Source organism: Carettochelys insculpta, chromosome 1, assembly GCF_033958435.1.
Source record: "Carettochelys insculpta isolate YL-2023 chromosome 1, ASM3395843v1, whole genome shotgun sequence".
Classification (NCBI taxonomy): domain Eukaryota; kingdom Metazoa; phylum Chordata; order Testudines; family Carettochelyidae; genus Carettochelys; species Carettochelys insculpta.
In genome coordinates this window covers 75,215,468-75,359,646 of record NC_134137.1, presented here as the reverse complement: position 1 = coordinate 75,359,646, position 144,179 = coordinate 75,215,468, and the positions used below count along the sequence as shown (strand labels likewise).

General features: G+C 45.5%; 1 protein-coding gene across 1 annotated transcript; it reads left to right on the top strand.

Moving 5' to 3' along the window:
- Window positions 1-85,003: 85,003 nt before the first annotated feature.
- On the top strand, window positions 85,004-87,780 carry PCDH20 (protocadherin 20). Its single transcript, XM_074984849.1, has one exon. It carries the CDS (start codon window positions 85,004-85,006, stop codon window positions 87,734-87,736), a length of 2,733 nt encoding a protein of 910 aa, XP_074840950.1. The 3' UTR covers window positions 87,737-87,780.
- Window positions 87,781-144,179: the final 56,399 nt, after the last annotated feature.

Genomic DNA, 144,179 nt, shown 5'->3' with positions numbered 1-144,179 from the left:
ATAATTATCTCAGATAAGGCACTTAACGTCCTGCACCCCTCACTGAGCTGCTCGTGAATCACAGAAAGACACCAGCGTATCTTCCAAGTCTCCTAGCCTCATACCACTGGAATATACCATCTTGCTGTGTTAGAAGCCCAACTAGTAGAAGTTTATTACCCAGTCTGCTCCTCCCTCAGTTTGAAGAGGACACACACTAGCCTTTGTAAAATGAGATGAGATTTCCAAAGCACTTCATCCAAAACAGAGTGTTAAGTAAAATATAAAACAGATTTATAAACTAGAGAAAGATAGATTTTAAGTGATTATAGCCGTGTCTACACGTGCACGCTACTTTGAAGTAGCAGCACTAACTTCAAAATAGCGCCCGTCACGGCTACACGTGTTGGGCGCTATTTCGATGTTAACATCGACGTTAGGTGGCGAGACGTCAAAGCCGCTAACCCCATGAGGGGATGGGAATAGCACCCTACTTCGAAGTTGGGCACGTGTAGACGATCTGCGTCCCGCAACATCGAAATAGCGGGGTCCACCATGGTGGCCATCAGCTGAGGGGTTGAGAGACACTCCAGTTGTTGGCTCTGTGGATCTTGTGCTGTTTAGTGCAAGTGTGTCTGGGAGGGGCCCTTTAAGGAAGCGGCTTGCTGTTGAGTCTGCCCTGTGACCCTGTCTGCAGCTGTGCCTGGCACCCTTATTTCAATGTGTGCTACTTTGGCGTGTAGACGTTCCCTCGCAGCGCCTATTTCGATGTGGTGCTGCGCAACGTCGATGTTGAACATCAACGTTGCCAGCCCTGAAGGACGTGTATACGTTATTCATCGAAATAGCCTATTTCGATGTCACGACATCGAAATAAGCTACTTCGATGTAGGCTTCACATGTAGATGTAGCTTATATGTAGTAGACACATATGGTCCGAGACAGTTACCAAACAAAATTAAAAGTAATCACACCATTTCAATATTAAACTTTAGTAGACTAGCCTATGTTTGGACCAAGCAGTATTTCCAATCCCATTGGATGTTGCAGGTAGGTTACAGTTCTCAGTACACAGAAGCCTGGGCTCACTCTTCTCAGTTCAAGTCTTTGTCTTCCTGGCATTCTTATTGCTACCAGCATAGGTGAAAAAGGAGAAAGTCTTAGGATGTAAAATAGGGGAAAAAGGCATCAAGGTTCTGCCTATGTGCCTGCAAAACTCTAGCCCAGGCATGACCTGGTGGGCTTTGCTAAGTCATAGTTGAACAATCTCTCATTGTAAATCACTTTCCATTCCTTTGCTGATTAATGGGTTTTTATACTGTCCTGGGGGAAAAAGTCTCAGAGGGGTAGCCATGTTAGTCTGTAACTTCAGAAACAACAAGCCCTCTTGTGGCACCTTAGAGACTAACTAATATATTAGACAGTTCTTCGTTGGGCCGGTACTTGATGGTTCTGAGTACCAACACCTTGGCATCCTCAGCCACAGGACTGGCTGGGTAAAGGGACCTGAGAGCCGGCTGAGTACCGGCTCCTCATTTTTTCCCAAGAGGCACTGATATTAGGTCGTGAGCTTTCACGGTCTGATTAAGTGGTTTTTACTCACAAAAGCTCATGACCCTCCTGGGAGTGCATCACCTTCTTTGCTGTCACTAGAGAATTAGCAGTAGCCTACTCTCAAAACAACAAAATGTCAGTAAACAGCAAAAATCACATACGTATTTTGACAGAACTTGCCTGCCATCACTTTTGTCACTCTGCCTCTGTGCTGCATGTATTCACACGTGCACACGCGTGCACACACACACACACAACACCATCCCTCATGTATTTATTTTGCCTCTCCTGACTGTACTTTGGTGAGTGACTATCATTTCCTTTGCATTTGTAACACATCCAGTGCTCTTCTTCTTTTCTTTTCCTCTCCTCCTACAAGTAATTCTTTGTTCTTTTGCTCTTCCCCCCCTTCTCCCCCTACTAAAAGTGAATAAAATAGAAATGAAAAATATATTTTTCTTTAAAATGACACTTTGTGTCAACACTGGAAAAATATTGTTATTTTCTTATTTGTTGAGAATCATTCAAACTTATCGAACAAAATATAATTCCCATTTTTATGTTTCCTTGTTTTATGGATGATTATGAAAATCACATTCCCTTGAACACAGGCTTGGAGGGAAAACTATCAAGAAAACTATCCCTTCCACATTGCTCTCCAGTATTTTCTTGATCCCCTGGTAATGACCCAATATGTGTGTACAATCAAGCTGGTGTCCTTTCCTGAGATACATAGGCTAATATGAAAAACAATCCTAGTTCATATAGTTATTGTTTGATTATTCATTTCTGTAGAGAATGTTTCCATTTATCTACACTGCAAGCAAGAATTCGTAGAATCATAGAATTCTAGAGCTAGAAAGCCCCTCAGGAGGTCATGTAGTCTAGCCGTGTGCTTAAAGCAGGATCAACCACAATTAATCATCCCAGACAGGACCATGTCAAGCTGGGACTTAAAAACGTCAGGGATGGAGATTCTACCACCTATCTAGGTAAAATATTTCAGTGCTTCACCGCCCTCCTGGTGAAATAGCTTTTCCTAACATCCAACCTACACATCTCTCTCTGTAACTTCAGACTAGTGCTCCTTGTTCTGCCATGTGTCACCACTGAGAACAGTCTCCATCCTCTTTGGAGTCCCGCTTCAGAAGATGAAGGCTGCTATGCCCCTCAATCTTCTTTTCTGAAAAGTAAATAAGCCCAAATCTCTCAGTCTCTCCTCATAGGTCTTGTGCTCGAGCCCCTCAATCATTTTCATTGCCCTCCGCTGAATGCACTCCAGTGAGTCCACATCCTTCGTATACCGGGGGACCCAGAACTGTATTCAATACTCCAGATGTGGCCTCACCAGTTTTGAATAGAGGGGAATAATAACTTCTCTAGATCTCCTGGAAATGCCTCTCCTAATGCACACCAATATGCTGTTAGCCTTCTTGGCTACAAGGGCACAGTGTTGACTCATATCCAGCCTCTCATCCACTATAATCCCCAGGTCCTTTTCTGCTGCACTGCTACTTATGTGACAGTGCTTGGGATTCTTCCGTCCCAAGTGCAGTACTCTGCACTTCTCCTTATTGAATTTCATTGAATTTCTTTTAGCCCAATATTCCAATTTGTCTAGGTCACTCTGCACCCCATCCCTACCCTCCAATGTATCTAACTGACATGCTATCTCACTGTTATCTGCAAATTTGCTGAGGGTTCAATCCATCCCCTCATCCAGGTCATTAATAACGATGTTGAACAGTACTGGCCCTAGAACTGATCCTTGGAGCACTCCACTTGAAACTGACTGCCAACAAGACATTGAGCCATTGACCACTGCCCATTGGCCCCATCAATCAAGCCAGCTTTCTATCCATCTTATATTCCATGTATCCAGTCCACACTTCTTTAACGTAAGGGCAAGAATGTTATGGGAGACTCTACCAAAAGCTTTGCTAAAGTCAAGGTGTATAACATCGATTGACTTGCTCATGTCCACAGAGCCAATTACCTCATTATAGAAGCTAATCGGTTTGGTCAGGCATGACTTCCCCTTGGTGAATCCATGTTGAGTATTCTTAATCACTTTCCCCTCTTCCAAGTGCTCCATGAGTTTTCCAGGGCCTGAGGTAAGGCTGATTAGTCTATAGTTCCCTGGATTGTCCTTCTTTCCTTTTTTACAGATGGGCACTACATTTGCCTTTTTCCAGTCATCCAGGATCAATCCTGATCTCCACGAGTTGTCAAAATTAATGGCCAAGGACTCTCCAATGATATCTGCTAATTCCCTCAGTACTCTTAGATGCATTAAATCCTGACCCATGGGTTTGTGTATCACTAACTTTTCTAAGTAGCTCTTAACCTGTTCTTTCCTCACCAAGGGCCACCCTCCTTCCAATACTACATTGCCTAGATTGGAAACTGATCTTGTCTGTGAAGACTGAGGCAAAAAAAGCATTGAGTACTTTAGCTTTTCCTGAATCATCTGTCACTAGGTTTTCTCCCTCATCCGGTAATGGCCCCACTCCCTCTCTGATCACCCTCCTATTATTAACATACCTGTAGAAACCCTTCTTGTTACCCTTCACAGTCCTTGTTAGCTGCAGTTCCAACCATGCTTTCACTTTCCTGATTACTCCCAATTAAGCGGTAAATGCTAATGATTCAAAAAGATCTTAATGCAAGAGTAACAGAGTAACAAAACAAAAAAGACCCCAACTCAAACCACTGCAACAAATTATTAAAGACCTACAACCTACCCTTAATCAGGATGCCACACTCCAGAAGGCCCTGGGTGACCTGCTTGTTCTCTCCTACAGACAACCTCGCAACCTTATGAGGGTCCTCACAAACAGCCACAATCTATACCCCAGGAATACCAGTCCTGGAACCTTTCCTTGCAACAAAGCCCACTGCCAGCTTTGTCCACATATCTTCTCTGGAAATACCATCACTGGACCTAACCAGGTTACTCACAGAATCACGGGCACTTTCTCATGCTCCTCTACTAACATCATATATGCCATCATGTGCCAACAATGCCCAGATGCTTTGTATATTGAACAGACTTCTAACTCCCTTAGACAAAGGGTTAATGGGCACAAAACAGACATCAAAACACCCCAGGTCCACAAACCAGTTAGTCAACATTTTAATGGAATGGGGCATTCCATTAATAACCCAAAAGTATGTGCGTTACTGAAAAAAAAAACTTTCACACCATTCTTCAAAGAGAAACAGCTGAGCTGGCTTTTATATTCAAATTTGGCACATTAACACATGGTTTAAACTGGGACGGGAGTTTTCTGAGTCACTATAGGGGGCTCATCTGCATACTTGGCTTAATCTAATTCTTGACCTTCTTCCCACACCCTTCCACTCTCTCATGTGCTCACCTTGATCATCTTTTTCTGATTTGTCCTCCTTGCTTACTGTTTTTGGTTCTCTGTGCCTTAAATATTGAGTCTGGTCTGGTCTGGCTATGGTCTGAAGAAGTGGGTCTTCCCATGAAAGCTCAGCTAATAAACTATTTTGCTAGTCTTTAAAGTGCTACGTGACTGCTTTTTTCTCTTAATGTAAGTGTAACCCACATACCTACTGATTGTGGTTAACTGTCCCATGTAGTGCCACCAAGACCACTTACCTAGAGAAAGAATAGTTTCCTCCACAGATTTAGCTGAGAAACAGCTGGCTTTTAGCTTAAACTGTAGAAGCTCATGCACTGAGCTCCACGGGTCAGAGGATTGTGTCTGCCTGTTGGCAGTTACACAAGTATTCTTATTTTCAGCTGAAATAAAAATGACCTTCTAAGCAGTGCATGCGCAGTCACTGTTTCTTATATATGTTATAAATGGCAATAATGTTTTAACATTTAAGTTTCATGCTTTTTTTTCCCAACTTAGAGCAGGTATTTTGTAAAATGAATAAAACATAGTCACAAACAGCTAGCTGTGCTTCCCTTGAGAGAGATTCCCCTCCCCCCAACCATTTGCATGGTAATAAAAGGTGTGGTAACACTTTTCGTGAATGTGTGATTGTTTTTCCTTGCCTTTTTTGTTTTGTAGTTGCATTTTGTATGTGTCATTTACACTAGAGGGCCAGTTGCAGCTCTGCATGCAAGCGGAAGTTGGGCTGGAAGAAAGTTTTAGACAGAAACTTATTGTAATACACATCCAAGTGTATGGCCATGCCCCACGCAGACTTGGAGAGGGGCTCTGTTGGGGGTTGGACTGGGCGGGACTGGGCCCTGCACTGTCTGGGGAAGGAACTGGGGTTGGCCCAGCATGGGAGGGCCTCCACTGGGAGAGGTTGGGCCAGGCTCCATGCTGGGCACGGGAGGAGTGCTGTTGGAGGCTGGGCTAGGAGCAGCACCTGTGGCTCGTCGAGGCCTAGATGGGGTGGCGGAGGACGGCCTGGGAAAGGCTGTTGCACACCTTTGAGTGCATTGGCCAGACCCTCTGGGACCATGTGGCCAATGTTGTCTGCCTTCTGTCCTCCCCAGCAGATCCCCCCAATGAGTCTGCCCCCTCCACCCCCACTGAGCTTGTTCCCACTGGGCTCACTCCCTGGCCTTTCCTGCTGGTGCTCCCCACATCCTCTCCTTCCCTCTGGGGACCCCACACCCGGGAAGGCAGGGGCTCCAGGGGCCAATGGGCTCATGGCCCACCACCCCTGCCCCAGAATGAGCTCTGCCCACTTCCAAGTTACGTTCCCTCATCCCCTACAGGTTAGGTTCCCCCCCACCTGTACATAGTTCACAATGCATGGTCTTGATAAATGTTTATGTACTGTTTGCTACTCCATGCTGTGCTCCTTGGCGGGGTGGGGGTGGATATGTGGGTGCGCTGCTGGTGGTTGTGGGGATGGTGGGGACAGTGGGTGGCGGATGTGTGTGGGATGTGGGTGTGCTTGAGGGTCAGAGGTAGTCATCGGCAAAGGCCTGCCTGAGGACCTCCCTGATGTGGTGGGCATCCCAGTCAGCCTGGAGGATGGGGATGGTGCCCGGATGCTCGTAGCCGGAGGCAGCTGGAGGGTCGCCCCCCGTTGACATAGGTATCCCCCTTTCCCTCCACAAGTTTGTGAAGGATGCAACAGGTGCCCGCCACCTGGGGCACGTTGAGGACCCCGACCTCCAGCCACGTGTGGAGGCACCTCCACCTCCCCTTTAGGCTCCTGAAGGCCCACTCCACAACGTTGCAGGCGTGGTTGAGGTGCTGATTGAATGCCTCCTGGGTGGGGTCAAGGTGTCCCCTGTATGGCCTCATAAGCCACAGCTGCAGGGGGTACGCTGCATCTGCCACCATGAGGAGTGGCATGGTGACGTCCTCCGCCACTGTGATCTCCCACTGGGGGACAAACATGCTGGCCCCAAGCGCCAGCAGCGCCTGCAGTTCCAGAAGACCCGGGCATTGTGGGTGCGGCCATTCCAGCCCTCGTAGATGTTGGTGAACTGTCCCCTCATGTCCACCAGGACCTGGAGCACCACTGAATGGTAGCCCTTCCTGTTGATGTGCTGGCCGGCACTGAGTGGTGGGGCATAGATGAGGGTGTGTGTGCCATCCAAAGCACAGATGCAGTTTGGAAAGCCCAGGTCCTGGAAGCTGGTGACAGTGTTGCCCAGATCCCCCAGGCAGACAGCCCTATGGAGCAGCATTGTGTTGATGGCTCTGATGATCTGTATGCGGGGGAGGGGGACATGTGCTCTAGTGCAGGTGTGAGGAGCCATCTCTCCCCTGCCTCAGGCCCATTCTGTCCCCTTTCATCCAGCCCCAGCCCCATCCAGCCCCCTGCCCCCTCCCATCCAGCCCCTTGCAGCAGTGGGTTCCCCATGCCCCAGCCCCCACCCCCCACCCATGGGGGTCGCGTGACCCAGCCCTACCTTACCTCCATAAGTGCGTCCCCAGTGATAGCCTTGCCCACCCTGAACTGTTGTCCCACAGAGTGGTAGGAGTCCAGGGTGGCCAGTTTTCAGATGGTGATCACGATCCATTTCTCCAGGGTGACAGCTGGCCACATGCAGGTGTCCTGGTGCTGGAGTGTGGGGTGTGAGCAAGTGGCAGATCTCCTCGAAGGTCTGCCTTGACATATGGAAGTTCTGCAGCCACCTTTCCTGGCCCCACTCCTCCAGCACCTGTCACTCCCACCAGTCGGTGCTGCTGGGTGAGTCCAGAGGCATCAAGGCACCCAGGGGTGTGCCTGGCAGTGCCCTGGGTGGGGTAGCCCCACAGCCCCAGGGGGACCGCCCAGCCACCCAATGATATTGGGTGCAGCTGTGGCAATGGTGCACAGCACTGCCAGCAGGGTGTCCATGATGAAGGTGTCCTCCTGCAGGAGCTGTCGCTGTGCCTCCATCTTGAGCACGAGTGGGCTCTGCTAGGCTGGGAATGGCTGGGAAGCGCTCGGCTTGTGTGGGGTGGAGGGTGGAGTGGGGAGCCCTTTAAAGCAAGCTGCTGGCTGTGGCCCAAGAAGGGCTTGTCAGCCATTCAATCCCATCTGCGGAGTTTCCTGCTTCCCTTCTTTAGAAAGAGGGCTTGGAGCCGTGTGGATGCTCTCTTTTGAAAGACCGTGGCGGCACTTCAAAAGAGCAGATCAAAATATCGATCTGCTAATGGAGTTGGGTGGTCCCTTTCAACGGACGCTATTTCAACCACTGAAGGTTGATTTTCGCCTTTTCGAAAGGGTGCTCATGTATAGACTAGACCCAGCTTATAGGTATGGTCTGGAAGTCAAGGGGGGGAAGGTGAGAACACTGTATTGAGGAGCAGTAGCAGACAAAAGGAAATATTAACACATTCTATGATCCACCCTGGGAAAAAGGAAAATGGACACGAGCGTTACTTTAACTTCTATCTAATGTACAAGCTAGTACGTTTCCAGTCATGGTGCCTTCCCTCCAGATTATGCCAGTGAATTCAGCCATGGTTTTATGCTCTGGACAGTGACTAGAATCAGAACTTCTAAAGTTATAGCGCAGAAAACCTTTTGAAACTATCATCAGAACATTAATGAATCATTGTACTGCACCAGGGAGTCCCAAGGTACAGCTACACTAAAATAGTATGTATTAGCTCTGGGACAAGTGGATATTGTCATGATGTCTGATCTGAATTACAACTGAGAATGCCTATCTCAGAGTAAACTGTCGGAAAACAGGGCACACGTTGTGAACTGGTGGTGTAGTCTATATGTAGGTTTCATCAAATGAGTAACAACTTTGCACTTCTTGCTTAATATATTTGTCTTTCCATGAAGCTACAATCAGTCCCCTCCATTCCCTGGCACCTCTTCACCATCCAGACAAACTGGACTTTTTGATTACCTCAAACTAGGTTACTCCCAAACTCAAAGGGTCAGTCACTCTAGCCCAGGTCAAGAGATACTCTGGATCTTACACCAAAGACAATGTTGGTAATTTCCCTAGTAAACTATTCAAAGATAAGAACTGAAAAACATAAGAACAGCTATACTGGGTCAGACCAAAGGTCCATCTAACCCAGAATCCTGACTTCTGACAGTGGCCAATGCCAGATGCTCCGGAGGAAGTGAACAGAACAGGAAATCATCAAGTGATCCCTCTCCTGTTATCCTTTCTCAGCCTCTGACAAACAGAGACTAGGAACACTTTTGCTACCCATCCTAACAAATAGGCATTAGCTAACTGATTTATTAGCTAAGAAAAAGCAATGAGAGTTACTGAGCGGTTAAAACAGGTAAATACATTAACAAGTGAATCAAAGTTTGTAAGTCCAACATCGTAGCAGAGATGAAATGAGCTGCTTCTTTTCCATAAGTCTCTCAGGACTGCTGAAAATAACTTTGGGAATCTCTGTTCAATCACTCAGTATTTCACCCTGTCAGACTCCATCAGTCCAGATACACTGGATTTCCTCTAGAGTCCTTTCTTATACCTGTCTTCCCGAGAAAGCAGGCCAGAGCCTGTTCCCATCACAGTATGTGGCTGTAGATTTCCCATTGTTGAGCAAAACAACATTTTGAAGTCAGCATCCTTCTTATTTACAGTTCTAAAGCCTCAGCACAGTTGTGGGTAGTTTAAATATAGAGACATATATATTGCATTTAGTTACAGCCATCCATCCCATCTTTCATTAGTTTTAATGAACAAAATGATAGTCACAAGCAACCGCTCATTAGTTTTCGTACACTTTTCCTCATTAAGTAAATACTCATCTAAACGCTAATACATCCTCTTATCTAGGATTAATTAAGTACAAGGTTACATACATAATCTAAATATATATAATCTAAATTGCTATGTAGTAACATTCAATAGATTACAGAAAAATGAAAACTATACTTTGAATTATGCTAATACACGAGTGAAGTGGCATGATCATGTTACAATGCCTTTTGACCCTTCATTGATTTCTATTAGTATGCCTACTGCCTTGGTTTGAGGGGCCATCTGCCAGAAAGCACCCAAACCACAAGAAAACATTTTACCTTTTTTTTTTAAATGAAGGTTCTTTGGCTCTATTAAACATATTTTTGATTTTATTTTCCACTAATATTCATGCAAATGAATTTATTTAGAAGAATATTTTGCAATACAACCCATTCTAAGTGAATTCTGCACTGAAAGTTCACAGAAGGTGAACTTCAGAATCCATAATTCTTACTAGAAACTTCACTTTATAATTTATGTCAATCCAACCAGGCAACAGCTAACTGCTCATAACTTCTATAGAGAGACAAGACTGGTGAGGTAATATTATTTTATTAGACCCACTTGTGTTCACGATTCATGAGACGGACAAGCTTTAGAACCACACAGAGTTTTTTTTTTTCCCCCTCAAGGTGGGATAATATCACAGCTGAATGAGTGATGGCAGAACACATTGTTTAGCATTCGTAGTCAGAACACATTCTTAGGGACCATTCAAGATGGTGTGCCCCATTAATGCTTCTAGAGCCATAGGACAAAAAATGGGGTTTGTGGGTCACAAATTGTTGCAATAAGCTATAAATTCGATGTCTCTGTTCAGCCAATTAATTTTAGCATACAACAGACTTATGAATTTACTCTCCGAGGGTCATCTGGAGGTATTATGCGGTTTTCAGTTGTGATAGTGAGAGTACTTTTCACAGACTTAACCTCTAATATTCTGAGAACAATGTAACTACAACTACTACAGTGCAGAACTCCTCTATGAATATCAAGAAGTTAATTAGTGCTAACAGGCACTAAGAGACTAATTGAAAAGTCATTAGCAGGTGTTTAACAAACATGAGGTTACATGTGGAGGAGGGGAGATAGATACTATGAATTTGAATAACTAGGATTTTTGGATAAAAGGAATTCAGATGACTTGAATTATACTGATCTTGTAGCAAACTGTGAACACAGAGAGCAAGAGCTATTTATATAAATTGGTGAATAATTTTGAGCAAAAATATATTTGAGAATATCATGATTTGTTTGTGAAGAACTCATAAACAGAAAAGCACATCAAATGTAGTTAATAAATTATCCTTCATGAACATTTTGCCTAGCTCCACTTGAGGCACCTGTAATAAATCATCAATGTTGCCATTATTAAGCTAAGTAACAGGCTTCCCCTCACATTAATGTAGGACTTGTTATAAGGAAAGAAAATGTCAAGGTGGGTGAGGTAATATCTTTTATTAGCCCAACTTCTGTTGGAAAGAGACACAAGCTTTTGAGCATACATAGAGATCTTCTGCAGACATGGCCCCAAAATAGCTACCATAACAATGCTGGAGTACCGTATCAGTTTTGTGCATGAGTTATTTACTTTCTTCTGTAAATGTAAAGAAATGTATGTAGGGGGTAAATACTTTATCCATGAATCTGTGTCCATTTTGCCATCCACATGGAAGAGAAATACAATATATTCCACTTGATTAAAATATGCTTAATCAGAACATTTCCCTCTGTACCAGTGATCTATTGTTGCTAGATTTCAGGTGATTTATTTAGACATTTTAAAAGGTGGTGTTTTTCTTTCAGTCTCATGCTGCTTATAGTGTGGCTTTTCTAATCACTGTTTCAGTCTCACCACAGCAGTGACACATACAGAGAGTGTATTAAATGTTTCATTGCTGTCTGTTTCTGACTGTTGATTTGCTCTTTCCATGCAAACTAAGGCTACATCTACACTACCAGATAAATTGGATTTTATTAAATTCAATTTTATACCACTGGGTTTTATAAATTTGATTTTGAGTATCCTCACTTCCCCACAAAGTCGAGTTAGTGCTGCCACTCAGAATGGCCAAACATTGACTGTTGCAGCAGTGCATTGTGGGAGCCTATCCCACAGTTCCTTCAGCCCCACATTCTGTACCCTCTCCCTGGGCCCTGCTTCAGCCCTGCTGCAGGCAGCGCTCACTCTGCTACCTGGTTCCCAGGTCCTCACAGCTTGGAGGAGCTGGCAAACTGACCAGCGCTGCTGTGCCTGGTTCACTGGAACCAGGGGCTAGGCACAGCAGGGAGCCAGGTTCCAGAGTGCCAGTCAGTTTCCTGGCTCCCCACCACTCATGGGAGCTGGGAGCTAGGTGCAGCAGCACCAGTCAGTTTCCCTACTCCCTGCCACTCACAGGAGACAGGTGCAGCAGCACCAGTCAGCCTCTGGAGGCCAATGAATTAGATTTAAAAACATGGATCTTCCACACCAGCCTTCTTTTGAGCATTGAAATTCAAACCTGATGCTACACCTAGACAGTTTCAATGATGTTATGATATCAATATTAACATTCCCTAAATTGAGCTAATAGTATTTACAGTGAAGACAGTAACTTGGTACAATTGAGCTAACTGCCTTACATTCAAATTTATCTAGTAGTGTAGACGTAGCCTAAGCAATCTGGGCTGTTATTCCAGGCCTCCCACAATTGGCTCTAGTCAAGAATCAGGCATAGTCCTTATCCCTGTGCAGAGAAAGCCTATAAGAAGTCCAAGGATCAATCCAGTATCATAATGGGACTTTGCAGTTTTTTAGATAGCAACAATACAGAATCACAGAAATGTAGGACTATAAGAGACCTCCATAGGTCATTTAGTTCAGCCCCTGCACTGAGGCCAGACTATGCATTATCTGTACTAATAACAAGCAGTCATGTAGCAACTTAGGGACTAATAAATGTATTTGGTCATCAGCTTTCATGAGTGAGACCTGCTTCTTAAAGAACTGGGCTCTTGAAGAAGTGGCTCTTAGCCATGAAAGCTCATGAACTAATACATTTGTTAGTCTCTAAGGTGCAACAGGACTCCTTGTTATTTGTGATGCTGCAGACTAACACTGCTACCCCTCTGAAACTGTATATTATCTAAACCTTCCATGACAGGGCTTGTCTGACACATCCTTAAAAACCTCCAGTGACACAGATTCCACCACAACACCCCAAAGTATTTTTTTCCAGTTCTTAAATACGCTGACTGTTATAAAGTGTTTCCTAATATCTATCCTAAATCTCCTTTGCTGCAACTTAAGTCCATTAAGCTGGCCTGTCCTCAGTTTATCACCTTCCTCTCTATAGCAACCCTTTATATGAAGACTGTTATTACGTCCCTTCTCAATTTTTTCTACTCTAAACAAACCTTTTTTTTAAACCTTCCTCATGGGTCATGTTTTCTAGAGCTTTAATCATTTTTGTTGTGCTCCTCTTGATCATCTCCAATTTTGTCATATCTTTCCCAAAGTGTGGTGCCCAGAACTGGATACAGTACTCCTGCTGAGGCCTTATCAATGTTGGGTGGAGAAGACACAACTACTTCTTGTGTCTTTCTTACTACACTCCTGCTAATACATCCTAGAATATTTGCTCTTCTTGGCAAAAGGATTAAGTTTATTGACTCATTTTTAGTTTGTGATCCACTATAACCACAAATCCTTTACTGCAGTAGTCCTTCCTAGGCAATCATTTGACATTTTTGTATTTAATCAATTGACCATTCCTTCCTTCATGCAGTACTTTGTATTTTTCCTGATTGAATTTCATCCTGCTAATTTCAGACCATTTCTCCAATTTATCATAATCATTTTGAGTTCTAATCCTGTCCTCTAAAGTGCTTGCAACCCTAACCAGCTCAATATCATATGCACACTTTATAAATTTATTATTTATTCTATTCTCCAAATAATGTCTAAATATTGAATAGAATCAGACCCTCTGGGACCCCACTCAATAGCTACATCTACAAGTGAACGCTACATCGAAGTAGCTTATTTCGATGTAGAGACATCGAAATAGGCTATTTTGATGAATAATGTCTACACGTCCTCCAGGGCTGACAACGTCGACGTTCAACATCAACGTTGCACAGCACCACATCAAAATAGGCGCTGCGAGGGAACGTCTACACGCCAAAGTAGCACACATTGAAATAAGGGTGCCAGGAACACCTGCAGACAGGGTCACAGGGCAGACTAGCGCTTCCGGGGCAACAGCTAGCCGCTCCCTTAAAGGGCCCCTCCCAGACACACTCAACCTGCACAGCACGCGGTCTGCAGAGCCATAGGCACGCACGCCTCGAGCGACGCAGTCATGGACCCCCAGCAGCAGCAGCAGCAGCAGCAGCCGCCAGAGGTCCACCCAGCCGCCCCTGTAGGAGCAGTGCTCGCCCTGCTCCATGCCATGCAGGAGGCAGCTGAGCACCTCCTTGTCACAGAGGAGGAGCTGCCCGCAGGGGAGGAGGACGCAACCCCCAACCCTGCAGCACCCCGCCCACCCCCCGCCACACATGCCGCCGGCTCTGGAGCAACCCCACGAGCACCGACTGGTGACAGCGGCTGGTGCTAGGAGAGTGGGACGACGACCGCTGGCTCCAGAACTTTCGCATGAGCCGGCAGACATTTCTGGAGCTAAGCCAGTGGCTCACCCCTGCACTCAGGCACCAGGACATCGCCATGCGGCATGCCCTAAGCATGGAGAAACGGGTCGACATTGTTGTCTGGAAGCTGGCCACCCCAGACAGCTACCGATCTGTGGGCCAGCAGTTTGGCATCGGCAAGGCCACCGTCGGGGCTGTCCTCATGGAGGTAAGAGGACCCACGGGGGCTGGGGGGAGGCAGCCCTGGCAGGGGAGGGGAGGGGAGGGGAGGGCCACACACACCCTGCACATCCCTCATTGGTGCTCTCCCATGTGCTTCCCCTGCAGGTCATCCACGCCATCAACACCCTGCTCCTCCACAGGCTCGTGAGGCTGGGGGACCCGGATGCCGCCATCGCGGGCTTTGCCACCCTGGGCTTCCACAGTTGCTTCGGGGCTCTGGATGGGACCTACATCCCCATCTGCGCCCCGGAACACAGTGGAGGACGCTACATAAACAGGAAGGGCTACCACTCAGTGGTCCTCCAGGCCTTGGTGGACAGCCGGGGCCATTTCCTGGACATTTATGTGGGCTGGCCTGGCAGCACCCACGACGCCCAGGTATTCCGGAACTCGGGCTTGTGCCGCCGGCTGGAGGTGGGGACCTACATCCCCCAACGGGAGATCCCTGTGGGGGACACAACCATGCCCCTCTGCATCATCGCAGATGTGGCATACACCTCTGGCCCTGGCTCATGCACCCGTACACGGGCCATCTGTCAGCCAGCCAGGAGAGCTTCAACCAGCACCTGAACCACGCACGCCAGGTGGTGGAGCGCACATTTGGCCACCTCAAAGGGCGCTGGAGGTGTCTCCTCACCCACCTTGATGTGGGCCCCACCAACATCCCCCAGATTGTGGGTGCATGCAGCGCCCTACACAATATGGTGGAGGGCAAGGGGGAGGCCTTCTTTCACGGCTGCGCTGTGGAGGCTGGCAGGGCCGATGTGCAGCCACCCACTGTCCCCAGTCGCCAGGTGGACCCCGAAGGGACCTGGGTCCGGGAGGCCCTGCGGGCCCAGTTCAATGAGGCCACGGGGTGAACGCTGGCAGGCCCCCCACTGCATCCCCCCATCCTCCACAACACTCCCTGCCACTATGCCCACACCACAGAGCACCCAAGAGCACCCCCCCCAACTTTTCTTGTAAAAATGAAAGCAGACAGTTGTTTATCAACTCAAACATTTTCTTTCCTACAACTCTTATATTATTATTATTATTATTATTATAAATATTCTGAACCAGACAAACTATGTACAGGGGAAATCAAACTGATAAATATATATACATTATAAAAATTGGGATAACATGAAAGGGGAAGACAAGGAAGGGGAGAACTATTTACATGGGGGGGTAAGGATCAGCAACGTAATGGGTAACAAATACAAACTATTTACAAGAAAAGAACAATAAACTGGGGGGAATATATACAAAGGGGGAGGGGGGGCACATCCTGGGCCCCACGCCCCTATAGTCCAGTGCTTGGGGTGGGCAGCTGGGATCCCCGCCTCGGCCGCAGCCCTGGCCGGGACTGGCTGGGGGCCTGGCGGACCGGGAGATACGGCCGGCGAGTGTCAGCTGGCCCCAGGTCCCCCTCGGTGGAATGGCCGTCAGTGGCGGGTGGCAGTGCAACGGCGGATGGCGCAGCAGGTGGAGCAGCGGGTGGAGCAGCGGGTAGAGCAGGCAGGGTGGGCGCTGTGGTGGCCGGCGCGGCCTGGGGGGCCAGGGAGTCCGCGATGCGGTTGAGGGTCCGCATGTAGGCCCCCCATGCCTCCTGGCGCCAGGCCAGCGCCCGCTCCTGGGGGTGGAGGCGGCGTTCCTCCACCCACAGCTGCTGCTCGGTGACCTCCAGCTGCCGACGGTGCAGTGCCAGCAGCTGGGGGTCCGTCGCCGGCGGGTGGTGGTGCTGCATCCACCATCTTCCCCACTGTGGGGCCGGTTGTTGCTCCGCTGAGGGGCTGGCCTGGAGTGATGGCCCCGGAGGGCTTTCTGGGACCACTGACACCTTGCCAGTGGTCTCCGGTCCTTCCGATGGTGCAGCTGCAGGAGATAGGAGGGGGGGAAGAAGAGTGGAGACAGCTGTTAGTGTAGGCCCCGAGCCGTGGCCCTTGTCCCCCCACCCCTCTGCTGCAGGTTCCCCATCCCCGTCCCCGGGAGATGCTGCTGTGATGGGGTTCAGGGGTCCCCCTGCACTGCACCCTGTCCACTGGCAGGAGTGACTCTCACTCACTCAGCAGGTACGACAGGAGGTTTGTTAGGCAACAGATGCCCAGTTTCTCCCAGAAGCTACAGTACAGCAGTCAGAGACAGTCCTTCCAACCCATCCTGGGGAGAAGACCCCGAGGGGTGCCCCTCTGGGGTGTAGCTTTCCCCCTCCTCAGGCTGGCTGCCTTCCAGCTCTCCCTTCCCCTAGCCTCTAACTGCCGCCCCCGATTCAAACCCAGCTCGGCTCCTCCCTCCTCTTTGTTCAGGGCAGAGGTGTAACCTGCCAGTTGTAGCCCCAGGATCATCCTTAGCCACTGGGAGCTATTCAGCTTGGTTCTCATATGTAGCCTGAGTCTCGCATTTGCACTCCCCTCACTCCATCACATGCTGCTGCTGCTGCTGCTGCTGCTGCTGCTGCTGCTGGGTGTCCCACCCCCTCCCCCCGGGGGACCCTAGAGGTTCTGCTCCCCACAGCCCCGGAGATGGGGCATGGCACTGTCGTGCTGAGGGGGTGGGGCAGGGGCTGATGCACTCCTGTGAGGGACATGCCACTGCTGTCCCTGGGGCCATGGTCATCTGGGCATGTGGAGGGCCCTGGCCATATCTATTACTCCCGCCCCTCAACCCCGGGGGTGTGCACCGGGGCGGTACATAGCTGATGGTCCACTCCCACGGTTGGGGGACACCCGGAGGGCGGACGCCCGGCTGGAGCTCCTGGATGGGAGGATGATGTGCAGGCCGGCGTCACTGGATGAGGAGTCCCTCTCATCCTCCTCCTCCTCCTACTCCTGCTCCAGTGCCCCGGGGGTGGGCTCCAGGGGGGGCCCCCAGGGTGCGGGGCTTGCCTCCGGGGCTGACTCCACCTCCAGGACCTGCTGGGGCTCCTCAGCCGAGGTATCAAGAGTGGCCGGAGGGGAGGAGGTGTGTCAGGGTCCAGGATGTCCCTGAGCTCCCTGTAAAAGGGGCAAGTGACGGGGGGCGGCCCCAGACCGGCCGGCTGCATCCCGGGTCCAGGCATAACCCTGCCGCAGCTCCTTCACTTTACTGCATACATGATCCGGAGTGCGGGCAGGGTGACCCCGGGCGGCCAGGCCCTCGGCCACCTGAGCGAATGCATTCGCATTCCGCCTCTTGCTCCCCATTACCTGGAGCACCTCCTCCTTACTCCAGAGCCCCAGCAGGTCCCGAAGCTCGGCCTCCATCCAGAAGGGGCCCAGCTGCCGCTTCCCCACCTGGCTGCTGGGCTGTGATCCCTGGCTCCCCTTGGGGGGGGTCCCCTGGGGGCACTGGGGGGGCTGCCGGTGGCCATCGCATTGGGTCGGGGTGTGGGTGGCTGCGGAGGAGCATGCAGGCTAGCCGCGTGTTACTGCTGCTGCCTGCACGCTCTCTCAGCTTCCTGCACAGGAAGGGAGGGGGCGGGGACCTTTAAGGGGCCGCTCCACATGGCCACCATCGAGCTCAGGGGCTGGAGAGAGCGTCTCTCAACCCCTCAGCTGATGGCCGCCATGGAGGACCCCGCAATTTCGATGTTGCAGGACGCGCAATGACTACACGTTCCCTACTTTGATGTTGAATGTCGAAGTAGGGCGCTATTCCCATCCCCTCATGGGGTTAGCGGCTTCGACGTCTCACCGCCTAATGTCGATGTTAACTTCGAAATAGCGCCCAACACGTGTAGCCGTGATGGGCGCTATTTCGAAGTTGGTGCTGCTACTTCGAAGTAGCGTGCACATATAGACACAGCTAATATGTCCATCCAGCTTGACTGTGAACCACTATCTCCTTTCTGAGTACAGTTTTCCAGTTCACTGTGCACCATCTTGTCATAGTTTTGTCTAGGCTATATTACCCTAGGTTTTTTTTTTTTTTTTTACTGAGGCAGTCATATGAAACAATATCAAGACACTTACTAAAGTCCACATATATCACATCTATTGCATCCGCCTTAACCACAAAGCTTGTTAGTCTGTCAAAGAAGGATATTGGATTGGTTTGACATGATTTATTCTTGACAGATTCATGCTGAGTATTACTTAACACTTTATTATTTTCTAGGTGCTTACTAATTAATCAATTGATTGCTCTTTATCTTTCCAGGTACTAAAGCTTATTGATCTATAATTTCCTGGATTGTCCTTATTCTCCTTTTTACAGATAGAGATTATATTTCTCTTTTCCAGTCTTCTGGGATCTCTCCCATCTTTTGTGAATTCTCAAAGACAATTTCTAATGTTTCAGAGATCCTTTCAGACAGGTTTTTGAGTATTATTGGACTTATTTTATCAAGTCCTGCTGACTTGAAGTCATCTAATTTACCTCGGTAATTCTTCACTGATTCGTTCCCTATTTTAACCTCAGATCCTACCCTAATTACATTAATGTTCAGCTATGATAGATATACACCTCTCTTTCTATTCCTTTTCATTCTCACTTGTTGAGCATCCTTCTCAACACATAAACTCAAAACTCTTCAGGGCAGGGATCATTGTCATTTTATGTTTGCATGGAAAACCTAGTATAATGCAAGAGTGCAAAGTGGGCCCTTTAGGAGCTACTGTAATATGAAAATATGAATAACAAAAATTTGGCAAAACAACTCTCTTTGGTCATGAAAGTTAGCTACACAGATATCCTATCCATGTATAACAGACTAAGATGCCCATACTTTTGAGAATAGTGACAATGGAAAAGACACATTTATTCTCATTTGGTTTGGTTCATCTCCTTAGCAGGGAAAGTCTCATGACTAACATCTGGAGCAGATACTAAATAAAGTGTGATAGTTTTGCCATCTCCCTTTCATAGCAAGCGATCCATTTGTGTTTGTTACATTTGGTTCACCAGCTAATTTATTTTAGGAAAATCTAAATATAAGTGTCTAATTTATGAAAGGGGCTTTGTAAATTCTTTGATAACCAAATGTGGTAGACAGAATAACATTAAATATTATAATTACAATGTTCTACTGTGCCTTTTTATAGCAAAAAATGTATGGCTATTAAATATTCACACTGCAAAGTAATTTTGAAAAATTGCTCATGATGAATTGGTTCCCCTTGAAGTTTCCATTTTCTAATATTCAGACACATAATCTTGGCAACATTTGGGTTGGATTTTTTCTTTGTCACTTTAATGACAGTTATATAAGAAAACCGTTGCAAATGAAAAACATCTCGGAAATAATCAAGTTTGTTCTTCAGTCTTGCTGCAGGATGACTACTATGTTTTGGGGGTGATGATCTCACCAGGATTATTCAATCAGTCTGTGATGGTTCACAGTGAAGCTTTTTTCTCTATGCTAATCACTGTCTTTTACTTGCAATTAAAAGCATGAGCTTCTATCATTTCAAAAATATTTGATTGTGATGGTCATTTCAGAGCCAGCTTTGTCTTCAGTTTCTTAGTAGAAATGTAAACCAACAGATTTACAGTTGTAGTCATCATGACACAAAATTACTATTAAAGATACTGATTATTAATGAGAGTTATATCATTGAAACCATGAATAAACTATTGATAGGGTGTTATATGAGCTATAAATTTCAAGGTATTTTGAAATGCAGAATGATTATAAAGATATTTTTGTTAATGTGTAATTCCTAATATCTTCTAGATAAAGACTTTCCCTGGAAAGTAATGTTAGGCTAAAAACTGTACTGTTTTTAAAACAAATAACATTTTGGATCACTCAAATAGAAATACATGTTAAATCTAGCTGTTTTTGCACTATTTATTTGATTTCTTTTTAAAACTTATCTCAGGTTGGATTATAAGAACAGAAAAATGAGATTTATTTATTGCCATTTATTCAGAACTTTTATTATTTATTATACTGCAATTTTGAGCAGAAAAAGTCACTTTCTGGTGATTCCACTTTCAGATTTCTCTAATCTTCTTCTCTGTCCCTTGCTAGAAAGGACTTAAGTCTGTTACAACTTTTTCTTCCACATATATGAAAAAATCTAAGTGGTGCAAGATGTTAGTTTTAGCTTAAAAGGCTTATACGACTTCATTTTAGCTACATCCAAAACCACCCATCTCCAGATGTACCCTCCCAGGTGAAGCTGGAAGTATCATTCCTGCTGCAAGATGCCAGAAACATTTTCACTAAGCTGTAAAAAATCCTCCCCTGTACTTCGTTTTCTGAATGTATAGGTGTTGCTGAGCACTGTTTTGCCTTGTTACCTATACTTCACATGTCCTACTCTAAAATACTGAAAAGGTCTCTGCTGTGATTCTATACTTTTTCCCTCTCTAGACTCCACAGCTGTTGACTGGTTTGGTGGTTATTGTCCATTAAAGTCCATGTATTACCTCTCTTGGTTTTGTCACTAGTAACTGAATTTTTTCTGTCACCCCAGCATATATATTATGTGGTGTGTGAATAACTCTTGCGTATCCTTTGTCCTGCCAACGTACATATCTGTTTTCAGGTCCCACAATTTCAACCACATACAGTGATACACACAGTCACACCCTAGAGCTAGAAAGGACCTCAGGAGGTCCTCTGGTCCAGTCACCTTCCCTCTTGGCAGGACCAAGCACCATTCCTGACTTCTATTTGCCCAATCCCTAAATGGCCTCCGCAAGGATTGAGCTCACAATCCTGGGTTGAACAGGCTGGTACTCAAACCACTGAGCTATCCCTCCCTATACTCCTGCACATTCTTCACTGAGTGCCACATCTCTCAGTAATGCCTATCTATGCATCTTTCTACAGCCAGTCTTAGGCATCATCTATATTTGTGGCAGTTGGCCTGGAAGATGTATGCAGCTGCACACGGCAACAAAAGCAAAGCTGTATCCAAGCTGGGCTGTATAGCTGTATGTGACATTGAAAGGCACTGATGGGGAGGGAGGTGAAGCAGGAAAACACTCTGATAGCAGGGAGGCAGTGGGGCTCTACGCTGATAAAAACTGCAATGTGGACTGGGATGCCCAGTAGGGACATGTAGAAGGATGTGTAGAGTAGGTAGCCCAAGATTCTGGCTCCTCTGTACTCTACTTACCATAAGAAGAGCCTCGCCATCTACACTGCTATTTATATCTAAGTTAGCTGTGCAGTATCTATATGCTGCTAGCTTCTGTAAGCGAATATGCACCTTCATGTAGGCAGCATAGAACTATGTTGCCACTTGCTAAGCCTGGGCTTGCTCAACGTAGGCATAAAAATACATAGTTTAGCCAAGTCTTTGTTCACTGAAGAGTGGAATATTTTTCATTATTAATGTTAGTCTTCTCTTTTCTACTTCACAGCGTTTTCCACAAATGATATTATTCATTTCAGCTGAACTTATGAAGTGATTGATGCACCATCCATACCAACACCATCTAAGTCTTTCTACACCAATAAGCAGTACCCCAAATAATTTGGGCTTGTCTATACTACCACCTTCCTTTGAAGGAAGGATGGTAATTAGGGTGTTGGGAGTTTACTAATGGAGTGCTGTGGTGCATACGCAGCACTTCATTAAGCAAATTCCCACCCCACAGCAACTTCAAAGTTTTAAACTTTGAAGTACTGGCATGCATCTAGCCGCGACTCACCCGCCAGTACTTCTGAGTGCTGGGGCAACTTTGAAGTCCCCCTACTCCTCAAGATTTATTCTTCCTTTTACTTCCTGTCATAGGGACTCTGCTTCTCAGTGGGGCCTCATAACCTTCCTTTGTAAGCAATTGAATACTATATTTAATTAGAGGAAATACAGTACACAAAAGTATCTGCTAAAGAGTGTTCTTAAAATAAAGGAATATGAAAATGTAGTTTGCTATAGAAAAAGAAGTATGTAGAGAAAGGATCAGGTGACTTCACAAAGCAAATTATTTCTCTGAGTACCTCCAAACAGGAAATTAGGTCAAATTTGTTAAGGATGATTTTTAGCACCCACTTTTGTAAAGTCAAAGGTGAATCTCCATTAGGGTAGGCAGCTTTGACTTTCTCAGTGGTATATTCTGTGTACCTATCCCATAGTTTCTGCAACCCCCTTGCATTGTGGGTTAAGTTCCCCACGTCTGACAAGAAAAGCACCATAAATGTGGACATGCCAGAAGTGATACTGGGAGATCCAACTTATCCCTAGCTTCCTTGGCTCATGACCTGCACCTCAGTAAAAAGCAGTTCAACTACAAATTGCATAAGGACAGAATGTCAGTAAAACGTATCTTTAGCCATTTAACTGCCAGGTTGAAGAGCCTCCTGACTTGGACAGATCTCAGAGAAAGTAACATTCCCCTCATTATGGCAGGCTGCTGTGTGCTCCATAACTTATTTGAGAGTAAGGGGTAAAATTTAATGCCAGGCTGGAGGGCTGAGTCAGATCACCTGGCTATTAATTATGAGCAGCCAGACACCTCTGCAAAAAGACCACAGCAAGGGGCACTGCTAATCAGGGATGCTTCGAAAAACAGCTTTATGAATGACCAAACAGCCACATGAAAATCATGTCTGTTGCTCTTAAGTAGGTGTCCCATGTATGATATTTACTGGTCTGTAAATTCTGTAAGACCCTACCCTTCATGAAAAATGAGCATCTGATCATCCCTTCTTTCCTCCAGTGTGGTTCTCCACCATGCATTTAACTGTGCCCTGTCCATGTGGGCAGCTTGCACATGCTCCAGGGACACATCTTCCCATGGTCATTTTCTCCTTTGGATTTGTACCGGTCTAATATGTGGGACAGTGAAAGATTCCCTTCTCCCAAGAGTCTGGGGAGTGGGGAGGTAGCCCCAGGGGGACGGACATGGCAATTCAGCTTGTGCTATCAGAGCCGTGTGGCTCTCACAATTGTTGCTTGCTCCCCTACTCCTTGGCTGGGACATTGAAAATTTCCCTTTCCCCAGCAGCCCAGGGAGGTGATGGGTGAAGGCGAGGGAACAGGGGACAGTATGGCTTGTGCTGTCCTCCTTGTGGGTGTGTGTGTACGTCTCATGGCCACTGTGTGCTCCCCTCACACCTTGACTGTGACATTGGAAGCTTTTCTTCCCCCAGGAGCCCAGAGATAGGGCAAGGCATGGCAGTGCAACTTGTGCTATCATAGCTGTGTGGGTCTTAAAGTCTCTGTGGTCTGTCCTCCTACCCCTGTTGGCTGGGATAGTGAAAGTTTCCCTTTCCCCGGGACAGGAGGAGAGTGGTCTAGGCATGACAGAGCATCTTGTGCTACCATAATATGCTCCTTCCTCGACTTCCTTCAGTCGTTAGAAAATATATTAACCTCCTTAAAAAAAAGTTGATAACTGACTGAACTTGGCCAGAAGTCTGGTCAATATGCTGCACTTCCCTGATGCCTAATTACTTCCTGGTGCCATGGCATGGAAAGGAGATTTATCATGGAAGTTGGAATAAGCCAGCCCCCCCCGCAAAAAAAAAATGTGAGAAGAATTAGAGTGTTCCTGTCCAAGAGCTATATGAAGATCTGAAGTGGGTATTGGCACGCCATCCCCAGACATGTTAACAAGATGTTCCAGGGGCCCCAGGCTGCATAGTTATAGCACATTACTTCGAAGTCCTCTTATTCCTATCTTCTCATAGGAATAAGGGGATTTCGAAGTTGCCAGGGTCCTTTCGAAAAGGAGCCCCATTTGGACGAGCCGTGCAGCTGTGAGCCGCGTCAATTTCGAAGTGCCGCAGCCGCCCACATTCTAATGAGGCGCTGACAATGTATTTCAGTGCTTCATTACTAAACTTCAAAATGGCCATTTGCATGGCCATTTCAAAGTTTTGGCATAGTGTAGACATAGCCAGTAAGTTCCTGGATCTTCTGCCTGCCCCATGCTGGAGCTCGTGTGTGAGTCCGGGGATTCATGGCCAGATGCGCTGCCTGCTCCACTCACCACACTGGCCAAAAAGGACATGAAATGCAAACTTTCCCCAGCCATTTCCTGCACACCTGAAGAGCAGAACAGCTGAAAGTGGTGGCCACAATTGTCACATCAGAGTATTGAGAGACATCTTCAGGAGGCCAATAACATAACATTTCAGAATACTCCATCTGCACTACCCTGAAGTCGACCATGAATGGTTGATTATGGTGTTACTCCCGTGAAAAGTAGGAGTACAAATGCTGAATTTAGGCACCCTTAAAGTTGGTGGAATGGACTCTGCAGTGTCAACTGATTACTTAGAAAATAAACATAAGTCAGCTAAATTCAACCTAATCTCCTACCATATTCCAGGACTCATAGTTGGGTGTGTCATCTGATTTTTCATTTATATAGTGTAAGGTGTCTGAAATGGTTAACATTTTTTAATTTACAACTGATTGTGATTTCACAAATACAGGAGCAAGATAACAGAGATGGCCTCAGTCCAGAAGAAGAAGTTGATTATAGGGGAGAAAGCTGCTGTTTGTACACCTGTTTATAATTATCAGTACTTTAAGAGGAAATGCATAAGGCACATGTGACTGCTTAATGAGCTTTTCATAGTTTTATATTTTTAAAAGTTCACAAAGTCATGTGGAAAGCAATCTATTGTAAACTATCGCAAGCTGTTAAAATGAATATTTGATTGCCACCAAAATCTCAGTATCCTAATAATAATGTCCTGCTGTGGTACCAACTGTAAACACATTCTGCCTGTAAGATATCTAGAATCTTATTCATTCCCATAGTATATTCATTTGATGAGCTCTCATATTATTTTTTATAAGTTAAAATATATAAAGGCTTCGGCTAAGACTATCTATTTGCAAAACACCCATGTGGTTTGAGGAGTACATAATCATTTACACATGGATCTTTGCAGAAATTCAGCCAATATTTAATAGTGAGTGGCAGCTGGTAATTACTAACTTTCATCCATCCAACTGTTCTCTTGATGTATGTATTAAATATTATCAGCAATTCTTACATCTCAGTGTAGTCTTAGATGAACTGAAGAGCTCTGTGGTAATTCCTGCCTCCAACAAAGTATCTTCTGATCTGGTTTCTCCTATAAAGCAAGACCTTGTTTTCAATATATCATTCTTGCCAAAAGTGGTCAAGCAGCTAGTCATTTTTTAGTGATGCACATAAAACTTCTCCTCCTAATAATATTTATATATTGCTGTACACATTCTAAGCACCATAGAAGCATTACATAATAAATCTCTGTGAACCATTTCACTTAGGAAGGTGCAAATAACAGGAAAAAAGAATGAAAGAAGAGGAAAAGGAAGACGGGAGAAAGGAAATTGGAGACAAGTGAACTACTAGTAATATTGGGCCCAATTGTGGTTGCCCTGGAGAGGGTATCAGAGAGGAAATATTGAGAAAATCACTATCTCTAACTGGATGAAATTATTTACTCCTTTCTACTGATTACCTAGGGGATTTACTATCAAAAATGTGTCTACTAAGCAGGGCGTTCTCAGAGTCATCAAATTTGTTTGTAACCTTCTAAAATGTTTCAACTGCTGTGAGATCCTGAAATAGAGCAAAACACATTCTTCCACTGTGTCTGGCTGGATGATTGCATACCTTTCCTTCAGTTTCTGACTCATGCTTTAATGACCTCCAGGATGGATCATTGTCACTCCTTGTAGAAGAGTACCAGCTCTAGTAAAGTTAACTTTGTGAAGATCACTCTGTTGAAAGGATAATTCTTCTGAGTGCCCTAAAATCTGTAGTTTGCTAAAATCTGTAAGTTTGCTAAGATTGCATTGAAATATGGTATGCCACATAAAAGTATGGGGTGGATTTACTGATCCAAACTTGGAATCATTTCAACCTTGGTTTCCCAAGTTACAGACTTCCCCAGAAATACCTGCTTTATCTTAGCTTGAACGATGCTTACTTTTGTAAGGCATGCCAATGGTCATACCTGTGGTTCTGTTCATGTTCATATTGATCCGATTTGCTCAGTATTTACCTCAGCTAATGAATGACAGCCACTGCCCTTTAAGAGAAGCAATATTGAAATAATTATTCAAAAAGGAGTTAATGTCTCCAAATAGTTGTGTGAGCCTCACTTTGGCAGGTCTTACGGATTATACTGCATATGTACCGAAACCCCTACACAAGAAAATTTATACTAGTCACAAAAATTCATGGGAGCAGGCAGTGGCTGTTAGGACCTGAGTGACATCAGGGTGCAGTAAAGTCTTTGATCTGAAGCAGAAATGATGACATGTTGCTCCCTTTGTCAAAGTGTGTTTGCTGCTGAGTGATTCTCTCACTCACTGGCCAGTGAAAATTCTAAAGGCACTGAAACTTTAGTCAGACAGCAAATAACTTGCCCATGTGACTATGGCAGAGAAAGGAAGGGGCAAGAGGTGGCAGAGGCATGGAAAAAGATGAGAGGAGAGGAGTTAGGGGCTCCAGAACTGGTTGGCGGACTATGAGGTGGAGCGGGTACCTCAGGTAGATGGGATAGGGAGTGGGAGAAAAGGATGGAACACTGGGGCTGGGTCTAAACTTGCTCCCAACTTCGAAGGGGGCATGTTAATCAGGGCAATGGGAGATTAACTTCATTAGGCTAATTCTCTCCCCTGGCAACTCTGAAGCCTCAAACTTGGAAGTGCCAGCATGCATGTAACCATGGGCACTTCAAAGTGCCTGTGCTACTTCAAAGCGCCTTTACTTCTCAAAATTTTGCCTTTGCTCCTCTTGCCCCTTCCTCTCCCTGTCATAGTTATATGTGCAACTTATTTGCTTTCTGAATAGAGTTGGACTGCCTTTTGAATTTTCACTGGCCAGTGAGTGAGAGAATCACTCAATAGCAAACCTACTTTGAGAAAGGCAGCAACATGCCATCATTTCTGGTTCAGATAAAAGAATTTACTGCACCCAGACGTTGCTTAGGTCCTAACAGCCACTGCCTGGCCCCACAAATTTTTGAGGAGTAAAGGCACTTCGAAGAAGCGCAGGTGGCTACTCGCATGCCAGCACTTCGAAGTTTGATGCTTCAAAGTTGCCGCAGGGGAGAATTAGCATAATGAAGTGCTGCATATGCACCAGAGCACTTCATTAGTAATCCACCATCACCCTGATTACTATGCCCCCTTCAAAGTTGGGGGCAAGTTCAGACAAGCCCTGGGGTTGCAGCTACAGTACAAAATAACTTCAAAGTTAACTTTGAAGTGAGGGGCTACTTCAAAGTAGCCTGCAGAGCATCTACACACACTTTTCCTTACTTCAAAGTTACTTTTGAAGTAAGGGAGGCTAACTTCAAAATCATTTCTCCATTCCCAGGAATGGAGTAGTGCCCTACTTTGAAGCTGAACTTCAAAGTAGGATGTGTGTAGGTGGTCTGCACTCACTACTTTGAAGTAAAGAGTCTGCCGTGGTGGCAGCTCCCCCGGAGCAGGGAGACAGTCTGGCCAGCCCAGACAGGGCTCTACGGTCCCTGCCAACTGCCTGGCAAGAACCAGATCCCCAGAAACCCCAGGCAGGAAGATGAGAATGTGCCACAAGCAGGGGCAGCACAAGCTTCCAGTTGGATCGCCCCTCCTCAAGGCTTCAGCCAGCTCCTGCATTGTCTGGCCACCATGGCAGCCCAGCAGGATCCCCCTGCCCAGCCGGAGGCCCCATATGACAAGCCTGAGAGCTTGTAGTGCCCAGGCAAGGAGCGTTCCATGAGATGACCCTCCTGGACTGAGGGGGAGCTGAACGACCCCCTCTCTCTGTGTGAGGAGAAGGAGGTCCTTCACCAAACAGGCTCCCGGCAGCAAAATACCAAGGCTATGTCTACACTATCCAAAAACTTCGAAATGGCCTCACCACCAGAGGCAACCCCACCCGCACCGAAAGCAGCATCCACATCAAAGTCAAAGAGCTGAGGCAAGCTTACTGTAAAGACTGTGATGCTGCCAGTGAGTCAGGAGCACAGCCTGCACACTGCCACAACTACAGGGAGCTGCACGGGCTTCTGGGACCGAGGGAGGCAGCCTCTCTAGAGCACCTTATGGACACTGTCAGCCTCCCCCCGCAGACACCAATTAGGAGGTGGGCCCCTCCAGCACCACCAGCCCCCCATGCAGGGACCAGCCCACCAAGACCAAGGGCAATGATGAGGCATCCAGCAATGGGACCCTTCTGATCATGCTCACCTCTGGGACACCCAGCTGCTCCTCATCCATCCAAGCTCAAATCCTGGGTGGTCACATAGGGTAGGTATGGGGCAACCGAGATGTCACAAAGCCTGGAGACAGGGACTCCCTGGAACAACCCCACAGCCCATCCACCTGGGAAAGGAGGGAGGGCACTGAATATGGCCCAACCCATGCCAGGTGGGAACCCATAGGCACGAGGGATCCCACGGGGCCCACAGGCCATCAGACAGCAGAGGAGTGGGTTGGGGGCCAGTGGAGGGGGGTCTGCGGCACCCCAGGTTTGAGACCCACCACTCACAGGCCATTCCACTGTCCCCTCCTGTCTCCACAGGTCCATCGTCAGGCAGCCACCAGAGCGAATCTGAGCAGGCCGCAGCCACAGGGGGCTGTGAGGCCACCCCATCACCCCAACCCACTTCCTGACACAGCTGTGTCTGGGCCCCATGAAAACAGCACTGGAGGGACAAGGAGGCGGCCGCCCACCAAGCAGTCATGTGGGAGATGACTGGCATGCTCTGTGCTTAGTTGGCAATGGAGTGGGTGGTAAGGGTACGGCTGGCCAGAAGCCTGGACACCTTGGCTCAGGCCTTGCTGCCTGCCCCACCCAACCTCCCACCCCTCACCAGCCCAGCCCACAGCCACCCTCCCTTGCAGTCACCCTTCCATTGGCTGCCCCACGCACAGCTTCCCCCCAAAGGCACCCACTGCATGGTGGACCTGTCCCCAGCTGTCCTCATCGAGCTGGCTCAGTGGCTTCTGGCTGGGGCTGGGACACTTGGCCCAACCCCAGTGGCCACCCCCCACACCCATGGAGGCCAAATCTACGTCTCACCCAACTCACCCCTACCTCCCCATGGTCCCAGCCCCATCATAGCCCCACAGGGGACCCTGGACCTGGAGTGGTAGAGGCATCCATGGCTGCCACAGCTCTCAGCCCTCCATGCCACTGGGCAACTGAGCTGTCTCCCATTCCAGCCCCCCCTCCAGGTTCAGTCTACCAACCCAGCCCCCTTCCAAGTTTGGTATGCCCACTGAGTCACCACTCCAAGTTCAGTCTCCCCATCCAGCCCCCGCACGTCCCCCACCTCCATGGATTGTACCCCCATGCACTGAATATAGTTTGGCATTTTCTGTTTTGTTGTGTCAAATACATTTATTCCCCAACAGTTATGTGTAATATTCCCACCCTAACCCCAGGTCCCTGGTGTGTGGTGGGAGAACGGTGAGGAGGGGAGTAAGAGGGGGTGTGTTTGGTGGGGGAGCATGAAAGATGGGGGAGTGGGGGGCCTGCGGTGAGGACTGTGGCTGCAAGGGTCGAGGATGCCCTGGGCAAAGGCCTGGCATCAAAGTTTCCCAGACCCTGACCCCATCCTTTTGGGCCTGGTGGCATGAGACAGCAGGTAGCTGTTCATACCTGGCCCCCAGGTCCATGGCCCTCCCTGCCAGGCCCCGCTTCCCCTTGTCTCCTCCTTATTGGGGCCCTCTTCCCCTTGCCTAGTAGTCTCTTCCCCAGGGTGGGTCTGTGGTGGGGGTCAGCATTACCTCTATCAGCACCATTTTGATGGTGGCCTTGCCAATTCCATATTGGTGGCCAACAGACTGGTAGCTGTTGGGGATGGCCAGCCTCCACAGTGTAATGGCCACCCTCTTCTGCACTGGGAGTGCTGGCCACATCTGGGTGTCCCAATGCTGGAGAACTGGGGCAAGCCAGTGGCAGAGGTCCTCAAATGTCTGCTGGGTCATGTGAAAGTTCCTCAGCCACTGCTCATCATCCCAGTCCCCCAGCACCAGCTGGTCCCACCACTCGGTGGTGGTGATGAAGGCCATCAGTGCCAGAGCACGGGGTCTGGGGGAGGTGCAGCAGGGTCCTGGCCAGGGCCTGGAGGATGGGGCCTGTTCAGGCAACCTGGCTGCGCTGCTGGAATTTATTCTGTAGTGTAGACATAGCCTGGGAGAAATGACATGAAGGTAGGTGATAAGGTGAGTGGGGTGTAGATTGGGGCAAAGAACACCTATCAGCCCCCACATTCTTCCTTCTCCTGTGTGTGATGGGACCTGGGGGTTCCTGTTCCTTCAGGAAGGTCTGAACTCCTCTCCCTACCCTTTTCCAATGTGAAGACCAAGAGCTAGGGTATTACGCCACTCCCTGGCTCATGGGCTGGAATTGGGGAAGTTCTGTCCCCTGGGGGTTTCTGAGCCCCTTTCCCTGAAGCCTCATGGCTGAGGAAGGAACTCCTGTCTCTTGGTGAAAGGGTCAGAGACCCTCTCCAACATCCTCTGCATGTGAACTTGGAGACTTGCCATTTTCAGATGGTCCGCTGCCCCCTATTCATTTGCCATGATCTGCAGACTTCTGAGGGTGGGGTCAGCCCCTCTTCTTAATCACTCGTGTGAGTTGGGATCTGGAGACTTGTCATTCAGGGTGGAGAGCTGAGGACAGGCCCGTGAGGAGCATGCTCCAAGAACACTCTGTTGAGTCCCTGCTCTGCATCAGACAGAGTGGGGATGTGAACCCAGGATCTCACACATCTCAGGTGAATGTTCTATGGGGAATAAGGGCGCCACTGCTTTGTTTGTTTTCATGAGAAATGCTAAATTGACTTAAGTGCCAAGACAGGGTTTGATGTGAATCCCTCATAGAGGAAGCCTCTGATCCCTTTGGAGGGGTTATGCTTACGTCACATCCCTCTCCTTGGCTGTGCTTTTTGGATAGTGTAGGCAGCTCTCAATTCACCTTGCTTACTTATGTGAATCACATTGTTAGGCTTCCCTCAACCATGCATCATATAGGGAGCCTGGCTACCTAACTTGGGGCTGTGCATTCCATCGGGAGGTGACAAGTATCAGACGGGCAGCCGTGTTAGTCTGTATCCACAAAGACAACAAAAAGTCCTGTAGCACCGTATAGATTAGCAGATTTTTTTGGAGCAAAAGCTTTCATGGCCACAGACCCACTCTGTCAGACGCATGTGGAAATTCTCATTGGGAGGAGGGGTATGCAAAATGTAAGTTTTGGGATCTAGCTCAACAAACAGTTATTTCACAAGTTTTCCATGCATTCTCAATCTTTGGCCATACCCTAATTCCTAAATCATTTTTTTCTCCTTCCCTGTGCTCCACAGAATGCTGGTGAAGATAATGAAGGACAGATCAGGGGTCTACTCAATTTTGCATTTTTTCTTGGCTATACTTTAGTATGACGACACAAATGCCAGGTTAACAGAGGGCCAATACTGCAGTGAAATACTCTTAGATGATCATGTTCTTTCTGGAGAGATCACTGTACAAAAGAGGCTGCTCAGACCAAGCTACTATATTTCTTCTCTCAGTTTGCAAAAGTTGCAACTAATACATTCTCATCATGCTTAAGGGGACACAGTTTTAATGTGAAATCAAATCCAGAAGTACAAGATGCCCTGTCAACAGTTAAACATCCAAGCCTTTACTACTGGATCAGTTAGAAGTGATCAGTACATTTACTGCAACTACTTAAAATTATGCCTATACCACTAGTTTCTATTTTCCCGGGGGTACTCAAAATCAAAGTTTGGCAAGCTAGTCAAGGTTGTCTTTTTAATCCAATCTGTGAATCCAAAGCAATCTTGTTTTTGTATTAAAACAAAAAAAGCAGTCAAGTAACACTTTAAAGACTAACAAAATAATTTATTAGGTGATTAGTCTTTAAAGTGCTATTTGACTGCTTTTTTGTTTTGATAGAATACAGACTAACACAGCTCCCTCTCCGTCACTATTCAACATGCATGGCACTTATTTGCATAAATATTGTTAAGTTATTAAGCTTTATTTAACTATCCATTGTCTTCTATCAGGAACTTAGTTGCTATGTTGGCTTGCCTTTTACCTCACTTTTACCTAACAGGGTGTCAGAACCAGATTTTTTGATTAACTAGATCTATAATTAATGCTCAATGGAGAAGAAATCAGTAGCAGAACTGAAAGTCTGGAAGAACTCAATCTCACTGACTTTACAAAGACCTCCTGCACCACACCAACCCCAATCCCTCCCCCAAACATCATGGGGACCAGACCAGCCCTCAGAAGTGGGTCTGTCCCACGAAAGCTCACCTAATAACTATTTTGCTAGTCTTTAAAGTGCTACTTGACTGCTTTTTGTTTTGATCCTCCATGGAGTGTGTCCCTCCCACCCCGGTCAGTCCCAGCCCCTCCTGTAGCTAGCGTAGGGCCTAGCCCAGCTCCCAACTGAGCTCCTCCCCTGGCCAGTGTGGAACCTGGCACATGAACTCTGGATGAGTAGTAGTAGTAGTAGGCATCCTTCAGTCTACATAGACTATGGATCGTGCCCTTCGTAGTTCCATTTGGGATCATCATTTGCAGCATTGACTGTGACTGTGAAGGCCCACACGAGAGTGACAGTCCTTGCTGCATCTGTTGCATGTGTAATGGGTGTCTGGCAGGTCCTTACTCTGCTTTCTGTGGGCTCGCTTCTCCTCTGCTAGCTGTCTAATCCTCATCTCACCCTTCTGAAGGCCCTTGTGTAGTTCCTGCCTCCATCAGCTGTGATTGTCTGCCAGCTCCTCCCAGCTGTCCAGCTCGATGTCTACCTCCCTGAGGTCCCTCTTGCAAACATCTTTGTAGCTCAACTAGGGGCATCCGGGAGGTCTTTTGCCAGAGGCTAGCTCGCCATACATGATGTTTTTTGGGATCCTTCCATCATTCATCCTGTGGATGTGGCCGAGCCAGCGGAGCCGCCGTTGCCTGAGGAGGGTGTGCATGGTTGGGATTCCAGCTTGCTCAAGGACAGCGGTGTTGGACACTGTGTCCTTCCACAATATTCCAAGGATGTGCCTGAGGCAGCGCAAGTGGAAGACATTCAGCCTCTTTTCCTGGCGGGCGTACAGGGTCCAAGACTCGCTGCCATAAAGGAGAGTGCTGAGAACACAGGCTCTGTAGACTGCCATTTTGGTGTGGGTGTACAACTTGATGTTATTCCACACTCTCTCGCTGGACAGAGTTGGACAGAGTTGTGGCTGCTTTTCCGATCCTCCTATTTAGCTCAGTGTCCAACGACAGGATGTCAGTGATGGTGGACCCGAGGTAAACGAACTCATGGACGACCTCTAACATATAGTTGTCAGTGCTGATTGATGGAGGTTCAGCAATGTCCTGACCAAGTACGTTTGTCTTCTTTAGGCTGATGGAAAGCCCGAAGTCCTTGCATGCTTTGAAGAACTGATCCAGCAGTTTCTGAAGCTGGTCTTCTGTAGCTGTGTCTACACGTGCACGCTACTTCGAAGTAGCGGCACCAACTTCGAAATAGCGCCTGTCGCGGCTACACACGTCGGGCGCTATTTCGAAGTTAACTTCGATGTTAGGCGGCGAGACGTCAAAGTCGCTAACCTCATGAGGGGATCGGAATAGCGCCCTACTTCAACGTTCAACGTCGAAGTAGGGACCGTGTAGACGATCCACGTCCCGCAACGTCGAAATTGCTGGGTCCTCCATGGCGGCCATCAGCTGGGGGGTTGAGAGATGCTCTCTCTCCAGCCCCTGCGGGGCTCTATGGTCACCGTGGGCAGCAGCCCTTAGCCCAGGGCTTCTGGCTGCTTCTGCGGCAGCTGGGGATCCATGCTGCAGGCACAGGGTCTGCAACCAGTTGTCAGCTCTGTGGATCTTGTGTTGTTTAGTGCAACTGTGTCTGGGAGGGGCCCTTTAAGGGAGCGGCTTGCTGTTGAGTCCGCCCTGTGACCCTGTCTGCAGCTGTGTCTGGCACCCTTATTTCGATGTGTGCTACTTTGGCGTGTAGACGTTCCCTCGCAGCGCCTATTTCGATGTGGTGCCGCGCAATGTCGAAGTTGAACATCGACGTTGCCAGCCCTGGAGGAAGTGTATACGTTATTCATTGAAATAGCCTATTTCGATGTTGCTACATCGAAATAAGCTATTTCTATGTTGGCTTCACGTGTAGACGTAGCCTGTGTGTGACACTACAGCATCATCATCTGAGAACAGCATATCTCTGATGAGGGCTTCCCACACATTAGATTTAGCTTTCAGCCTTGCAAGATTAAACAGTTTCCCATCAGATCTCGTGTGCAAAAAAGATGTCCTCTGTTGAAGATCCAAAGGCGTGCTTCAGGAAGAGTGTGAAGAAGATCCCGAACAATGTCAGAGCAAGGACACATCCTTGTTTGACGCCGCTCCTGATGCTGAAAACATCCGATAATGTGCCGTCATATTGGATGGCTCCTCTCATGTCTTCGTGGAAAGACCGTATCATCTTGAGTAACCGTGGTGGACAGCCTATCTTGTGGAGCAGTTTGAACAGTCCATCTCTGCTGACCAAGTCGAAGGCCTTGGTCAGGTCAAAGAAGGCAATATAGATTGGCTTCCTCTGCTCCCTGCATTTCTCCTGCAGCTGCCTCAGAGAGATGACCATGTCAATGGTAGATCTCTCTGCGCGGAATCCGCACTGTGATTCAGTATACACCCTTTCAGCAATCTTCTGGAGTCTGCCGAGGATGACGTGAGCAAACAGTTTACCAGCGATGCTTAGGAGGGAGATTCCACGGTAATTGTTGCAGTTGCTTCTCTCTCCTTTGTTCTTATACAAGGTTACAATGTTAGTGTCATGCATATCCTGTGGAACCTCTCCCTCTCTCCGGCACAGGCACAGTAGCTCATGTAGGGGTTCCAGGAGGGTGTCTGTGGCACACTTGATTACCTCTGGTGGCATACCATCCTGACCAGGGGCCTTTCCTACTGCAATGCTGTCGATGACTTTCTTCAGTTCATCCTCAGTTGGTTCCTGATCCAGTTCTTCCATTACTGGTAGGAGCTTGACGGCATCGAGGGCTGTATCAACCACAATGTTCTCGCGTGAGTACAGCTCAGAGAAGCGCTCGACCCAGCATTCCATCTGTTTGGCTTTGTCAGTGATGACTTCACCAGATTTGGATTTCAGAGGTGCCGTCTTGTTCTGGGTGGGTCCTAATGCCTTCCTGATGCCCTCGTACAATTCCCCTGAGATTATCAGAGTCAGTACTGGTCTGGATGCTGCTGCATAGCTCAAGCCAGTAGTTGTCGGCACAGAGCCTGGCTGTCTGCCATACTGTTTTTCTGGCTGCTGTGAGTGCTTGCAGGGTACTCTGGCTCGATGAGCATTTGTACTCCAGGAGTGCAGCGCGCTTCTTTTCGATGGGTGGAATCATCTAATCAGAGCTCTCTTCGAACCAGTCATTTGTGTTTCTAGCCCTTCTTCCAAACACCGTGCTCTTTTTCTGGATGAGTATTACAACAAGTTTCTGTCTGGAAGATTCTTCCGGACCACCTTCTGCTTGCAAGCAGAGCTGCAACCAGGCTTCTAGTTAATTTCAATATTTTCGACTCAGTATTATTAATTAGAAACATTGGTGAACACAGGGCTCAGGAATTTATATTCACTGTGCCCATGCTTACGTCTTGAGTAACCATCCTGCAGCTACACCAATGCTGAAAAACGAGGGCTTTCTTTCCTACAGAAGACAAGGCCACATAAGAGCTGAACCTGTTCTATTGATTTGGCTATGGTATGTGTCTCTTCTGTACTTTATCAATAATCACGGAGTAGGTATTACAAATAATTGTGCCTGTGTGCAGACAATATATTTGCTTTCACCTATTGCTATTACATTTTCACATAAAGCTACTTAAAATAAACAGAAACAGCTTGCTTATTTAGAAATAATTTTTCTTCCTTTAAGGTGGTTCATAAAACAATAACGTTGGATGTCATGCAGAATTATCCATCTTGTCTAAATAATTTGCAGGACAAATTCCATAAGCTGCCTACTTTGTTTCATTGGCATGCTTTCCTTTTGCAAATATCATTGAAATTGTGTTAGGATTCAATTGCTTTAAAACTTTGAAACCAGCATAAAATATGTCTAGCTTCTTGTTTCTCAAATAACACTTAAAGTTGTGTCATGAAAGCTCACAAAAGAAGAGACGTTCCTACCAACCGATTCACAAGAAGCCTCAACGTTTTCTTGAAAAACAGATGGCTCTCATTAGCTGCTTGCATATGCTGCATATGGTGAGAAATGTAAATATTTTTGCCCCAGACTGTTTCTAAATAGAAATGTATAATATGGTTTTATAATATGGTTTTATGCATATTTATAATACAGTGTTCAGAATGTGGTTTTAATAATATGCCTTTAGGTGCTTTTAGAAATAAACAGTGATAATGTGGACTCCCCCAATCCCTTTGTTTGCATAAAAATCACCTGGTGATATATTATGATACACACTAATCTCCCATGCTAGGCAGCAATAAATGATTGAATCCCTTGGATTCTTACACAGGATATCTAGACCTTGGGCTCAATCATGCAGGCGTGAACAAGCCCTTTAAACCTGCTTCATCTTTATCTCTTGTGTATATAGGCCCCAGATAAACTATTCAAGAAGTACCTCAGGAGCAGATTTTTAAAGGGAATTAGGCATTTAAGAAAGAGACACATACCTAAGTCCACCATATATGCACTATTGACGTTTTCAAAGACTCTATTAGATCTCTAGCTGCCTGTGCACCCTCGGCACGTTAAGTTTCCGCCAGTCAGGATTTTCAAAGCAGCCTAACAGCAGCTGACATCACACAGCTAATGAGCAGCTTGGAGCCCTAGTTCAGGAAGCCCCAAAGTAGGATTCTCAAGCTAGGTAGGGGAACCATTGCCCCACTGCAGGGTCTCATCCTTTCGGCATGCCTAAGACTGCATACCTGTCAGACCCTGCAGCAGGTGAGCTGGATGTACATGTCTGACTGCAGGGAAGACAGTTTAAAGGGAGGACACAGGGAACCGTAATGTGAGTGTGATAGAGGTACTGAGTGTCAGCAGGAAACAGAGACACAGAAAAGAGAGAAAGATGATTGACTTCTGGAGCACAGGCTCCATAACTAGTTGCCATAGTTTAGGTGCCTAACTCCACAACAGGATCCACAGAAGAGGATGCTGAGAGGAGGGATTTTCCTGTCACTGGCCCATCAGCCTGGTGCACCATGTCAACCAGTAAGGTGCCTAAGCTCTTCTCCTCACCAGCGTCCTCTCCCCAACCTTCTCCTTGGCATGTCACTTCTGACTAACTTAAGCACCTTGTTGTTCAACCAGCTGGCTTGTAAAACTCCTTTTCTTTGGCCCTTAACTTATCAGAAGCACTCCAAAAGGGGCACACACAGCCTAGGCTCATCTTCCTGGGGGTTGAAAATCCTACTAGGTGGGCTACCTAGGGATTGGGCTTTGCTCCACTCAGCCAAGAAATGCCCAAGTTGTTCTAAATATCTAGAGTTACATGATTTAATATATATCTACATAACAAGCTGGATCCTGTGGCAGCAAATCTCAGAGCCTACAAATACAGACTTGGGCTCATAGAACTCATGCTGCAGTGCTGAAAACAGCTGTGTTGACTTTGCAGCTGGGACTGGAGCTGAGGCTCTGAAGATCATACCCCAGCCACAACATCTGCACAGCAGTTTTTTTCAGTGCTGTTGACCCACCCTGAGTCTGTACACCTGGGCTTGAAAAATATCAACAATGCTGCCTCAGGAGAATCCTAAATATCTCTTGGGAGGATAAGCGCATGAACACTAGCATCCTGAAAGAGTCAACCATGACCAGCGTTGAAGCCATTATCATTCATCAACAACTTCGTGGGACTGGTCATGCAGTTTGGATGTCTGATCAGTGCCGCCCAAAACAGAGTCTGTTTTGCGTTTTGAAGGAAGGATGGAGGAGCATTGGGGGCCAGAGGAAGTGATATGAGGACATGCTGAAGGCATGCATGAAAAAGTGCAGCATTTGTGTTGACACATGAGAGAACCTTGTCCAGGACCATCCACAGTGTAGTGGTAATCCATGACATGTTGGCACAATTTGAGAGGTCCCGCTGCAATGCACACAAGGACAGGTGGTGAAGAAGAAAAGAGTGGCAAAAACTGCCCCATGCCCCTCCAACAATTGCCAACACCTGATCCTTCTGTGATAAGAAATGCAGCTCCACAATCAGGCTGATCAGCCTTCAACGGACTCACAAATAGGAGGGTGACATGAAGATGTCCTACTCGTTATCGAGTGTCCACTGAGAGAATATCTGGCCCCTGAGACTCACTGCCACAGGATCCTACTTGCTATGTAGAATACCCTTAGGGGCAAAAGTCTCTTTTTCAAGTGACTTAGTCAATGAAGAATCCATGTTTAATTAGCATTTAATGAGACCTAGGCTTCCAAGGGTTAGATTTTCAAAGGCATTTTGGCCTCGTGAAGGATTTTTAAAGGCTCCTAATAAGGTTAGGTACCACATTTCCATGAAATCATTTGGAATTGGACACCTAATAGCAATAAATATTTCAGAATATCCCATCCAGCACCAAACTACTTTGAACATCTGACCCTCACGTTTGAAAATGGAGTTATACCCCCAAATCAGGTAAGTACATTGGAAACCTAACCATCAATCTATCCCTAAATTGCCTTGTCGGATAAAAAAAGGTACAGAAACAGCCTTTAAAATAATAATTATAAAATCTTTCTCTCTATGAATTCCTTTTGTGGTACCAGAAATGTTATAAAATGCCAATGGTGACAATTAAAAGCTTCTAGGGAAATTTGTATTTAAATATTATGGGTTTAGCAATCCTCACCCTGCCTTCCAGGGGGTTTTGAGGTTTAATTAACTGATGTTTGTAAATTTGTTTGATATCCTCAGATAAAAGAACCTACAGAAGTGCAAATTATTATTATAATTGGTCCGAGAAGATGTTTGTTTTCCTTATAAACTCTACTGCTTTCTAGAAATGCTATTGTATTAGTGGAATTTTGGGAAAGAAGATGGATGTGGCACTGTGCTCCAAATGTCAGAAGTAAGTGCCTCAGGCATTCCAACTTGCCTTACATATTAAGGTATCTGTATTTCCCAGTGAGCTCATAACAAAAACTGGATGTAAGTTCTCTTTATATTGTTGAACTTCAGAGATTAGGTTACATTAACTGATATTTTTGGTACCAATGCATGTTATGTAGTTTACAAAGCACTGTCAATCTATTAAACCCTTTTGTGAGGGTTTCCAACCCATGCACCATGAAATTTAGCTTATGAATATAAATATGCATATACTGGAGATACTTTGGACAAAGTACCTTATGTAATCTATCAATTTTAATGTGATTATCTGCTGGATCTGTATAGTCTCTTTTGGGGCATGTATCATTTTTCTATATGAAGTTGGAAATATGACATGTAGGTCTGTTTATGATTTTAACCATGCTGGTAAGAGCTATTACTCATGCCCCTCCCCCCCATGTTAATGACTGGGTAATCAGCTTAATGACTTGTAAACAGCCTTGTTTGTCCTATAAGTCCCAAAGGTGGTTGTTGCTAGAAAGACATGTGACCACACCACCTGCTACTGGATTTAATTTTGATTCAGTGTTTTCTCCATGGGAAGGCGGGATGCCAAGGAAAGGTTTTCTGCCTAGAGAAGGTGGGAAATCTCTTTGTTTGTTGTCTTCAGCCTACCTTGGCAACTGTCTGACACACCCTAAGAAGAGACAAAGATCTATGAAAGGCTGTTGGCCCAAATCAGAGTAAAAGAACAGCTCTGGTTTGAAGATTTTACTTGATATCAGAACAGCTATTTAGGGTAAGAATCTATATGTGATAAGTTTCTTAGGAAAGTTAGAACTAACTGTGCATTTTCTTTTCATTTTAATTTAGCAACTCATTTTGATCTATCTGTTTTTACTTATAACTATTGAAGCCCTGTCTTTTATGCTTAATAAAAACTGTTGTTCTGATCAAGCCCAGAGTAAATAATTGTTATCAGGGAAGCAGCATTTTCCATATTTCCCTTTCATTGATAGAAGTGGATTTTCTGATGAAATTTCTCTTACACAAAGACAGGTTTATTTGAGGTTTTGATCCCTTTTGGGGGTTGGTTTACTGCATGCTGTGCCCTAGAAATGTGTCCTCCTAGAGCCAAAATGGGTCACTGTCTGCATTACTCTGCAGTGGGACCATAGCCCTGATCTGTGCCTTGTCTTTTGGAGACCAGAGGATCTGGCTGAGCAGGATAGGGTGATGGTGAGCCCCAGAGGGCAAGAAGGTGAGTGCCAGTGGCATGAGCAGCACACCAGAAAATAATTCCAAATGGTCTTCTGTAACCACACCCCATCACACTCATAGAAAACTGAATCACTGAACATATATTATTCATAAATAATGAGAATTAAAGTGTGTCTGGGATACACTGCATGGGTATATGGGAAGGTAGATAGTACAGCTAGACTCTTTGCTGCACCTTGGTCACCTGTACACTACAGTAAACTTTCAAAAGATGATCTTCTGGAAGACATTCTTCTGAAAGAGCAAAATAGTGGATCAAAAGAGCAAACTGCTCTTTCAAAAGAGAGTATCCACATAATCCTCACTCTTTTGAAAGAGCGAGCCATGGATTGAAAAATCTGGCAATGTGAGGACAGCTTTTTCAAACAAAGAGCCCCCAGAACATCTATACACACTTTTCTCAAAAAGAATCTTTTGGGAAAAGGCACTCTTCCTCATTTGGGAGAGTAAAAGGGCCTCTGGAAGAAGCGCTGCGTTCTTTTGAAAGGAATTCAAAAGAGCAGGTTTTGTGTGTAGATGGTCTGCCTGTTTTTCAGAAAAGGGAATGGTTTTCTGAAAGGACTTGATAGTGTACACATGGCTCTTGAGCGAAGACTTCTTCGAGCCTGCTGGATAACTTAGCATACGTCAACCAAGTCAAGACAGGGGGAGAAGATAGCTGTGTTATGATTAATATAACAGCAGCACCTAGAGGCCTCAGCTGAAATTGGAAACCCAAGTGTGCAGAGCATTAAATAAATGTTCAGGAAGGCTATGTCTACATAGAAGCATATTTTGAGATAATACATTCCAGAATAGCTCGTCTGAAATACCTTATTTCAAAATAACACAGCTACACACAGGAATTCATTTCAAAACAGCACCCAGCTATTTCAAAACAGCATGTCCAGACACACAGGCTTCTTCTACACGTGCACAATTTTCCAGAAGAGTATCCTCCAGAAGACAACTTCCGGAGGATCATCTTCCAGAAGATCACGTCTATTTGTAAAATGTGATCCAAAAGATCTGCCCCTTCTTCCAGAAGATCATATCTACACATGAACAGATGTTATTCCAGAAGAACAGGGCTGGAAATGCCACTGACGGGGTCAAATGGCCAGAGAGCCGTTCCGGGGCTGCCAGCCACGTGGCCCTTTAAAGGGCCCCACCCAAAAAGCCCCTCCCTGCACAAGCTGCCAAGGTCTGCTGTGCTACATGCAGCAAAGCTGAGCCAGGTCCCGGTCCTGACTGCCTCAACCAGCAGGCATGGACCCCCAGCAGCCTCAGACCAGCAGGGTTGCCCTGACCCACATGCTGACTGTCCTCCTGGCCACCCTCCTCATCTTCCTATGGAGACAGAGACCCAGGCCTGTGAGGTCCAACACCACAATGTCCCGGCCAGCTCCCACCCCAGGCTGTCATACACATCTGGACCCACGCCAGCAGCACTGACTGGTGGGACAGGGTTGTCATGGGGGAGTGGAACAACGAGCACTGGCTACAGAATCTCTGCACAAAGGAGACTTTCCTGGAGATCTGCAGCTGCCTCAACCCCCATGCTTCAATGGCAGGACACCTGGATGTGGCCAGCCCTCTCCATGGAGAAGTGCATGGCCATCGCTATATGGAAGCTGTCCACTCTGGACAGTTACCAGTCCATCGGGCAGCAGTTAAGGGTGGGTATGTCCACCATTGAAGTCTTCATACTAGAGGTAAGCCCTGCCCTGGGCCCCGCCCCTGCTGGGGGGAATTGAGAGGGATGGAGGACACAAGGGACCCTCAGGGAGTAGGGGGCAAGGACCCAGACCGGGGGGGTGGGTAGGCCTAGACCAGGAGGACCAACACTTGACTACTGCCAGCAGGGTGCCCCAGTGGGGGGAGGGCCCTGTAGGGACAGAGGGGAGTGCCAGGGAAGGAGACATGGACACCCCATGCACACCCATGAGTGTGCTCACTCGTGGTCCCCTGCAGGCTGTGGGAGCTATCAACGATGTGCTGGTGCAGCAGTTGGTGCGCATGGGGGACCTCGACACAGTCAGCAAGGGCTTCGCCAAGCTCGGGTTCTCCTAGTTTATCGGGGCAATTGATGGGATGCATATCAGGGCCCTAGACCACAGCAGAGGCCACTACGTGAAACACAAGGGGTACCACTCCATCGTGCTCTAGGCAGTGGTAGACTTGCAGGAAAGGTTCACAGACATATGTGGGCTGGTCTGGAAGGGCACATGACACACTCATCCTCCAGAACTCTGCGATCTTCCACTGGATGGAGGCTGGAACATATGTCCCTCGGTGGGAACGTGCCTTTAGGGATGTCACCATGCCCCTCTGCCCATGGGCAACCCAGTCTACCCTCTGCAGCCCTGGTAGATGGGCCCGTACTTGGGCCACCTCACCCCTGTCCCTGGAGATGTTCTATGCCCAGCTCACTTGGGCCCAGTGTCCAGTCGAGTGCGCCTTCGGCTGCCTGAAGATGAGGTTCAGATGCTTTCTCATGTGCCTTGATGTGGGAATGGAGAATGTCCTGCAGTTTGTGGCCCCCCTGCTGTACCCTTCACAACCTCATCAAGATGTGTGAGGGGACCCTTCCCCAGTGCCGGGTGGCAGAACTGGCCCCCAGATACCAACAGCCCACTGTAGCCCCTGACAGGCAGCTCAAGTGAAATGGGGTCTGCATCTGGGAGGTGCTCTGGGAGGCAGTCGCCCAAGGGGAATTCTAACCCTTTCCCCCTCCCCCTCAGATCCTCCCATCCTCCCGCTCAGGTCTCCCCAAACCCCTATCAGCCCCCCACAATAATTAGGGACAAGGGGGATGTGTAAAATGTAAAAGTGTTTATGAACCAAAACATAGAAAACTAGCCAAACGTTATACATAATATTAGGTAGCAAACAGTGAACAAACATATGTATAAACCATAGCCTGATTAACTATTTATGGGGTGGGGGTGGAAAGGGGGCATGGCAATTTGGATGGGGGCTGGAACAGGGATGGTAGGGGCCCAACTCAAGGTTCGCAGTCCTCCTTGGGGCACTGCTTGGGCTGGGAGCATTGCGAGATATGGGCGGTCAGCTGCAGGGCCAGCCTCAGCAGGGAGGGTGAGGGGAATGGTTTGCAAAGAAGGGGACCCTCCATGAGGCTGCCGTGGCCATGAGCCAGGCCCCGAGGCTCTGGAGGGCAGCTGCGGACAGGTCCAGGGGAAGTAGTGTGGCTAGAGCCTCAGGGGCATCAGCTGAGGGGACAGAGGTAATGGGGGGTGGGAGCATCTGGGGAGGGTGGGAGCAGCAGGGGATGGGAGCAGTAGGGGGGAAGGGGTCACTGGGGGAGTGGCTGGGAGGGCAGAGAAGCTGGAGGCTGGTTGCCAGGGCCCCACACATTGTGCAGAGCGTCCCCACCACCTCCCCCATGTGTCCCACCAGCTGTTCAATTTGGCCACATCCAGGGCCAGCTGTCTCTCTGTCAGTGAGTTCTGGTGATGGAGGTCAGATGTATAGGCTATGGCCTTACATTCACAGCCCTGGTGTCAGGCCCTCCAGACCCATAGTCACCATGCCATGGGAGCTGGAGCTGGTCTGGGCCCGGCTGCTGGGATGCTGGGCCCTCCAGCCTGGACAGGGCTGATGGGCCCTGGGCTCCTTCTCTGGCTCTCCCACCCCTCAGATGGAGCTACTGTAAGACAGGGAGTAGTGGGGACAGAAGGGGTTCAAAACCACTTGGGGACCCTGGGTGCCATGCTGCCAGCCCCACTTGGATGGCTACACCCACCTCAGACCCACAGGACAGGCATGGACTGCAGAAGGCCCCCAGGTGGTCTCCTGCATCTCTGTCATGCCGGCCCATGAGGCACAATAGAATGGTGGTGGCTTTGTCCATGGCTCCCCCGTCCTCAGGAACTGGCTGGCAAGCCATGCGGGGGGTTCAGACATGGGGGGAGGGTCCTTGCCTGGGGACCAGATGGCTTGGGTGCAGCCGTGCCATCCAAAGGTCCCCCAGCATGCTCATGGAGTTCTCCACTAGGCAGGGTGACAGATGTCATCTGCAGCCATAGCCCGGGTCCTGGGCCACATTCTGTTACGGGCCATCTGGGGTCAGGGAGTTGTATTGGAGCCTGGGTGTGCCCTTCCAGGAGTGTGCTGTGGTGTGCGCTTAACTGAGGTGGACTTGAACAGATTGGGGGATGCCTAGCTGGAGGTGGCCTGGCTGCAGGTGGTAGAGGACAGCTCGATGACCAGGGAGCCAACAGACAACTCCCCACTGGACAGGACGTCCATGTCCTGGCTGCTGGGTGCTGAGGCAGGACCTGCCTCCTTCTCCAGCATGGCAGGAGGCTCCGGTGCTGCCATCTCAATGGCAATGCAGGGTGGAGAGGTATTGTCCCCCACCAGGAGGTCCTGCAGCTCCCCAAAGAAAGGACAGCTGGCTGGGACCCAGTCAGACCTGAGAACAATGTCCCACGTCCTCATGTGCCCCTGACACAGCTCCTTCACCTTACACTGGACCTGCTCAGGGTTCCAGGAAGGGTGACCTTGGGCAGCCAGGCCCTGGGTGAGGCAAGTAAAGGTGGGGGCATTCTTCCAGTACCCCATCATGTCCTGCAGCACCTCCTCATCATGCCAGAGACCCAGGAGGTCCTGGAGCTCTAGCTCTATTCAGGAGGGATCCTTCCATTTGGGACCCTGGTTGGGTCCTCACTGCCCTTGGCTGGCTCCCTGGGTGTGCCCTGGAGCATGTGGGGTGCTGGGCTGCTGGACATCTGGACAGCTTGGGGCTCAGCTTGTGAGACATGGATTCAGGGGAGTGTGGCTGCACATGCTGCCTGCTTCCATACTCTCCACTTACTACCTTGGGGTCTCTAGGTCCTTGCAGCTTTAAAAGCAGCAGGACACAGAGACAATAGAGCCCTGCTGGGGATGCCTGGAGCATCTCCGCTCTCCAGCTGGCCACCACCATGGCAGACTGCTTCTTCCGAAAGCAGCGGTCAACAAGCATCTACACGTGTTTTCTTCTGGAAGAACCTGTTGGAAGAAAGCACTCTTCCTAATTTGTGAGAGGAGTAGGGACTCTGGCAAATGTGGTGTCTTCTTCTGGATTTCTTCTTGAAGAGCGCCTTGCATGTGTAGACACTCCACTGTCCTTCCGGAGGAAGCCACTGCTCTTCCGGAAGACTGTGCATGTATAGAAGCAGTCACAGTGCCTATTTTGAAATAATGCCATTGGATACCTGTTGAAGCACAAGACTTCTCTGTGTTTAGGTGGCTAACATTCAGCTTTATTGAATTCAGTAAGGCAACAGATGAGCCAAACTGGACGTTACTAAAACCAGATCCAGCAAGGCTGCTTGATGCAGCTAATTCTAGTATTTTATACCCCTACACAAACAAAGCCCAGTGTCAGAGGCAATTAGTTAGAGAATCGTAAATCACTTCTCAAAGAGAAACCGTTATCAGCAAAGAGAAACAGGTACCAGGGAGCTGGAGCCTTAACTCCAAACAGTCCATTAACGCATTCCATAGAGCTCATCCTGCCTGCCATTCCCAAACTGATCAAGGAAAGTACAGGCTATTGTGTGCATGCAGAGAAGTAAGGGATGCGAAATGGCTTCTTATACAAAATGGTTTCCACAATACCCTTATGGCTCATTTCAAAATAGAGCTGTTTGATGTTTTAACAGTGCCTATTTCAAAATAGCTATTTAGAAATAGGCATTATTCCTCCTGAAATGAGAGCTGTGAAATTCAAAATAATGTGCCTGCTATTTTGAATTTATTTCTAAATAGAGTGTGCGTAGTGTAGATGCTTGCAAAGTTATCTCAGAATAATGGATAGTATTTCAAAATAACTTTGTTGTGTAGATGTAGGCTAAGAGACAGTACCTGGCAGTTTACAGGTTAAATAAACAAGACAAACAAAGGAGAGGACAAGATCAAAGAGGTGAAGTAACTTATATAAGGCTATGCAGCTGGTGAGTGGCAGTGCTAGGAAAAAAATGGAAGTCTCCTGACTCCCGTTCTAGTGCCTAACCCATAATACCATGTTGAATGTCAGATATGGGCATGGGGCATTTCATAGTTCACCTTTCCTGAAGTACCAGAGCCATTATTCTGTTTGCCACCCCAGAACCTTTGAGATTTGTTCCTAACTGTGTCCTTTGCGATCAAAATACTGAAGACCTCCAACTCCATTCATGTGCTATAGATCCACATCATCTGCCTAGTATGCTTCAAGGTACAAGGTTCAGAGACTGCTCCTAGATGAGTGTTTATCTTGAAATTCAGAGAACTGGAAAGAAGATATTCTAGGGAGAAAGAGAGGAAAGACTTATGTGGGGAGAAAGATGAAAGGAGAAAGCAAAGGCTTCTGTGGCATGGAAGTGCCTCTCTGGGAGTGGGCTGAAAAGGAGTTAAATTTTGGCTTAAAAAAAGGAAGAGGCTGGTTTGGGCTCCTCTCCAACAAGAGATATTTCCATTTTTTGTCAAATAAATGCTAATATAGGCATCTGTTCATAGCCCACTAAAGTCAATAGAACCACTTTGGATCTGGGACATAAACACTAGTTTAACCAATTCTATTTGTTGTTAAGGCTATGTTTGACCCTGCCATATGAATTACTTTTGCCTTTACAGTAGTCTCTGAAAACAATGACTAAGATATATGTACATGGGAAAATTATAACCCACCACTATTCGATTTTGCCTACATGATATCTTGCCCTCATTTTTCATGCTGCTAGTTATACATGCTGGCTTGAGGCCTCAGATGATTTTTTAATTAGCTTCTAGTTTTTTAAGCTAACAAAACTAAGAAACCTCCTGCCTCAGAAAGCTATAGAGGTTGAACCTTTCTCACGTGGCAACGTTGGGACCTGGCTGGTTCTGGAGGAGAGAATTTGCCGATTGATGGGAGGTTAATATTTTCGAGCACATTACCAACACTTCCACTGCATACTGGGCTCTTAGAAGACACTTAGGGATAAATTACAACTAAATAGCAGCACAGACCCTGAGAGCCAGGATTGGTGGCTGTAAACAAACTTTATGGAACCAAGAGAAACTTGGCCACTCCCGTGATAAGCCGTCATCTGCCTAACTAAAATCATGCTGGTATCATGGAGTTTGCCAGATGAGAGAGTTCTAGATGAGAGAGGTTCAACCTGTAAAAGAAGGTTTCATGATCCCAAACGTAGGAGAACTCTATACTTCATCACCCGTGAGAGACGAGGGATGAGGAGATGGCTAAAAACAGCAGCAAGAAGTTTCTGATAAAGAAATCAGAGGAGGTCAGCAGGTTACCCTTTTGCATCAGGCCACATTGGAAAAGCAGATACTAGACTATAGGAATTAATAGAAGCTGAAGTCCACTTAATTGGGATGCAAAACCACTCTGATGACTAAGTTCAGCATATGAATGATGTTGAATACCCCAGCACGCAAGGGAATAATCCCAAAGGGTCTTCTGTGTCAGTATCCTGTCACTCCCACATATAACTGAATCATTAAACACATATTAATTTATAAATAAACAGAACTAGACACAGATACGCTACACGGGTACGTGTGAAGGTAGAGGGTATGGTAAGACTCATTGCTGCACCTGTGCAAAATCAGCTTGAGTGCAGACTTCTTTGAACATGCTGGCTAACTTGGCTTATTTAACAACAAAAAGTCTTGTGGCACCTTATAGACTGACTATGGTGTTCTCTTGTTTTCCTTGCGAGTCCTGTCTTGTAGCAAGGGGCTTCTGGGTACCCATCTCCAGCTTCCATCCAGGGCATACTACACGATCCATTGTTTACAGCCAGGCACTAAGGTACAACCATATTTGTTCTGATACATGAGACAGAGACAAACATCTACAAGACCTTTACCAAGCTGTCCTCAGACTACAGTACCCACCTGAGGAAGTGAGTAAACAGATGGACAGAGCCAGATGGGTACCCAGAAGCCACCTGCTACAAGACAGGCCTCACAAGGAAAACAAGAGAACACCACTGACCATCACATACAGCCCCCACCTAAGGCCTCTCCAATGCAACATCAGCGATCTGCAACCCATCCTGAGCAATGATCTTTCACTCTCACACACCTTGGGAGGCAGGCCAGTCCTGGCCTACAGACAGCCTGCCAACCTTAAACAAATCCTCACCAGCCACTACAAATCACAAACCAATGACTCTAGACCTGGAACCAGCCCCTGCCACAGTCCTTGCTGCCAAGTCTGCTCACATATCTACACCAGTGACATCGTCACAGGACCTAACATCAACCATACCATCAGGGGCTCCTTTGCCTGCACATTTACTAATATAATATACTCCATCATGTGCCAGCAATGCCCCACTGCAATTTACTTTGGCCAAACTGGACATGCGTAAAAGAATAAATGGACATAAATCAGACATCAGGAATGGTAATGTACAGAAGCCTGTGGGAAAACACTACAATATCCCTGGACACTCAGTGGCAGATTTAAGGGTTGCAGTCCTGAATCAAAGCAATTTCAAAAATCAAACGGAGAGAGAAATCTCTGAGCTGCCATTTATTTGCAAATTTGACTCCATTAACCAAGGATTAAACAGAGATTGGGAGTGGCTCGCAGCTTACAAATGCAGCTTCTCTGCCCTGGGTGTTAAGATCTCCCCATTAGACTCCGACAATGGCTCATATCCCCCTGTCTGATCTGACTTGTTTTTTAACTCTTTTGATACCTACTGTTGATAATGGGCCATTTCCACCTTACTGAATAGACCTTGTCAGCTCTGGCCCTCCCTTTTTCTGGGACTCCATTCTTTAAATACCCTCTGAAACCCCCCACTCCACTCATGCATCTGATGAAGCGGGTGTTTGCCCATGAAGCTCATGCTCCAAAATATGTTACCCTATAAATTGCCACAAGACTTCTTGTTGTTCTCAAAGCTACAGACTAACACCGCTACCTCTCTGATACCCGGCTTATTTACTCTACAGAAGAGAAGGCTGAGGCGGGATATGACAGCAAACTTCAACTGCCTGAAGTGGGAGTTCCAAAGAGGATGGAGAGAGGCTGTTCTCCACTGTGACAGATGACAGAACAAGAAGCAGTGGGTCTCACGTTGCAGTGGGGGAAGTCTAGGTTAGTTTTTAAGAAACACGATTTAACTAGAAAGTGGTGAAGCACTGGAATGGTTACCTAGGGAACTAGTAGAATCTCCTTCCCTAGAGGTCTATATATCCTAATTTGACAAAATCCCGTCTGGGATGATTTAATTGGGATTGGTCCTGCATGTGGCAGGGGGATGGACTCAATGATCTCCTAAGGTGCCTTCCAAACCTATGTTTCAATAAAAGCCTTTTATGCATTGTGAGACCATAAACGCAGAACGTTATGCTGCATCACACCCCAGTCTTCTCTGCTAACTGTGGAGGATCAGGAATTTTATAACCACACCATATTTCTGTCTGCAAATCATAGCTATACCTAGAAATAAAAGACTTGCCTGTGTTGTAGACATATGTAACTCAGGCATCAAAAAAGATTCTATATTCTTAAACACAGAAATGGAAAAGGGCTGCAATGGGGCATTCATTTCACAGTTGCCCTGGAAGCATTAATATAAACAAAAGAGGCCAATTAGCTGCACCTGGAGCAGAGCTAGGACATAATGAGCTTGTCTACATTACCTCCCTACTTTGAAGGAAGGATGGTAAGCAGGGTGTTGGGAGATTATTAATGAAGTGCCATGGTGCATACGCAGCACTTCATTAAGCAAATCCCCCCACCCCCACCCCAGCAACTCTGAAGTGTTAAACTAACTGCCAGCTTGTGTGTAGCCGTGGCTAACTCACTGGTACTTTGAAGAGCCCACAGAACTTCAAAGACCCTTTACTCCTCAAAATTTAGAGAAGTCAAGGGACTTTGAAGCTGCCCAGGCACTTCGAAATACCAGCGGGTGAGCCGTGGCTAGACACAAGCCGGCACTTCAAAGTTTAACACTTTGGAGTTGCCGTGTGGTGGGGGTGGGAATTTGCTTAATGAAATGCTGCATATGCACCACAGCACTTCATTAATAAACTCCCAACACCCTACTTACCACCCCCGCTTCAAAGTAGGGAGGTAGTGTAGACACAGCCAATGACACTTAAATGAAGATGATGCTTGTCTGGGTAGAAACAGACATTGCTCGTGTACATCCTGGAAGCTGGCAAAAGAAATTTAGGGTTGGGTTGTACTGTAGGAGCACCCATGCCCTCAGGTACCAGATGTGGGAGAATAGGACTATGTCAATTTTCAGGAGGAAGAGAGTCAAAAGGTGGTGTCCTCCAAAGATCCATACTGGGACTTGAGCTGTTCAGAGTATTCATAAATGAGCTAGAAAAAGAGGTGTTAAAATTTGAAGACAATACAAAATTACTTAAGGTAGTTAAATTCAAAGTAGAATGCAAACAGTTTTCACAAACTGGGTGACTGGCAATAAAATAACCAATGTAACTCAGTATTGCTCAGTGCAAAACAATTCACATTGGAAAACATAATTCAGGCTATACTTACAAAATTAGGAGGTCCAACAGAGCTTTTACCACTCTAGAAAGAGCCCTTGGAGTTATTGTGGATAGGTGTCTGAAAGCGTCCACTCAGTGTGAGGTCACAGCGTTTAACACACTGTTTGGAATCATCTGGCAAGGGCTAAATAATAAAGCAACAAATACTATAATAACATTATATGAATTCCTGATGTGCCCATGCCTTGAATACTGTATGAGTAATTCTGTTCACCTCATTGAAAAAACAAGTATATTAGAAATTTTAAAAAAACACTGAGAAGGGCAACAAAAATTAAGAGGGGCAAGCAACATAAGAGGAAAGATTAAAAGGGATGAGACAGTTCAGCTGCAGAAAAAGATATGATAAAAACATATGATAGAGATCTATAAGATCATAAATGGTATGAAGAAAGTGAATAAGGATGTGTTATTTACCCCTTTGAATAACAGAAGAACCAAGGGTCGCTAAAAGACCTTCAAAGCCAGATATTTTAAAGGAAACATGCGGAAGTATTTGTTCACACCATGCACCTGTAGAACTTGTTGCCAAAGGATGTTATGAAAGCCAAAAGAATAGCTGGATTCAAAAAAGAATTAGGTCATCTCATGGGGGTTGGTCCTCCAATGGCTATTGGCCAAGGAGATCAGGAATGTAATTTCATACTCTGGGATAACCCAAGCATCTAACAGCCAGAAGCTAGGAGTGGACTACAGGAAATAGATTATTTGGTATGGATTATCCAATTGTAAGAAGCAGGTGCCGTGGAAAACAACATTATTAGGATTCCTATATGCTGACTTCTCCACACTGGTGCCCTGAGCCCACAAACACAGAGAATTAAAAAGGTTAATTTAAATAATGGATCAACGTATGACGAATCTTAAAATAGTTTTGTAAAACCCAGGTCCAGCTGTGTTCTACTAAACCACTCATCCACCCTTGCAATGCAACCAAGTCTGTCCTGAAACACTGTAACTCTTTGGCATCTAAATTTACTGAATATAACCTAGAAAAGACAAAGACTTAAGGGGAAATACATTCAGAGTACAAAAACAGCAATACCTTCCAGGCATTAATATATCTGAAGACAAGCAATTATTCACAAGTTCAGAAGATGGCAGAACTAGAAGCAAGGACCTGGAGCTAAGAAAGACAAAGTGTAGAACAGATATTGTGGAAAAAAGTTCATAACATCATGAGCCATTGGACAATGGAATAAACTCCCGAGGGAAGTGGTTGAGACCACCATCCCTACAAATATTCAGTAACACCGTAGGTAAGACATCAAAGTAAATGTTTTGAACCCCAGACCCATATGTGAATAACTTTACATGTATAATTATGCTCAGATTTTTGTGTTGCATTAATGGTGTGCATAAAGCTTGCAGGACCAAATATGTCGTGTTCAGTCTTGGAAAAAAAGGATCAGTTTGAATTACTCACATGATCTGTTCTTGAGCTGTGGCTACACCCTTGAACCTATTTCTGCACAAATGTCCACTCATCTATCCCTATTGAAGGCACTGATTTTGAATAGATTATTATCAGTGCTTTGATAATGTTGGCAACAGCATATGTCTCATAATGGGACACCATGTCAGAGTATGGCACTAATACTTGACTGCTAAGAGACTATCACTGTGTTAAACATCAATGCAGAAAGAGCAAGTTGCCTTCACCTCTCTGGGAACTGAGTTCTGCAATTCTCCTGCTCCTACACCTGAACCAGGTTATAGTACCCTGCCTATCTGCCATTCTAACCCAGTTCCACTGATTTTGGACACCTATGGTTCTTTCCCTTGGGAGTCTGTGGCCATTGGTGCACTTTGATTAGACAGCCAGTTTAGAACCACATATTGGCGGTATCTACACTAGCCCAAAACTTCGAAATGGCCATGCAAATAGCCATTTTGAAGTTTACTAATGAAGTGCTGAAATACATATTCAGTGCCTCATTAGAATGCCAGCAGCCGCGGCGCTTCGAAATTGACACGGCTCATCGCCACATGGCTCGTTCAGATGGGGCTCCTTTTCGAAAGGACCCCAGCAACTTTGAAATCCCTTTATTTCTATCTGCTGTTAGGAATAAGGGGATTTTGAAGTTGCTGGGATCCTTTTGAAAAGGAGCCCCGTCTGGATGAGCTGCGCAGCGGAGAGCTACATCAATTTCAAAGTGCCGTGGCTGCCGGCATTCTAATGAGATGCTGAATCTGTATTTCAGGGCTTCATTAGTAAACTTCAAAATGGCCATTTGCATGGCCATTTTGAAGTTTGGGGCTAGTGTAGACGTAGCCCTAAAGAAACAGGAGTTCATAACAGCTAGCAGTCTGTTGCATTTTACTTGAAACCTTACAATCCTTTAGTAGTAACAGAGGAAGGTCTAGCATATTCATGGTCCAGCAGGCTACTATGACACAGTCTGGTTCCACTAGACCAGGGATGCACAAAGCTGGGGCAGCACCTCCCAGATGGGGCAAAATGTTTTGTAGGAGTGTACAGTTGAATGCAGATCACCTGAGTCTCAGCTCAGTGCCTCAACCATAAGATCATCATTTCTGCCTGTGTGATGTTGGGCAAATCATTTAACCTCTCTGTTCCCCAGTTTTCCAATTTGGGAAAAGGAATACTATTACTTGCCGACCTCACATGAGTGGCTATATGGCATAATTTATTAATGTATAAAACATTTTGAAATCAAAGGTTTTATACAAAGCGTATGTTGTTATTCATTCTCATAAGCATTACTAAATTCATATTTATGTTTGGCTTCTCTTCCTCATAGTCCTTTTGTTGTGTCATATACTATACGGATATTCACATTTAAAATGTGTGTGCTGTTCATAATCAAGGACTGTGATTTGCTGGATAATCAGGTCTGTTCACTCATAATTACAAATAGTTCATCTAATCCAATGGGGGGCAACATGTAGACAGTTGGGCAGGTGGTTCTCCAGGGTAGGTCTCTGGTAAGCCAGTTCCTAATGTCAGTGGTTTGCCATTCCAGCTAATGGGATCTGTGGGCAGCCATACCTATGGATGCAAGGCAAATAACCTGCTTGGCTACCTGCCACCAATTTACCCTGATGAGCTGTGTAGAACTGTGGGCCGCAGCTTGTCCACCAGTAACCTACTGGATGAATTGTAAATAGAGTACGGTTAAACTGTTGTTCTGAATGTCAAAAAAAGAAAAAGAATTAAAATAGCTGTCACTGTTGAAATTTTGTATTGATTTTATATCAATACAGGCTGGAGTTTCAGAATACTCTTGTTTCATGGCTATGGCCTGACCACCTAATGTAGATGTCAAGAAATTGCCCTCAGTGGTCCACCAGGGCCTGCATCACCACAGAGTGGTAACCCTTCCAATTCAGGTATGGGCCAGAGCTGTGTTCCGGGGTCTGGATGGGGGATGTGAATCCTGTCTACTACACCAAAAGAGTTGGGGAAGCCAATGAGGTCAAAATCGGTGACAAGGATGTCCACACCGGTGGTCTGTATCTACCTCTGCAGCAGGATGGCATGTATGGCTCATGCCACCTGTGGGTGGGAGAGACCAGACACACCCGTGAAGGTCTAGGGGGTTAGGATCCGAGGCTACAGTAAGCCTCACTTGCCTCTGCCCCCTGCCCCCCTCTATCCCCTTCCCTCTTCTGTCCTTCTCCCCCTTTCCTCCCACTCCCCCTCTCTCTGTGCACAGCCTGTGCCAGATGATTTCCTTACCTGCATCACGATGACCCTGAGAGTGGACCTCTCGACACTGAATTGGTGACCCATGGAGCAGAAGCTGTAGGGGTGGCCAGCTTCCAGAGGGTGATCATGAATGGGGATGGCCAGCCACATATTGGTGGTGTGACATCTCAGGGTAGGGACAAAGCCAGTTGCACAGTTCCAGGAACATGTCCCTGTGCATCCTGAAATTCTGTGTCCATTGCTGGTTACCCCATAGCCCCAGGACTAACCAGTCCTACCAGTTGGAGCTGCTGGCATGCCCATACATCCACCTGGTTACCTGAGGGGGTGAGTGCAGTGGTGGCACTTTGCCATTGGGGGCCTACTCTGCATGCCATCTCTCAGGGTCTTCCCACCAGATGTGGTCATAGAGACTGATGATGACCAGTGGCAGGGCCAGCAGGAGCTGGTCTGTGGTTCTGGGTGTGCCCAGAGGCTGCTCTGCCATGGGTGCATTCAGAAAGGGTGGGGATTGGGTGAGAGGATGTTGGGTCAGACGGGAGGCGTGCTGGGTCGAGTAAGGTGTGAGATTGGGGGATGTGGGTGTCAGACAAGGTGGGATGTCAGGAAGGGTCGGGGGGGCGGTAAGGTAGAGAGCAGTTTGGAAAGAGCAGTGTCTCTCACAAACTGCAAGGACCCCTGCAACACCTTAGCATTCCCTGCAAGAGGCATGCACTCCTTGGCATGGACAAGGAGCGTGGGTCGGGGGGGGCCCTTTAAGGGTGCACAGAAGCTGTGTTCCCGGAAGGGCTTTACCTCCATACACTCCTGGTTTCTGGGGTTATGGGGCTGGTTCTGTCGACAGAGCGGCCAGTGTGTGTAGATGCTCTCTGTCAACAGAGCAGCTAGCTATTGCAAGCCAGTTTGGTGTGTGGATGGAATCTGTGGATGGCAGTATTGTGACAGTTTCTCTGTTGACAGAGACCTATGTCCACAGAGGCTGCTCATTTAGATGTGGCCCTAGCGTATTTCCATTTTTGTAGTTCCATCAGCTTATTAAGGTGAACTAGTGCCCTGTTGCCAAGTTTTATAATTTTATCATGAGTGTCCTCATTTTTGGTTTGTTTTCTTAAATTCCCAGATTTGAAAGACTTGATGTGAGAATTGCTAGCTTTCACTGAAAAGAATAAGAGGTTTCTGGCCTTTCTGCTTATGGAGAGTAGCTGGAAAACACAAACCCTAAAAACTCAAATCTGAGAAAACAAATTAAAATATGCCAACTTTATTTTTTAATTTCCCAATCTTAAAGCCAAGTTATTAATTTTATGGCGGTGTATTTGTGGCTTTTTGAATGTGAGGTGGGGGAGACAGACCCTATAGGCACTTTTGAGCTTACAGAAGACTATGCACCTAGAATTAATAATTTGACATATAGAGGATCATGTTAGGTCAAAGTGAATGGGTAGGTTCAGTTTGGTGGGTGCCCATGGCTTCTTCAGGGTGACATTTGACACTCTGGTATCTGAGATCACTGATACCCAGCCACAGAATAAGGAAGTACAAAGCAGCAGACTATCCAAGCAACCCAGCAAGGGAGGGAGGAGAGGCCCCTTGAAGCAGAATTATGCTTGAGTGACACATCCCTGACACAGACTCATCTGTTGTTCCTGTAGGTGCAAGGGGTGAAACCCTTACAGAGACAGAACCGCCAAACCTCTCTTGGTATACTGAAGCAGGAGTCTTTCCCTGAAAATTAAGTATCCAAGGCAGCATCCTTCTCACATCAGCGTTGGGCTTGTTCCCTCTTCTCCCACTTCACACTTTGCTGAAAAGCAATCAGACCTTTATGACTTTACATTGAACATTCCTGGGACTACGTGGCTTCAATTTCTCTCCTAACAAATGTGATTTTTAATCTCCATCATGCTATATCAAAACCTGATTGAAGCAGGAGGGTGCTGAAGAGAAATCTTAGATCTTCAGAGAGCAAGATAGCAGCCTGGGAAACAACAAAGTTTTGTTTTGTTTTGTTTGTTTTTTTAATACAACAGTTTGAAAATAAATAAAAAAAGATGTTGAAAAGAAATGTCAGAAGTGTATTGTCAGAATAGGCTCTTGTGTTGAGGTATTCTGATTGGATTTCTGGGACTTGCTTTTTCTCTGTCTGAGACTTAGTGCCAAGTGGACTAGGGTTTCACACTGATTTCTGTAACAACTGGAATTCTTCTTTGATTGTAATGCCAGCAAATAGATGCTTTTAGTTAGCGCCTTTCTGTCCCTGTCTGCCTGCTGTTTCAGCTCTGAAGTACGTTTATTTGATATTGTTGATTCTTTTTATGAATGATATACTGTTACAGCCTAGCATGTACATGCAGTTCATTTTCCCCTAACATTGAAGCAGTGTTGTGGGATAAAATCAGATTAAAGTCAAACCAAGCCAGACCCCTGGGCAAAATATTCTGATCTGTTTATCTCTAGATCTGGAACTGCAACATACTGTACAGTTGCTGGACTGCTCCATTGATCGATGCTAAGGAATGCTGCTGTTGCTGTTGTCAAGACAAGACTATTGCAACTGCAGATATGACAGCCTTGTTAGACGCATACCCTTTTTTAATTTAATTATCTCTCCCGGCTTCCAGTGGGGATGTTTATCCATCTGTGTCATAACAAATAAGCTGTCCATTTAGCTTTTCGTGGAAGATCTCATCCATTGTCCATGTTGGCATCTTTCTTCTTTCAGTGGTCCCACATCACACCAGCTATTATTAGCATAAGGAGAACAGGGTGAGACCAGTGTCTGAGTTGGTAGAGGTGAAAAAGGCAGCCACTTCAGGCTTCAAACATCAACCTGTTTTCTCTGCACCACGAGAAAAGTGAGGCCTGGTCTACGCAAGGGCAGAAAGTCAATCCCAGATATGTAATTCTAGCTATGCCATTAGCATAGTCAGAATTGACATATCAGGATCAACTTCTTGCCCTTGTGTAGCTCAGGGCTCTTTGGGCTCACACTGAGGTCTGTTACGCCATGCAGTAGCATGAGTACCAGGGTCCAGAGTCGAGCACAGAGAGATCAAACACTAGAGGCTCAATCATGGTGCATTGAACCTCCTGGAAGTGTAGACGTATCCTGAGATAGCAGGAAGGGCCCCAGCACAGTCTTCTGACTGACTTCCCAGACTGATTGTTCAGCCATGTCAGGTCACTGTTTCTTCAGGCCATGTCAGGTACACATCCAAGGATGATAAGAGGTGATCAAGCAAGAAAATAGAATCATGTGGCATGCAGGTAGGAAAAGAATGCTTTCTAGTGGCAACCTCAAGTTAAATGAGGAAATGAGGGGAGGGGGCCTTGGTGATGAGAGAGGGCTTGAGCTTGAGTGGGAATGTAAGTTACTGGGAGTAAAAAGAACTCAGAGAAGAGGATGAAGAGTGAGAATCTAAAGTAAGTGTAGGCAGAAGATGAGTGAGTGGAAATGAAAAAGTCCATGAGAAAGTATTTGGGAAAAGGAGCACAAGTTAGGGAGAGTGCACTTGGAGAAAGGTGGCTGAGGGGTGACTAGATAACATGTTATCAGGAGACTGGGAAAAACCTAAGCTTCTCCAATAGGTGGTGAGGAGCTGAAGCTGAAGGATAGCGAAACAAACAATGGGTGGGAGAGCAATCTAGTGCAGGGGTTAGCGACCTTTCTGAGGCAGAGTGCCGAAAAGTGACCTTTTGACCTCTATGGACAGTTCGAGTGTAGGTGGTACATTTAAAAGTCATCAGTAGTCCTACTTACAACAGCTTCATTAATAAATACATTAAGGTGAAGACGTTCACTGTTAGGTGGTGATCAGTAGCATTAGCTGCTCTTTTGTTAATCCACAGGTGGCATGCCTCTGAGCAAGCTCCCAGCTGCATAGGGGAGGAGAGGTGGAGCTGAGCTCTCACCTCATGTGCCAGTGAAAATCAGCTCACATGCCACTCTTGGCATGTGTGCTGGGGGTTGCTGACCCCTGATCTAGGGGATGGATGAGGCAGAGAACAAATGGGGTGGTGAGAATGGAGGGGGGAAAAGAGCTTGGAGGGTGTGTGGGAAACTAAAAGAAAGTCAAGAAAGGAAGCAGAATGAGCCAGAAAATACAGGAAAAGTAAAAGAAAAAGGGATTGAACATGGAAGTGAGGAATATGAATGAATGGAAATATATGAATCTCTTAGGCTGAGTCTATACTTGCAAATACATTTGAAATTGAGGTCGAAAGATGGCCTTCTTTTGAAATCCCCTGGTGAGCATCTACACACACACAGAGATCTTTCTGAATTAACGTACAAAGAATGGGGCCATTCCACTGAAGTCAGTCTTCAGTTTCTGTGGTGAGAAGAGCACCCTCTGTCAAAAGATTATTTCATAAGAGCAATGTAGATGCTCCACGAACAGCTATTTCGTAAGAGGGAGGCCCCCCCCCATGACATCAATCAGTTTGCATGAGGTGGCTCCACTCACAGCACAAGTGGAGCTCTATAGATCCAGCATCCTCCCACGTTTAAAGACGTAGGCTCCCACAGACTGCCGGGCAGGAAGCTGAGAGTATGCAGGCAGCAGGGAGCCTAGGCTGCTGCCCAGCCGGCTCCCTTCCATGACGACCCACCCAGACTTTGTAAGGCAGGAGGGGAGGGGTACTAGTTGAGCAAGCTTGCTAAATGCCATGGCCCTGCCTATGCCTTGGCCATATAGCTATAAGCCTGGTTTGACTAGACCCGCCCCCACCTGTTGAAAGATAGAGCTGGATACTAGGGTTTTCATGAAACTCCACACTGAAGATATTAAGAGCTAAAATCACAAAGTGGCAGCTGAGGCCACGCAGAGCTGAAATCACAGGGTTCTGCCTCAGGGCGATCCCCCAGCGGTGCGGCCAGTAAGGGAGCAGCGACGGATGACGGCAACTGGCGGGCGGCCGGTAGGAGGAACGTCAGACGGCGTGACCGGCGGGTGGCCAGTAGGAGGAGTGGCGGACGATGGCAACCGGAGGGTGGCTGTTAGGAGGAGTAGCCAGCGGCCAGCAGGTGGCAGTCAGTGGGATGCTGCAGACAAGTGGACAGCTAGTACTGCCCTGGTAATGCATCTGTGGGCTCTGGGTCTGGGACTGCACCACGAGAGGTATACCCTATAACTGTGTGGGGGGTAAAGACCAAGAGACCCAGCAAGAGACTTGGTTCTATAGTGTATGGGGATGGTATCTTGTTAAAGGGGTTTGTCTCTCCTTTGCTTAAATATACTGCATCTGTTACAGTAAACTTGGGGTAAGTTATTGTCATTAAATAAGCTCTTTCTATCTTAGACTCTGTGCTTGGGAGGGCAGGGGGATAACTGCCTTACAGGCACCCAGCAAGTGGGTGAAATTGTCCCAGGCCACTGGGTGGGGGCTCAAGCTGGTTGGCTGTATCTTTGACAGGAAACCCCCTAGAAGCTAAACCTGGCCCTTCTGGCAGGCTACCTGGCTTTAATAAAAGTGTTACACATAAGAGCAAGGTAGATGCTCCATGGAAGCTATTTCGTAAGAGTGAGCGCCCCCCGTGGTAACAATCAGTTCGCATGTGGAGGCTCCACTCACAGAACAAGTAGAGCTCTATGGATCCAGCATCCTACCACGTTTAAAGACATAGGCTCCCACAGACCACCAGGCAGGAAGCTGAGAGTGTTCAGGCAGAAGGGAGCCCAGGCTGCTGCACAGCCAGCTCCCTTCCACGACAACCCACCCAGACCACCACCCTCCCTTGACCCACGGCCAGTCAGCCAACACCCTGCACACCCCAGAAGCCCCGCAGGGACATCAGGGAGTCCTTCCAGGAGGGGATCCAGGCGCTGAAGTGCCATGCTCCCTCCTGGATGGAGGACAAGCTGTGGGATCACCTCTCGCTATGGGAGGATAAGGAGATCCTCCACCAGACGGGGCCCAGCTCTGCAAAGCCATGACATCTGAGTGCCTGTCCAAGGGCCTGAGCAGCTAGGGCCACCACACCCACACCCTAGACCAGGTCAGGTCCAAGTTAAAGAACTGCATCAGTGCTACTGTAATGCTAAGGATGCAGCTGAGCAGTCAGGGGCAGAGCCCACCTGCTGCCCCTACTGTAAAGAACTACACCACCTCCTGGGGCCCAAGGGTGAGGGACCACAGGTCATCATCCTAGACACAGCAGAGCCTGAGACTGAGCCAGGGATGGTGATGGAGAGTGAGGACAACCCAGGACCAGCAGCCAATACCAGGCACCTATGGACAGTCTGGCACCTGGACCCCAGCAGTGATGACGAGAAATCAAGCTTCCCCCCTCTGACCTCCCCCGACTCCAGTGTCCCTGCCACTCTCCTCCACGCAACCTTCCCCCACCCCATTGGCCAGGGCTGGCCAGGAGGAGGCTGTGCCACCTGCCGCCCCATGCTGACCCCGGCGAGGCTGCGGGGGCTGCATCCCAGCCACGCCCCTACCTCCCCATGCTGTCAGCTCTGGTCCAGCCCCGCTGGATCTCCAAGACATGGGGGCTGGGGAGGGTGCAGGGATGGGGATCCTGGCCATCAACCCCCGTAGATGAATAAAGCCCCTGCCTTGATCCTTGGCCCTCCCGAGGCTTGCGGGGCACCCACCCAGAGCTGCTACTACCCTGTGTATAGTTCACCCCAGTCCCTATTTTGCAGTTTCCCCCACCCACCTCTCACTGCAGCCCCTGGTGGAAGGCTTGGTGCAGGGCCTCCAATACCTTCACTGTCCTGCTGGGCTTGGTGGCACAGGGCAGCAGGGGGTTGCTTGTACCTGCACCCTGCCTCAGCAGCCCACCCCTGCATGAACAGCTTGTGTTTCATCTCCACAAGGTTGCGCAGAGTGCAGCAGGCCCCAGACACCACTGGGACACTGTGGAGACCAACCTCCAGCCTGGTGAGGAGACATCTGAACTGCCCCTTCAAGTGTCTGAATGCCCTCTCAATGGTATTGTGGGCCCAGAAGAGCTGCTCATTAAAAATGTCCTGGCTGGGCTGCATGTGTCCCGTATATGGCCTCATCAGGCAGACCTGCAGTGGGTAGGCCACATCCCCCAAGATGCAGGGCAACATTGTGGTAACCCTGGCGGGGGAGCTTCCACTGGGGGATGAAGGTCCCCTTGGCCATCCGGAGGTTCAGCCCCAAGTTGCAGAATACCCTGGCATTGTGGGTGTGTCTGGACTAGCCCATGCAGATGTCCTGGAAGCGACCATTGCCATTGACGAGCACCTGCAGGACCAAGGAGTGGTAGCCCTTTCAATTCACATAGGCCCCACTGCTGTGCTCCGGGGCCCAGGTGGTGATGTGTGTGCTGTCAAGTCACCAAAGAAGCTTGGGAACCCCAACTTGTGAAAGCCCTGAATGGTGTTGTCCAGGCCCTAATGCAGCTTGGGTGACCTTGTTAATGGCTCAGATGACCTGCAAGGTGTGTGTGGGGGTGCACTCATAAGTGTGGGATAGGGTGGGTGTGCCTTCCCATCCCCATCCCTGTCCCTGGAAGGGCAGGCCTCCGTGGGGCACCTGCCCCCTGCCCCTTGCTTGCTCACCTGTTACTGTTCTTGTCCCCACTCCCATCCCTGTCAGGGGCCACCTTCCCAGTTCCCAATGGTGCTCCTTGTGGGGGTGTCCCCTGACTCATGGCCCCCACATGCGGTATGGGTTTGACCCAGGCATAGCTAACCTCTTTGAGGATGGTGCTGATGGTGGCCCTGCCCACCCTGAACTGGTGGCTGATGGTTCAGTGACTGTCCATGGTGGCCAGTTTCCAGAGGGCGACTGCCATCCTTTTCTGGAGTGGGAGCACCAGCCTCATGTAGGTGTTAAGGTGCTGGAGGGCGAGACAGTGGAATGACTCCAGGAGTGTACCCATGGTCATCCTGAAGTTCTGTAGCCACTAATCATCACCCCAGCCCTCCAGCACCAGCTGGTCCCACCAGTCGCTGCTTGTGGGGAAGCCCCACAAGAGGTGGATGACCTGGGGGAATGGGTAGGGTTTCACACCATGAAGACAGCCTCCAGGATGGTGGCTACCAGGGTAGCCATCTGGAGCCACTGGTGCATGGTGGCCAGGACTGTGGTCAGCGTGCTGGCCATGGCCTCGATGTGGGGGTGGGGAACCTGCTCAGGGTCCATGTGGGCCCAGGGGGCCCCATCCACTCACTCTCAGTCTGTCTGGCTAGGGACAGCTAGTTGGCCCTCAGCGTGTGTAGGCCGAGGCTCAGGGGTGGGGCCTTTAATGGGGCAGCAAGCAGCGGCCCCGGAAGGTCTTGTCCACCATGCGACCCTGCCCATGGCATTTCCTGCCCCTTTACTTTTGAAAGGGTGCCCTGGGATGTGTGGACACTCTCTGTTGAAAGTACAGTGGGGTCCTTTCAAGTGGGTGGGTCAGACCTTTAATCACCATTTGCCTGTGTGGGCACTCCCTTTCAAAAGGTTGTCTTTCGATGTTTATTTTTGAAAGTCATCCTTTCAAAATGGAGCTGTAGCATAGATGCAGCGTTAGTGTCTAAAGGTAGGCTACACAGTAAAGTTATTTCAAAATAACAGCAGTTATTTTGAAATAAGTATCCTAGCATCTATACAACACAACCACGATTTCGAACTAATTTCTAGACACTGGTTGACTTATTGCATGAGAAATAACTATTTCAAAATAGGGGCTGTTAAGACAGGGGCTACTTCTACACTTATCAGGAATGTTGACAGCTGCTATGCAATTTAGGTAAGCCAATTGTGTAACTAAAATCTGGTTTGCAGTCATCGACATTGTCCCTGTCCTCGCTGCAGAATGCTGATGGGAGCACTCTTCCCATACATTCCTTAATCCTTGCAGATCACAAGGGCTACGTCTACACGTGCAGCCAACATCGAAATAGCTTATTTCGATGTTGCGACATCGAAATAGGCTATTTCGATGAATAACGTCTACACGTCCTCCAGGGCCGGCAACGTCGATGTTCAACTTCGACGTTGCTCAGGCCAACATCGAAATAGGCGCAGCGAGGGAACGTCTACACGTCAAAGTAGCACACATCGAAATAGGGATGCCAGGCACAGCTGCAGACAGGGTCACAGGGCGGACTCAACAGCCAGCCGCTCCCTTAAAGGGCCCCTCCCAGACACAGTTGCACTAAACAACACAAGATACACAGAGCTGACAACTGGTTGCAGATCCTGTGCCTGCAGCATAGATCCCCAGCTTCCGCAGAAGCAGCCAGAAGCCCTGGGCTAAGGGCTGCTGCCCACGGTGACCATAGAGCCCCGCAGGGGCTGGAGAGAGAGCATCTCTCAACCCCCCAGCTGATGGCCGCCATGGAGGACCCAGCAATTTCGACGTTGCGGGACGCGGATCGTCTACCCGGTCCCTACTTCGACGTTCAACGTCGAAGTAGGGCGCTATTCCTATCTCCTCATGAGGTTAGCAACTTCGACGTCTCGCCGCCTAACGTCGAAGTTAACTTCGAAATAGCGCCCGACGCGTGTAGACGCGACGGGCGCTATTTCGAAGTTGGTGCCGCTACTTCAAAGTAGCGTGCACGTGTAGACGCAGCTAAGGAGTTCTGGGTTCGACATTGATCCCACAACACACCATTTCATGAATGCATGAAACAGCACCCTGGAAGATTGAACATAAGCATTTGATCTTCCATGGCTAGTACAGATCTAGCCAGGTAATAGAGCCTATTTTGAAATAAGCCACAGTGTATCCAATGGCTTTATTTCAAAATAGGCATTATGTGTGTAGCTGCCATATTTTGAAATAGCTGGGCACTATTTTGAAATGCGTTTCGTGTGTAGCAGCATTATTTCAAAATAAGCAGTTCTGGAATAGCCCTTCCGGAATAGTTTATTTCAATATAAGGCTATTGGGAATAAGGGGACTTCAAAGTAGGCGGGGCCCTTTCGAAAAGGAGCCCCGTCTGGACGCGCCGCGTGGCGGCAAGGCGCATCAATTTCGAAGCACCGCTGCAGCCCGCATGCTAATGAAGCGCTGAATATGCATTTCAGCGCTTCATTAGTAAACTTCGAAATGGCCATTTGAATGGCCATTTCGAAGTTTGGGGCATGTGTAGACACGGCCATTGACTTAAATAGCCACATGCTGTAATAGCTGCTAGCTTTACCTTACTGTATATCTGCTGAAGTCAAAGCAGTGGAATGGAGTTATGAATCAGGGTTCATAGTAATACCTTGGTATCATGAGGTATAATTTTGACAATTGTTTTTCCCCAATCTACATCTGTTGATTTACAACTATACTGACTGTTAAATAAAAAGCCTTTCTTTTTGTCATACATTTGGCTGAAGTGGACTGGGGATTCTGATGTATGGGAGAGCTTATGGGGAAATTCAAGTGTAACAATGGAAATTTTATGCTCAGTTCAGTCACTACAGCTTTTATCCCACGACACCATGGAGGTCATTGTGATTCGTAACTGATTTTTATAACTTTCTAAGAACTGTAAACATTGATTTACAAACACAAAATACAGGTACTTTTCATCAGAAATACTTTTTATTCTGGAGCACATCTATCTGGGGGATAGTGTTATTATTTGAGAATTTGAGATGTTGATCTATATTGAATGCCATAGCAAATGGGTTTATTTTTGGTTTTATGATCATTTTATTGCCCTATGAAATTAGTTTTTTCCTGAACCACGCACACTTTTAGGTATGCAGCAAATGTTTCCAAGAGGAGGACAAAGTGTTTAAAAAATTCTGTCTTTTAACTGAAAAATGATTACAAGACTTACACATGGATTTGCATTTTTTTACCCAGCTCTGTAAAACTGTGTAATTAACAAAAATAAATTCAAATTATTTATAAATAAACTCTCAGTTCTGCTATGAATCTTCCTGCTCCAAGGCAATGAAAGGGCAATAATGAGCTCACGCCTTTTTGGGGAACTGCTTTCTACTTAGTAGCTGCATCTACACTAGCCAATATTTTCAAAAAACAAGGCCCTCTTTCGAAAGAGCACATAGCACACCTACACCTGCTGTGTGCTCTTTTGAAAATGAAATCTGTGGGACTCACCACAGGAATCCCAAGCACTGTTCCAAACATGAAATAGGAAGAGCCCCCCCCCCACCCCCAATAGTCTCTTTCACAAGAGGATGTGTGTAGTTGTTCTGCACTCCGCTCTTTCTAAATAGCAGGGCCGCCATGGTGGTGGTCAGCTGTTAGACAGAGACATGCTGTCCAGTGCCTGCAGGGCTCTATTATCTGTGTGTGCTGCAGCTCTTAAAGCTGCATGGACCCAGAAACTCCTGTTGCAGGAAGCTGAGACCGTGCAGGCAGCAGCTGCTACTTGTGCTGCCCCTGAATGCTTCAGTGTGACCCAGAGCAGCCCCCAGAGTGGGATGGCCAGCACCCAGGCTGGTCAGGAGCCCAAGGGCCACCCCTCCAAGCCAGTCCAGGTGTCACAGAGATCCAGCCAGCAGAGGAAAAAGCAAGCCCCATCCTTGACTGAGCATGAGCTCTAGGACTTGCTGGGCTTGCAGCAGGAGTAGGAGGTGCTCTGGGTCATGGGCACAAAGCAGAGGAATGTGGCCACTTCTGCTCATCTGGCTGAGGGTCTGAGCTCCCAGAGTCACCCTGGCTGCACTGCTTACCAAGTCAGGAGCAAGGTGAAGGAGTTGTGGCAGGGTTATACCTGGGCTCAGGACTCGTCCAGCTGGTTGGGGCCACCCTTGCTTCATGCCCCTCCTACTGGGAGCTCCAGAGCTTCCTGGGCCCTGGGACACCTCCTCCCCACCTGCCATCCTGGACATGTTGGCTGCCACCAGGTAGTGGTCAAGTGAGGAGGAGGACCTCGTTATTGACCTCCACTCCCACACCTCCAGCCATGCATCAGCCAGCAGTGCATTCTCGGACCTAGGTGGTGGACCCTCAGGTACATACCTGACAGGACACACAACCCAGATCACAGGGCAGGGGCACCACACCTGCCAGAGGGCCACCCACACCCCCAGCAGACCCCAGCCAGCCATGGCCCAGCTGGGCTGCTTCCCTCGGGATGGTGGCTGTGTGCTCAGCATAGAGTTGGCATATTTCACATCATAATATTTTCTGAAAGCTTCTCAAACTTGAACAGAAGACACAACAGCTTTTTTTATCCTTGCTCCACTTAGACAAGGCTGGGCAAAAAAACAGAAGTAATTGATTAACAGGATGAAAATAGGGAGCAAAAAAGGTAACGTGAACAAATTGATATAGAAAAGTGGTGGTAAAAATAGTGAGAGAAGAAATCTTATTTTAAAAGTAAAAATAGCATATATACCATCTCATTTGTAAGCCTAATTTGGTAATAGCTCTTCTATCCTTCATACAGGCTATATATTCCCCTTGAGCTCTGAGAAACATGTTTGGTTTAATTTAGTTTGGTTTGAAAAATTATTTCAGCCTTGAAAATAAACTTACAGAACAAAAGGTCCATGAACTACTATGCAAACTCTAAAAATAGATTCAGAGCTTTGTAAAGCCAAAGTTCACTGACCTGTAATAACAATTATTGTGTTCACTGACCCATAGTTAAAATTGACCTGGTTTTGAACCAGTAAGAGGCTCAATTGCCCATTGTTAATTTCCTGAACATTACACTTCCCCAGCAAAGATTTTGAAGTCAATGAACTAGATCAATTTGCATCTGCTAAGGATTAGCCCATTACAAAGTTTTTGTGATAATGAAACCTATAGCTATAAAACTATTATGTAATGAAGTGTCAAATAAATCAATGCAAAAGAATGGAGAATTTATTCTGAGGAGTGCCAGAAATATGTCATTTTAAGTCTTTTCGAAAATGAGGTCAATAGATATAGCAATTATCATGATGCTATGATATTTGAAGATGTAAAAATCATTGTTAATGTATACATAGAGATAAGTTTAAAATCTGTGAAAAGCACAAACAAGTTAATGCTACCTCATGAAGAACTGAAGACTTCAGATTATGGAAACAGAAGATTGCACTGATGAATACTCATAGTCATACCAATGCACAGGACAGTATTACTTATTTTTAGATTCTCATTTGGCCTTTGGCTGCCAGGAGACAAAAAGATTCTTTTCCATTTGTATTTAGCATCACCGTGACCATTCCTCTCAGGTGTGGACTTCACTAAGTTATCCAGACTTTTTTCTTCCTGATTGCACTACTGAAACATATTCTTCATGGAACTCCATTTCTCCTCGGAAACTGCAGTTTGAGCCTGGTTTAATCTTCCACAGAAGTCAGACCCCCATTGACTTCTGAGGGAGCAGATCCTGGTGTTTAGTGTAGCAAATTGCTTTGGGGTGTAGATCAGAGAGAGCAGATTATACGAGTGGGGTTGTGCAGATTATGCAAAATTTCTGTCTAGCTTTGTGTATTGTTCAAAGTGTTGCCATTATACAGTTACTTGACAGGAAATAACCTGCATGACTTGGGCCCCATTGTTAGTGTAAGGCAGCATCAGGGGGTAGCCACGTTAGTCTGCTTCAGAAAAACAATGAGGAGTCTTCTGGTACCTTAAAGCCTAAAACTTTCATTAATCTATGAGCTTTTGTGGGCTGGACCCAACTTCGTTAGATGAATGAAGTGGAAGCTACCATTTGGCAAGAATAAATACATCCATACAAAGCTGGAATGGTTACATTTTTACATAGTGTAACAAGGCCCATTCAATCAAAGTGGACGTGGCCCTCTCCCAACAGTTGATAAGAAGGTGAGAATAGCCAAAGAAGGGAACATACTTTTAAGGCATCCACTCACCGTCTCTATTCAGAACCAAAATCATAGGACAGAATCACATCAGCCGTACCATCAGGGGCTCATTCGCCTGCACATCTGCTAATTTGATATATGCTATCATGTGCCAGCAGTGCCCTTCTGCCACATACATTGGCCAAGCTGGACTATCTCTACACAAAAGAGTAAATGAACACAAAGCAAACATCAAGAACGATAACATTCAAAAACCAATAGGAGAGCACTTCACCTCCCTAGGCTCTCAACAGGAGACCTGAAAGTTGTCATACTGGAGGAAAAAAACTTCAAAAGCAGACTGCAGCATGATACTGAAGAGCTGGAATTCATATGCAAACCTGAAATATCAAACCGGTCCTCTAGATAGTAATGTAACTGTCCCATTTTCATATGTGTCTATATATCCCTGCCAAACTGTATTTTCCACCCCTTATATCAAACAAAGTGGGCTGCAGTCCAAAGGTAGCTTGTGCCCGAATCAATTTGTTAGTCTTTAAGATGTCAAAACACTCCTTTTTTGTTTTTAGTCTAAGGCACTGTTTCCATTCAAATACCTGAATGACTGGCTCTCTCACAGCAGACCACTTTAACTAATGAGGCCAATTGATCAACTCTCAGGTAAGGTACCTATGTTTGAACAACTAATGGCTAGTGGCAGGACAATCTCAGTGGAGAACAATCTACTTTCTCATTGGTTAGACAGGGCACAAGTTTATTAACCTTCAGGGTATATATAACCTTCACAGCATATATGGCACAAAGCTAATATATTTAGTTAAGACTTTGCCAGATCCCATTTAATAAAGTATATTTTTTCCTCTATCTTTCAGGACAGCCATGTTTCTTTCTAAGCAAATGTTTTTCTTCTTTTGCTTTTTTGTTTTGATCATTGTAAATTTGGTGATTGTCTTTTTTGCAATATAGGCTACATCTTCACTAGCACACTATGGCTACGTCTACACGAGCCCCAAACTTCAAAAAGGCCACGCAAATGGCCATTTTGAAGTTTACTAATAAAGAGCTGAAATGCATATTCAGCGCTTCATTAGCATGCGAGCGGCCGCAGCACTTCGAAATTGACGTGCCTCGCCGCTGCGCGTCTCATCCCGACGGGGCTCCTTTTCAAAAGGACCCTGCCTACTTCGAAGTCTCCTTATTCCCATCTGCTCACAGGAATAAGGGGACTTCGAAGTAGGCGGGGTCCTTTTGAAAAGGAGCCCCATCGGGACGAGACGCGCGGTGGCGAAGCATGTCAATTTCAAAGTGCCACGGCCGCCCGCATGCTAATGAAGCGCTGAATATGCATTTCAGCGCTTCATTAGTAAACTTCGAAATGTCCATTTGCATGGCCATTTTGAAGTTTGGGGCTCTTGTAGACATGGCCTACGTTGAAGTAGCCTATTTCAAAATAAGAACATCAAAATAGGCTACTTCAATGTGTATCGTGTACACATCCTCCAGGGTTGATGCTGTCGACGTTCAACATTGAAGTAGCAATGGGGAATGTTGAAAGGAGCCACCCTGGAAGGAAACGTGGAGCGTCCACACACACAAGTGCTCCCTGTTGAAATAAGGGACCAGGAAAGCCTGTGGATGGGGTCACAGGCTGGACTGGCCCTTCTGGGGCAACAGCAAGCCGCTCCTTTAAAGGGCCCCTCCCAGGCACACCCAGCCTGCACAGCACAAGGTCTGCAGAGCGCTAGCCACACTTTTGCAGACTGATGCACAGCAGCTATGGACCCCCAGCAGCAGCTGCCCCTGGAAGCCTTCCAGATAGTCACCCAGGGATCAAACACCCTGACAGGTGCTGCATGGGAGGGGCCTGGGGCACCCTGCACACCCTCATGGGCACTTGTGTTCCCTCCCCGCAGGTGGTCTGTGCACTCAATGCCATGCTGCTCCAGAGGGTCATCTAAGTCGGGGACCTGGATGCAACCATCACCAAATTTGCCGCCATAGGGTTCCCAAACTTCTTTGGGTCCCTGGATGGGACCCACATCCTCATTTGCACTCCGGACCACAGCAGGAGAAGATACATCAACCACAGCGGCTACGACTCCATGATCCTGCAGGCCATGGTGGACAGCTGGAGCCGCTTCCAGAATGTTTACGTGGGCTGGCCCAGCTGTACACACAACACCCATGTCTTCTGGAACTTGGGCCTGTGCTGCCAGCTGGAGGCAGGGACCTACATCCCCCAGAGGGATCTCCCTCTGGTGGACACCACTGTGCCCCTCTGCCTCATGGCGGATGTGACTTACCCCCTCCAGCCCTGGCTCATGCGCCCATACACCGGCCACCTCAACGCCAGCCAGGAGCGGTTCAACACCTGACTCAACCACACCCGCCAGGCAGTAGAGAGGACCTTCGGCCGCCTGAACGGCCGCTGGTGGTGCCTCCTTGCCTGCCTGGACGTCAGCTTCCAGATCATACCCCAGGCTGTGGGTGCATGCTGCACACTCCATAACATGGTGGAGAGTAATGGGGAGGTCTTTGTCCGGGGTGGGCAGTCGATGCCAGCAAAGGCTTCCCCCAGCTGGCCACCACACCCAGTAGCCAGGCCCACCATGAAGGGGTATGGGTCTGCGAGGCCCTGAGGGCCCATTTTGATCAGGGAGACCCCTGAGCACCTCCCTGGCCTTCCCTGGAGGGCCCCCCACACACTGCCCCCACTGCCCTCACATGGCCCGCACACCACCCCCTGCAACAAGTATATGTCTCAGGTTCTGTGGAAAATAAAACTGTGAATTATTGAAAACTGGAAACTGTGTAATGTTCACAACAAAAACTGCAACCAATATATGAAGGGGGACATCTATGCACAAGGGTGACAACTATATACAAATGGGGGACCAGCGGATGGCTCAGCCATCAGCCCATCAGTCTGGGGTGGGGGTAGAGGGGCATGACCCCCAGTGGGTACGGGTCGCGACCCACCCCTCTTGTCTGCAGTCCCCGGCGCAGCCGGCTGGGGGCTGGGAGGACTGGCAGGTACAGCCAGGAAGCCTCCACCAGCCAGTCTTCAGCCCCAATGGGCTCTGGTCCTGGGGGGCTGGCAGACAGCATGGCAGGCAGTGAGGCAGGTGGTGAGGCAGGTAGGGCAGCGGGGGGCATTGTGTGGAGCAGTGGGGAGGGCAGTGGGGGGCAGGAGCCAGGCGACAGCATTCCAGAGTGACCCAAATATGTCCCAGAATACGCCCATGAACTCCTGCCATGCCGCCCAGCACTGGGTGGACTCCTCCTGGTTGAACTGAAGTCTCTCCTCAGCCACCTCTGTCTGCTGCCGGAGAGCTGCCAGGAGCTGGGAGTCCACGGGGGCCATCCCTTGGGTCTGGCAGTGGTGTGACCATCCCACTGGCCTTGGGGGTGTCCCCAGGTGCTGGCAGTGGCTGGCCTCCGGTGGGCTCTCAGGGACCATGGACAGTGCCTGGTTGCCTGGGGCCTCAGATATAGCAGCTGTGGAGAGGGAGAGAGGGAGGGGAAGGCTGTTAGTACTGTGCCCTGGCCCATGGCCCATTCTCCCTACCCCCCCCGGGTCCTGGGTCTCTGTCCCCATTGGTGGGTGTAGTGTCCCTGTTGGGTGTCCCCATTGCATGGTCCCCCCACCCCCTGGGTTAGGGCACAGTGCTGTCCATGGGTGTGGGTGCTGACAGGTGCTGATGTCCATGCCACCATCCTGGGACCTTGCTGTGGCTAGGCGGTTGCAGGGTGGGGTCCGCTGGTGGTATGTGGGGCTCCTGGTCATGTCTGGTGCCCCTGCCCCATGGCCCAGGGGTGTGTGCCCTGTGGGGTATGTATCTGACCCTCCACTGCCAGGTGGGGGGAACCCCGGTGGACAGATGCCTAGCTGGTGCTCCAGGAGGGGAGGTCTATTAGGACCCACCCCCTCACGGCTGGACCCCACCCCTGCCATCCTGAGGGCTGGCTTCTCGGGTGGACCCTGGGGTGCGGGGCTGGCCTCCGGGCCAGACTCTGGCTCTGAGGCCTGCTGGGGCTCATCAGCCGCAGTGTCAAGGGTGGCCAGAGTGCGGGGAGGAGGTGTCCCGGGGACCCAGGATGGCCCTGAGCTCCCTGTAATAGGGGCAAGTGGCGGGGGCAGCCCCAGACAGGCTGGCCAAGTCCCAGGCCCGGGCATTACCCTGCCACAACTCCTTCACCTTGCTCCAGACATGGTCTGGAGTGTGGGCAGGGTGACCCCAGGTGGCCAGGCCCTGGGCCAGTTGGGTGAATTTTTCTGCATTCTGCCACTTGCTCCCCATCACGTGGAGCACCTCCTCCTCATCCCAGAGCCCCAGCAGGTCTCAGAGCTTGGCATCTAACCAGGAGGGGCCCCGCCTCTTTTTGGCCCCCCTTTGGTTGCCAGGGGTGGCTGGGTCCCCTCAGAGGGGGAGCCCTGGGGACACTTTGGGGACTGGCTGGCTGCCATGGGTGGTGGGTGGTGGATTCAGGGCCCCTGGAAAGCGTGCAGGGCTAGCACGTGCATGTGCTGCTGCCTGCACGCTCTCAGCTTCCTGCCACAGGAAATCCAGGTCCGTGGTGCTTTAAAGGCTGCTGTGTGAGGGGACCATATAGCCCCACAGGGGCTGGACTGAGCCTCTCAACCTCTTAGCCTATTGCTGCCATGAAGGACCCGCTATTTTGAAGTAGCAGGACGCAGATTGTCTATACATGCTCTACTTTGATGTTGAATGTTCAAGTAGGGCACTATTCCCATCTTCGGATAGGAATAGTGATGTTGACATCCCGCCGCCTAACGTTCATTTCAACGTTGAAATAGCGCATGGTGCATGTAGACATGACACATGCTATTTCGACATTGTGCCGGCTACTTCGAAGTAGCCAGCTAGCGTAGACGCACTCATAATGTTAACATGATGCACTGTGTTTTTCAATTTAAAAATGGCCCAAGACATATGTGATTTAGACATGCATATTACTAACAAAAATGTTTTAAGGCAAAAGCTGAAAAAAGGTAGATCACCCCACTTGCACAGATTTCATCTCCTTTTTATGTCCCTCCCTTCATAATCCCTGATACCGAGCCAGACGTCTGTGTGAGAAAGGAATCTGAGGAGTGGGGGAGACAGATTGGCAACATCAACAAACTGAGATTGCAGGGGAAATATCTGGTCTTGTAGTCGAGTAAAATGTAACTTGTGACATGTAGCTGACCTATTACAAAACCAGTGATTTTTTTTTGTAGTGGTACTTGCTGGTGTTGAGTATTGGCACCTTGGCAGCCCCAGCTGCAGGAATGGTTGGGAGGAGGTGCACAGGGAGCCAGCTGAGTGCCAGTTCCTCTCTTTTTTCAACAACAAAAAAGCACTATACAAGAGTAGGTGGTGTGTTGTAATTTAAGGTTTCTAGGGACTATAGATTTTAATTCTGAGTCCATACTTGTTAGTCTCATGGAAAATGTCCCAGAGATGCTCATTTTAAAAGTTTCCTCTGTGTCAGAAGAGCTAGCTATCATGCAAAAGTTATTTTAGCTAGCTGGTGTATATTCCTGTTTGTTGGAATTGAGCTTTTTCACACATCTAAAGAGAAAGGAAACAGTAACCATTACATGGGTATCTTGTTAAATGTGCCATGTAGGACAATTTACCTAAATTAATTTGTTTAGAATAGCAATATGTACTAATTTCTATTTCATTTATAATCTTACATTGCAATGAACTTTAGATAAAATTTTCATCTTTATATAGATGCTGTTCATTTGCCTACTGCATTAATCAGTTTTATTTTTTCTAAGAAACATTGTTTTTCCCTGAAGAAAATTGCAATATGAAGACACAAAACACTAGAAAATTTTATCTGTACAGCAGGAAATCACCTTAGAGAGCCTTTTGACTTTTACTCAAGAGTTTGCTATTTTCTGGTTTCTTGTTACCCTAGAAATGTACTTTGCAAAAGGCACTGAAGAAGTTAAACTGTACAACTGCCTGCATAATATTTGCCTCTGTTGATTAAAAATATTTCAGTTTTGTCAAATTAAAGCACTGCCTTTTCTGAGGGAAGAAAACAAGCACAATTTTGTGTTAAGAAATATTGTTCTTTCACACATCTGAGTGCAGTCATTTTTGTGTGCGGCAGTTGTTTTCCACTGAAGACAATTATGTAATTAATTCATATAAAAATTAATGTATCCAAAGAAATTTGTTTCTGTTTTTGTTTTTTTTAAGGCTGTAGACAGGTCACTTTTCCCCCTTGAACTACTGCTTGAAATTATTTGCCAAAGTACTTCTGTAAACAGTTCTTTGTCTGTCCCTCAGTGATAAGGAGTTTATCTTATATTCATGACCCATTGACTAAAAATGTAGGCCCCATAGTATGTTGCTGTTCCCTGATTGGATAAACATAACTATTTTTAAAATCAGGATTTTAGTATAAATATTATAATTACAAATTGAAAATTAATTTCCTGGGCATATTCTGTGAAGGCCACTTAAAATTCTAAAGATTTTCTGGTCAATAAAGTTGTTTCCTTTCATGCACATGAAAAGTGAACATAAAAGAGGTATGAATATAGATGAAATAAATTCTTTTTAAAAGTTCAAACAAAAACAAATATTTGCAAAAATACTGTACTTTAATTGTCCAGCTTTAGCAGTGAAATTGGCTCTGACTCTACAGAGCGCTCCATATGAAAGGACAACATACTGTTGATTTCTCATCTCAGTATAGATTTGAGTTGATAACAATAATTAATAAATCTAAAACAATTCGTCAGTGACATAGCTAATAGCCACTTTTATCAGTTCAAAGAGACACTGTGCATCCTTCTTCAGTTCAGTAACATTTTCATAGAAAAGGGTCTTGTGAACCAAAGCTAGGAAGATGGCTGCTTTAATAACAAGATGCAAATGTTCATGAAATATATAAATAAGGAAAAGCTACACTGAGTGAAGTACAGAATATGCTGAATTTTCCTACTCTTCCCCATCTACAACAATAACAACTAGTTAAGTTCTTCTGAACTACAGTTAACTCACCTGTCCAAAGAAAATAGGCAGTTTGGCCCAAACCCTATAGAGCGTTATAATTATTCCTTGCTCAGGAAAACACTCTTTGGAGTCAATGGGACTTTTGCCTGTTTAAAGATGGAATGGATGGCAGAATCTGGTCCTGAGAAAAATTTAAATTGTCCCATTTTCAGTGAAGCAACACCTAGCACATCATACTATATAACCTAGTGCATTTAGCCCTTCCTACGGGATCACAACATATTCCATATATTTCACAGTGAATCTGATAACTCAGTCTGAAAAGGTCATATAGCAAAACAATCCAGAGGAAGCAGTAAAGAGAAGCCGAAAAACTTCTGTAGCTGCAGCTGCTGCAGCAAGCACAGGAAACTGGGCTGTGCAGCAGCATTATATCCACTATCTAAACATTTCCGTCTCATAGAATTGCAGCCTGTGGCTAGTTGGCCAACAGGAACCGAATGGTACATGCCAAGCTACTTGGAGCCCAGCAGGCATGCACCTCTGTGCTCGAGTAACTACCTGGCATGTCACAGGGTCTCTTTACTGTGCTGTGTTCCATTGCTTGCCACAGGATGTTCATCCAAAATCTGATTTCTGGCATGAGAAAGCTGCAACTTCAGCTCAGAAGCTGTGGCTTAATGTCAATGAGAACCCTATTCACAAACATTTAAATATTCATGAGCCCCTTATACTTACAGGCATTGTGTAGAAAGTAAGCTGGCAGAGGCTGGAATGCTGTCCCTGTACTAATGTGATAAGCAATATAATGACAGACTTTTGGTGTTAACAATTTTCAGCTGTATCATATTAGTACTGTATCACAGCCTTTGCTTTTGGCGTCTATGGTACAAAATCACGTCATTGTTATTGACAGGCTACCACAAGAACTGAGTGCAATTGAAGCTGACATACTCTGTAATATGATGTAAAACCCACTAGTATAAAAGGAAAGTTAGAATACAATCTGAATCAACCCCTCCCTTGTAATTAGTTTTAGAAACATACTGGCACATGGTTAATAAACTTTTAATTAGTTTTCCTTTCCAGAATACTGTTATGATCAAATAGGAAATAAATTAAGGGTAATCTTTTTTTCATAATGCTACAGCATTTCTGCTTGTACTCCAGGCAGAAGAGAGGAAAGCTGAAGACATGCACAATTAAAATAATCAAAGAAAAGAATGTTTGTTGAACCTCAAAAATATTCAGGAATAAAATACATTAAAGTCCTGTGGAAAGATTTTGCTCAGATTCCTTTCATTTCACACTGATCCACCAATCAAATTTATGGTGTCTTTCAGTCTCAGGGTTAGCTCAATCCACCACATATACTGAGCAGAGTAGAAAGGAATCTCCTCTCAACTAAGCTTCAAAGTAAAAAAGTACGACTGCTCTAGGGATAGGTTCATGAGAGGTTTATGCACTGAATCCTGCAGGATCATTTTGCAAGAGTTTATTACAAATCAACCCCTGCAGGCTTGACTAGACAGTTGGGCTGGGCCTCAGTGGCACCACTTTCCCATCAGGTCCATGCTAATGAGCATCCTCAAAACTGCAAATAGCTGCTCATTAGCATGGTCCTGCAGCTCATTAGCATAGCTGCATGCAAGAGCTCAATCTCAGCAGAGGGGGGTGCTGGTAGTAAAGAGGCTGTGTGGACATGCCCCTACTGGCAAAAAGCTCCTTTGTCACCAGACCCTTATGCCTGAAAGTGCTAGGCATCCAGCACTCCCACTGAAAGGCAAAAGAGTCTGGCAACAGTGGGGCTTTTTGCTGTCAGGATCCCATCCCCATGGCCTCTATACTACCAGCCCCCCCCATCTTCTGAGACCAAGCTCTCATGTGGCCATATAAATGACCTGGGACCACGCTAATATGCAGCCATTTGCAATTTTGAGGCTATCCTTTAGCATGGACGTGCCAGGAAAGCCATGCTGTGTAGACCCAGCCTTGGTGTTTACAAACAAGGAAGCAAATAATAACAGAGAGGAAGCCGTGCTAGTCTATACACTACCAAAACAAAAAGCAGTCAAGTAGCACTTTAAAGACCAGCAAAATAGTTTATTAGGTGAGCTTTCGTGGGACAGACCCACTTCTTCAGACCATAGCCAGACCAGAACAGACTCAATAGCTGGTCTGGCTATGGTCTGAAGAAGTGGGTCTGTCCCACGAAAGCTCACCTAATAAACTATTTTGCTAGTCTTTAAAGTGCTACTTGACTGCTTTTTGTTTTGGAAGCAAATAATGTGCCTCCAGGTCCATACCCGCCTTTCTCACACCCTGGTCCCAGGACTCTTTAGCTGTGTCTACACGTGCACGCTACTTCGAAGTAGGGGCACTAACTTCGAAATAGCGCCCATCGCGGCTACACGCGTCGGGCGCTATTTCGAAGTTAACTTCGACGTTAGGCGGCGAGACGTCGAAGTCGCTAACCCCATGAGGGGATCGGAATAGCGCCCTACTTCGACGTTCAACGTCGAAGTAGGGACCGTGTAGACAATCCGCGTCCCGCAACGTCGAAATTGCCGGGTCCTCCATGGCGGCCATCAGCTGGGGTGTTGAGAGATGCTCTCTCTCCAGCCCCTGCGGGGCTCTATGGTCACCGTGGGCAGCAGCCCTTAGCCCAGGGCTTCTGGCTGCTGCTGCGGCAGCTGGGGATCCATGCTGCAGGCACAGGGTCTGCAACCAGTTGTCGGCTCTGTGGATCTTGTGTTGTTTAGTGCAACTGTGTCTGGGAGGGGCCCTTTAAGGGAGCGGCTTGCTGTTGAGTCCGCCCTGTGACCCTGTCTGCAGCTGTGCCTGGCACCCTTATTTCGATGTGTGCTACTTTGGCGTGTAGACGTACCCTCGCAGCGCCTATTTCGATGTGGTGCCGCGCAACGTCGAAGTTGAACATCAACGTTGCCAGCCCTGGAGGACGTGTAGACGTTATTCATCGAAATAGCCTATTTCGATGTTGCTACATCGAAATAAGCTATTTCGATGTTGGCTTCACGTGTAGACGTAGCCTTTGTTACTTTGGTGTCTTCAGGGGAAGTAGTGGCTTGCCCCTGGCCAGTGCTCTACCATGAGGGCTGCTAGGAGCTTATTTACAAAGATTCGGAACAGCACACACTTCAACTGGGGGGCGGGTACCAGGTTCCCTGCACTTTTGCAAACCAGACCCTTACCTGCCATTCATAGGGCACTAGTCTCAACCATAGGGCACCAGTAAACTCTGTCACCCAAAAGCATCTTTGATGGATAGGGCAAGATGCGGGCCATTCTGCATGCCCAGAGCCTAGACAATAGGCAGCTTCTACTGCTAGTAATAAAAGTATTTTGTTTCTTTCACCGTCATGGCTTCTTAGGTCATAAATGCTTCAAAGCAGGGACAAGCTCTTTCTTGCCATGTAATTGTCACAGTATATTGGGACCCTGATCTGAATGGAGCCTCTGGGTGCTACTGTAACAAATAATTAATGCTAGCAACCAATACTACTAAGGCTTTGTCTTCACTTAACAGACATATTAGGGTATGTGTAGCTACATGCCACAGTGAAAGGCAGGCTGCATCCACACTCTGATGTGCATCTACATGCCATATGCATCAGTGAAAGACTCTGGTGGCAGAAGGAACTGACTGTTTGCTGCAGTATTATAGGGACTGAGGGAGCTGTAGGTATCTCCTTCATCCAGAAAATCCTTTATGAATTGGTAGCACACTGACCCAGGTGTCCAGATTGCTGAAACAATGTTTTCAGGTTTCCCATTTAAATAAAGCTGAATAACTGTTTTATTTATCTCACTTTGCGTCATTTGTATTTCGCAGTAGCAGTAACCCATTTCAGCGAATGCATTTGTAGACCATTGTTGGGCTTCTTGGGTGGTTTGTGACTGAATCTTCAATCTCGTGCCTCCTAACTCACCTGAGGCAAACAATAATCCCATAGAAGGGCACCTGCATGTTCCTTCTTACTGCCTAATTACAGCACACCCAGAATTTTGGCTGAGTTACAGCATTCTGGGAAGGGCTATCTTATTGAGAAAGGTGTGTAAACTTCATGCCAGAAGGATTATACACAGCAAAAGGAAAGGTGAAAACACATTTTCTTCAAAATAGATATTTTTGTTATTAAGATAGAAAAAACAATTACTAAAAATCTTATGTTTCCCAGGAAAAAAAACTGCAGTGAATCTGGAGAACTATAGAAATCAACCATCGGTTTTCCAGGTGCTTTGGAAAAGACTCACTGAAAATCTTTGCAAAACATGCTTGTTTCTAAGCTTTTCTGTCCCTTTCATAATAGGGTTTTGACCATGTTTAAACTAGTCATTAGTAGGGAATTGTTACAAATAGAAAGATGTATAAGGCACATACCTATGTAGAGAGATACTGATTAGGAAGCAGCATGAGGGGAGATGAGCAAATAGGTATATATTTTATAAATACAGAAAGTGTGATAAAGAAACCAAAAAAGAGAGGATCAGGCTACAGGAGAACAAAGTGAGGTTGGAAATTATGTGGCGTCCTCAAACTCATTCCTCATAGGTCTTCTACAATCCTAAGACCGCCTCTAAAATCATTAAACAGTGGCCTTCTGAGGTGAAATCCTGACCCCAAAACTCCTGTTGACTTTAGTGGGGCCAACGTTCCACCCTTGCCAAGCAACAGTAGAGGTAGACCAGGAGGAGACCAGCTGTAGGCCCCATTATGTCCAGCTAGATAAAATTAAAGTATTGAATAAGAAAACACTTTTCAATATTGATAGGTCTGCACTATTGGGCAGATGGATGAAAATTTAGAAAGGCACTTGAGTAATTTGGTTTATTTGTTAAATTATACGTGTGCTCTGGATTGTACATACTGTACAAACTGCCTGTTCTATTTTTCCTAAAATAGAAGGGTAAAGAATAAGCAATTTGTAAGGAAAAATACACTGAATGGTTTCAAAACTCTAAGGACTGGAGAATAATAAATACAACTCATTCATTTGTTCATAGCACATTTTATTTTTGGGGAAGACACGATTATTGTGGTATTGTAATTTTTGATGTAGTGTGTATGATAAATTAGATACCATATCTCAAAGAGAGTTACTGAACAGATTAAGGCCTGCTCTGGCTCCCATTGACCTCAGTAAAAGCTGGATTGGACTCTAAATCCTAAAAATATCCTTGTTCTATATGCCTTTTACAGCTGGAGAAACCAAGACAGAGATGCTAATATGACTTGCTTGAGTTCTCAAAAGGAGTCAGTGCTAGAGAGTTCTATTTTGTCATGTTCATATTCTTAGATTTTGTAATCACTATAATATCTGAGTGCCTTCCAAATGTGTATTCAGCCAGGCAAATGATCTTTTTGGGTCAGGCTTTTACTTCCCTCTCCCTCTCTCTCTCTCTCTCTCTCTCTCTCTCTGTCACACACACACACAACTTTTTGCTCAGAGAGGGTTTTGTTTATTTATTTAGTGTACTGTCCGCCATGCTGTTATTCAAGACAAGGTCAAGGAATGGAATGGAAAGCAGCAGAGACATTTAAGGTATTCCTATCATCCTGGAGGGACTGTGTTCCACAGTCCTGGGCTGGCCACATAGCTGGCAGATCTGTCTGCTATGCAAGCTTTTAGTCTTGTGGAGGACACTCCATCATACCGGAGAAATGCAGCTGTCACCCATAGTCCTTAGCCAATCATTAGACAATCTTTCAATGAGACAGCATTAGATGACTTGCTAGGTATCTGATGCCCCAAAGCATTCAGCACCTCAACAATAAAGACATACAGATCTTCACTTTAACTTGATATTCTGCATAGAGCCAGTAAAAAGAGCAAATGGCACATTAGCTGTACTTTGCTGATAAGGAAAAGTGACACTTTATTCTGTGCTGCATTCAGCTGGGAAATGACCAAAGCATGTATTAATGGCTATGCCTACAGTGTGATAAAAGACCTGCAGCACCACTGTGGCTGGCCCCTGCTGGGTGACTCAGACTTGTGGGGCTGTGGTGTGGGGTGGTAAAACTTCAGTGTATGCATTTGAGCTCAGGATGGCGCCTGGGTTCTGAAACCCTGTGAGGAAAAGTCATAGAGTTCAGTCTCCAGCCAGAGTCTGAACATCTACATTGCAATTCTCAGCCTCACAACCCAATAAATGCGAGCCTGAGACAGCTGATCTGGGCACTAACACACTGCAGGGTTTTTCATCCCAATGTCGACATACCCAGTGACATCAGGCAATTTTCTGTCAGTGTGACAAAGTCTGTTACCCAGCTCTTGGGTGTAGCAAGCATTATAATAAGGTGCTGCTTTGTGAGGTTTTACTAAGAAATACAGGAATACTCAGCAGTGGATTGATTTAACCACATTTGGATGTGAACCAACATACAGTGGAGACTACACCTGACTACAAACTCCTCAGCTCAGAACCTCCATCTTGCCTGGGTTCAGCTGCAACTAATGGTTCTTCATGCACCTGTTGATCTCCTCCAAGCGCTGAACTTAGGGAAGTAGAACTGAGAATATCTTTGCTTCTTATCCTGTGCAGATGGAAGCTCTCGCCAAAGGCAAAACAAATACTGTTGTAATTGTATGTGGTATGAAGATGTCAACCAAATGCTTTATGCTGAAGTCCTATGCACAAGTTTCTTACCTGGCCAAATTAACCCTTCTCATGGTGAAGTGTGGGCCCTAGGAGCAGCAGGATGGCTGGTGCCAGGAGCTCAGGAGCCTTCTAATGGAAACAAACCAGCGGTCTTGTAGCACTTGAAAGACTAACAACATGATTTATTAGGCGATGAGCTTTCCTGGGACAGACCCACTTGTTCAGATGAAGCGAATTGCCAGTCCTGTTGGAAAATAATGGTCTAAGGAAGGGGAAATCAGGCCAAGAGCATCTGCCATGAAGTAGAAAGAGGTGGAGTTGGGAACAGCACAGGGAAACCTCAAACTGCCTGGGGAACATTATCAGAGATCTGACACGCTAGGAATGGGATTGTTGCATAGGTTCAGATCGAATCGACTCTTTAACTAAAAGGAAACAAGGCTCTGGAGCAGGAAGGGGAGATGCTGCGGCTGCTGTTACCCCCACTTTACAGGACTCTCCTCCCCCGCCTCTCTCGGGAGCGCACTCCGGCCGAAAACAGAGCGGCACCGCCTGCTGGCTGCGACGGGGGAAGCACAAGCTGGGCAGCAAAACGCCACAGACCACAGCACCCCGCCTAGCGCCTGTCCAGTCCGCGCCCGGACAGAGCGGGAACTTCAGCGGCGTGTCAGAGAACAGCAACAGCCGCCCTCCAGCCGTCCCTCAGAAGGGCTTCACCGACCCCGGGCAAAGCCCCGCGGCGGCGCCTGTACACAGACAGCGTTTGCCGCCAGCCGGCTTCGGGGCGAGAGTTTCCCGGGCAGAGCCCTGCGCTCCGCGCCGGCGCGGGGCCAAGCCCGCCGACCGGCGCTCCCGCACCGGCGCTCGCTGCGGGGTTCTGCAAGCCGCCAGCCCCGGCAGCCGGGAGGCGAGCTCGGCCCGCGCGCCCTTCCTGCCGCTCCGAGCCCCGCGCTAATTGCTGGGCCCGCCACTATTGGCTGAAGTTGTCCCGGCGATTTGCATGAAGCCAGCGAGGGGCGTGGCCTCGCCCAGCCTGCCCGTCGGGAGCGAAGGGACTGCGGGTGCGGTGGCTATGAGCTGCCCGGGGACCGAGAGGCGCTCGCCAGCCCTGGGCTCACGGCCCCGGCCGCTGGAGATGGGGCAGCTCTGCAGCGCGGGGCGCACCACCAACCACAGGCGCCTGCAGGTAGGGGAGGGGCGCTGGGGAGCTCTGCACCGGCTCGGCTCGGGCCCAGGAGGAGCGCAGGGGTTAAAAGAAGCCGATGCTCCCGCCCGGGCTAAACTTCCCCGCGTGTGCGCGGTGCCGCCTCTCCCCGCCGAAACCACACGGGCTGGCGGGGGAGCGAGCATTGCAAAGCCCCGCTTAGCGCATCACACCGGCGGGTGCTCGGCCTTGGCGGGTTGTGGGGGAGAACTCCCCGAGGAGGCTGCGGCCGAAGTTACGCGGCTCCGGCCCCAGCTGCAGACTGGCTTGGCCAGCGGCGGCCCTGGGCACAGTCCCTTGGGGCGCTCGGCTTTGCGTGGCGTGGGAGTGCTGCGGGGAGCGCAGGGGCCGGGGCGGGGCAGGACTTCTGTCCTCCGCGGGAACTGAAATTTGACCGGCGAGCTCCGGGCGGCTGGGACGCGGCGTCCCCCGTGTTCTCCACGGGGGAGGTAAACTTGGCGGCCGGCTTCCATGCGCCCAGGCTGAGCGGTGCGCGCGGCTGTCCGGGGCGCCTCGGTCCACTTGTGGCGTGGTGGTCCAATGGGTTAGGACCGTTGGTGTGCATGGCCTGTGGGCTGGATGGGGTGGTGAAGAATGGCTGGTGCACGGTCTGTTGTGGTTTGGGTGTAGGAGGTTTCTTGTGGGTGTCTGTGGGCACAAGCTGGTATATTTGATGCTTCCGGTGGTATTTCTGGAGGACATTCGGTGCACATTGTGGTATGTAGGAGGAACAGATATTGAAGAGGTCTTGGGTGGTTTTCAGGAGGGCAGCTCCTTAATTTGGTGGTGTAATTAGGTGGCAAAGGTTTGGGTGTTTGGAATGTGCATAGTGGTGAATATGAGTTGTGGGTGGTGTCAACAGTGGTTTATTTTGGGTAAGATTGTGATGTGCTTTGGGTCTAGACTGGTGTTTTTTGGAAAGTAGATGGTGATGTATTTGAGGAGTAGATCATGATTTAGAGCGTGGTGTATATGGGGTGCAAACCAAGGTGGATGTATGGTATGAATGATCCAGGATTCAGACTGTGGCACGTTGTGGACATAGATGGTGTGTTGGGGTGTAAGTGGTGTACTTAGGGAGCAAGTGGCAGCTCAGAGGATGACGTATTTGGGGTGCAGTGTATGATGTAATGGTGGTGTGTTTAGGGCTTTGAATGTGTTTTGAGTGTGAGTGGTTGTGCATTTGCGATGCAAATGGTTGTGTATTTGGGGAATGGACAGCAGTGTATTTATGGTACTGAAAGTTGTGTATTTGTGGGTAGTTGAGGGGAGGGGAGTTGGACATGGAACTAGTTTTTAGATAGTATATTTGTGGTTGATGTAGTGATGTACTTAGGTGGTAGTGTTCTGGTGTAGTTAGGAAATGGGTGGGGGTGTATATGGGAGTAGGTGTTAGTGGATTTGGGGTGCAAGTTGTGATGTGTTTGGGATTTGGCAGTGGAGTAACTGTGATGCATGTTGCTGTGTTTGGGGTTAGTCATTGGTGTTGGGGCTCAGATGATATGTATAATCGCAGACAGAGTGCCGTTTGTAGGCAGGGTGGGCTGTCTGGTCATGTGGCATGACAATCCCTCTCTAACCCCTGTGCCTTTCTCTCACCAGCACTTGTTCCTTTTCCTGCTCTTCATCGGCCCTTTCAACTGCTTTGCCAGTTACAGTCGCGCCACCGAGCTCTTCTACAGCCTCAATGAGGGGCTGCCAGCTGGGGTTCTCATCGGGAGCCTGGCACAGGATCTGCGACTGCAGGGGGTGGCAGCAGCAGGGCTGCCGGCCCATAACGGGGAGCCAGCACTCTCCTTCACTCTGGCCTCCCAGGGTCTGGGCGGCCAGTACGTGAGCCTGGATAACCGTTCGGGGGAACTGCATACCTCAGCCCTGCAGATTGACCGTGAGGCGCTGTGCCTGGAGACCAGTGCTGGCGCACCTGCCTCCTTACTGGTGCCATCCTCAGAGCCCTGCCTGCTTCTGCTGGACGTGTTGGTGCTGCCCCAGGAGCACTTCCGCCTAGTGAAAGTGAAGATCACCATTCGTGATATCAATGACAATGCGCCACACTTTCCTGTGCCCAACATGCACCTCTGGGTACCTGAGAATGCTCCCATCGACACCCGCCTGGCCATAGAGCACCCAGCCCTTGACCCCGACCTGGGTACCAATGCAGTCCAGACCTACCGTCTTCAGGACAACTATGGGGTCTTCACCCTGGATGTGGAGGAGAATGAGAGTGGGGAGAGGACCCCCTATCTGATCATCATGGGTGCCCTGGACAGAGAGGCCAGGGAGGAGTATGTCACCCTAATCATTGCAGAAGATGGGGGGACCCCACCTTTGCTAGGCAGTGCCACCCTCACCATTGGCATCAGTGATATCAATGACAACTGCCCACAGTTCAGTGACTCCCAACTTAACGTCACCATCTATGGGAATTCCAGTGCAGAAACACACGTGGCCACCATCCATGCCGTGGATATGGACCTGGGATCCAATGCTGAGATCACCTACTCTTACAGCCAGAAGGTCCCCCAGCCATCTAGAGACTTGTTCCACCTGGATGAAAGCACAGGAGCCATCAAACTCTCCAGTAAGATTGATGGTGATGCTTCTCGGCTCCACAGGTTGACCATATTGGCCAATGGTCCTGGTTGTATCCCTGCTGTGATCACTGTGCTGGTGTCCATCATCAAAGTCATGTTGAGACCCCCTGAAGTGGTCCCTCGTTTTATAGCTAATGAAGTAGAAGGCGTGGTTTACCTGAAGGAATTGGAGCCTGTTAACACACCAATAGCATTTTTTACCATAAAAGACCCAGACGAAAAATATAAAGTGGATTGCTTTTTGGATGGCAATGGGCCGTTCGGATTATCACCATACAAACCATACCACAATGAATATTTATTAGAGACTACAGGGCCTTTAGACTATGAGGTACAGCAGCTCTATGAAATATCAGTGGTTGCGTGGAACTCAGAGGGATTTCACGTAAACAAGATTATTAAAGTGCAGGTTTTGGATGACAATGACAACTCACCAGTATTCTCTCAACAACTGATAGAATTAACTATTGAAGAAAATAATGCTCCCAATGCTTTCCTGACCAAATTGCATGCAACAGATGCTGACAGTGGAGAGAGAGGAAAAGTGTCCTACTTCCTAGGGCCTGATGCCCCTTCGTATTTTTCTTTAGATAAAACCACAGGTGTCCTTACAGTTTCCACTCAGCTGGACAGAGAAGAAAAAGAGAAGTACAGATATACTGTTAAAGCAATAGATTCTGGATTGCCTCCCAGAGAATCAATAGCAACTGTTGCCATCACCGTGTTGGATAAAAATGACAATACTCCTAGATTTATCAATAAGGACTTCAGCTTTTTTGTACCAGAAAACTTTCCAGGTTTTGGTGAAATTGGAGTTATCAGTGTTACAGATGCTGATGCAGGGCAAAATGGATGGGTAGCCCTTTCAGTTGTAAATGGAAGTGATATTTTTGTGATAGATACTGGCAAAGGAGTTTTGAGAGCTAAGGTCTCCCTCGACAGGGAGCAGCAAAGTTCCTATGCCTTGTGGGTTGAAGCTGTTGATGGAGGTGACCCTGCCCTGTCTTCTACTGCCAAAATAACTATCCTTCTTCTGGACATAAATGATAACCCCCCGCTGGTCTTGTTTCCTCAGTCTAACACATCGTATTTGTTGGTTCTTCCTTCTACTCTTCCTGGTTCTCCCATCACAGAAGTCTATGCTGTGGATAAAGACACTGGCATGAATGCTGTCATAGCTTACAGCATTATAGGTAGACGAGGTCCTCGACCTGAATCATTTAGAATTGATCCTAAAACTGGTAATATCACCTTGGAAGACTCACTGATGCAGAATGACTATGGTCTCTACCGGCTGCTTGTAAAAGTTAGCGATCATGGTTATCCAGAGCCTCTCCATTCCACAGTCATGGTGAACCTTTTTGTCAATGACACAGTGAGCAATGAGAGCTATATTGAAAGCCTATTAAGAAAGGAACCTGACATTAATATAGAGGAAAAAGAGCCACAAATATCTATAGAGCCTACACATAAAAAAATGGAGTCAGCATCTTGCATGCCTACGTTAGTAGCTCTGTCAATAATAAGCTTGGGGTCAATCACCTTAGTAACTGGGATGGGCATTTACATCTGCTTGCGGAAAGGGAAAAAGCCTCACAGAGCAGATGAAAATTTGGAAGTACAAATTCCACTACATGGAAGAATTGACCTTCACATGTTGGAGAAGAAACCGATGGAGATTTCTAATATTTGATGCTTCCATGTGGCTCCAGACTGATGTCTAACAAACCTGGGACAATACCCAGAGTGGGTGTGTTGACAACAGTTACAGTGAAGGACCATAATTTATAACTTAACTATATTATAATTGTAAATAGCTGTTTACAGGTTTTTTAAAGTCAGATTCAGATTACAGCTTTTTTAATGAAATCTTCATACTAACAGCATGCAGTCTTTAAACACATGAATATCACCTGCAGCTATCATAAACCCATCAGATCAGCGATTATACTGTGAGAGGAAGGTAAGACAATGGTGCACTAAACTTAAGTTTATACAAGTTTAAAAAGTCATATTAACCACAAGAGGGCATCAGATGCTCCTGTGCAGGGAATTGTTTGAGGTACTGTCTATGAGATTAATGCAAAGTATATTTATGGGTTTTAACATAAACCACACTTGGATATATATATGGATATAAATAAATGTGTATTCCACTACGTGTATGCTAAAAAAGAAGAGGAGGAAACATGCATTAGTAAAATAAACAGAAAATTTACCTCATAATTAAGGATTATAATATGATATAAAATATATTAACGAGAAGTGCAATTCCTGTTGAGCAAGGATGCAAAATATTGTCATGTAATCAGAATTTGAAATGCTGTTAACATCTCCATCTTTCATTTATTATGCACTTAATATCTTCATGCAAACTACCATTGCTCCAACAGTTTACTTGCCTTTATTAGGGAAAAATTGTGTTTAATATTTCTTACAGCAAATGTACACAGACCCATGTCTATCTCAATAATTAGGGCCAGAAGCAAGGAAGCAAGGAATGGTTAAATCCTAAATTGTGCTAGAAGTGTTGATATTTTTGTTTTTCCTGAAATCTCTTAGTAGCCTTCCACCACTTAGACTGTGTAATGGTTATTTGTATGTGGTACTTCTGAATCTAATCTGTCAGAAAAAAATAAAAAAAGCACTTCCCATTATTAGCAGTTGTAGAACTTAGTTTACACTGATTATTGCTTCTCTCTGGGTTGGTATTTTGTGTGAAAGATCTTATTCCTGGCTTTTTGGCGACCATTCCAAGCTCCTTTTCACTGGCTTTGTTTTTTTGGGTCAGTTCCAAAATCTTATTTGTAATACTGGTGGCATATTTTCTTGATAATTTATTCTTTGCTGCATCCTCTACAACAAAGCAGCAGGTTTATCAGTGATGCATCATTTTCACTTCATTGTAAGATCTGGGAACTATCTGTTGTATGATAGTTACATCAAATGTGTCCATGTAAACAAGGTAAATAAGTGTTATGCTTAAAACTAATCATTTTGATTTCTGGCATCATCTGTCTGCATTGTACCATAAGTGTTTATATGTCTGCAAATTAAAGCTATATATTTTCATAAGTTTTTCTCTCTGTGCTAACATTTTAATGGTAAAGCCAAGTACTTCTCTTTTTACAAGCAATTTTTCATCATTAGCTAGGTATTGACTCTTTTGTTTATTTTCAATTAAAGTCATAGCACTTTTTAACATAGCATTATACTTGCAAAAACTAATACTCTCCAAAATTGTTCAGAGGACCCTTATCCTGCACCCATTGGAATCAATGGCAAGGTACATACTAACTTAAATACCACAGAATCAGATTCTTGTTTCGTAAAGGTGTGCAGTGCACAGTATGCAGGTGTACATTTTGATATATTCACACACTTTGGCTAATATCTTACTCCACTCCAGACCCACTGAAATCTTCAGTCTACTTCCTAGGTAAAGTGCTACTTATTATGAGTGAGCATGTCAGAATCTGGTCCATATTTTACCAAATCACCTTATTAGCAAAATAAATGTCTGTTCAGAGGATAATTTGAATTAGTTCTCAGTATTAACATTTCTATAATATATTCTCATACTCACACACTGCATCTACATGGTCCCTTCCTTTTGGAAGGGACATGCAAATGAGAGAGATCAGAAATGCAAATGAGGCATAGATTTAAACATATTTCACCTCACTTGCATATTCATATGTGATCTTGCTTCCAGAAGATCCATTTCCAAAAACCAAAACAACCATGTGGACAGGATTCCTTCGAAAGGAAACCCCCCTTTCAAAAGCACTTTTCTTCCTGAAATAAAATAGTGTTTCAAAGGAACCCCATCCACACAGCTTCTTTGGCTTCTGGAAATGGCTTTTCCGGAAGCCAGATCACATGAGAATATGCAAACAAGGCATGATATATTTAAATCCATGCCTCAGTTGCGTTTCTGATCACACTCATTTGCATGCCCCTTCTGAAAGGGGGGGCATGTAGACACAGCTATATGCTCTTGTTTGTGAGCAGTTTGATGTCTGTGTTCCATGAAAAATTAATTCTACCTGTCAAATGTTTATGGTTTATCACCTTGTTTTCTTTTCTTTTAATATTATTAATATATGAAAATAGTATGTAGCCCTGAAAATTCATGTGCCATGAGAAGGACATTATCTCAGAAGAAATATGACTAACTCCTTTGAATTGGGTTTTTTATGAGGCATACATTTTGGTGCTTTGGTTGAAAAGTTTAGTCCTCCATGCTACATTTATTCAGTCTAGTGGCAGGTTAAGCAAAAGAAAACTAGCATTTTCTGCAGTGCATCTACATTTTTGAAACTAGAAGGCTGTTCTGATTTCCAGTGAAGTCAAGACAATTGTACCATTGACTTGAATGGGAGCTGAAGTAAGGTCCAAACGTTCCATAACAAAAAACTAAAACATAAAATTATGGCTCTGATCCTCCTACCCTTACACACAGGGCACTAGATTTTGTGATTCTTACTTATGCCTTGTCTACATGTGGACATACATTCATTTAAATGATCTTAGTTTAAGAAGGACTTATTTTAGTTTATCTTAAACCTATTCTGAATGAATTTAAGATAAACCAAATTGTGCCTGATTTAAACTGAAATAAGAGTGTTCAAAAAGTCTTATGCACCTGGTTTAAATAAATCAATTTGCAATCACAACTTTACTTAGACGGGTGTAAACATGGATGTTAAAGAATAGGTAAGCCTTTCCTTCTTAAATAGTCCCGTTGACTTCAATGGGGTATCTGTGGTGTAAGGTGCTAGTCAATGTGAGGAAGGTGTCATAATCCATCCCTTGAGTAATATTCAATAAGATAGTCCCACAGAAGAGCATAAAGTGTTCATAACAGGATTCTTTGGGGATAGGGGGTTAAGTCATAACTATGCATTAGCAACAGGTAAAAAGATTTCCAGCCATGCAACAATTAGGCTAAGCATATGCGTGACAAAACAATCAGATATTATCTTAAAGTCATGACATAGCAGTTGCGTTTCAGTTAAAAAAGTGGTTCTAATTTCCCTGTGTCATAATAGTTGATAGCAGTAATGAGGAACTTTTTGGTAGACCTTGCTGTTGCTAGAATATCCCTTACAAAAATCCTTTCCTACAAAAGACATTTTTAATGAGTATAGCTGCAGTAAATTTGACTCCAAGATAAAAGGCCCATTTTACTAGCACCTTGTGTTAGTGCAGTTGCCAAAATGTATGCTAATCAATGTTAGTAGTTGAGCTGGCATGAAAATAAATGTCCCATTCATTAAGAATACCAATATCCATTGAACAATCTGAAAGCAAGTGGGTGCTGTTTGTCCAGTTCAATAAAAAATGAGATGGCCTTAATCTTTGTACTGCCAAAGGCACCATAGCATTGTAGTGCAAAATGTATTTGAAGTAGAATCAGCAAATAAAAGAGAAGAAATGGGCTGTTAGCCTAGTGGAGGTGAGCACAGAAAATCAATTTGAGTTCTTTTTTTTTAATATCCATTTGATCTTTCTGAAGAGATGGGAGCTCCCTGAGGCTTTGACGTTATTGTTTTGATGCAACATTATCAAAACACAGCTCATTTTAATATCAGTAAGGTGGGGTGGGGAATCTCTGGCACATCAGCCGTGTGTATTTCATCAGGGTTAGCTCTTGGGGGCTGCTGGATGCTTTGTTTACCTGATCATCCACAGACATAGAATCCCAAAGTTCCCTCTTCCTGGATATTGGGAGAGGTGGGAAGCATTGGCCCAGCCTGCACCACTTTTCACAGCTTCCATTGGCCACGGGGAGTTGTAGGGCTCCTTGCTTACAAGTACTCAGATAAACAAACCCATCTGGCACCCCACCAGCAGCTAACCCTAATGAACCATGTATTGCCTGCAGGTGAGAGGTTCCCTACCCTGCAGGAAGGGATGAGTTCTGAAAGTGTGCCAATGAGAAACAAAAAATGTTGCTTTCCCCCCCGCCCCCAATGTCTAACACTGAAATGCTGTTTTATCTCATGGGGCATACAGACTTCAAGGCCATGATTCAGCAAAGCATTTAAGCATGTGCTTTGTTCAAATGTATGACTATGCCTATAAAGTCAAATCCAAAGCGCAGCGAGGTCATTGTCAACACTGTTTTGCGGTTTATTATGCGCTCTTGATTTTTCAGTTGGGAAGACAATGAATATACCCTAATTCAAAACTATGAACAAGTTAATTCACTAATAGACTTTCACTTCTGGAAACTGGCATTCAAAGTCAGAGGTGGCTGACCTGTGGCCTGATGGACATATGCAGCCCATCAGGTTGTATGTGTGACCTGCAAGATATTTTGTTTACTGTTGCCCATGCACAGATTCTGCTGGTTTCTGTCTTTGTCATTTTCTTTTTTTTATACCAGTATTACTAAGTGACATGAACGTAAAACAACGGCACATGAAGTGAGGCATGTGCTGATTACAGACAATATTGATTGTAAATGTGATGTGCTCCCTCTACATCAATCAAAGCGTTGCTACAGTTCAATTGGCACTCCCCAAGATGGTCTTGGTTATGACCAGACTTGCAGCCCATTGAGATGAAGCAGGGCGAGTCATGTGGCCCATTCACCAGCCTAGATTGCCCTTTGCTGTTCGAAGTGGTCAGAAAAGAACTGAACACCATGGTCTGATCTCATCTCAGTTCTCAATGTGCAATAGCTTGAAAAACAACCTGCAATTTGGGATACATTGACATAAATGGCACTTTCAGCTTAAAAACAGTGACAGAAACTGCAAAGTATTTCTTTCCAGAATTCAGGTGCATTGGCAGAGTTCTGCAAAGGAGTTTGTATAGTGACTGCTATCTGCTCTGTACTGTGCTTGGCAACAGTTTCTTCTCTAGCAAGCTTTTATTTTCATATGCATTAATATATACAAAATTAACTTCCAGTTCAAAACAATACATAAAAAGACACAGTGGCTGTGTCTACACTAGCCCCAGACTTTGAAATGGCCACACAAATGGCCATTTCGAAGTTTACTAATGAAGCGCTGAAATGCATATTCAGCGCTTCATTAGCATGCGGGCGGCCGCGGCACTTCGAAATTGACGCGGCTCGCTGCCGCACGGCTCGTCCCGATGGGGCTCCTTTTTGAAAGGACCCTGGCTACTTTGAAGTCCCCTTATTCCCATCTGCTCATAGGAATACGGGGACTTCGAAGTAGGCGGGGTCCTTTCGAAAAGGAGCCCCGTCGGGACGAGCCACGCGGCGGCGAGGCGCGTCAATTTCGAACCACTGTGGCCGCCCGCATGCTAATGAAGCGCTGAATATGAATTTCAGCGCTTCGTTAGTAAACTTCGAAATGGCCATTTGAATGGCCATTTCGAAATTTGGGGCTAGTGTAGACATAGCCAGTGACTCCTTTGTAACAGACATTTGCTTTATATTGGCCTACAACTAAGCCAGACTGTGGATCACTGAGTAAAATTATGTCCTTTATTACCAAAATGTACCTTTAAATGAGAGATCATGTGAAATTTTAATGGAAGACACAGGTACTCAGCACCTGTAGGATCACCCTGTCAGTTTAATGGGACTTCTCACAGGATTAAGGATTACTTGAGTGAATAAAGGTTGCAGGATTGATCTTTCTGCTTTATTTAAATTAGTCTTTCATTTAATAGACTGGCAAATGATCTCTGGGAGCCATTTGCACATTTCTAACATGCTACTTCATAATAGGTCATTCAGAGTTATGAAGTTTCTTATAATTTGCAGTGTGTCATAATTTAAGCTTTATAGGTTAAAGTGTGTTTAAAAATAACTCTTCACGAAGTGCAGCTGCTTCTGTTTCATTCTCTTTACCAAACTAACTGCTGCCACGGAGATAAACCTGACATCTGCACTGTGATACAGAGGAATTTACAGAATTTTGCAAGTAAGAAAGAACAATTAAAGATTTTCAAATGCTAGCCAACAAAGATGCCTTCAGTCTCACAAAGAAAGGTTACCTGCCTGATTAAAATTTTATAGGCCAAAGTTTCAGAATTTGCACCAAGAATTTTAAACTAATTTTGACTGAGTGGGTTTTAAAAAAAAATGATATATTTCTGAATATTTCTGAAGAGAAACAGAGCACTACCTATACAGCAGGTGCTAAGAAAATATTGTTCTTAATAAAGAGCCTTTTAATAATATATGATGCATTCAACCATTTAACTCACTGCCTGTGAACACAAAGTGTATGACTGTCAGGTTTGCACATTGCTGTTTTACACCCACGAAAAAAGCTAGGTGATATGAAGAACAGGCATTTAGGTTAAAACTCAAATACACTACATGGGATCCTTTAATCTATGATCAAATGGACAAAACAACTTTGGGTTCATGTTTTATTTTATGTCCCCACAAACCTTGGACTGACAGTGGGTTTCAATTGCAGCAGGGTGAACTCAGTTTTCCATGTTTCTGGATATTCTTTGTATTTACATCTTCAGAGACCTGCACAAACATTAATTCTCACCATAAGCCAATGGCATGAATGCAAAGCATGGGGAAACAAAATCTCTGAGGGTGAGATTCTGCCCTGATTATGTCTTGCACAATTCCCCAAAAGGGTGTAAACGAAGGGTGAATTTGGCCCAAAGAGATTAAGGTTAGCAATTTGAAATGTGTATTTAAATAAACGAAAGTGGTCCAAATTCGAGTGTCTCAGCTTTGGTGTGAGAAGATATGTCTGTCTGTCTGTCTATGTCATTTATTTATTTATTTTAGCACTTTCTAGCTTTTGTATCCAGATTAGAAAATATGGAGCCTACATCATTTATACAAGCATCCCACAATCAAAGATTCAGATGTCCTTACAATTTACTATGTCTACACTAGTACACTACATCGAAGTAGCCTATTTTGATGTAAGAACATCGAAATAGGCTACTTCGACATGTATCGTCTACACATCCTCCAGGGCTGGTGCCATTGACGTTCAATGTCAAAGTAGCGACGGAGAAAGTCGAAAGGAGCCACCCCGGAAGGAAATGCAGAACGTGCACACGCACAAGTGCTCCCCATCGAAATAAGGGGCCAGCAAAGCCCCAAGACGCTCCTCTAAAGGGCCCCTCCCAGACACACTCGGCCTATACAGCAGGAGATCCACAGAGCCTACAACCAGTTGCAGACCCTGTGCATGCAGCACGGACCCTCAGCTGCAGCAGCAGCCAGAAGCCCTGGGCTACGGGTTGCTGCACACAGCAACTATAGAGCCCTGCAGGGGCTGGACAGAGTGTCTCTCTACCCCTCCACTGATGGTCGCTATGGAGGACCCTGCTATCTCGATGTAGCAGGATGTGGATCATCTACACACGCCCAACTTCGATGTTGAACATCAAAGTAGGGTGCTATTCCCATCTTCGGATAGGAATAGCGATTTTGACGTCTCACCGCCTAATGTTGATTTCAACATTGAAATAGCTCATGGCACGTGTAGACATGACACACCCTATTTTGACATTGTGCCAGCTGCTTCGAAGTAGCCGGCTAGTGTAGACGCACCCAGGGTTCCTAACACACACACTGGAATGTGTTACTTAAATTCTGCCAGTTAGTTGAATGTGAGTGCATACAACCAGGTTTGTTTGTTTGTTTGTTATTGTTTTTTGTTTTTTGTTTAAAAGAAGAGTGGGTACTCAGACAGCTCTCCCCTCGACCTCCTCTTCCCCCGTACAATCCCGTGGCTGGGGCTGCCCAAATGCCAGTACTCAATAATGGCGCGCGCGCGCACGCACGCACACACGCACGCACACACAAATAAAAAAAAACTGATTAGAACTATATATTGCTAGTTAAAGGATTTTGAGAAACTTCAAGACTATGATATATGAAACACTTTAGTTGTTACTGGTTATGTTACAGTACTATAGTGCCCAGAGACCTTAACTAAGATCTTGGCCTCTTCATGCTATGTAAAGTACAAACATATAATAAAGGAGCTATGAACATTCACAACTGAGCAGTTGAGATGGGGTGAGAGGGAAAAGAGATGCCCATAGAGGTGATGTCCAACATCACAGAGAAGATCTCTGTCCGAGACAACAGAAATAAAGTCCCACACCAGTGCACTAAATGACTTATTCCAAAGCAGTGACAAAAATACTTTGTAGATTTGCTTCAATTGTATCCACCCCCACACATACAGGAAGTGTGATCCTGTGCCTTTATTAAAATGACAAGCCCTTTAAAATAGTAGATTGTCTACAAAGTTATGTTGTGCAAGTTAGCTCCCTCCTCCATACCATGTTCTGGACTACAGTTTTGGAGGAATATAGTAAAAAAAGAGCCGTGTGACATCCAAAGGATCAGACAAGTGCTGCTTTTAGAGTATGTTGCCCTTCAGTAAGCACTGAAATGGATAACAACAGAACATAGCAAAGTATAATCAAACCTAGTCAAAATGAAAAAGTCCTTTAAAGATAGGCAATACCGGAGAAATGACAGGAAGTAGTCGTAAGCCAAACAAAGGTTCACCCTGGGTCTGATGGAGTTGCTGAACATTCCCAACAGTGCTAAGGTCCCCTTTCATCTTTCTTTTACCCAAAGAGTACGACCAACTTGTTGGCACAATGTTGAGCTTTCGTGACACTAAATGCTGATACAAAATGCAGTAAATGAATTGTGTTGTCATATTGACATTGTAAAGAGGAAAAAGGGTGGAACATTTGAGAAGAGTTTGTTGCACTGAAGTAATAGCATTCTTTTATTGGTACTTGTCCATCACACTATCATGTTGGGCTAGCTCATTTTTGCTAACACAGTACAAACCAGATTTTATTAGAAACATTTGTATTGTCCCAGCCAAAGTACGTGCTGCTCCTTGACATGGTGTTTCCAATGGAACAGTGATTTTTTTTAATGCAACTAGATCCTTATTTTTTATATCAGTGCACAAATGCCATAGCTGACTCCGCACTGACTTCCAAAACAATCTATAATTTCTTAAAATATGCCTTATCTCATATATTCCATTAAATATTGCATTTGAAAATTTGAAGAAGTGGGTCTTATACATAAAAGCACACTATCTAATATATAGTAACAGAGAAGTCGCCATGTTAGTCTGCATTCTAACAAAACAAACCGGCAATCATGTAACACTTTAAAGACTAACAAAATGATTTAATAGGTGATGAGCTTTTGTGGGACAGAAAAGACTCTGTCCCACGAAAGCTCATCACCTAATAAATCATTTTGTTAGTCTTTAAAGTGCTACATGACTACTGGTTTGTTTTGTTTGCCTAACAAATAGATTTGTTAGTCTCTAACGTGCTATTGGACTTCTTGTTTTTAGGAGTAGCCGTGTTAGTCTGGAGCTTCATAAATAACAAGCAGTCTCATAGCAACTTAGAGACTTACAAATTTATTAGCTCATCAACTTTCATAGGTAAAACAGGCGTTACTTTCTCCACTGCTCTACAAGAAAAAAATCCAATGTTAGGGCATATTTTAATCTTGGAAATTCTATGAAATATCCACTTTAATCCAAATGAGATATATAATTACCTAAACACCTCAGAGCTGCTTTCCACTCTACTCTGAAACATGTTAATTGAAAAAATCCAATGTTTTCACTTCAGATTCTTAGCACCTCCTGTGGGGAGCTGAGTCTCTTCCACTCTGGTTTGACCTCTCATGAGTTGAGACTTTTTCCATCAACCCACACATTCGTTTATCACAAAGAAGACCAAAATCAGCACCATTTTTGCATCCACACTGCAGCAGTTTTGAGATTAGAGAAATTTATAAAGTTCTGTTTTTCTGATACTAACATCTTACTTTGGATATTAAAAACAATTATTAATTTTGGTGCCTCTTCAGCAATATAATTTGGTATGGTAAAATGTTTGACTGATTACATTTCTGATTTTTTTAAAGAGATACATAGTATCTAACATATATTTCTCCATCTATTGGTCCTTAAAAAACAAAGTTTACACTAATATAGTGAAATTATTTGCCTAATGTAATCAAAAGTGACATTTTGGCACAAAGATACAGCTAGAAAAGTATTAAGATAAGTTCTGCTTGATGCTATAGTTAAGTGCTTCTTCTTATACCTTTTCATTCCTCTTGAATCTTATTTATCTTCAGTCATATGCTGTTCATGCCATCCAGGTATATATTTATATGCATTCTCACCTGAGTAGGCACTTAAGGTTTTCCCATGTATTTTAATGAAATCCAAAACAACTAAAGGCCAAGTATTATTTCAGGGAAATTACCAGAATAGCCACCCAACCAGTACCAGCTCAGCCAGACTAGGTATCCATAAAAGCCAGCCCAGAGGTAACTAATAAAAGTTATAGCCAGCCACTGCCTCTGGCCTCTCATATGCTATGGTGGAGTAGCCTTTGGTTTAGTGCAGGTGTGTCCAACCCACAGCCCGCTGGCTGCATGTGGCCCTGGACAGCTAGTAATGCGGCCCCATAAGATCGTAAACTTTTAACATTATTATGTGATTTATATACATTAACAATATTATATATTTTATATGTGGCCCAAGACAATTCCTCTTCACTCAGTACAGCCCAGGCAAGTCAAAACTGTAAGCACAGGTCCACATTCAGCTCTCAGTGAAAATTTTTCAGCTCAGTAACAAGAGTAGAAATGTACAAGTGTGATGGGAAAGTTTTTGTCCTACCATGGTTTCATGCTTTGCATATGTCTACATTTTTATATAAATCTCAGAAGTTTTCAGCATCTATGGGTGAAGCCAACATTGTTTTTTATCCTAAAAAGCCACCTGTAAACTCTACTTTTGCTTACTTCTGCAGTGAGATACTGTTTATATCTACATGAGAGGGCTTTTCTGACAACACCGGGATTTTGTCAGAAAAATCCATGGTCTGTTTCTACACATGCTACGTTTCTTGGAAGCAGCATGCTAATGAACAACCCAGAAGATGCTAATGAGGTGCAGAGGTAAATTTCTGGCACTTCATTCACATATGGTCATGTGATTCAGAGACCAGAAGAAGCTCTTCTGGACCAGACTCCAAAATAGCCATAGAATCATAGAATCCTAGGACTGGAAGGGACCTCAAGAGGCCATCGAGTCCAGCCCCCTGCCCCAATGTCAGGACCAAGTACTGTCTAAACGATCCCTGATAGACATCTGTCTAACCTGTTCTTAAATATCTCCAACGATGGAGATTCTACAACCTCCCTTGGCAATTCATTCCACTGTTTGACCACCCTGACATTTAGGATATAGAAGCCTGGCCCCTGGGGACCTCCCAGAAGAAAATCCTCCTGGATACCCCCTCTTCCTGAAATTTTCAGGAAGAGAGGGCTTCTGGAAGAAGGATTTCCTTCTGGGCGATCCCTGGGTGCTGCTCTTCTACACAACTTTTTTGGAGTCTGAAAGAGCTTCTTCCAGACTCTGAATCATGTCATCATATGCTAATAAGGCACTGGAAATTTATATCCATGTCTCATTAGCATCTTCCGGGCTGTTCATTAGCATGCTGCTTATGAAAAAAGTGGCATGTTTAGAAACAGCCATGGAGTGTCTAAATGCAAAATGCATTTTCCCAACAGACTGTCAAGAAAACCCGGCACATCTGCTGGCAGTTGTTGTGCCTCTCTGTGTTCAGGTATAACCCCTTTGTTGACAGTTTTCTGTCGACAAAAAAGCATAGCTGCTCCAAGGGCCCCTCCATTGACAGACAGGGCTTCCAGTTCACCAGCCAGCCCTGTCTGCTGTGCTTCCTGTTGGCCCTTCTGCTGCAAGAGCATCTGGGTAGTCTGGCTGCTCTCTGTCAACAGAGCAGATTGCTCTTTTGATCTGCTTTTGTGTATGGATGGGATCTGTCAGCAGAAGTTCTGCCAGAAGATCTCTTCCAAGAGTAACTTCTGTCAACAGATTGCTGTAGTGTAGACATAGTTACTGTGTCCTGAGCTCGCATGTATCACACTTTCTGCTTCCAAACTACCAACCCATATAAATAGTCATGAGAGCGCTTCTGCTGGAAACACTTATCTGACCCAATTGCTTTGCTTTCTCAGAATACCCTTGTTCCTGAAAAATTTCTCATTGAAATGTTCACAAAGCAGAAACTAACTGGGCTAACAATACTAAGTGCAGGGCATCAGAGGCCTTATTTGGCAGAACAGTCACTTTTTATTTTTGTATATCTGTTGTTTTCCACAAATCCTCAAAAGAATGACACATGGTAGATGCACAGAGGAACAGAAAGGAGTCTCATTCCTACTCCGTCTTCACTGGTCTGCTGGTGATAAATTACAATGTGCTAGAAATGCAGTTCTTAGAGGAAAAAAATATTCCACACAGCAGGAGGGATGAAATACTATGTTGCAATGCCAAAGGACATTTTGATAAGCAAGTCTGCAAAAGAGGAGCCAGAGAAATCCTTTATCAGCCTGATAGAAACACATAGACTCCTCACATGGTTCTAAAACATCCTGTTGCAAAAACATACTGAACATAGTTTGTAGAACCATTAAATCTTCAATAGTAACAGAGAGGAAGCCGTGCTAGTCTATAAACTATCAAAACAAAAAGCAGTCAAGTAGCACTTTAAAGACTATCAAAATAGTTTATTAGGTGAGCTTTTGTGGGACAGACCCACTTCTTCAGACTATAGCCACACCAGAACAGACTCAATATTTAAGGCACAGAGAACCAAAAACCTTTAGGTCATTAATAGAATGCCCCATTCCATTAAAATGTTGACTAACTGGTTTGTGGATCTGCAGTGTTTTGATGTCTGTTTTGTGCCCATTGACCCTTTGTCTAAGGGAGTTAGAAGTCTGTCCAATATACAAAGCATCTGGGCATTGTTGACACATGATGACATATATTATGTTAGTAGAGGAGCATGAGAAAGTGCCCATGATTCTGTGAGTAACCTGGTTAGGTCCAGTGATGGTACTTCCAGAGAAGATATGTGAACAAAGCTGGCAGGGCTTTGTTGCAGGGAAAGGCTCCAGGACTGGTATTCCTGTGGTATAGACTGTGGCTGTTAGTGAGACCACCCAACTCAGACCACTGCAATGAATTATTAAAGACCTACAACCCATCCTTAATCAGGATGCCACACTCCAGAAGGCCCTGGGTGACATGCCTGTTCTCTCCTACAGATAACCTCCCAACCTTATGAGGGTCGCACTAACAGCCACAGTTAGTGAAACATTTGGGTATGTCTACGCAGCAGTGTTATTCCTGAATAAGCTATTTCAGAAGAGGTGTTCTAGAACAGCTTATTCTGCGAGGCTACGGCTATGCTACATTCCCCCCCTTTCAGGATCGCTTTTGCGGAAAAGACTTTTCTGAAAGCAAAAAACAGCCGTGTAGACAGGGTTTCTTCAGAAAAAAAACCTCTTTCAAAAATGCAAGATTATGCAAACAAAGCATGAGATTTGTAAATCAGCACTTCATTTGCATTTTCGTTCTTCCTTATTTGCATTCCTCCTCCAAAAGGGGAATGTAGTGTAGATGCAGCCAAAGAGCGTAGCTACTCACCAAATGTATTTAGAAATAATGCTCAGCTATTTAGAAATATAGCATCTACATACAGTAGAGCCTATTTCAAAATAGAGCCATTGTACGTACTATGGCTTATTTTGAAATAGGCTTTGTTTCCTCTCTAAACAGCCCCTATTTCAAAATATGCACTATTCCTTGTATCATGAGGCTCACCAATTTCAAAATAAGGCATTTTTATTATTTCAAAATAGCGGTTGCATTGTGTAGATACTCACATAGTTATTTGAAAATAGCACTTGGCTGTGTAAGCATACTCTTGATGTCCATCTTCACATGACATGAAATTGCTCAGCAAATATTTTCAGGTAATGACCTGCAATTAACTAGTGCAAGATGGAAAGCATTAACAAAGTATTAGGTTTCTGTGATCGTGTTATGTACAATACAAAGTCACCAAGGACAAAGGGACTTACAGTATGAACAGGTCAAACTCAAAGATATTCAAGACATTAAAACAGAAGGAAAAAGATCCTTATTGACTCCACATACATAAATATATCTTAAAAATTAATCTGGAATCTCCCACCCAAATTATACATAAGTATATATTTTAAAAAGACATATATGAACTATATATAAGCATATATTTTTAAGAGTATATATTTTAAAAAAACTTTCTTAACCAAAAAACAGGAACTCTCTTGGGAAGAAGCAGATAGCTCATAACAGCTGCATTAAAGATATTACAAAAGGTCAGCAAATTCAACTGTTCCTCAGCAGGTATAGAACAGTTAAATGGGACCTGTCAAAATGCTGATCCTGTAGGCTCCAACCACCAAATGGATTTATCATCATCATCATCATCATCATCATCAATAACTGTGGGCTCAGCTCCAATTGGTGTCTGATGCCTCTCTCACTATCTCCTTCCATCTTTCCCAGTCCAGTGCAGAGTAGTTTAGTTTCTGTAGACCAGCTCTGTACCAATCTACTATATCATCTATCCATTCTCCGTGGGGTCTGCCTCTCCTATTCGACCCTTCCATTATGCCAAATACCAGGGTCTTGATTTTTCATTCATTGTTCATTCTGCAAATATGCCCAAATAGTTGTAGCTTCCGTTTTATAACCTTCTGCAGCAGGTTCTCTTTCAGCTGTATCTTTCTGTATAATTCCTTATTGGTGACCTTCTGCATCTATCCTATTTTCAGACTCTTTCTGTAACAACTCCTTTTGAACGCTAATATTCTTCCTTTCAAATCTTTCATTATCACCCATGTCTCATATCCATACAACATTCTGCTGAACATACATGTTTCCAAGACACTCAGCTTTGGTCCTAAGCTAATTGCTTTGCTTTTCCAGATCTTATCCATCGCCTTCAAACTCGCTCTTGCTTTCTCTGTTCTAGTCGCTATTTCCTTCTTCCAGTCTAGATCATACATTATCTTGCTCCCCAGATATGTGAACTTCTCTATATATGCTAGCTCAATACCATCTACACTGATTTTCCTTCCTATTTCCTTAGCTCCAAATACCATTGCTTTTTTTTAATCAATGTTCATAATCACTCCGTACCGCTTCCCTTCTTCATTTAGCACCTGCACCATTTTTGTTAACTTCTCCTCATCTTCTTCAGTGATAACTATATCATCCATCAACCTCAAGTTTTTTTTTTCCTGTGCACAGATGTCCCTTCTACCTCTTCCTTGCTTCTTCTTGTCATCACTTGCTCCAGATGCATGATGACGATACTTGGTGATATTGGATCTCCTTGTCTTCTACCTCTACTTGTGTTAAACCAACTTCCCAACTCCCCGTATGTTCTCACCACTGCCTCCACATTGTCATTGATATCCTTCAACAATTGTATAGGTCATTGCAAGATCTCGTGCATCGTCGCACAATCTTTTCCCTGTTCATGAGCACTTCTTCATTCTGATCTTTGTTCGCCATCTGCTTCATTTGCCATTTCCTATTAATATTCCTAATACTCTTATACACCTACCTGGTCTTAAATTCACTGTAATACCTCTCTATATCTTCATGTTGCTTCTCTAACCACTTCTCCATCTCCTTTCTGGCTGCTTTCCTTACCTCATTGCATTTCACCCTATTTTTCTGTTCCACCACCTCAGAAACATCCCTTCTGATCTTCAATGCTCTCTTCTCTTGAACCAACTTCAGCATCTCCTGATTAATCCACTTCTTATTGATCTTCTCTTCCTCTGGAGCAGTCTGCTCAATTGCCTCTTCTATCATGGTGGTTATCCCTGCAACTCTCTTATCTAGGTCTTTCTCTGTGGCGATATCCTTAATCTTCTCTTCAAGCGCTGTTCTGTATGCATTCCCTGTTTCTTCCTCACCTAGCCTCACCACGTCTTCTTTTCTCAAACTGTGTCTTGCACTTTCTTTTGAGTTTTATCTTGATGTTTGTGATTACTAGACTGTGGTCCGAGTCTATATCTGCTCCTTGGAAAGTTTGGCGCTGCTATACTGATGTTACCCATTTCCTGCTGATAAAAATCATATCTATCATGTTCTTGAATTTCCTGTAATTCGCTCGCCATGTCCACGTCCTACAGTCCTTTTGTTGGAATCTAGGTTTGAGAAAAATAAGAAAGGCATCTTAAAGGCTCTAGTAAATTATAAGAAATATTTAGTACCATTTAAAATGTTATATACTAGCACAGATATTTCACCCTTCCTCCCTCCCACAGAAACAAAGGTGATATGTGAGATCAGAAGACAAATGAGGACCTCAATATACCTGAAGCAGATCCTCCTTTCTGAGTATCATAAAACCTAAATGGCATTAATAACTGTAGCTTGACTGTTGTCCTTCATATCTTTGACTTTCAAGGAGGTGAGGTTTTCTAGTGAAAGCATTAAGCGATAATCTAACATGCAACTAAAAGAGCCTTCTTACATGCCACATTTTAACTCAATAAGGACCCACTATTGCAAATCCCAAACATTCACATATCAAATATTGGGCCCTCAAATCAAGAGTCTTTTTCTAATATCACGAGCCATTTCTTTTCATCTGATTTTTGAGCTTGTAGAGTACATTTGGGTCACACTTCAACATATTCTCTGCTTTTATTCACATGAATATTTTTATTCAAAATGAAGGCTGAAATTTTTACCATACTGACCAGATTCCAGAAGCTGGGGCTTAAACAAAAATACCGAACACAACAAGATTCACAAGAACTGGCCACATTAGGTAATTAAAATGCTGAAGTATAAGAAAAGAAATCCAACATATTGTTTTTGCATCAGCGTATTTCAATAAAGCAAAAAAAGACCCAAGACAGCTTGTATGTCTGCCCTTCAGTGTAAGACCCAAGTTCAAATTCAAGCTGAAGCTGAATGCCCGTTCTCTCTATACTCAAATTGTATGTGTACAGGCCTTGAACACAAACCTCAAGTACACGTGGATGTGGAGCTTGCAAGTGTGCATCAAGATTCAACATCAAACCAGACTACTTTGCAGTGTAAACATAACTCCACTGAACTTATGCTCTTAGGTTATGTCTACAGTAGAGCACTCTGTGAACAGAAATTACTGTTGGAAGATATTTTCCAACAAAATTTCTTTTGACAGATTGCAGGCAGACTGCAAAGGCTCAAAAGAGCAATCTGCTATGTTGACAGAAAGGCAACAGCTACGGCTGTGTCTACACTTGCATACCTCTTTCGAAAGAGGCATGAAAATGAGGGAAATACAAAATGCAAATGAAGCGCAGATTTACATATCTGGTACCTCATTTGCATATTGTTGTTTCGGAATAGCTTCTTTTGAAAGAAGAAAACCAATATAGGCACTGCTCTTTCAAAGGTAAACCCCATCTTCAAAAATATCCTTCTTCCCATGAAAAAAGGGAAGACACAAGTGTAGACACAACCTAGATGGGCAGCCTTTGTCAACAGAGGTTGCTGTCGATAGAGAAACCTCGGCAGTACCTCTGTCAACAGATAACATCTGCACAAAAAAGCAGATTGAAAAAACAAGCTGCTCTGTTGACAGAGAGCAGTCAGACTGCCCTGCCGTCTCTCAACAGAATGGCTGACCAGAAGCTCTGCAAACAGTGCTTCCCATGGAACTGGAAACCCTCTGTGTTGACAGAAGTGTCTACATGGGCATTCTGTGGACAAAATATTGTCGACAGAGGCATTAGACCTGATCAGGAACAGGGATAATGCTGCCAGCTGAACAGCTGAGTTTTGTCGACAAACTCTTGACAGCACGCTTTAACCATGTAGATGTTTGGCAAGCTTTGTTAACAAAAGCCCAGTTTTGTCAATGGAAGCTGCCTGTGCAAATGTGGCCAGAGTGGCCAGACTGCCCAACCACTCTTTTAACAAAACAGCCAATTAATGCACAGCAGACAGGGCTGCCGGGTGTCCTGGAACCCCGTCTGTCAACAGAAGGCCTCCCAGAACTTCCAGCCTGACTTTCTGTTGAAGATCTCTGTTGACAGAGGCGTTCTGCCTCGCAGGGGAGCAGCAGAATGCTGTCGACAAAGGTGCCTCATTCTGTTGATTTACTTTCGAGAGGACTCCTTGCGAATGTGGAAGCTCCATGAGTTTTTTCTTTTCCATGAGCTGATTTTCTTTGTCCTCTGAACCGACAGGTTTTTTGGTCAGTCAAGATTTCCACAGCGTACGAGGAAAAAATGGCTAGCAGAGCTACATTTTGAGAGGGCATTTGGAAGGGTGGGTTAAATCTTGTTGGATATAGGCTGGCATAATGCTGTGTAGATACTGGAAACCCAGGTTAAGACTCAGGATTCAACAATTCCTAAACTGAGATTACAAATGGCTATAGATACTCAAACACTAGCTTAGTAAACCCTGGGTCTTCTAACTCAAAATCTACAAACCCTGCACTTACTTTGTGGTGTAGACATACCTTCAGGACATAGGTCAACTGATTTAGGCTTCAAGGACACATGTGTAAGGCCAAAAATAGTGGTGTAAATATTTAGGCTCAGGCAGGAGCCTGGGACCTGTAATCCTGTGAGGCAGGAGGGTCTCAGAGTTTGGCTCCAGCACAAGCCAAAATCTTTACCCTACTATTTTAGTTGATCCAAGCTCTGAAACTGCTGCAGCAGGGTTTGTGTTTGTTTGTTTAAGTTTGGTTCTGTGTAGAGGTACCAGTAAATATCAATCAGGAAATGTAAGACAGGAAAAAGTGGGTTACAGAAAGACATGTAACATACAAAATTTAGTCATTCTCTGAATAAAATATGAAATCTGGTTTCATCTATTAGAACATAAGAATGGCCATACTGGGTCAGACCAAAGGTCCATCCAGCCCAGCATCTCATCTGCCGATGGTGGCCAATGCCAGGTGCCCCAGAGAAGGAGAACAGAAGACAATGATCAAGTGATTTATCTCCTGCCATCCATCTCCTGCCCTTGTTCTGAAGGCTAGGGGCACCATACTTTATCCCTGGCTAATAGCCATTTATGGACCTAACCTGCAAAAATTTATCAAGCTCTTTTTTAAACCCTAATAGAGTCCTGGCCTTCACAGCCTCCTTGGGCAAGGAGTTCCACAGGTTGACTGTGCGCTGTGTGAAGAAAAATTTCCTTTTATTAGTTTTGAACCTACTACCCATCAATTTCATTTGGTGTCCCCTAGTTCTTGTATTATGGGAAAAGGTAAATATTTTTTCTATATTCACTTTCTCCACACCATTTATGATTGTATATACCTCTATCATATCGCCCCTCAATCGCCTCTCTTCCAAACTGAAAAGTCCCAGTCTCTCTAGCCTCTCCCCATATGGGACCCGTTCTAAGCCCCTAATCATCTTATTCGCCCTTTTCTGAACCTTTTCTAATGCCAATATATCTTTTTTGAGGTGAGGAGACCACATCTGCACGCAGTACTCAAGATGTGGGCGTACCATAGTTTTATATAGGGGAAGTATGATATCTTTTGTCTTATTATTGATCCCTTTTTTAATAATTCCTAACATCCTATTTGCCTTACTAACTGCCGCTGCACACTGCATGGATGTCTTCAGAGACCTATCCGCTATAACTCCAAGATCCCTTTCCTGATCTGTTGTAGCTAAATTTGACCCCATCATGTAGTACGTGTAATTTGGGTTATTTTTTCCAACATGCATTACCTTACACTTACCCACATTAAATTTCATCTGCCATTTTGCTGCCCAGTCACTCAGTTTGCTGAGATCTTTTTGTAGTTCTTCACAATCCCTTTTGGTTTTGACTGTCCTGAACAACTTGGTGTCATCTGCAAACTTGGCCACCTCACTGCTTACCTCATTTTCTAGATCATTGATGAACAAGTTGAACAGGATCGGTCCCAGGACTGACCCCTGGGGAACACCACTAGTTACCCTCCTCCATTGTGAAAATTTACCATTTATTCCAACCCTTTGTTTTCTGTCTTTTAACCAATTCCTGATCCATGAAAGGATCTTTCCTCCTATCCCATGACCACCTAATTTACATAAAAGCCTTTGGTGTGGGACCGTGTCAAAGGCTTTCTGGAAATCTAGGTATATTATGTCCACTGGGTGCCCCTTGTCTGCATGTTTATTAACCCCTTCAAAGAATTCTAATAGATTAGTTAGACACAACTTCCCTCTGCAGAAACCATGCTGACTTTTGCCCAACAATTCGTGCTCTTCTACGTGCCTTGCAATTTTATTCTTTACTAGTGTTTCTACTAATTTGCCTGGTACTGATGTTAAACTTATCGGTCTATAATTGCCAGGGTCTCCTCTAGAGCCTTTTTTAAATGTTGGCGTTATATTGGCTGTCTTCCAGTCATTTGGTACCAAAGTGGATTTAAAGGATAGGTTACAAACCACTGTTAATAACTCCGCAATTTCACATTTGAGTTCTTTCAGAACCCTTGGGTGAATACCGTCTGGTCCTGGAGACTTGTTACTATTCAGCTTATCAATTAACTCCAAAACCTCCTCTAATGTCACTTCAATCTGAGTGAGTTCCTCAGATTTGTCACCTAAAAAGGCTGGATCAGATTTAGGAACCTCTGTAACATCCTCAGCCGTGAAGACTGAAGCAAAGAAATCATTTAATCGCTCCGCAATGGCACTGTCTTCCTTGATCGCTCCTTTTATATCTTTATCGTCCAAGGGCCCCACTGCTTTTTTAGCGGGCTTCCTGCTTCTTATGTATTTAAAAAACATTTTACTATCATTTTTTGAATTTTTGGCTAGCTGTTCCTCAAAATCTTTTTTGGCTTTTCTTACTACATTATGACACTTAATTTGGGAGTGTTTATGTTCCTTTCTATTTTCCTCACTAGGATTTGACTTCCACTTTTTAAAAGCTGACCTTTTCTCTCTCACTGCCTTTTTAACATGGCTGTTTAGCCATGGTGGTTCTTTGTTAGTACTCTGACTGTGTTTTTTTATTAGGGGTATACATTTAAGTTGGGCGTCTAGTATGGTGTCTTTAAACAGTTTCCATGCAGCTTCCAGGGATTTTAGTTTAATTACTCTACCTTTTAGTTTCTGTTTAACTAGCTTCCTCATTTTAGTGTAATTCCCCTTTTTGAAATTAAATGCCAAAGTGTTTGACCGCTGCGGTGTTCTTCCCAACACAGGAATATTAAAAGTTATTATATTGTGGTCACTATTTCCAAGCGGTCCAGTAACAGTTACCTCTTGGACCAGATCCTGCGTTCCAGTCAAGACTAGATCGAGAATTGACTCTCCCCTTGTGGGTTCCTGTACTAGCTGCTCCAAGAAGCAGTAATTTAAGGCATCAAGAAATTTAATCTCTGAATCCCGTCCTGAGGTGACATGCACCCAATCAATATGGGGATAATTGAAATCTCCTATTATTACTGTGTTTTTTATTTTGATAGCCTCTCTAATCTCCCTTAACATTTCAGCATCACTATCACTGTCCTGGTTAGGTGGTCGGTAATATATTCCTAATGCCATATTCATATTAGAGGAATGAATTGTTATCCATAATGATTCTATGGAACATTTTGATTCCTTTAGGATTTTTGCTTCATTTGATTCTATATTATCCTTCACATATAGTACCATTCCGCCACCCGCACGACCTGTTCTGTCTTTCCGATATAATTTATATCCCGGTATGATAGTGTCCCACTGAAGCTGCGTCTACACGTGCATGCTACTTCGAAGTAGCGGCACCAACTTCGACGTTAGGCGGCGAGACGTCGAAGTCGCTAACCTCATGAGGAGATAGGAATAGCGCCCTACTTCGACGTTGAACGTCGAAGTAGGGACCGTGTAGACGATCCGCGTCCCGCAACGTCGAAATTGCTGGGTCCTCCATGGCGGCCATCAGCTGGGGGGTTGAGAGATGCTCTCTCTCCAGCCCCTGCGGGGTTCTATGGTCACCGTGGGCAGCAGCCCTTAGCCCAGGGCTTCTGGCTGCTTCTGCAGCAGCTGGGGATCTATGCTGCAGGCACAGGGTCTGCAACCAGTTGTCAGCTCTGTGTATCTTGTGTTGTTTAGTGCAACTGTGTCTGGGAGGGGCCCTTTAAGGGAGCGGCTGGCTGTTGAGTCCGCCCTGTGACCCTGTCTGCAGCTGTGCCTGGCATCCCTATTTCGATGTGTGCTACTTTGACGTGTAGACGTTCCCTCGCTGCGCCTATTTCGATGTTGGGCTGAGCAACGTCGAAGTTGAACATCGACGTTGCCGGCCATGGAGGACGTGTAGATGTTATTCATCGAAATAGACTATTTCGATGTTGGCTGCACGTGTAGACGTAGCCTGATTGTCCTCATTCCACCAGGTTTCTGAGATGCCTATTATGTCAACTTCCTCCTTTGATATGAGGTACTCCAGTTCACCCATCTTATTAGACAGACTCCTAGCATTATTCTTGATGCAACTGTTAGATAAAGAGCTCTTTGAGAATTCAGCATTTGCCTTTTGAGTACAAGACACTTGATACTCTGGCTAAAAGAGATACATTGCATTTAACATTTATGTTATTGATTATTCCTCTTTTCATCAAACTCTTCTTTTCTTAGATCCAATCTTTCCTCTTCTTACTCATCTGGGACTTATTTCCCATCACAGACACTTTGCCTTCATGTCTGAGGTGGAAAGAATGCTATAACCTCTGGTCTCCGAGGGTATGTCTGCAAAACAATTAGCCGCACCCTGGCTGGTATATGCCAGCTGACTCATGCTTGCAGGCTCAGGCTAACAGTTTGTTTAACTGTGTTGTAGACAGTCTCAGGCTGCAGTCCAAACTCTGGGACCTCTGACCTCACAGGTTCCTAGAGCCTGGTCTTTCAGACTAAATCCAATGTCCACAACACAGTTAAACAGCCCCTTAGCCTCAGCCATGCATTGTTAATTGCAATGTAGACATACCCTAAGGCTGATTTGTTATGTGGCTAAATATACTATCTTTTTTCATCCCTTTTGATATAACAGAGAACACAATTTAATACTAAACATTTTATCCAGAACCCGTGGCTGAGACTTAAATCCAGACATATACAAGTTAGAAAAGGGACACAGATTTTTATAGTGAAGGAAATTAATCAGTGAAATAAACTACCAAGGCAAGTGGTGAATTTTCAAGCTCTTGATGTCCTAATATTTGAAGTGTTTTTTGTCAAGGCTAAACTGAACTTTTCAGATTGTGGAATTTCATTTCTAAATGCAATAGGTTGTTGTAATTGTGCCTGGAGGTCATGAATACATGGAAGATCATAACAAGTCCAAATTTCATGAAAGGAGACATTGGGTTCTGGCCAGTTGTGCCAACGTTAAGCATTGACAGTCTCAAAGAATTCTGGTAGATTTGTTAGCTATTATTTCCCTTTACAAAAACCATGTTGACTCTTCTCTGACAATTTACATTCCTCTCTGTGCATTTGCCCACTACTGAAGTTAGACTTTCTGGCCTATAATTGCCAGGATCAACTACGGAGCTCCTTTTAAAACCTGGTGTCACATCAGCTATCCTCCAGTAACTTGGTACAGACCCTGATTTAAATGATAGGTTACGCACCACAGTTAGTAGTTCTACAATTTCACAACTGAGTTCTTTCCCAACTCTCGGGTGAATACCATCTGGTTCTGGTAACTTACTGCTGGTGTTCTCTAATGATATCTCAGTCTGGGACAGTTCCTCTGATTTGTTACCTAAAAAGATTGGCTCAGGTTTGAGAACCTTCCTCATCCTTAGCTGTGTGTATGCAAAGAATTCATTTAGGTTCTCTGTAATTACCTTATCATCCTTGCATGTTCCTTTAGATTCTTAATCATTCAGTGGCTCCACTGGTTGTTTAGCAGGCTTCCTGCCTCTGATGTATTTGAAAAAAAATTATATTTTTGCGTTTTTACAAGTCGTTCTTCAAATTCTTTTTGGCCTTCCTACCTGTATTTTTATACTTCATTTACCAGAGCTTATGCCCCTTTCTATTTTCCTCACTGAAATTTAGCTTTCACTTTTTAATCTATACCTTTTTGTCTCTCACTGTTTTTTGTTTGTTTGTTTGTTTTTAAATTTGGTTGTTAAAAACAGTGTCACTTTCTGGGGTTCTCTATTTAAAAAAAATTAAGATACATTTAAGTTGAGCCTCTAGAATAGTTTCTGTGAAAACTTTCCATGCACCTTACAGGGATTCCATTTTTGGCAGTGTACCTTTTAATTTCTGTTTAACTAACCTCCTCATTTTGGTATAGTTCTCCTTTTTGAAATTAAATGTGACAGTGTTGGGCTGCTGCAATGTTTTCCCATCACAAGAATGTAAAATTGAATTATATTATGATCACTATTTCTAAACAGTCCATCTATATTCACCTTTTTGAACAGATACAGTGCTCACTTTAGAATAAATCAAGAATTGCCTCACCTCTTTTGAGTTTCAGAACCAGCTGCTCCTACCCATCCCTTTCGACCAGATATTGTGCTCACTTAAGGCTAAATCAAGAATTGCCTCACCTCTTTTATGTCTCAGAACCAGCTGCTCCTACGCCACCCAAGTCAACAAGAAGATATGTGAAATCCGTCCATTATTGTTATTTTATTTTTACAACATTCCTAATCTCCCTTTACATTTCACAGTCACTATCACCATCCTATCCAGGTAGTCAGTAAATATATCCCTACTGCTATATTCTTCCTATTAGGACTATGAAATACTATCCATAGAGATTTTAAGGAACAGTTTGGTTCATTTAATATTTTTACTTCATCTGATTCCCTACTTTCTTTCACATATAGTGCCACTCTTTCACCACCATGGCCTGTCTAGTCTTTCTGTTAGACTTTGTAATGTGGTATTGCTGTGCCCTATTGATTATCCCTATTCCATCTAGTTTCTGTGATGTTTATTGTTCCTGAACGTAGAAATGGAAGCATTTCAGAGAATGCTGTCATGGAGGTCCTGGATTTCAATCTCTTAGCTAGCAGCCTAGAACTGGCCTACAGAAACTTTCTCCTATCCTTCACTATGCTATTGGTACCATCATGTATCACAACCACTGGCTTCTCCCCAGCACCACACGTGAGTTTATCTAGATATCTTGAGAGATCTGAAACTTTTGCACCATAAGACTATATAGATACCCCGAGAGATCTGCAACCTTCATGCCATAAGACTATACAGAAGTCTTGAAAGACATGCAACGTTTGCACCAGGCAGACAAGTCACCCTATGATTCTTCTGGTCATTGCAAACCCAGTTGTCTATGTTCCTAATGATTGAATTCCCCCTGACTAACACCTGTCAGGTCCGAATAACTGGAGTTCCTGTCCCCAGAGAGGTATCCTCAGTTTAACATGATATCACACTGGAAAGAGTAACCCAACTATGGGATTATTTCCCTCACCTCCAGTTCGGTTAGAGTTAGGGTTAGACTGAGACTTTCACCCTCTTCACAAGCACAGATGTTTTCTCACCAGAAGTAAGACCATTCTACTGTGTCCCAGAAAGTCTAACCTATGTAATTCTTTGCCTCCATTAGCTTCTTCAATTCAGCCACCTGGGTCTCTAAAGCCTGTATATGGTCTCTAAGAGCCAGGAGCTCTTTGCATCGAATGCACACATACAGGGCAGATAATCATACCTGTTACATTAAGTGCAATAAGCTTGACAGCCACCTCTGTTGCTAGGCTTCTGCCTGCACTCTTTTTTGACGCTTTTATTTCTTTCCTGATGATTTTTTTTTAATCAGATAGGTTGGATTTTAGTTTCATGAAATGTAAAGAACGTTATGTGTATCTAGCCCACTTCAAACTAGCACACATCAAACTAATTTAGCAATCTGTGTTCACATAACCTTGATAAGGGATAATGTTAAAGAAAGAAAGCTAACAGTACAATATAATGTCTAGTCACTGCTACACAGGACTGGTTTCGAATTGGCAATGTAGAGGTTAGCAATTCAATATACTACTGCTGCCAGGAAACATCCAGTCCTCCTAGTGCTCTGTTATCTGCAGTTATATTCTGGTCCTCCATTGCACTTTCAGGTTGGATATATTTTTATAATTCCCTGGAGTCTAAAAAGAAATAGATGTCTATAGTTATATAGTAAAATTCTGCTGCTACTCACCCTCATGCCATATATCATTGATAAATCATCATTTTTAATTGGCATCAAACATAACCCAGGCCTTTTTATTAAACTATTATAATAATTACCCTTTATAATTTAAAAGCTCTCCATAAAAATACAATTTTTAATTATTTTATTCCTACTCACTGCCATACCCATTAGTAGTCTCTGCAACAGACTATTGCCTACCACTGGCTTTCATTTTTTTAGGAGGCCCAATAAGAGCAGCAGACAGAGAGACAGCGTAAAGCAATTGCTTGGAAATGGAAACAGACACGTTCAGAATTTAGTTGAAGGATGTAGGGCCACAGTGTAATAATACTTTTAATACTTTTTTGTTTGTTTGTTTGTTTGTTAGAGACATTTACTCTGTGCATATATTGGTTTAGTGTAACGACATGCTGTTGGAGAAAAAATGTAGGAATGTGTAGGCAAGCACTACAATTACTTGAGAGAAGACATCTGTCAACAAATGTCTGGGGCTTGTTAGAAGACAACAGAAGCCAAATTGGCCCAGGGAACTTTGGTGTGACCCAGAGCTGTATTTACACACTAGCCAAGTAAGCTACAGTTTAGGGTCTCAGATTATGAAGGGCCTCTAAATACAAAAACATCATAAAGCTATGGGGCCTCTTAAGCTTGACATAATTTAGGGCCTCAGCATTTTTTAACCTTACCCTGTCTTGTCCTCCCAAGCAGATCCCCACACTGATTTTGGGCAGTGGCTTCAAGCCCACAAAACCAAGAAGAACAAAGAGTCTGACTCTAGATTTAAATGGTCTGTCTGTCTGTCTGCCTGTCTCTTTCTCTCCGGGGTAAAAAGTGTCAGGGATCTGTTTGAGAACAACAGATTGATATCCACAGGCACCAACTGGTGTGTCTGAAGGATTGTGGCTTCCCTTGGCTCTCTCACAGAGTATCAGAGCTTATGTAAGAGAGATGTGTGCAGATAAATGTTTTGATAAACTTTTTGCTGATGTTTTGTTTTATTGCATACTTCGGTTTGTGAAAGCTGCCTGGTCTCCATACTTACTACTGGTCAGCAGATGTTGAAGGAGCTGAATGCAACTGGGCCTGAGGGATTAAGCACAGTTGAACCACAAGTCAGCGTAGATCAGAGTGCCATCTAAGGCTATGTCTACAAGAAAGGATTTTATTGACAAAACCTGTGGAGTCTCCAGATTACCAAAGTGTTCTATCAACATAAAATCAACAGAGCACTGCAGTTTTATCAACAGCTGTTTGTCATTCCCCATGAGGAAGAATGACTCTCTCAACAGAGATCTGTTGACAGAAAGCCAGTCTAGATGTGCCGGGGAACCTTCTGTCAAAACAAAAGGACTCCAGGGTGCTGTGCACATGCCCCAGGGGATGCCCCATCCACAGCAGGCAATATTAGATGGTCACTGCCTCTGACCATTCTTCAAGACCAGGAAACCACATGACAAGCAGCAGAGAGCGTGGAAGCAGCAGAGGCACCGTCTGCACTCCTCCACTCCCTCCTAGCCACTCCCAACAATTGAGCCTTCGCAGATGGCAGAGATCCAGCCACCCCAGCAGATGCCTGGGCCCTCAGGGACCAGCCAGAGGGGTCCAGGACCCATCCTTGGGCAAGAAGCAGCTGGCCACCTCATGATGTGTACCCAAGGGACACCCACCTTGGCTGCTAGCCCATCAACCAGGCTGGGGTGTGCTGTGCAGGTCACACATGGCTTTTCTCCTGGGACATCCCTGTCCCTTGGCCAAGGGGTGTTGGTTGTTGCTCCCACTGCTCCCAGTGTGGGCGGGCAGGGCTCTAAGGGCTGTGTTGCATGTATGAATCACTGTCTCCCCTCCTTGTCTTCCTTACAGCCTGACATGCATCATCTTAGGGCCAGCCAGCCTCACCTCCCTGCCAAGGCAAGTCAGCCCCACCCCAGCGCCAGGGTGGGCCTGCAGCTGGCGCGCGTATTGTTGGGTGCAGAAGGACCTCTCAAGGGACCATAACACCACCCTCTGGAGGATGACAGAGCCAATGGAGCAGTAGGTGCAGGAAGACAGGGAGTGGTGGTCATGGGCCTGGGGCCATCTCATGTCCCGCTTCGATGCCACCACCAGCATCTGGCAGGACATGATGACTCAGCAGCCTGTGGCAGCACCCCACCCCTGCTTTCCCTCCTCTGCCACCGCACCACCCTGCCCCCTGCTGCCCATTCCACTGGGCATCCTAGGCCTCACGCAGTGGTTGAGGGCCATGGCCACCACCCCTGATCCTCAGCGCCCTGCTGATCCCCCTGTTTGCCCAGGCCCCAGCACAGCCCCATCTCCACTGTACTTACTACTGGCCCAAACCCAGCCCTGACAGGGCCCCAAACATGTGGCAGGAGGCGATCCCAAGGCTGATGCTGCTCAGGGTCCCACTCCTTCTCAGGTTCACAATCCCTAACTCCCTCCAGGGACAGAGGCCCACCATCCCCATCCTAAGCCCCTCATCCAAGTTCTGATGCCCCCCCATATTTTGTCTCAAGCCTTTCCCCCACTGTACATAGTTCCTTGGTTATGCACTTTGTGCACAGTTTTTTTATTACATTTCTTTTCCACACATTTATCTTTTTTCAGTAAACCAGTTATTTGAACACCTCTCCTGCATCTGTGTTTATTGGACTGGGGTCAGGTAGGGTTGAGGGGGTGAAGAGACAGGCTGTGATGTGTATGAGGTAGGGCTGTAGGCCCAAGGCTTCTGCTGTCACTGCCCTAGAGAGGGTCACTGGGTGCCATTGGAAAAGCTCTCCCTCATGGCCTTGCAGATCTGCAGCCCACCCCAATAGGCTAGGCAGATTGGACTTGCACTTGGATGCTCATAGCCATGGCCAGCATCCACCCCGACTCCGACCCACTGTTAGCCAATGGCCGGGTAATAAGTGGTCTGTGAGCCTATTTTACATCTGAGTCTTTAGCTGCTAGGATGGCCCATCCCTTCACAGAGCACAGCCAAGTTGGCTGACGGATGCCCCCGAGATTCACCAGAGTCTTTCACTGCTAGGACAGACTGTCCCTTTGCAGTGGGCAGCCAGTGTGGCTGACGGGTGCCCCCGAGATTGGTGCAGAGAGCCTATACTACCCGGTCTTTGACTGCTAGGATAGACTGTCCCTTTGAAGTGGGCAGCCAGAGAGGCTGACGGGCGCCCCCAGGAGTCTGTCCCATGGAGGCGACATGACTCAATGTTCAGCTCTTACTGCACCTTACCACTGACCAGGTTGATATAGCCAAATGGCTATGGTTCTTTGTTTTGTGTTCGGCTGAATCACAGTAACTAAAAGGAGTCAGGTTGAAGCTTAAACACGGTTGCTATTTATTGAAGCAGAAACAAAAATCTTAACGGTTACATTGTTATTGCAATAAAAATCTACTTGCTTAGCTACTATAGTAGGATGATACAAATGACATGTCAATTAGAGAAAGTTACCCATTTGAGGACCAGACTCCTCAGACAAAAGAGCTCTTACTATTAAATGTGCACAAAAAAACTATTGTAGGTATAATTCTCACTCCTGCGTCTTTCGACTCCAGCATAGCCAACATCGTTCACTGAATCCCTCGGGAAGAACAAACGAGGAGGCCATCCCCTGGGTCCTTGGGAGGCAAAGACCTTACCCGACCGGCAGGTATAGGTAATTGGAGCTCAGTTAGAGTGGGCTGCCAGACCCTTCTTTATACCCCTTGAGGCACGTAGATTCTTCCTTATCTCAAGGTACCAATTGTGCTGGCTCATCTTTGTGACACCAGTTCTTACAAGGCAGTTGCAATTTAATTTACCCTTGTGACATAGAGATAACTAAATTTGCAAAGACAGGGCGTTTTTTTCACATGGGCAGGAAATCCTTCTTCTGGGACGAAAAGTGTGGGCGTATCAATTATCAGTACCAGCCAAGGGCAGCTTGAGGCCCTGTGGTCATTGGCCGGACTATTACCCCTCTTATCTGTATTTTTCCCAGTCCAGAGTCATGTTAACATAGCACATCTCTGTTTGTGAGGCATCTCAAAACATTCTTAAGCCTTGTACTTTGTGCTCTCAAAACATTCTAAGACTGTGCTGTTTCCCTGTACTTTGTGCTGGTCTGAGGCACCTAAGAGGGGAAGGCAAGATGGAGTAGAGCAGGGGGATTCTGTCTGGCTACATCCACAAGGAAGACATCCCCCATCCCCTCCACTATGTTGCAGAGGGCTCACCTTGCAGCCACAGTTTGAGTGATATTGTGCTCCCCCATGTCCAGGCAGATAAGCAGGCACCTTAATCATGCCTTCAGGTGGCCAAAGACACATTTGTACTGCATCTGGGCCCAGCTGAGTCTGGCATTAAACAGTTTCTGGCTCAGGTCCAGCTGCCTGGTGTAGGGCTTTATAAGCCGGGTATGAGGGGGTAGGCCATGTCCCCCACAACGCCCGCTGGCATGTGCACATCCCTGACTGCTAGCTCATGGTGGGGGAAGAAGGTGCCTGCCTCCATCCTCAGGCACAGGCCAGAGTTGAAGAACAACCACATGTTGTGTACCCAGCCCAACTATTTGACATAAATGTCTATGAAATGTACACAGTGGTCTATCTGGGCCTGCAGTCCCTTGTAGAAATATCCCTTGTGGTTGATGTACTTGGCTGCACTGTGGTCCAGGGCACAGTTTGGGATGTGGGTCCCATCAATAGCCCAGAAGCAACTGGGGAAACTGAGGGTGGCAAATCTGGGCATGACTGCATCCACGTCTGCCAGAAAGATGACCCTGGGTGGAAGGATGGTGTGGATGGCCATGATGACCTGCAAAGGGAGGGGAACAAACACAGGTCAGAGAATGAGGGAGGGATTGAAAGAGAGATCTGCTCTGTGGTGTGGATGCAATCTTTTGACAGAAGCTTTGTAGATATCTTCTGACAAACACTTCTGATGACAAATCCCTGTACTGTAGAGGTAGCACTAGAGTGAGACAGTGTTGGGATTCTTTCCCAGGGAAGATAAAGGCATAATGCTGATGACCTGAGGGGGTGCACTCACAGAAACCAATGAGAGGAATTAGAGGTGCAACTAGCCATGTCACCATGACAATTCCTTCTTCTGATGCTGATGAGGAATGTTTCTTTTATTCTGTCCGTGTTGGGATATATGAGAATAGTTTGCTGGGCACCCTCGCTTGGCTAAGAGATATACTGGTATCAGCAGAGGCTGGCAAGCCCTGAGTTGATGAAGCCATGGAAAGGATACCTACCCTTCCACATACATATATTCTTTAATCCATTTGTATCCCACTCATGGAGGAGCCCTGATCTGCCAGTGGGGCTCAGTATATCTTCTCCTCCCTACTGTATAGCTGTGGGCCACAGATATTTTGTATTTCTTGAGCTGATAGTAGGTGTCACCCTTTAGTTTGGTGGTTGCTGGAGCTAAGTGCATTCTTTGTGTGTGTGTGTGTGTGAGTGTGTGTTTATGTTGTCTTCACCTAGTAGCCAGGTAACTAAATTAATATACAGATTCTATGGAATTACCAATTAAAAATATTTAAAAATTCTAAGTGGTTTAAAGAGGAATTATGTATTAATGGTAAAGTGACAGTTATATGAAAAGGGAGGAGGAGGGCAGGAATTAAAGTATTGTAACAGTCCAGGGAATAAAGGGGAATGTGCAAATAAATAAGCCTCACAGCAATGAGAAGACCCCTCTCTCAAGTTAAAACTATCCTCTTTTATTGAACGTCAATAAAATTTCACATGGAATCTGGAGGCAAAGCTTTCTGCAACCCTGTTGTCTATCTGCAGCAGCCAGATGGGTATCATGCATTCTATCTTTTGTGTTGCAGCTCGTGAGGGCAATCTGAAGAACAGCAATGTGGTAAAGTGAAATGTCAAAGGAATGTGCAGGCCTGACTGCTGTTTCTGTGTGAGGTGATGTTGTGCATCCATGTCAGTCCAGGGGACATTTCATGGGCTGTCCTCCAACAAACCACAACTTCCTTCTCTTTAAGCACTCTCCTAGCTATCCCAAGTATTCGATTTTAGGAAGGCCGTTTGTAAGAAAGATTTATCACTGAGCAGAGCAGGTCTCAGGTGGCTCAAACTCTGGCTTTTTCTTGTCATCCAAGAGCAAGGAAAGCCTAACAGCTGAGATTGCCAAACATTCTTCTACCTCTGGGTCCAGCTTGTGACATCTCTCAAATTGCCCAGTTGGCTGGGGGATTTTTAAAGTACCAGAAAGATGAGTTCTCATTGGTGGACTTCCTCCTTGAAAAGGATACAAAAGCCCACTGAGGCAAAATGCCACCTGCTGCTCTTAATGGGGCTGTAAATTTCTGCTCCACCCTTTACTCTGTGCTCAACTGACTTGATCTAGACCAATATTTCCTCTTTGAACTGGAATCAGAAAAATGAGCCCTATGTTGTGCTGACTGTTCTGAATTAAATCCTTCTCTAGCATGCTCTTAGACCCTGTAACCTCAGTGGTTATATATACTTCCCACCAACCACCACTCACACGTTACTTTACAGTGATCCTTCTTGGCTAGGACACACACAGGTATGAAACTGTGGCGGAGACCAACAATGAAAATACTAAGGTGCTGTTCTGACATCTTCTCATTGGAGAAAATCTGTAACCGAACGTTTCAGTATGATTGGGGCAAGTTTATTAGGGAGTGGTTCACATTTTGTTGCAATCAGTTTATCCATCCTAACTTGACCACCTTTTCCAAATTATGATTAGGAGTTCTACTAAAATATTATATAGTGTGTTGCCAATTGATTAATTCATACAAAATTAGTGGTGGCCTTTAAATGTAGTCTCAGTACTCAAGATGACAGCTTCTCCTTTGCTGTCTCTAATAGCCTTTGCTTATTGAAAACTTGTCACAATGTTTCTGACATTTTTCTAATCACTTTAGTAATGCACAATCCCCCACAAAACTCCTTCAGTAGCTGATTCTATTGTGAAACTTCCTAGATTTAATAATAAGCTTTCTCCAGACTGATGCTCATTTTACCAAATATCCGGCTGCATGCTAAATGATGGAAGATCATTAAAGAAACCACATTTGTTTTGCAGCTCCCATTTTGACAAGCTTTTTATTAATGTCATTGTTAGTTTCCAATGTTATTATGCCAAGCTTAGTAGATGAAGTAATTTTCATTTGACAGAGCAGTAATTTTCCCATCTTTTCAACCTAGCCTTCACCCCGTGGATTCCTCGAGAGTGGTCCTGATCATAGTGTCTTTTCCTTCCTAGCTGAAGCCAGTGACCTCTACTTTTTTCTAGTTCTTTGGTCTCTCTGCAGCAAATGAGTAGCAGTGATCTCAGTTCACCACTTGTCTCAATCCTTATATACTCTCAAAAGATATGTCTCTTCTGTTAATGTTACCGTGAGAAAAAGAGGACACATCTGAGAGGGAGTGTAACTGTATCAATATCTATCAACTCATACCATATTAAAATGTTATAGTCTATATGCATGAGAAGCCCAAATTATGGGGTGATTGCATTCCTTGCAACCCCTGCATAATTCAAATTTCACGCAAGTTGTGGGAGACAGAAACCAGGCGGTAGCCTGGTTCCCATCTCCCCACCACTAGCAGGACCCAGGAAACTGACCAGCCATGTCATGTCAGCCATGTGCTGGTCAGTTTCCGAGGTCCTGCAAGCTGGTGGGGAGCTGGGAACCAAGTGGCAGCCTGGTTCCTGGTTCCCCACCAGTGGTGGGAGCTAGGTGCAGCTTCTCCACAACTCTCCAGTGTGGGGGTAGCTCAGAAGAAGCTGCACCGCCACGGCTCTCTGCCCTGCCTGCTTCCCCAGCTGAGCTTCTGTGGCATGGTTTCTCCCAGCTGAGATAGCTAGGCAGGCAGGCAGCCACTGCAGTGGGGCTTCTTCCCTGCTTCCCCAGCTGGCAGGCCTGGAACCCTTTCAATTTGCACTGAGGATGAGGGGCTGTTGTTCCATGTCAAGGGTCCTCAGTGATGGGGCAGCTATTCCATGTCAGGGGTCCTCAGACATGGGGCAGCTGCCCTATAGTAAGGCACCAGGGATCAGGACTCCGCAGCTTCCTGATGAGGGGGCATGGAGGGTGGGAACTCCACAACCTCCCAGCAGGGGAGTGCCAAGGAATGAAGAGGCTGCCCCATGGCAGAGCTCACTGGTAGTGGGGGCTGCCTCCCTCGGGTGCTAGGGAATGGGGCAGCCACCCAGTGGAGGTGCTCCCAGAGCAGTAGGTGCTGCCATCTCGAGACAATGGCTGCCGGGGAACAGGATCCCCATAAAAGATGGGTATTTAGCCCATTTTCTTAAAAAAGTTGACACCTGTGAGATAGTTTAAATAAGAGATTGCCCTGGGAAAAAATGGATGGATGGTCACCCGTGTATAGTACATTAATACACGTGAGTTGGTAGATCCTGACAGATACATTCCCCCTCAGGAAAGTATTCTTTTTTGAAAGGTCAAATATGGTAACCTTACATCTGTAGTTTGGTTACAGGTTCATAACTTGTACTTATTATGAGATAAATATGTCATGGAGCAAGCTATGGCCTTTAGCTGCTTGTCTCAGTGCACTACCACGCAGACCCACTTTGCTGTGTGTGAGTCTGGTTGAGGGACTAAGCCTCACTGAAGATGCAGTTCCCCACCCACATAGCTCAGTAAGTTGAAAACTGGGTTAGCATAAGTGAAAAATAGATATGTCTTTATTCTTCTCTAATAAGTGTCATTCTCTTAATGTAAGAGGTCGTCTGTTTTTAGTGGATTTAGTTCTCTTTTACAAAAAAAAAATTCACAGCAAAAATCAAAGATATACTGCATATTGATTTACCCAATGTAATTCAAAACATGAAAACGCTTTTAAAGATCTTTGGTAATAGCTGTTTCAGGTGGAAAAACTAGAGTTTTAGCTAATTAAATAACAAATGAAAAGTACACTGAGGAGGGCAGGGTTAGGAACAAGTGTTGGGTTTGGGGGTTTTTTACAGCTTATTTTCCTTTAGTGCATTGGTAGATGAGAACTTCCTTAGCTAAACTTACCCCTACTGGGTCATAAGACATTATTTTCCTTTTCATCCAGATATAATGTACAGATATTATAACTTGACATGGAAGTCATGTTGGTTTAAAGCATGTCCCAAATACATTCACCATTCTCGTCCTACCGTGATTGATACTTGAGGTTAGTTTGCACTACTACGAATGACCTGTAAAGTTCCGTGTGATAGCTTCTTATCGTGCAACATTTTTGGACAGGAAATGACGATAAGTGTCACATCCATTTCTAATTGCGGAGGGAATTGAAATAGGTAGATTTTCTAGTGTTGTCAATCTGTGACTATGTTCAAGCTCTTTAGTCACTTTCCTAAGGAGAAGATGAATAAACAGAAAGGAAAATTGCACAATATATGCTAATCTGAAGCCTTGAAAAGAGCACAAAAATAATTCAAAACCCAATCTTCATTGTGATGTTTCCCACTCTAATAATCCACCATCTCAATCCATTGTCAGCACAATGACATCCTTCAATTATCGCATGCGTAGCAGTAAGTATCTAATGGAGTAGAATGATGGTGCACAATAAAGGATTGCAATGGGGGAGTTCAAATTCAGTTTTAGGGAGAGGAATGGCTATTTTGGAGTTTGTTATTCTCATACTTTTTAAAAAATGCATTAGATGGCCTACAAGCATACTTTTCTTTACCCAGTGTTTCTAACTCATTAGAAATCCCTCAACCTACAATGCTGGGCAAAATTTCTGATGACTCAATAAGCTACAATGTTAGTTAGCTTAGCCATCTGCAATTCTGATCACAAGAGTATGTTAACTATTCAGCGCTTGGGAGTTAGGTTAGGATAGGCTAAACTTTACCCAGCTGAAATTGTGATGACAATTTGCCAGAAATCTGAGGAGGCAGTTGACTTGTTTAAAAGGAGCAGATGACAGCTGCCTTATTTTAAAAAAGTCAACACAACCAAGAAAGACTACTACTTCCTATGATATACTTTGCAGTAAGAAGCAGGGTGCATTTTTTATTACAACCTGTGGTATCTGCAGGTCATATCTCTACATTAAATATAATGTTGCCAAAGCCTTCCATAAACACCCCTGGATTTATTTTTCTTTCTTTCTTTCTTTCTTTCTTTCTGGTAGGGTGAGGAGGCTCAAGGCCTTCTTTTAGGTCTCTCTTGTTATCTGACCAGATCATATATTTAGCCAAGTGAATCTGTGATTTTACATGGCAAAAAATTCTTACATCCCTCTAACATTAGCAATAACATTTCCATTTGCAGAGTAAAACGTGACTTCTTTGTGCAGTCGCCTCTTTTCAAAAAAGATATCTTGCAATTGGAAAGGGTTCAGAAAAGGGCAACAATATGATTAGGGGTGTGGAAGAGGTATCATATGAAGAGCAATTAAAAAGACTGGGACTTCTCAGCTTTGAAAAGAGGAGGCTAACGGGAGATATGATAGAGGTCTATAAAATCATGATAGGAGTGGAGAAAGTGAATACAGAACAGTTGTTTACTTGTTCTCATTACTCAAGAACTAGGGATCACCAAATGAAATTAATAGGTAGCGGGTTTAAACAAACAGGAGGAAGTATTCCTTCATGCAGCACAGAGTCACCCTATTGGAATGTCTTGTCTGAGAAGTTTGTGAAGACCAGGTTCAAAAAATAGCTAGATAAATTCATGGAGTATAGGTCCATCAGTAATTATTAGCCAGAATGGGTAAGAATGGTGTCCTTAGCCTCTGTTTGTCAGAAGCTGGAAATGAGTGTCAGAGGAAGGATCACCTTGAAGACTCTTGGAGATTGGGGGAGATACTGGGTGACTGGAAGGAGGCAAACGTAGTGCCCATCTTTAAAAAAAGAAAGAAGGACAATCCAGGGAACAATACACTGGTCAGCCTTACCTCAGTCCCTGGGAAAATAATGGAGGGAATCCTCAAGAAATCCATTTTGGAGCACTTGGAAGAGGGGAAACTGGTCAAAAGTAGCCAACATGGATTCACCAGGGGCGAGTCCTGCCTGACCGATCTGATTAGCTTCTATGATAAGATAACAAGCTCTGTGGACATGGGGAAGTCAGCGGATGTGATATTCCTTGACTTCAGCAAGGCTTTTGATACGGTCTCCCACAACATTCTTGTCCATAAGTTAAGGAAATGTAGATTGGATCCTTGGACTATAAGATGGATAGAAAGCTGGCCCAATGGGTAGCAGTCAATGGCTCAATATCTAGATGGCAGTCGGTTTCAAGCAGAGTGCTGCAAGGCTCGGTTCTGGGGCCGGTGTTATTCAACATCTTTATTAATGACCTGGGTGAGGGGCTGGATTACACCCTCAGCAAGTTTGCGGATGATACAAAACTAGGGGGAGAGGCAGATACGTTGGAGGGTAGAGAGAGAATCCAGAGTGACCTGGATAAATTGGAGGATGGGGTCAAAAGAAATCTGATGCTGTTCAACAAGGAGAAGTGTAGAGCCCTGCACCTGGGTTGGAAGAATCCCAAGCATTGTTACAGGCTGGGGACTGATTGGCTCAGGAGTAGTATGATGGAAAGGGACCTAGGGGTTATGGTGGATGAAAGGCTGGATATGAGTAAACAGTGTGCCCTTGTAGCCAAGAAGGCTAACAGCATACTAGGGTGCATTAGGAGGAGCATTTTGAGCAGATCTAGAGAAGTAATTTCCCTCTATTTGTCACTGGTGAGGCCACATCTTGAATATTGTGTCCAGTTTTGGGCCCCCCAGTATAAAAAGGATGTGGATTTGCTGGAGCAGGTTCAGCGGAGGGCAACAAAAATTATTAAGAGTCTGGAGCACAAGACTTATGAGGGTAGGCTGAGGGACTCGGACTTGTTTAGTCTACAGAAAATACTTAGAGGTGATTTAACAGCAGCCTTCAACTTCCTGAAGGGAAGCTCTAAAAAGGAGGGTAAGAAACTGTTCCCAGTGGTGTTGAATGGCAGAACAAGGAGCAATGGTCTGAAGTTGAAGAGGGAGAGGTGTAGGTTAGATATTAGGAAAACTACTTCACCAGGAAGGTTGTGAAGCATTGGAATGTGTTGCCTAGACAGGTGGTGGATTCTCCATCCCTCGGTTCCAGCTGGACAAGGTCCTGGCTCAGATGATTGAGTGGGGTTGATCCTGCTTGAAGCAGAGGGCTGGACTAGATGACCTCCTGATGTCCCTTCCAGCCCTATGATTCTGTGATTCTGTGATTAATGATTACCTGTTCTGTTCACGCGCTCTGGGGCATCTGGCTTTGGCCACTGTTAGAAGACAGGATTTTGAGCTAGATGGACCTTTGGTCTGACCCCTTATTGCCATTCCTATGTTCTTATTACAGTAAACTCTTGAAAATCTGACATTCTATCTTCCAGAACTCTCAAATAACCAGCATTTTAACCATAAGTGAATTTTAGTTATGTGTTCCTTATGTGCAATATAGTGGAAGTAAATACAAATAAATACAGAAAATAGTATAAGTTTACAGTGTACAATACTACCGTTGTTGGTAAATTAAGTGCTCTGCATTCACTCATGTTTGTTTCTCAATATCTAATCTGAATTTTTTTCAGTGTTATGCCTTGTTAGATGTACCTCTCTATATGCATAATATCTGAATATCTGGCAACTTCCTGTTTCCGGCGCTGCTGGATAGGAAAGAGATTACCATACAAATAGTGCATGTTAAATGAAATTATGAAGCTGGAAAGCCAATGTCAGTACTCCTAGCTTAAGTTTCTTTATTCTTTGTTGTTGTTGTTGTTGTTGTTGTTTTGTTTTGGCTTGGTTTCTTTGTTGTTTTTCACTCGCAGGTAAACACTTGGTAACAGAATTGATGGAAAAGCTATCATTTTAACAACCAAGGTTATATGCACTTAATTTAAACAGGGACAGAACTGAAATTACTGTATCCAAATAGGGAGTCTTAGCCACCAACCCATCTTCAATGCAGTGATTTTCTATATCATGTTTTCTACCTTAGCGGTGTTCAGAGATTTTAAATATTCATTCAAATTCCTTGTCTTTACAATTTTTCCAGGGGTTACTCATGTTCTTTCATTGGTAAAGATTCCAAGCAACATTTTAAAAGAAATTGCAGTTTAAGAGATCAATTTACAACTGTAGTTTACCATGTGCCTCATTTGGAAAGTCTGCATCTATCATCCAACAATGTTATCTGAACTGACTGGTACAACCAGAAGTAAGAAAGAAAGAATAGCTATATAAAATGAATTGAGTTTCAGCATGACCTCGTTATGTTGATGGAGTGTAATGTACTTACCTGAAGCAAATGTAAAATAGGTTTTAATTAAATTCTCTCCAATATATTGAAACAACATCCTGTAACCCAGCTGATATGACTTCTGGAACATATGACATTCAGTCCTAAAGTTCTACTTTTACTTATAATATTATGGGATTGAATAGCACTTTCTTCTGAGGTTCTCCATGCCCATCTCACACAGAGGCTGTGGCCACACTAGCAACTGACTTCAAAAGGGGTAATCCCGATCCTTCACTTTGTAGTGAGTCATTTCAAAATGAAGCAACTACACACAAAATGCAGATCGATGTTTTGATCCACAACATCAAAGAACCCCACCTCATCATTTTGAAACGGAGTGGCTACACAGCCCAGAACCTCCTTTCAAAATAACGAGGAAATAATAGGAAATGGAGAGGGTGGGGTCAAATGCCTGACAAGCCCGTCCTGGAGCATGGGCCAGCTGCCCTCCCAAACTCTGCACCTCAAGCACATGCTGAAAACCCAGATGGCTTGCAGCAAGCGACCTCCAGCACAGCACTGACAGAACCTTGCCCAGCCCCAACACCACAGCCTGCCATGGACCCACAGCACTTTAGAGATGGGGATGTCCTGGAAATCATCTCCAGCCTGATGGACATCCTGGCAGCATGCCACTTCAGGCTCTGTGCCACCCACCACATGGCCACCCTCCTGAGGCCCCCTCCCAACATTGCATCAGGAGCACCCCCTTCCCCGGGCCAGCTGTCATCTCTAGCGGTACCCCACCAGCGGGGAATGGTGGGACAACATCGTCCTGGAGGACTGGGATGATAAGTGGTTGATCTGCAACTTCTGGATGACCTGGGCCTCCTTGATGGAGCTGTGCCAGTGGCTGGCACCAGCAGTTCACCAACAGGATACACGCATACAACCTGCACTCCCCCTGGAGAAAAAGGTAGCCATCACTGTGTGGACGCTGGCCACTCTGGAGAGCAACCGCTTGGTCAGCCACCAATTTGGAGTGGGGAAGGCCACTGTCAGAGTCATCCTTCATGAGGTAAGTCATCTGGGGCCATGGACACAAGGTGGGGCCCAGGGTCAGTGTCTTGAGGAGCGGGTCCCAGGGAGGGGGTTCTGGGGGGGTCCCGGGGGAGTGTCCCGGGGATGTTCCTGGGGAGGGTCTCATGTGGGGGCCCAGGGAAGGGATCTCAAGGGGAGTCTCAGGGGGCATCAAACGGGGGCCAGGGAGAGGGGGTTGTCCCCACCCACATGCCTCTGCACACTCATGGGCTCTCATACCCTGCATCCTCCGCAGGTCATCAATGCCATCAACAGGATCTTCCTGTGCTGCTTAATCCACCTGGGGGACATGGACACTGCGCTGGCTGGGTTCCAGCAGCTGGGATTCTCCAACTGCATCAGAGCATTGGACAGCACCCACATCGCCATCTGGACCCCACCACCCAGCCAAGGGCATTACATCAATTGGAAGGGCTACCATTTCATCATCCTCCAGGCCCTTGTGGATGCCCAAGAATGGTTTATGGACATATGCACGGGCTGGCCGGGCAGGGCCCACGATGCCCGTGTCCTGCAGAACTCATGGCTTGGATGCAGGATGGCTGATGGCGTCTACTTCCCCCCACGGGAACGCCTGGTGTGGGATACAACCATGCCCCCGTGTATTGTAGCCAATGTGGCCTACCCCGCTCCAGGCCTGGCTAATGTGCCCCTACACGGGGCACACCACCAAGAGCCAGGACCACTACAAAGCTAGGCTCAACCAGGCCAGGAACACAGTGGAGCGACCATTCGGGCATCTGAAGGCTCACTACAGGTGCCTCCTGATGCACCTAAAGATAGGCCTCCTCAGCATATCCGCAGTCATAGATGCCTGCTGTGCTCTCCACAACCTCATGGAGAGCAAGCAGAAGCTCTTCATGGCATGCTGGGAGGCCAAGGTTGTGCTGCACTATGAACATCCAGGTGCAATCCTGTGCTGCCAGGTGCACCAGAATGGGGTGCGCATGGTTCAGGCCCTCCAGAAGGCCTTCATCCGGGGCACCCCCTGACCCAGCCCTGGCCTGCCCCACGCAACCCCCCCGCCACATTCCCGCACCCACCTGCACCCTACCAGCACCCCTGCCATCCCCACCCGAGGCACTACACAGACACTGTTCAATAAATTCAACAGTTGTTGAAAAACTATGACATTACATGCTATTTACTTAGAGGCAGTGGGGGTTATCTATTTACATTGGGGTGATGGGGATGAACTATTTACATTGGGGGGACGTGGGACCTCAGTCCTCCATTGGGGTGGCAGGCTGTGAGCCACGGTGACCCCTGGTGCCTCAACTGCCCCAGCTCTGGGTCCCATGGTGGGACTGGGACAGCACAGGGGGAACGGATAGGTAGGACCATGCCGGGGGTGAGATGGGTTCAGACTCATAGGGGGGAAGGTCTCACCTGCCCACAGCCACCGCATGAGCTCCTCCCACTTGGCTGTGGTCTGGGCAGCTGGGAGGACAGCAGCGAGGGCAAGGAGTGCACGAGGGGCATCAGGGGTTCAGAGGCAGGAGGGGGTGCAGGGTCAGTAGGGGCAGGGGTGAAGGGGCCACAGGAAAGGCCATCCATGAAGCAGGCAGCTGGGCCAGATGGCTGGTGATGGTCTGGGTTAGGGTATCCAGGTACCCTGCCACCGAGTCCCAGGCCGCCCTCTCCATGAAGACCCACTCCCGCAGCAAGCAGTTCTGCTCCTGCCATGTGGCCATGTGGGCTGCCGCCAGCTCATCGGCCCAGCTGCAGCGGCGGGCCCACCCAGCACAGTGCCCATTCCTGAGGGTTGTCCCTTCTTCCCCTTCCTCAGCCTCTGAGGAGCTCCCTGGCACATCTAGGGAGCTGCGGTGGCTCACAGATGTTGAGGCTGTGAAGACATAAAGGGAGAGGGTGGCGCCCTGTCAGTCATGTGAAAGGGTACCGTGGGACAGTGGACATGTCCCCACTACCATCCCTCCCTGCTTGTGGGGGTGGGGCAGCACTGGGGCAGCCTGACCACTGTGGGATCTGTCCAAGCTGGGCCATTGGAGGGGCTGCTGTGCCCCCCCGAAGCATGTGCCTGTGTGGTGAACCATGTCCCAGTGCAGGGAACCCCCTCACACATGGACTCCACTGATGGTGATCATGGGCATCCCTGGGTCCCTGGCCCATTGTCATGTGCCTGGGCCCACACCAGCTATGTCAAGGACCACCGTATCCCCATGCGCAGGGCACCACAAACCCAGTCCTACCTGAAGGTGCTTCAGGTGGTTTGGGGGAGGCCTGAGTGGTGGTTGGCCCAGCAGATGCCCTTGGATAGCTCCACTATGTATAGCAGCCCCTTGCTCCCACCTTGCTGTTGCTGTCCCCGTCGTTGGCTGGCAGCTCAGGGCCCAGGATCAATGGTGTGGTCGAGGGTCCTGGCTGTGGCTCCTCGCCCTGCCCTTCCAGCCTCAAGGTGTCCAGAGTCTCCTCCAGTGGAGCAGCCTCTCTGAGGCCAAGGAGATGGTGGAGCTCCGTGAAGTGGGGGCAGGTTGCAGGTGCTGCCCCTGACTGCCAGGCTCTGTCTCTCATCTTCGCATAGCCCTGCCACAGCTTTTTTACTTTTGAATGGACCTGGTCAGGGGTCAGGAGTGGATGACCTTTCACAGCCAAGCTGTCAGGGAGGTGGGCAAAGGCATCCCTGATTCATTTGCATCCCTGCATTTACAGCAGGATGTTCTAGTCCCCCCAGATGGCCAGCGGGTCCTGGACCTCGGCCTCCAGCCACAGGGTGCCCATCCTCTTTGGGAGCTGCTTGGGGTCCTGGAGGCCCTGCCACCCAGTACCTTGGGATCCCTGGGGTATCTGGGGGGTCTTGCCTGCTGGCCATGGTTCCAGGCAAGGCATTTCCTGGGTTTCTGGGTATACTTGAGAGTGTTTTCTGGGGACCTCATGCTCCTATGGCTGCCAGCACTCTCTCAGTTTCCTGCACAGGGTTTCTGTGTCCCCGCAGCTTTGAGGCACCCGGAGCTGACAGCCATAGAGCTCTGGCTGCTGGCTGCTGGCTGGGGCATCTCTGTTCTCCAGGGACAGGCTGGCTCCGAGGAGAACTTATCATTTCAAAATGGTGGCTGGTGGAGTGTCTACAAGTTTCATTTCAAAATCGACATCGAAATGAGGTGCTATTCCCAACATGAGAGTGGAATAATGCCTTCTAAATGAATGCCTTTTTATTTTGAAGTTGGTTTTTAAACTAGCAATTTGTGCGTAGTCGCTCTGCTGCTTGTTTTGAAATCGCCCCTCATTTCAAATTAGCTTTCAAAATGACCTGCTAGTGTGGCCACAGCCAAACTGATGGCATGTGAGATATTCTTGGATACCAATCCACTGGAAAACATTTTAATTTGGTTTAATTTTATTCTAGACCTAATACCAACCTTGTTACCTTGTTGGTACAACCTGCAGAATACAGCATATCTGATCTCTCTTCCAACCTTGTAAGAAGTTTCCTTGCCAGTTCTGTGACATGTTTTGACAACTATACATGTAGCCTGAATGGTCTAATATACTAACTTCTCTTTGACAGAAAAAAGTGAAAGACAAAACCACAGAGAGGTCAGTGGTGCAAGCAGTTGACTGCAGCTAAAGAGCAGAGATAGTTAAAATGGTCCTCTTGCCTCTGGTAACATCATTAAAATGGTCCTACTACCATGCACACATGTTATGGCTTCTTTCCCATTTTAGCAAGATAAATGCAGAAGTGGGGGCCAGCAAAAGTACCTTCAAAACCTTATTTACTAGGTTTTGGTATAAACTTCCCCCCAGAAATCCTAAAACCCTTAGATTTTGGGGATAAAATTTGCTGCCACCAAATTCGGCTAATAGAGTACTTACGAGCCTTTGGAAGGTTGCAGGTGCATTGCGCAGCCCAAAAGGTAGAACATTAAACTTATATAGGCTGATGTGTGTAACAAAGGCAGATTTCTTTCTTACTGCTTCCTTCAGAGGTACCTGCCAGTACCCCTTGGTTAAGTTTGGAGCGGAGATGAACTGGACAGGCCCCAGTTTTTTTAATAGCTTTTTTGTGCGTGTCATGAGATAGTTGTTTGGGCAAGTTACAGCATTTAGTTTACGGTAGTCCACACAAAAACGGATTTCCCCATTTGGTTTGGGAACTAGGACTACTGGAGAAGCCCATTCACTTTTTGAAGGGCGAGTTACACCCATCTGTAACATGGTTTTGATTTTCCTTTTTATGGCTGCTTTGGCTGAAGGAGCCATTTGGTAGGGTTGGACCCTGACAGGACGAGCATCGCCTGTGTTAATGGAGTGAGATGCCCGTTTGGTTTGTTTCAGAGTGGCTGAGAACATTGGAGTGAACTGGGTACACAGCTGCATGATCTGTTGGCACTGCTTACGGCTGAGGTTTATGGAGAGGCTTACCTTTTTTACTTTTCCCTTGCCTTTTTTATTGTAGTAGGCTTCCTTTGGCCAATTTGTTCCCTTCTTCTTTTGGGCTGTGAACTGAAGAATTTTTAGTTTTTGAGGATAAAAGGGCTTTAGACAGTTGACATGATATACCTTAGGTTTCAAGTTAGGGTTAGGGAACCCTATGAGGTAATTAACGGCCCATAGACATTCCTGGACCGTGAATGGCCCTTTCCAGGATGCTTTTATTTTATTTGCCTGGGGCACCTTTAGTACCATGATTTGTTTCCCTACTTTGAAGGACCGGTTTTTAGCATGTTTGTTGTACCAGGCCTTTTGCTTTTGTTGAGCATTTTGCAAGTTTTTTTGGGCAAGAGTTAGAGAGTCTTTAATAGTATTTTGGAGGTTGTGAACAAAATCCAAAATGTTAGTTTTTGTGGAAGGGTTAGTTCCTTCCCATTGCCGCTTTACCAGCTGTAAGGGACCCTTAACTTTACGGCCATACATCAGTTTAAAAGGTGAGAATTCCAAACTGGCGGGGTGGGCCGGGGGACATCTTTACAGGCGAACAGTAATTGTTGTAAGGCCAGGTTTTAGTCATTGCAGTGTTTACTAACGAACCTGCGTATTCTGGCTTGCAAAGTTTCATTGAATTTTTTCACCAGGCCATTTGTTTGATGGTGGTAAGAGGTAGCAACTAGGTGTTTTACTTTATGAGCTTTTTAGACGCGTTTTATTGCCCCTGCCAGGAAATTTGTTCCAGAATTAGTGAGGATCTCTGAGGGCCAGCCTACCCTGGCAAAGATATGTGTTAGTGCCTGGGCCACATTTCTAGCTGTTGTGCTGCCTAGGGCCATAGCTTCCAGCCATTGGGTGGCAAAGTCCACTAGGGTTAATATGAACTGTTTCCCTTTGGGGGTCTTTTTAGGGAATGGACCCATAATATTTACAGCTACCCGCTGGAACAGGACCTTTATGATGGGGAGGGGTAGGAGGGGTGCCTTGATCCGGTCTTGGGGCTTTTCCACCTGCTGGCATACCTTACAAGTACAGACATAGCTAGTGGCCTTCTGGCCCATCCCCTCCCAGTAGAATGACCTTTTTAACCAGGCTTTGGTTTGGCTTACCCCAGCATGGCCACTAGGGTGCTTATAGGCTGAGCTTAAGAGCTTTTTCAAGTACTTAGTAGGGACCACCAACTGTCTTTGAGGATGCCAGTCCTCTTGGCATTTATGGGAAAGGGACTTCCAGTATAAAAGTTCTTTTTTTTCCACAAACCTGGTTTTGTTTGAAGGGCTGAGAGGCAGTGGTTTATTTTTGGCTGCCGTCCAAGCTTCTTGGAGGCTTTTATTTGCTTGTTTTGCCTGGAACTGGTTTTTGAGAGCTGGAGATGTTAGATGAGGTCCCACAAGAGGCAATGTAGGAGCAGAGGGCACCTGTACAGGGGAGGGATTACTGTTTCTCGGGGTATGGGGAAGCATTGTAGATTTAGCTGTTACTGCCGACTTCATGGTGTTTCCCATGGCCAACTTTGACCCTGGCACTGGTTGTTCCACCCCCTCTGGCTCTGGAGCCAGCCTTGCCTGGGGCTCAGGAACTGGGTCACAGGCTGTGTTTGCAGCTACTGGTCCAAGTTTAGGCACCATCACTGCAGGGTCCATGGTGTTTGGGTATACAGCCTGATCCCTGTTAGGCTTAGGAGAGGTTTTAGGTGTGGAGGTCTGGTTAGCCTTGATACGTGTGACCATCCCCACCCTCTTAACCTGGTCTACATGGTTGGCCAAATTTTCCCCCAGCAGCATAGGAACAGGGTAGTTATTATAGACTGCAAAAGTTTAAGTCCCTGACCAGCCCTTGTACTGCACTGGTAACTGGGCAGAAGGCAGGTTAAAGGGGTTAACCTCGAAGGGTTGAATGGTGACCAGAGTTTCTGGGTTCATGGCCTTGGGGTCCACTAGAGATTGGTGGATTGCTGACACCGGTGCTTCGGTGTTCCTCCATGCAACAATCTCCTGCCCTCCCACACTCACAGTTTTCTGCTGCTTTGGGGGGATCTGTGAGACATTGGGGCCTGAGGCTTCTGGAAGCAACCCCGGAGTGATGAGCTGCAGCCTATTGGTACTTTTGGAACAGTTGGACTTGACATGCCCCATTTTATTACATTTAAAGCATTGCACCACGGGTGCACCACTGGAGTGGGGGAGGTTCCCAGGGGATGGAATGGAGGGCCGGGCGGAACCCTGGAGTCTTGCTGGAGGTGTGTAGGGCTTTTTCCTGAGAGGTGGGGGTCTGGATGGTCCCCGGTTGTTGAAGGTTCCTTTTAGACTGCTTTTCTGGCTGCTTTTCCCCCTTAGCTCCATCCATCGGGCTTCGAGTACTCCTGCCTTTCTTAGGTTTTTTGGTTTTTCATTTAGGATGTACCCTCTAATTTTTTCCAGAACCCCCTTAAGAAACTGTTTCATTTGCATTAGGAGAGATATTTTTTTCCGGGTGTGGGCTTTTTTTTTCGAGAGCCATGTTTTCCAGTTTTTTAGTACACGATTGGCATGTTTGGGGAAGGGTGTGGTTGGGGTCCACTAGGAGGCCCTGAAGCGACACCGGGCCTGTTTAGGAGAGAGTCCCATCCTGACTTTGGCCTTTTGCTTAAACAGTTTATAATTATTTGCCATGTCCCCTGGCAGGTTAGCTGCCACCGTTAGTAGAGGACCAGTGATTTGTGATTTTAACTCCATTATGTACTGACAAGGAGGAATGTTGTACCCTTGGCAGGCCCTTTTAAAGTTGAGGAAAAGGTCCTTGACATTATCCCCCATTTGGTACATGGGGAGTCTTCTGGGAGGCTGAATGGTGTTGGGGTTGTTGGGTGGGGTACCTGAAACATCCGTTTGCTTAGCTTTTTCCAGTGCAATTTGGGCCTCTAGTTTCGCTCTTCTTGTTTTTGCCGCTATTTTGGCCAGCTTTACTTCTTGCTGTGTACGCCTGTCCTCGGCTTTTTGTTGTGCACATCTGTCCTTCATTTGCATGAGGAACTTTATTTTTTTGTTAGTTAGAGGCCGACCTGCCTTTTAAGTATAATTCCACATACAGAGTGCTGGGGAGGGGGAAGTAGGGTGGCTAACAACCCCTCCTGCCTCCTCAAGGTCACTTCTTGGACTTCTTAGAACATGCTTCTGTTTCCCCTCTCCAGGGTGTGAATTTTCCCTGGAGGTAGACATTTTGTGTTGCTTTGAGGCTGCTTTTACCTTAGGGTGTTGTTTAGGAAGGGTTGGTTTTTTGAGGGCTACTTTGCCAGATCGCAAAAGCATGTACTGGGCTCCTTCCCTGCCCTATTTTGGCTTAACCATTCAGTTGTCCCGAAAGCTAGAAAAAAACAAACTGTTTGGGATGGTTTGTGTTTGGCTAAAAATTAACCTTCTGTCCGCCCCTCCCTGAGGCAGCACAGAAACAAAAGAAAAAAAAAAAAAAGGGAAAAGAAAAAAAATTTAAAGCTTGCAACACAAAAGAAAAACCTAACCTTCTGTTTGCCCTCCCTGAGGCAGCATAGAAAAGCCTAACCTTTTGTTTGCCCCTCCCTGAGGCAGCACAACAACAAAAGAATAAAACAAAGGGAAAAAAGAAGAAGAAAAACTGCCACCATATCATGGCTTCTTCCCCTCTCTAGCAAGATAAATGCAGAAGTGGGGGCCAGCAAAAGTACCTTCAAAACTTTATTTACTAGGTTTTGGTATAAACTTCCCCCCAAAATCCTAAAACCCTTAGATTTTGGGGATAAAATTTGCTGCCACCACCCAAGTAATTATAAGGAAACCAGGGAGAGACGACTTGGAAAATCTCAGCCCCAAAAGTAAAAACCAGGATACAACCATTAACCAATACCAAGTTAATAAAAAGAAAAAAAACATTTTATTATTACAACAATATTTGTGTTGCAAGCCTTATAACTAGATGAAAAAGATACAAAGTAAAACACATGGGGAGTTTCCACCATGGGCCTAAAGCTTAGTTACAAGAAGAGTGAAAAAACATTCCTAAAAAGTGCACAAACACTAAATCCCGCTTTCCAAACCATAAAACAATAAAGCCTAACAGATCTATCTAAACTTTACCCTTTTTACAAAAGATTGGAGGGCCTGTTTTTGGAGAAAAATATTTTGTGTCTCTCTCCCTTATGACTAAAAAAACGAAAATAAAAAAAAGGGAAAAGCCAAAATTTAATTCTTACCTACATTCCTATAGGCCAACCCCACCTGGCTAAGAAGGTTAACCCTTTTACTCCCAGACTCCTGGCTAACCCTCATAATCATAACAACACGTCAGTGTTTTTGCTGTTTCAAGAACCCTGAACTTGATGTTTTGGGCTGTGCACAGGGCATGAGATGCACATAAATTCATACCAATGTTAGGTTTCCACTAGTTCTTTGGAAGACTTACTGGAGCTAAAGCTGTCTGCATCCTGGTTCTGCTAAAAATATATTGCATTGCGTTGGAAAGTTACTACACCGTAGTTACCTTTGCCTAAATTTTTCTCTTTAGGAAAGAGGATAGAGTATTTGTGTCAAAAGGTGGTTGGGCGTCTTAGTTTAGTGATATTTCTAAAGTGCATTGAGATAATTGCATTGAAGACACAGCAGAAGGATAAAGTATTATTAGCAAATATTCAGAGACATTATTCAAGTTGTGTTACTATGCAACGTAGTCCAGTTTTAATAGGTTGGTTTAGGAAAAAGGGCGAAATACTGACTTAATAAGCTCCAAACTACCAGTGACTTCAATGGAGCCAGAACTTAATTCATTGATTTTGAGGGAGCCAAGGTTTCACTCAAATTTTGGATCCCCGGAAGTCAATAAAGGCTTTGTCATTAACTTCAGTGGCCCAGGATCTGGCTCTTTGACACAAATGGCAGATGAAATAATTGCATAAGAGACTGAGCAAAAATGTTTTCTTGCCTGTGTATGACATACAGGCATTAAAGCCCTAATAAAGATATTACACAACTAGCTTCTGTAGCACCAAAGTGCATTTTAAGAAGGGTTCTTTTCAGATAAAATTTTACCATGATCATTCATTTTATTATATTTTAGTAATCTTGATACGAATTTATCAAAAGTGGTGAATGCTAATATAATGGAGTTTTCCATTCATCTAAATTAGTCTGTGAGGTTCATAAAGATTTATCAGACACTTTTACAATATCCATGACAATAAAACTGCGTTTTTATTTCTTAAAGAAAATAAGAGGTATCTACTTGAAATAGATAAATGTAACCTTCCATAATTATTCCTGAGTTAATTTGGAAATACAACATTTCTTTCACCCTTCCTCTACCACTTGTGAAGTACAATAAGGCCTACTTGTGTGCATATCTATATTCGGCAGTACACTTGAGGGCAGTGCAAAAATCCAATAACTTTTTCATACAAGCACTCTTATTAAATCTAAAGCAAATATATGCTTTACACTGTGTAGTGCCTCTCAGGTAAATGCACAACAAGTGAGAAAAGAATTAATGCATTTCAAAGAAAGCTCTCATCTATTTTTTGCATTGGGTTAATATTATCTTATCACTGACCAAAGCATTCTGGAAATTGGAGCATCTGAAATGACATTGAATTATTTAATTGTGTAGACAGCAAGTAGTTAGCATCACTCCTGGACTGATCAGATTTCTAGATTGATTTTATTGTTCTTTCTATGGCATGAGCAGAAACAATTACCAGGCAAATAAAGCCGGAGGTCAAGTTACATGGGACTGAAATCATAATTAGTGCAGTGACCTGGTTATGGTACAAATTAACTTTTCCTCTTGTTCTTTTTCTCTTTAGCAGTGCAGGCTCGGCTTTCCCTGGTTTTGCACGTCAGCTATGTTCTGATATTAAGACCACAAAATCCTGTCTTAATAAATATTTCTGATTCAGTGATATTATGAATAAGCTTGTTCTGGTTCTCATAACCAGTCCTGATATAAACAGCTTGCAAACATTAACCAGCACAAAACAAAATGTGCCTCTTTTAAAAAGAAACTGCACTGGGCAAATTAATTTTAAACTTGAAAAGGAACTTATTTGTTTATTCAACTACTTTACCGGCAATGCTAGAGGCGTTGATGAAATGATTAGTTACATAACAGGCACATGATATGGAATGATTGCTGAATTTTGCAAGTGAAAAAGTATTGTAATTAGCTGAACTCTAGAATCCAAATATTATATATATAGTCTAGATGTAGTCAATGTTTAAAACAAAGGTAAAACTACAGAAAGGCACAATTCTAGAGTAATTGGAGAGAAAAAAAAGTGTTTTTTTCTCACATATTTTGACCCCATACTACTATCAAATATACTAGAGTATTCCCCAGTGAAGATTCAGTCCATTGTTTTTTGGGTCACATATGACAGTATGTTTGATAAAGGTTATTATTCTTTTTAGTTCAGAATTAAGTTTCTCACTAGACTACATGCCTTCTTCTTACCTTTGATTTTACATTTCCATCGCATTCATGCATATATTTTTACAACTTCTACAATACTGGGAGAGGATCAAGAAAATGGCATCATGTCACCCACCATCCATCATCTTCATTATCAATTTGTTACCAGATTCAAAATTGCCCTATTATTTTGAATTTTTGTCTGTGACACTTCCCAGCTTTCTTTTATGAGATGCAGACAGCAGACAAAGGGTATAGTAAACTGAACAGCAAGTAAGATTGCACTGGATTCTCTGAATGGATCAGTCATGGAGAATTGTGACACTTGTGATATAACTAGAAATGTCAGTACTGGAGGTAGGAACTGACAGATTCCCTGGACCCCACTCTAGTGCCATCATGACAAGTCATACTTGCTCACCGTCCTTCTGTCCCACTGTTTAAGAACTCCAGTCCTGAGCTTGTTGCAATGTACTTCATTGGAATGCTCTTTGACATTGATTGCTCTGTTTATGCAGAACTGTTTCTTCTGTCAGTGGTACCTATTTGGCTTCTGTTACCATGGTATCTGATTAACTCACTGTCTTTAATAGATTTTTCCACACAACACACTTGTGAGTCAGGGAAGATCTATTATCCCCATTTTATAGATGGGGAACTGAGGCATACAGAAGCTAAGTAAACCATCTACAGAAAGTCTGTGCTGGAGCAAGGAATTGATCCCTCATCCCCAAGTACTGAATGACGCCTTAACCACTGGATAATCCTTCCTCTGGATCAGTTGCTTCTTCTATTTAAATTTCACCAATTTACCCATTCTATTACTCTTATATGGAATGCCTACACACTAAAATTACTTGGAAATAACAGCCATAATTTTGAAATAATTTTGCAAGCATCTACAAAATGCAGTTGTTATTTCAAAATAATTTTGAAATACTGGTCAGTTTATTTTGAAATTGGCAAACCTCAGTCCGGCTATGACTACACTACAGAGCTCTTTCGAAAGAAGCTCTTCCAGAAGATCTCTTCCGAGGGAACTTCTTTCAAAAGCGTGCATCCACACACATAAAAGTAAATCAAAAGAGTGAGCTGCTCTTTCAAAAGAGAGAATGCACACAGCCCCTGCTCTTTCAAAAGAAGGGCCCTGCAGAGCATCTACATATGTTTTCTTTTGAAAGGGGGCGCTTTTCCTGAAACGGGAAAGGAAGAGTGATTTTGAAAGCAGCACCACATTCTTTCAATTTACTTTCAAAAGAATGCTTTTTGTGTGTAGACACTCCATGGGCTCTTTCAAAAGAGCCCCCTTCTTTTGAAAAATCTTTCAAAAGAACTTGCTAGTGTAGACACAGCCTCCCTGAGGAATACTGAAAAAGGTATTTCAAAATAGGGGCTGTGTAGACAGGGTTATGTTTACACTAGAGCAATCTTTCAGAAAGATCTTCTTTCAAAAGAGTGCATCCACACACAAAAAAACAGATGGAAAGATTGATCTGCTCTTTCAATAGAAAGCTTCCACACAGCCCCTGCTCTTTCAAAAGAACAGGCCATGGGTAAAAACATCTGGGCTACATCTACACTAGCCAAAAACTTTGAAATGGCCATTCAAATGGCCATTTCAAAGTTTACTAATGAAGCACTGAAACACATATTCAGTGCCTCATTAGCATGTGGGCAGCCACGGCACTTCGAAATTGACATGGCTCGCCGCCGAGTGTCTCATCCAGATGGGGCTCCTTTTCGAAAGGACCCCCACCTACTTCGAAGTCCCCTTATTCCTATCTGCTCAGAGGAATAAGGGGACTTCAAAGTAGCCAGGGTCCTTTCAAAAAGGAGCCCTGTCTGGATGAGTCGCGCGGCGGTAAGCCACGTCAATTTCGAAGTGCCGCAGCTGCCCACATGCTAATGAGGCACTGAATATGTATTTCAGTGCTTCATTAGTAAACTTCGAAATGGCCATTTGCATGGCCATTTCAAAGTTTTTGGCTAGTGTAGACACATCCCTGGTGCCATAATGACAGCTCTTTCAAAAGAAGGGCCCTGTGGAGTGTCCATATATATACATTTTTTTAAAGAAGTCACTCTTGCTGATAAAGAAGTGGAAGAGAGCTTCCAGAAGGAGAGCTCAATTCTTTCGATTTTGGATCAAAAGAGTGCATTTTGTGTATAGACACTCCGTGTGTTCTTTCGAAAAAGGGCCGGATTTTCCAAAAGAACTTACTATTGTAGATACAGCCAGAGAATAGGGACTATTTCAAAATAAGCTGTTCTGGAATAGTTTATTTAGAAATGAAGTTGCTGTGCAGACATAGTATTTCAGATTGTGTGTCTACATGCAACAGAGCTGTTTCGGATTACGGCCTCTGGAAGTAGACACACTACTTCAGAATAAGTTTTGTTTTGTTTTTTCTGGGGCTTTCCTATAGTGTAGATGCATTATTCAGGAGTAGCTTATTTAGGAACAACAACTCTGGAATAAACTATTCTGGAATAACTCTGTAACATAGACATACCCAGAGAGACACTTGGGCTAAGTATACATGATGGTTTGTATTTTGGGATACATCTGTATCGCGAAATAGAAACCCCACAGGCCAGCACTTGCACCTGCTATTTTGAGCAAAGTATTTTGTTCCTACTAACCCTTGTTGTACAAGGGGTAGTAGGAAGTTCAAAGTAGGAGCTTATTTTGAACTCCAGTGTCACAGAGCCAGCACCAGGTTCTAAATAAGTTCCCTCAAAATAACTTGTGCAATTTGCACAACACAAATTGCGTAAGTTATTTCATGATAGGGCTACTGTAGCCCTAGCCTTGGTATAACATGCTGGGATGAAGTGCATTAAGGATACTATATACAGATGAACGTGTTGAAGTTATTCCTTCACTACTGTCTCTGCTGTGCTTTATACAGACAAGTCTGATGGGCATCAATTTATAATATAGCATGGTCCTGTCATCCATTTGAAATTTGAAGGCCACAGTAAAATAACTTGTAACAGCAACGAAGGGTCCTGTGGCACCTTATAGACTGACAGAAAAGTTTTGAGCATGAGCTTTCGTGAGCACAGACTCACACAAAAGCTCATGCTCAAAACTTTTCTATTAGTCTATAAGGTGCCACAGGACCCTTCGTTGCTGTTACAGATCCAGACTAACATGGCTACCCCTCCGATAGTAAAACAACTTGCATCAGTCTAGTGAATCAGTTTGTTTTGTTTCTCAACAAAGACTGGAAACATTAAAGCTACATCAACACAGGCAGCTTCCATTGACAGAAGTCACCATCACCAGAGAAATCTTGGCAGTACCTATGTTGACAGATTGCATCTTCACATAAAAGCAGATTGAAAGAGCAATCCGCTCAGTTGACAGGGAGGAGCCACACTGGCCAGCCCACTCTTGACAAAATGGCTGACCGGAAGCTCCACAAACAGGGCTGCCTGGAGAACTGGGAGCCCTCTCTCTTGACGGAACTTCCTCCATGGGCACTATGTTGACAAAGCACTGTTGACAGATGCACTATTCCTGATCAGGAACAGGGATAACATTGCCAACTGAACAGCTGAGTTTTGTTGACAAACTCTTGACAGAGCTCTTTAGTCGTGCAGACACTCAGCGGGTTTTGTTGGCAAAAGGTCTTTTCTGTCAACAGAAGCTGCCCGTGTAGATGTGGCCTAAGAGAGATCATTTGGCCAGAGCACCTTGGAAACAGGAGTCAGATTGATACTTTCTAATCAGAAGATACAAAAGAGCAGCAGGTCCAAAGGGTGTGCTCCACAACACAAGTAGCATGCATAGAAATTATAAGCACATGGCTGGAAGCCAATGTACCCTAAGTGTGAAACAATCATGTCTTGTCAACTCTACATACAAAGGAGTAAAATGGGATGCTGCAAACTAATGGGCTGGGTCTACGTGTGCCCCTTCCTTTTGAAAGGGGCATGTTAATGAGCAAGTTTGAAATATGCTAATGAGGTGCTGCAATGAATATGCAGCACCTCATTAGCATAACGGTGGCCGCAGCTATTCGAAAGTGCGGCTTTTTGAATCACACGCCACCCGTGGAGACAGGACCTTCCGAAAGGACCCCTCCAGTTTTCAAAAGCTGTTCTTCTGATCACCAATCGGAAGAAGGGCTTTCAAAAACTGGGGGGGGTCCTTTTGGAAGGTCCTGTCTCCATGGGGGGGTGCGCTATTCGAAGAGCCACACTTTCGAATTGCTGCAGCCACCATCATGCTAATGAGGCGCTGCATATTCATCGCAGCACCTCATTAGCATATCTCAGACCTGCTCATTAACATGCCCCTTTTGAAAGGAAGGGGGACATGTAGACCCAGCCATGATGTACATCCATGCAGGGAAGTAACTTGAAAACCGGTTATGCAATAATACATAGCACTTTTTCTGTACATTTCCATGTGCCTTATGAAGATAGCTAAGCATTAGATCCTACATTTTTCAAATGGGGAAACTGAGACATAGTGAAGGTGTTATTTTAAAGGTAAAATATTCAAATGCACTTATTCGACCTAAGTACCTTTTCTAAAAGTAACTTGGGCCCTAAGAAGTTTAAAATGTTTTGACTTTCAGTGACATTTAGGGTAAAATTTCAAAAGCACCTAAGAGGCAGATTATTAAAAGTAGTTAGGGTCCTAAATCCCAGTGCTTTTTTGTCAGTACTTGCCAATACTGAGTTCCAGAACCTTGGCAGCCTCAGCCATTGGATTGGCTGGGGCAGAGGTGCACAGGGAGATGGCTGAGTATCTGCTCCTCTATTTTTACAAAAAAGGCACAGCTAAATCCTATTCATCTCCAGTGTATGTTAGGCACTGTTCCTGCTTATGTGCTTTTGAAAATCCACTTAGGCACCTATATCTGCATCTTTAGGAGCCTAAATAACTTTGAAAACCTGGTCCTCACTCATTTACATGCTAAAGTCACTTTTGAAAGTG

Excerpts from the sequence above, each read along its gene's own strand:
- PCDH20 (XM_074984849.1), top strand. The coding sequence starts at position 85,004 with ATGTGGCATGACAATCCCTCTCTAACCCCTGTGCCTTTCTCTCACCAG.